Source organism: Canis aureus, chromosome 15 (genome assembly GCF_053574225.1).
Source record: "Canis aureus isolate CA01 chromosome 15, VMU_Caureus_v.1.0, whole genome shotgun sequence".
Taxonomy (NCBI): domain Eukaryota; kingdom Metazoa; phylum Chordata; class Mammalia; order Carnivora; family Canidae; genus Canis; species Canis aureus.
The window spans coordinates 22,639,044-22,783,222 of record NC_135625.1 but is presented as its reverse complement, the minus strand read 5'-3'; the positions used below and the strand labels follow the sequence as shown (position 1 = coordinate 22,783,222).

At 37.8% G+C, this 144,179-nt stretch overlaps 2 long non-coding RNA genes across 4 annotated transcripts; both read right to left on the bottom strand.

The window, feature by feature from the left end:
• Positions 1-39,816: 39,816 nt before the first annotated feature.
• Positions 39,817-79,872, bottom strand: LOC144283969 (uncharacterized). Of its 3 annotated transcripts, XR_013352449.1 has the most exons (4): positions 79,674-79,872; positions 75,751-75,862; positions 50,385-50,518; positions 39,817-40,166 (listed from the first exon to the last, which is right to left on the bottom strand). It is a non-coding gene; the product is annotated as an uncharacterized LOC144283969 (long non-coding RNA). The 3 variants fall into 3 exon arrangements; XR_013352447.1 differs by lacking the exon at positions 39,817-40,166 and having other exon boundaries at positions 46,959-50,518; XR_013352448.1 differs by lacking the exon at positions 39,817-40,166 and having other exon boundaries at positions 46,959-50,518; positions 79,678-79,872.
• A 715-nt stretch (positions 79,873-80,587) lies between these two features.
• Positions 80,588-93,633, bottom strand: LOC144283968 (uncharacterized). The gene is made up of 4 exons (XR_013352446.1): positions 93,498-93,633; positions 90,812-90,925; positions 82,034-82,186; positions 80,588-80,760 (listed from the first exon to the last, which is right to left on the bottom strand). It is a non-coding gene; the product is annotated as an uncharacterized LOC144283968 (long non-coding RNA).
• Between the last annotated feature and the right edge of the window lie 50,546 nt (positions 93,634-144,179).

The following is a 144,179-nucleotide window of genomic DNA, read 5'->3' as shown; positions in this document are numbered from 1 at the left end:
CAGAGTAAAAAGCACTGTTCCTGTGCTCTGACTTCCAGATGGAACTTCTCAGACTGTGTGCTGAAGCATCTCCTGAATTTTTCACTTTTTTGAAATCATCGGTGTTTTCCTAAAATTCAAAAATGCATGTAACTATGTTGGTTTTCTATTGCTGCCATAAACAATTACCACACATTTAGCAGTATAAACAATATGAATTTGATATCTTACACTTCTAGAGATCCAAAGCCTGAACTGGGTCTCTCTGGGCTAAAGTCAGGCTCTCAGAGGATTTCATTCCTTTCTGGAGGCCCCAGGGGAGAACCGTTTCCTTGCCTTATCCAGCTTCTAGAAACTACCCTCATGGCTCCCTGCCATCTTCAAAGCCAATCCTGTCTTTCTCATATCCTATCACTGACACTGACACCAACCAACACTACTGCTGTCCTCCTTTTCTGCATTTAAGGACCTTGGAGATTACTGTGGGCCCACCTGGGTAATCTAGGATATTCTATTTTAAAACCAGCAGATTAACAAATCTAATTTCATCTGCTACCTCAATTCCCATCACCATGTAATTTAACATATTCAAAGCTTGCAAGGATTAGGACAGGCACACAGTCTAGAGGCTATTGTGCCAACCACAAACACACACAGATAAAAACCCAGCTTGGACACATTTAGAAAGGTAAATATTTAGGGATGCCTAGGTGGCACAGTGGTTGAGCGGCAGCCTTTGGCTCAGGTTGTGATCCTGGGATGGAGTTCTGCATTGGGCTCCCCACAAGGAGCCTGCTTCTCCCTCTGCCTGTGTCTCTGCCTCTCTCTCTGTGTCTCTCATGAATAAATACATAAAATCTTTAAAAAAATAAAAAATATCCAATAATCAGACATCTTTACTCATAGATGTAGACATATTGAAAGATCTATAAATGACACATCCTTGAGCATATATGCGTCCTATGGCATACAAAGGAATTTCACTTTTAAAAAAGGATGTTATTTATTTATTCAAGAGACAGTGAGTGAGTGAGAGAGTGCAAGCACGAGCGGGGGAGGAGCAGAGGGAGAGGGAGAAGCAGATTCCCCGCTGAGCAGGAAGCCTGAAGCTGCAGGGTTCGATCCTGGGACCCCAGGATCATGACCTGAGCCAAAGGCAGATGCTTAACTGACTCAGCCACCCAGATGCCCCCTCACTTTTTATTACAGATGAACAGTGATGCTGATACATATCCCTCAATCAAACAAGTCACATGTTACATGCACAAGAGTAAATATAAGCTCTTCTGTCTCACTGCCCAGGTTTTCACCTTATTCCAACCTCCTTTATCTTCTTTTTTTTTTTAAGATTTTATTTATTTATTCATGTGAAAGAGAGAGAGAGAGGCAGAGACATAGGCAGAGGGAGAAGCAGGCTCCATGCAGGGAGCCCGACTGGGACTCGATCCTGGCTCTCCAGGATCAGGGCCTGGGCTGCAGGTGGCACTAAACTGCTGAGCTACCCGGGCTGCCAACCTCCTTTTTCTAAAGAGAGGTTGATCAGCAATCTCTGCTCCAAAAAGCACAGGCATCCTATCACATTTCCACACACGCACACAAACCCACTTACTGACACATTTCCACACGCCTAATCAGGTTTCTGCATCAATCCTGTCTGAGGCAGGGAAAGTTTTTTCAGCCCTATTTCCAGGGGTTTTAGCTTTTTGTTGCTTTGGGTAAATCCACTCCCATGTTGTTTCCTGGGCTGAGGCCATTTTAATCCCAGTGATGCCTACTTCTGATAAGAAGGTCATGGTTATACCTGCATTTCAAAGTCTGAGTACCCTATCTCCTTTCCCTGTGGGCAGACACCATGCAGCCTGGTTCAGATCCAATTGTAGGTTCACGTTCCAAGGCTCTTGTACTTGACAGGGTCCGTGCCATGGGATCTGATGGACTCTGGGATTTGAAGATCTCTTGCCTCTCTAAGAACTTGACTGATGCCTTCTTGCCCCTATCCTCAGAAACTGGGTCTCTGGTCGCCGTGAATACAACTCTCTATTGCTAATGCCTGGTTTGAACTATAAAATATCACCAAGGGGGCACCCAGTCACTTTTCCTGATCTTCCTTCTGAGACCATGTGGTAAGAATTTCGACTTAATAAAGAACTTGGAAATAGACTCGGAAAGAAAATGGGACTTAGGGACCTGCATTAATGCTAAATTTGTCTTAATAAGCATATTTATTTTACTTCTATGATTTGAATTGGCTTAGAAAAAAGGCTGCAGCCAACGAAATCTCCTTCTCTAGCAGAAGCCTGCTCATACCATCATAAATAGCAGGTGCCAGCCATTGGACTAAACTGCTTTTTTGTCTCTTTTGATTCATGGGGAGCACCTTATCTCTTAGACTTCAGGACATTCTAAAAATATCAAAAAGCTATTATTATTATTATTTATTACTATTGAGATCTAATTGACAGATAACATTTGTTTCAAGTATACAGCATAATGACTCAATATTTGTATATATTGTGAAATGATCATCACAAGGCTAGTTAACTCCATATTCTTCATCTTATCCATATTGAGCATCTTGACTATACCAACAATACCAAATAAAACTGGTTCTCTATGTGCTCAGAGCTGTCCTAGCACTCGACCTATGAGGTTTCCTTTACGCCTCACAAAACCCCATGAGATATGAGAAAACTGCGATTTAGAGAGGTTAAGTAATTCTCTTTGAATCGCCCAATTAACTTTGCCTGGTGAATGATAGATTTGGTGTTTGAGATTGGATCATCGGCTTCTGGAACCAAGTTTGAAATTGCTAAGCAATACTGTCCTCTGTGCCATCTAAATGACAGTCCCCTGGGAATTAACCAGCCAGCTCCTCCCAGGAGTCAATATGTGACAGTATCTAAATTATTCAAAGAAATACAATGTACACAAGAAGAAGCTTTAAAAGGATTCATCTAAAATCTGGGCCTGAGACAGGAGCCTGGGTGGCTCAGTCAGTGAAGCATCTGCCGTGATCCCAGGGTCCTGGGGTCGAGCCCTCCTAGGGCTTCCTGCTCAGTAGGGCATCTGCTTCTCCCTCTCCTTCTGCCCCTCCTCCTTGCTCCTGCTCCCTCTTTCTCTCTCTTTCTCTCTCATTCTCTCACTCTCTCTCAAATAATTAAATCTTTAAGATAAAATCTGGGCATGAGTACTAGCTTAGTGACTTCATTTCTCTGGGCTTTTCTTTGGGGATAGAGGATTGAACCTCTTGATATTTGAAGTTTTCTTGAGTATTAATATTTTAAAATGTAATATATATTTTTGATCAACAATTAGTGCTTAATTTTTCCCTTTTATACACGTAATATTTATTTTTTTTGAGAGCATAAGGTTTTAAAAGGACTCTAATGTGCCCCCAGGGTAGCCACAACCTTGAAGCATTAAGTCTATAGTCTCCCCCATATTGTGTTGAAGCTCCCAGAGACCAAGCTCTCCTTGTAGCTCCCAGGGACCCTTGGTAGAGCTAAGCAGACTAAAGAAATCTGTATTCATGTATGTCTGGTGAGGCCAATTCCTTCTTTGGCCCATGGATGTCTGCTTTCGTATCTCATAACCACATCCTATATTTTGATTCCAGGAGGATCCTAGAATCCTCACTGCATGTTTAGGACATTGGTTTTAGAAGGTAAGATCTCACAGACTTAAGATAATGTCAGGCCTGGCTACTGAGAAGAAAATCACACTTATTACACAGTGAGCTTTGTTTTATTCAATAATGGAAAAAGGAGTTACCCTGGCAAAATTCACTCTGTCTTAACATGCTCACGTTAAAATGGCTGAAGAATCTTTAACTGCTCAGGCAGCTGACTTTGCTAAAAATTTTGTTCTTCTGAGAATTTAAGTCACTGCAATAAATATTTACTGAGCACATGGTATATGCCAGGCTACGTGCTAAGCAAATGAGATACATGATGTACAAAAGAGAAAAAGATTTGCACCTACCAGGCTACAGCGTGCTGAAGCTGCCTCACCTGGAGCCTGTGCTCCAGGGATGCACGCACGGGGCAGAGGCAACAGCAGGCTGCCTGTCCCAAGGTCCTGCTCGTCCCTCTACCTGCTTCTCCTTCAGCTTCTCCTGGGTCTCGTAGCTTACCTTTCTGTGTGTTTTTATCATCTGTCACCCATCGCTAGAATGTCAGCTCCAAGTAGGAAGGGAATCTGTATATGTTGGTCGCTGTCATACCTTCATGCCCTAAAACAGTACCTGGCACTTAGTAGATGCTCAAGGACCATCTGTTGAATGAATGAACATGAGCTCTGCTTCTTCAGCCACTCCTGGCTGCTCTCCTCTTTGGTTCCTGCGATCTAAGCCTTCACTGGTAGGTGCTCAATAAAGGGAAGCTTAGTATTTTGTGACTTTAGCTCTCATGGGTTTTCTTTCTTCATCTATAAAACAAGGTTTAATAAAAGCTTATTAGGTGTCTACTGCCGTGTGATACTGACCCTAAAACTTAGTGGCTTAAGTCAATGTACAATAAAACAATTAAAAATTACTGTGTTGCATAAATGCTAGGGGGGGCAGGATCCTGGGAGTGGCTTAGGGAGTTTCTAGAGCCACAGTCTTACAGTCAAGGTCTCTCGTGAGGTTGTGATCAAGAAATGAGTTAGAGCTGTGTTCATCTGGAGGCTTGACTGGGGCTAGAGAATTGCTTTTCTCACAGGCTCGGCAAGCTAGTGCAGGTTGTTGACAGGAAGCCTCGGTTCTTCTATATGTGTTCCTCTTCATAGAACTGCTAAGATGTCCTAATGACATGACGGCCAGCTTCCCTCCAAGAGTGACCCAAGAGTAGGCACAACAGAAGCCATGTAGCATGGGTGATCTAGTCTGGGAAGCCACACACACCATCATTTCTATATCCTACTAGTTATGTAGGTTGCATAGACACAAACACCAGGGGCTGAAGATCCCCGGGGATCATCATCTTCTAGTTTGGCTACCAGAGATACTTAGAGGTTGGTATTTAAATACATCATAAATGTAAAGTACTTGGCATGGTTCCGAGCACACAGTAGGCAATTAGAAGATAGCTCCACTCAGTTGCTTGTGTGTTGTAGACCTGCCTTTCTTAGTGCTGGAAGATTCTCTCTCAGTTCTATATGTAAAAGTCCGCATTCATCTATAGAATTCACATTGCTTTCTTGTCCATTCATTTATTCATTTATTCATTCAACAAGTCTGCTGCTCTCACATCTTGTGGAATTATCCTCATATCCACCTAAAATATAAATGCTTGGCACCAACCATGTGGTGACATAATGGCACCCAGATTGCTGGCCTACACCTGGGATATCCAAATGCACTATTTCTTGGCACTTGTGCAATGATACTGTCTCCAGAGTACCCCCCAGGGTCTGTCAGTGGTAAGTTGGCTGCCTTCTCCAACCCACTCTGACAATTGTGACCCTTTCAACATTGCCTTCTATGCCTCCAGCATACAGAAAGAAAGCTGCCACGCCCTCAGCTCGGATGTAGGAGCAGCAGTGTGTTGTAGACTACACAGGTCTGGGCATGGCTAATGCAGAACTATGCAGAATGAAAGGGTTAAGGAAGCCGACGAGAACAAATCTTTGACAGAGGGCTGAAGACCAAGATGGGGACGCAGGAAAATAAAATCCTCCCCAAACAAACCTCCATCAAACCTGAGATCAATTAGTAAGAAAAGGAGTTTTGTAAACCTCATTCCTCTTGGTTCTTTTCATATTATAAGCTGTGAAGCACTTCCTTATAAGCATTATTTTGCACATTTGAAGAAATAAATCATAAGCTTTCCCTGAAGCCAGCACCTGTTCAATTCTATATTGCCAGCAAGGGTGCCACGGGAGTGAAGACCTCCCTCCAGGGAGTTAGCAGAAGATTAAACTTCAGCCCGAATGTGGGGAGAAGCTGGAATGCTGAGTCAATACCAAGTACCGGGTTTAATTTGATGTTTTCCACGCACGATCAAAATTGTGGTTTTTTTCTAACTGTAGAGCTGTTGCCTCCTCTGCTCTTTTTCATGGGTTCCCTGTGGAGCGTATGTTATGCTCTGATATTTGAAATTGATCGTGCAGGTTCTATTTCAAGGGTGATAATAAACCTGGTGTGAAAGCTGGGGTTAGTGAAGGTGACTATTAACCTTTCTTCTAATATGGTCGATTTATTTTGCCTTGTGGCACAAACTGATTCCCAGTAGGATCTGCTGATAACTTCACTTTAAATATCACCTATAGATGAAGCATGCAGAAGTGAAAGAAAAATCCTTGTCTGAATTTTTGTAGGGAGAACTGAAAGAAGTCATCACTCGTTCTGTCCCAATTATTATTACAAGTTTTGCCATTGAGGAATGTGTAGATAAGTAAATACAGACCTTTTATTATTCTCCATGGAGGGACTAACATGTATAGAATATCGCGTGCCTCTTTACTTATGAAAGTAGAGATCAAGATGCTGAAAAATCTGAAGCAATTTTAATATCTAAATGATTCTGGCCATTTGTGATGAGAAGAACCTAAGTTTTGGAATTAGATGAACTAGATTTACTGTCCTGTTTTGGGCAAGTAATTTAACATCATCCCCAGTTTCTCCCTCTGCAAAGAGAACTAGGAATTCCTGCCTTTTTGTTCTGTGAAGGTTAAATTAACATCTCCAGCACCAAAGAAGAGTACTGGGCAGATGTTGAATAAAAGTGAAGTCTTCTTCTCTCTCTGAATGGGCTTTACCAACATACTTTCAGATTTTAAAAATTCTTTTCACTTTTGGGTCAAAATATACTAAGTTGTATTCACATTTCCTACAGTGGATTTCATTCAAATACTATATTGGCAAGATAAAAGACGAGTTACCCAGGGTCTGGTTGGGAAATAGATCTTTGGGCTTCTTATTGTCATCTAAAACTGTAGATGTTAAATGGCTTATAGCTGGTTTGGCATTAATAAAATTAGGGATGCCGGGGTGGCTCAGTAGATTAAGCATCTGCCTTTATTTAGCTCAGGTCATGATCCCAGGGTCCTGGGATCAAGCCCTGCATCTCTGCTCATTCCCCCTCCCTCCCCATCATATAAAAAAATAAAATCTTTAAAAGATAATAAAAATTTTAAAAATTCAAAAACAAAAATATATACAACAGTTGTTTATCTGGCGGTTTCTACTGGATGCCTTGTGGCAGGTTGACAGTCTCCAGTGGAAGTCTGAGTAAATTTCATTTTGTAGTGAAAAGGTTTTGATTTCCAAAATGATTACTCAACTGGAAAAATTCTAAACCACCACATATAAGACTTGGGTAAGAAAGAGATTGGATGCCTCTTTTATAAATTCCCGATTCCAAACAAAACCAACATTCATGTAATATAAGAATTATGTCTTGATAAGCATTACTCATTATCAGTCATTAGATACATGGTGTTACATCTCCAAAATTAGGATTAAAGATGTACCACCAGATGGGAACATGACACCCGAGGTTAGCTTATCCTTAGAGCTACCTAAAGGAAACTTGGGTTTTCAGTATGCATCTAGATAGCTTAGAGCAACGTTGCAGAAGTGGACATATGTTGTACCAGTATACTTTTTTTGTCCAAGAAGAAAATCAAACCTCTTACATCTTCCTATTATGCTCTTTTGGGATTGGGAGGAGGAGAAGCGATTCATTTAAGAATTTTTAAAATAATGTTGAAAACAACTCAAGGCTCTAGGAAACTCAGGGATGTGGTAATAATGGTCCCTCCAGAATGAAGCAGCAAAAGCTGAATCTTTCACTGAAAAAAAAAAAAAATTGAGGTGAAAGCAGCTGTAAAAAGATTCCAGCTTCTGAACACTTAATTAGCTTAAAAACATGCAAGACAGACCCTCATAGGGTTTTTATTGAAAAATCTCTCTTGTGATAAAGAAAATAATACATATTCAGGGCTATGGCAGATGTATGCTGTGCTTGGAAATGTCCTGATGTGTTTAATACAAATTCTTAACACACCCAAAGCCTTGTATGCATCTTATGCATGGGATGTATTTAGATGGAGCAGTAAAACAGAAGGTCTGCTTTGTTCATTATACAAAACATAATTTTAACAATAAATAAATAAAATTTATTTTCATAAATTTAAATTTATTTTAATAAGTAAAGTAAAATTTATTTATTCCAATAAATAAGTAAAAACTGCTAATGGATGTGACTGCTAATGGATGTAAAATGTCTTTTCATACTGATCTTTGGTCATCAGTCTCCTGAGTTTGGTGTGCTTATGAGTTCTCAGAAGGGATTGGAAAGCCATGGCCTTCCTCATGGATCTGAGGACCCTGCCCTAGACCCGGCACAGGTTTGACTTCCCGCCATACTCACTTGCTCCGCTGAGTCCATAACATTCCTTTCTCCCTAGATTGTCTCTTTCATAATCTGAAGCATATTTTTCTCTCTACGTAAAAAATTTTATGCCTAATAAATAACTTGAAGGTACAAAGATATTGTGTTTGCTAAACATGGGGAAGGGGCCGCAGGCAGATCTAGCAACCTGTTTATATAACTGAAAAAAAAATGCTTTTTTGTTAGAAACTGGTTTGACAAAGTCTGGATGTGTATAAGCAGATTGTATGAACTCATGGTTGAGACTGCTAGAGAGAGGCCGATTTTGTTACCTTGGCCTTCACTCCAGTCAGAATATAGTTAGGATTTTTATTGCTTGAAAATTCCACAGTTCTGTACAAGGTAAGAGCGTAGACTCATCAATTTTATATGAGCCAGACCTGACTCTGACTCTTGGTTCCTCCACTTACTAGATGACCTCTAACCCCTTCCCTCTCTAAGCCCGACAGTGCCTTATTTGGAAAATGAAGTCATAATAGCACCTATTCCTCAAGTTTGGGGGGTTAGGTTAGATTCGCTGCTTGTGCAGTGCAAAGCACAGTGATCGGTGCATGACAACTTTGTAAACCATCTTAGTTTTTCTATTATCTTCAGTAGACATTGGTTTTATTCTTTTCCTTCCTGAAGAACTCTGAGCAGTGTTCTTGGCTTCTCAATACTCTCCTCAGTACCAACTGTCCTTCCAGACATTTGTGGGACCCCAACATGAGGTCTATGGTTCCTGGAGCTTCTTCTCTACTGCGGGTAGATCTGCACAAAATAACTTCAAAATGTGGTATGGATCATACTTGTTGGAGCAGAGACATGAACCTGTTAACTTTAGGAGTGCAGGAGGCAGGCCTAGTCCAAAACAAAAACATTAAGCCCCTTATTCAAATTTCAAGATGACAACAGCAGAACATTAAATAAGCAGGTGCAGGACGTTTCTGAGCATGGAGCCCCATGGCCACAGAGGCCACACACCCATGCAGCTGGCCCTCAGTAGATGGTCATATTCCCTGCATGAAGGAAAATTGGGGAGGTTTACTATTGGAAGATCTAGGAGCTGAACGATACCTTGAAAGAGGGAAAGAACTTTGAAAGAATGGGTAAAACCATCCAGACCAAAGAGAAAACTTGTGTCAAGTACCTGTAGAATTTTTGGTTTTGTTTTTTAGTGAGACTTAATGGGGCAAAGTAATTTGACAACCGGGGGAGAAGGGATGGGGCGACAGTAGGCCCAAGTGTGAATTTTCTACTGAAAAGAAGCAATCCAAAGGCTTTGAGAATAGAAACAAAAATCAGATCAATTCAGAAACATGGCTCCAGTTGGGACACCTGGGTGGCTCAGCGGTTGAGCATCTGCCTTTGGCTCAGGGTGTGATCCTGGGGTCTGGGGATTGAGTTCTGCATCAGGCTCAGGTCGTGGTCCCTGATCCTGGGATCAAGTCTCACACTAGGCTCCCTGCAGGGAGCCTGCTTCTCCCTCTGCCTCTCTCTCTCTCTCTCTCTCTCTCTCTCTGTCTCTCATAAATAAATAAATAAAATCTTAAAAAAAAAAAAAGGAACATGGCTCTGGTTGCAGAAAGACAAAAGGCTATACTTGATGAAGGAAGCACGGGCAGCAGGAACTTTGCTGGTGAAAAGTGATGTATTCCCTACAGAGAGTGGCAATGTTCTTTTTCTATTTCTCTGCAGTCTGATGTATGCTTTCCGCCCCCCTTCACACGAAGCAGTGGTCTGTTTCTGTTTTGAAGACATCTTCAATTATACAATACCGGCCAAAGAAAAACAAAATGGAATTTTAACCAGTTTGCTTTTTTTCTCTGTAGACAGCATTTCAGGAACATCTCCATTCTAGTTATAGAAAGAGAGCTTGAAGACACCCAAATGTGCATTAAAAAGCTATCACCTTTTCTTGGCCTTTCAAACAGAATTGTATTCCAGAAACACCATGTCATTTTGTATTCCAGGCAATGCTTTTAAAGACAACATGGGTGAAACCCTTGCCCTATTCATCGCCGAATAGAAGTGCAAGTCTGTGCACGTTCTGTGTGTCTGTCTCTCGTCCTGACAAACTGTCTTCAACAGTGGGAGAGTAAAACCTTCTTCCTTCCTTTTCTGTTTTTCTTATAATAACTCAGCCTTGAATCAGGGGTGCATGTTCAGCCTCCCAAAAGTGCTTCTGTTGTGAAACGGAGTTCCTTTTGTTCCCCAATTTATCATGTCTTGAAGAGAGCTAAAACGTTCAGGATTCAGGATGACAAGGACAGCCTCAGCCGTCATCTGGAGTGAAGAATGCACCCGGGAACTGTATTTCAAGTATCTATAAGACACAGGGAATAGAATTTGATCCGTCTTGCACATTCCCACAAAATGGGAGAAAAGGATGAATATATCTTAATATCAATAGACAGCATTAAAACTAATTACGAATTTTAAGGAACTCCCCTGAAGGTAAAAATTCAGACTTTCTTTTTGCAATTTGTTCCTCCACTAAACTTTTGCTATCTCTGTTAAAGGAGGCAAATGACATCAGCCTCTCCAAGCCCCCGGTTGCTTACCTGGGAGAAGAGGAACTTGCTAAGATCCCTTCAAGATTAAGGGGTCAGTGTTCACTTTCCCTGGCTGGGTGACTCCTAGCTCAGGTGCTTGCCTGGGTTGGTAAGATGGGAATGTCTGCCCTCCTGCCCAGATAGGAGCCCATGAAATTCCTATACCTTTGAGTGTGGCACTTACATGTCCACCTATCTTTCTCAATCGAGGCTAGTTACCCTTGCTGTTTAGTACAGGACCCTGTGCAGATGACAGGTGGCAATTAACATTCCTCGAACCCTGTGTAATCAGCGTAGGCCTGAGTCAGAAGCTGCTGGTCGAGCTCAGTCAGACGGGGAGGGGGGCCCAACGGGAGGCATCATAGAACACCTGCAATTCCAGAGCCCTAAGAATGGGGCTGGGCGGCCTTTTAAATTAGAATTTCCTCTGTAGATCCGTTTTATAATTCTAACCAGATTTTAATATTGTTTTCTCATTTTAGTTGCTTTTAAAAAAATGTAACCACTTCTTGCATTTCTTATGTCTCTCTCTCTCACACACACACATGCACACACAGAACGTCTCCTGTTCGTAGTGAAATGACTTTGCCAGTCGGAATACTCACAGCTATAGTAGCTAAGCAGAGTGGCTGCAGGAAATCTCTACTATCCAGAGTCTGGATTGTGAAAGAAGTTGCATCAAAGCTTCCTATTGTGCCAGATAGTGAAGTCAGTAACATGGAGGGGAATATCAGAGGGTCCCAGAAGCAAAGCCTTCTCTGGTGACATCAGGTGGAGTAGATATGAGCCACGGGAACATGGGTCAGTAAGAAAGAGCTGTAGGCATTTGCTGCTTTTCTGGTGAAGGATCACGGGGTAAGAGAGGACAGACAGTTCCCCCGAGTGCTTTCCACCAAGGGACTTTTAGGAAGTACCTCCAAGAAGGTGCCAAAAGTAACTTCCAACTGCTCTACAGAAAAGGAGCAAGAAGTTGCTTTGTTAAAGGGCAAGAATTCTGTAGTCGTTGTTTAGAAATGCTAATACCCCTAGAAGATGTCAGGGATTCCTTCTCCTTAGATATTCTGGTTACCATCAGATTGGAGTTCAGTACCTACTGATAATAAGAGTAAAGCACATTATCAGTAATGTGCCTCACAATCTGCACTCACGGGGATTATTTCCCCCCTTTTAATGTATGTAAAAAATAAAGTTCAAAGAGGTTTCATGATTTTCTTTAGAGCACTTAAGTGAGAGGCCTGGCTGCTGGATTCTGCAGCTCGGACTGTTGGGGTCTGGCTGCCTGCACGGTGACACTTTACCTCTCAGGTCCATGTGGTTTACCTAGGGGACAGGTCTTTCCACTTTTTTTTAAACCCTTGCTTCATTGTTTCTGTATTCTTCCTAAAAATAGCACGTGTCTGTTTTAAGTTTTAATTAAAAATTAGGCACACATCTGAATATAGTGAAATTTCTCTCTTTGGAATTTCCCTTAAACAAACATTTGTTTGTTGTTGTTGTTGTTGTTTAAAATTTTATTTATTTATTCATGAGAGACACAGAGAGAGAGAGAGAGAGAGAGGCAGAGACACAGGCAGAGGGAGAAGCAGACTCGATCCCGGGACTCCAGGATCATGCGCTGAGCCGAAGGCAGGCACTTAACTGCTGAGCCACCCAGGTGTCCCCTAATAGCACAGTTGGATCTGCAATTATTTTTATTTTCTTTCATTTTGTCTCTTACTATTTCTGCTATTGGCTATGTAATACCCCCCCCCACACACACACACCCATGAGAAAAGGAAAGAAAGAATAAGAAATGCAAGAATCTGTAATTCAAGAATTTGCTGCAGAAGGGAAAAAACAGTTCAATCCAAAGAGTCACTGATGTTTAACGAACTAAGCAAAATGCACAAAACATCAGCCATGAGTTTTAACTCCAACTCCATTAACCCATTCAATGTGACAATCATCTTTTTACTAGAGCCACCGGATCAATTTGAAATAAAGAAGCACCAACGTGTTTAAAGTTTTGTATTGTGTTGTTTCTTCATATTGTATGCCTGGCACTCTTCTTTTTCTTTTCCTTTTTTTTTTTTTCTTTTTTTTTTTTGAGTGTGGTCAATACACAATGTTATATAAGTTTCAAATGCACAACTTAGTGATTTGACACGTTTGTGCTATTTTTTAAGAAGCTAACATAAATAGGCATCTTCCCTCTCATTTGAAGTTTGCATTCATTTGAAAAGCATGACCTGTCTAGATGACTTCACTCCTTTTACCTTCTTGCTGTAGAGGGTTACACTTCTCACAGTTCGTTATCTCTCTCTAACGTTTTGTTTCCAACTAAGCAGTAGGACTGAAGGTGTGTCTAACAAAGCTCCATGGGTATACGAGGCTGCAGGTGCTGGCAGAGTCAGAAGAGCCCTGGCTCCCTCTTTATTGGCATGTTGCAGCTAATAGATGCTCCTTGGATTTCTAGCTCCTTCCCCAATAGAGCACTTTATAACCCTTTCAATTTCATGAGCGGCTGGGGCTCTTTCAGTCTTGGAGTGGAGAGAGCTCGCAGACATGCACACATTATGTCAGTGGTCAAGCCCAGGGAGAAAGTCTTGGAAGAACCCGTTTTGAGTCAATCTGTTTCATTTGTGGTCACCGTGGCAATATTAACACCGAAGAGAGAAAGAGAACAATTTAATCTATCAAAAAATTTCAAATATACCAAAGAGCTTCAGTGATACAAAAAGAACTCAGTCTGGGTCTACTACTTACTAACCGTGACCAGGACCAGATGCTAAGGCCTCTCTGAGCCACAGCTTTCTTTCGTATGAAATGGACATGACAAGAATGGTCCAGAAAGATTACATAATAATTACATAAAATAACACATCTAAAATCTGGGGGAACCTATTAAAATACTGGGATTTTATTGAAGTACTAAATTTTAGATTTTTTTTAAAGTGGCCATTAAGAAATTTAATGTTTTATTATTTTATTATTATTTAGTTTTATTTTATTTTTAAATGTGGCAGTTTTGACATCATCAGAACAGTTTTGAAACAATGCTATAAAAAGACACATGTTCTATAAAAATAGAGTTAATGGCAGGTTGTTTTTATAAACAGCATTTCTTTCTGTCTTAGCTCATTTCTTTTTTCTGTTGCTTAAATGATTGTTTTACTCTTTTAATGACATGCATAGGGCCAAGGTTAAATTTTTTTTTTTTTTTTTTTTTTGGTCAATTAAGTACGTTTAACAGTCTTAGTTTTTTTTGATCCCTGTTCTTACGAGAACCTAAATCTAGCCCCAGGAGTAGATATTCAAATTGATATGTCTGCATAGCTCCCATTAGCAATCCGAAGCATATAGAATACGTGTATTACAGGTTTGCCTATGATCCTCTCACCCCTTCCTGACCTTTGCTCAACAGTGTGCAAGAGCTGACTGCCCTGAGGGCCAAGCAGTTAAGCCACATAAAGCCTTTTTTTTTTTTTTTTTTTTTTAAGAAGGGTAAAAGCAAGGTGTAAAATTGAGACTCTTGGTAATCTATGACCCTATTCCAAGACCATCGTTCTCAGCAGGCAGGCAAAACACCATTCGCTTGCTCTTCTCTTAGCTCTGCGGGTGCCAGGGTAAGAAACTAGTAAGAACTGCCTTTCTAGCATGAGAAGATGCTAGAGTGGATCTAGAGAAGTCAGAGGTCAAAGGGATCAGTCAGGGCACTGGAATGCTTCTCTCTGTTACAGGAACTGTTCTGTGGGTTTTGATCTAGTGTTGGCTGTGTTCTGCTCTTCATGTTGACAGGATCCGAGAAGGGCAAATGGGCCAGAGTCAGACAAAGGGTTCATTTCACTGTTGTGGCCTGTTACTGATTGGTGCAAAAGAGCTATTGAAACCATCACCGTGATGTGCAAGGAAAAAACAAACAAAAGCCCTGCAAATAGGCTTGTGTTGGTTACTAACGTGATGTTTTCCACACATGGACATCTGAATAGAATTAATTAATACTCTTCATTTTCACACACTTTAAATGCTCAAGTTGAACTTTGTTTAACCCTTGGAAGTTCAGCTTATTTTCCCAAGCACAACCTTTGATAATTTGAATTCTATATACAGATGAGAACATTTGTTTCCCACTGCTGTGAATATTAAACAAACAGGAGCGAGGGAGTCAGAGAGAGAGAGAGAGAGAGGGAAAAGAAAGAAAAGAGAAGGAGGAGGAGGAAGGGAAAGGCATTTTTAGAACAAAATAAAATCCTTAATGTCAGTCCATTTACTCCAAGGAGGTCCCAGGTTGGGGGACAGGAGAACAGAGAGGAGACCAGATGAAAAGCAGAGGTCATAGGGAAGTCGGATTGTGATTTTTCAATCCATGTAAAACACAATATTTGAAAGCTAAAATATGGTATCATGTGATACCACAGTCAAAATCTTTGTGGAGCTCTCCTGATATCCATGACAGTTTGATGTTTAGAGAAGTAATGGGGGAAAAGGAAGGTGCTGCCTAAAACCTATCTTCCTTATAAAAACTTCACTTTTAGGGAAGTTGACATGACAACAAATATATAAACATCTGGAAGCCAGGGGTTAAATATTTCTTATTCTAGTCCAACTACATGGCATCATGCAGCCATCTAAAAGTGTGCATTGATGATAATTCTGCAGCACAGAATTTTTTTTTTTTTTTTTGGTCTGTTTGTGGATTTTTTTTTTTAATTTTTATTTTTTTATTTATGATAGTCACAGAGAGAGAAAGAGAGAGAGGCAGAGACATAGGCAGAGAGAGAAGCAGGCTCCATGCACCGGGAGCCTGATGTGGGATTCGATCCCGGGTCTCCAGGATCGCGCCCTGGGCCAAAGGCAGGCGCCAACCGCTGCGCCACCCAGGGATCCCTGTTTGTGGATTTAATGGCAGGGGGCTGAGATGGGGTATGCCACCAGCTGTTTCTGCATTTCCGGTGGCAAGGGGTCCCCTGTAGGTGTGCTGAGGTGGGCAGGCCATGGAGTGCAGAGCTGGGGTGGTGGGGGAGCTGGTGGGGCAGAGGGACATTCAGGGGCTCAAGACACAGGGGACTGACTGCTGGGCAGCATGGAGGTCCCTTCCAGCAGGTGACCTTCCTCTTTAGAAGGAAATGTGTCCTTTCTATGAAGATACCCCGGCTGCAGAACTGGTTTATGATCACATGATTTGGAAAATCATCAGGAGATGGTCTCATTACTATGTCTAGGTCTGGCACAGAGCACAGTGTCAAGACTATATCCTAAGAATAATAAGGTTCTCCCAGCTTTGCAGGGCTAAAAACTGGAGAGACCACATTATTGGCTATATCCTATCCGCGAGGCATGGCATTTTGACAGCTCTTCCAGTTTGGTCAATACATCCAGGATGTGTGGGGAAGGTCTGAAGCACAAGCTGAGCAGAGCAGAGAGGGACTTTTTAAGGGTTCAGGTTGAATATTTGCCATGTAAAGCACAGCCCCACACAAGCCATGGGATTTTAAAGAATGTGTGTATCTTCCTAAATACCTAATTTACTACTGAAGAATGATTTGGCTTCTGGAAGTAATTTGGTTGGCAAATAGGGGATGATGATCGGGATAAACATAGTCTAGGGGCACTTGTGTGGCTTATTCGATTAAGGGTCTGCCTTTGGCTCAGGTCATGATCCCAGAGTCCTGGGGTTGAGCCCTGAATCAGGCTCCTTGCTGAAGGAGGAGCCTGCTTCTCCCTTTCCCTGTTGCTTGTGCTTTTGAGCTCTCTCTCTCTCTCTCAAATAAAATCTTAAAAAAAAAAAAACTAGTCTATAATTTGAGGTTACATTCCGTGACCCAACATAGCAATTCCTCAGTAGTTTATAATTTTTGCTTCCAATCTTGAACTGGATAGAGAACAAGTGTAAAAAAACAAATGACCACTTTTTTCTTTCCAACATTATAAATACTTTATCTGGATTTGGGTGAAGTTTTGAATTTTCATTGTGTTAGGAAAGATAATTTTATTTTAAATCATTTTTCCTTCTCTATGCCTACTCATCAGATTGGCACAAAGAATTTCCATATTTTTCACGTCATTTTATAAATTTGTCATATGTAAACATGTATATGCATGCACATGATTTATTTATATTTATTTATCAGTCATTGTTGTAATATCATATCTGAAGTTTAAAAACTTTATATCTAAGCAATATCACATTACGTATGTAAAGGTTGTATACCCTCAATGAACAGTGTTTCAATTTTTGCTAAGGAGAACATGGAAAAAATCAAGTGAAACTTTGATAAGTACAATAGTATTTTATTTATGAATACAAAAGGACTTCATAAACTCAACACAGGTTCAGAGGGCAAAAGGTTGTGGTAATGCTATTCAAATTCTTCTGTAACTTACTGAAAACTTTTTATCGTGATATTAAGTACCTATACAACTGTAGAGCAGCAAATCTTTATAAAATGCTAAGTTGCAGGATAATAATAACCCAAGAAATCATGTAATATTTGAGATTTGGAACTGAAATGAAATGTAAAATTTTTAACAACCACCTGCAAATTTTCAAAGCTGCCAACACAATCATAAGTGAGATTAACTACATGAAAAGAAGTACTTCAAAGATTAAAGGCAAAACTAAGGCAGGTATGTTCTTTTCCAAGAAAACAATTAAAGGTAAAACTGGTATGTTTTATATAGAAACTGACCTTTTATTTTCAATACAGTGTAAATGTTTTGTGGGAAGTAGTAACCTTCATCCTCCTGTACCCCAAACACACACACACACACATACACACACACACTCAGGAAATGCATGAGGCTGTGAAAATCTTTCTTTTTTCTTTTTTGTTTTGTTTTTGTTTTTTTTGAGAGAGAAAGACAGCACAAATGGGGGGAGGAGCAGCAGGAAAGGGAGAGAAAGAATCATAAGCAGACTCCTCCCTTAGCCTCCCGACTTGGGGCTCAATCTCATGACCCTGAGATCATGACCTAAACTGAAATCAAGAGTCAGACACTTAACCCACTGAGCCACCCAGGCACCCCGTGGATTTTTCTTAATTGATATGAAGAGGCTAAAACATCTAGAATCTGCAGCCTCTCTCCATTTATGTATAAACCTTTACATTTTGTGAAGTTGGCAGTTTTGTTGATTGAGTCATCAGCATAATGAAACAGTTGGTTTATTGAGCACTTCGTGTAATGGAGCCATCATTAAGTGTACCAGGGAGGGAATATATAGATTACAGATTCCCATTACTGTGTATCTTTGAGAAAAAACAAGTGTTTGTAAGTTAAAGGTTTCATGGTAAATGTAATACCAAATGTAGTCAGAAAAGTATTATTAATATGGCACAGTAATACGGTATTGGAAGGAAACAGAATTTCATCAAAGTAATACTGTTTATTTCAAGAACTCTGTCTAACCAAGATAACTTCTACAAGTCTTAAAGAAGGAAGCTTAGCATTTCCCCTTGATAATTATCCCTAAAATCTAACAATAGCTCTATTCAGGAGTTTTTGTTACATGTAATAAAAGAGCTACTCCAGTTTTTACCAATTTCTCCCAGAAGACAAATCATTGATTTTCATTCTTCAAATGCCTTAAAAGGCTTTCAGGTAAATGTTTCTCTTATGACAAGTGTGAGGATAGTCTGTGAACATGATCTGGTCTTCACACAGGGACTCCATTCAAATGGGTTATGTTTGTCAGGCTATCGCAGTGGGGAAAGAAGAATCCCATATAAATTGCTAACCATGATCAAATTAGTCACAGGTAACATAAAAACAACTTGACAGATGAAAAATGGACTGTGAATCCCTCTAGTTTCTTTGATTACATAATTGTATCAATGTATATAAAACTATAGCCAAATATCTTTTTACTACTTCCCACTGGTAGGGGAGCATTTAAAGTTATCCAGGGTGGTTTCAAGGGCAGTGAGACGTGATTCTGTCCAGAGATCCCATGTCAGAGCCTTACCATGTCTTCTCTGATGAGACATCTAAGTGATACAAATGAAAGCAAAGTTAAAGTGCCATTCAATTATTAACTAGGCCAAACCACAAAATCCAGACGTTTAGTAAACTGAACTGAGCAGGTGGTTTAAACTAGACCCAAGTGAAATCTGTTCTTCCCCCAAGAATGATTCTTACCACCAGATGGCCACAAGAAAATAAAACAAACACTGTTCATATGTAAAGAAAAGAAGAGAACAAAGGCATATATATCTACTGGCTTTCTTGTCTAGCCAGCTTTTCGGAGTAGGATGCCATTGAGACACACTTATTTAATAAGTAAATGTGGCCAGTCAAGTGTTTCCTAACTCTGAACTCTGATCAGCTTAGTATTCCATCCACCTGTTGAAGAACAAAGAAAGTAGTGGATAAAGGGGCAGGAACCCTACCTCATCCCTTGAAGAATTTATAGAGTGTTGGAGAATTCAGGTCTATTCTCTGACCCTCGCTGTAGGATACCCTGTAAAGACAGATAGAAGGGCCTGCTCCCCTCCAAGATACCCTCCCACAGCCCAGGTGTCATATGTCTTCTCTACAACAACCAAAGGGGGTTACTAAGAAAATCTAGACAAGAGCTCCCAACCATCTGAGGAAGTTTCCAAACAAAGAAAAGCCAGGGCAATGATCTAGAGTTGGAATTACTTGCTCTGTATGTAGAAGTTCTCTAGATAGAACAAATTCGACATCATTTCCTAATGCTATCTGCTAGATTGCATTCTTTGAAAGGAAGATTTCTTCTCTTTTTTTCATATTTTTTCCAGCTTTTCTAAGGTATAATAGACACAATTACAGAATATTTAAAGTGTACACTTGGATGGTTTGATGTCCATTTATGTTTTGAAAGGAGTCCCTCCGTCTAAGTAATAATTATCCATCACTTCACATATTTATCCCTCTTTATAATTTTTTTAGAAGGGAGAACATTTAAGTTCTAGTCTCAGCAAATTTCAACTATATAATACAGTGCTATCAACTCTAACTGCTTCTTCAGTTTTAATCTGTATCCTCCGCACAATGCCTGGCACACAGTAAATAATCAGTAGTTGTTGAATGATGGTGTCATGTACATGATCTTCATGATGCCTCATTTCTACTTCCTTTTCCATCCTTCTGAACCTCTACTTCCTACCTCATATCTTGTTTTCAAGATAGTGAATTGCTTGCAGTTATTGAGAAATCTATGATACATCCTTTGATACCTACATTCTTCTGATCCTATATCTACCTGGATAATCTTTTATGCTTCCCTTCCTTCTGAGCTTGGATGACTTATTATACATTAACTCAGGCATCCTTCCACCAGGAAACCCTCCTGAAAATCCAGGCTATACTAAGACAGCCTGCATTGAGCTTCATGACACTCTGGGTTCCCTCTGAAGTAACATCTTCCATATTATATTGAAATTATCTGTTTTTGGCTGACTCCACAGCTTCCCAGTTAAACACCTATACTCACATTCCTTTAGGGGAAGACCCATGTCTTATTCCACATTGTTTCCTACCTCCATGTAAAATGATAACAAATAAGTACTTTTTGGATGACAGTATTTATAAACTTTATGCTTCAAGTAACAGGGATTTCAAGGGTATTAAACATAAAGGTGGCATGGTCAATTCTGTGCTTTTAAACAATCACTAAGCAGCATTATGGAGGCTGGATTATAACAGGGAGAGCCTAGTAAGAAGACAAGATACTACCACCAAGCAAGAAAGAGATGCTGAACTAAGCAGTGGCCAGTCTTTAGGAATCAGTAGGGGCTGGGGGATGAAGGGGAGAGGCTGGTGAAATGGTACAAACTTTCAGTTATAAGATGAATAAGGTCTGAGGGTCTAGTATATAACATGATGACTACCATTGATACCACTGCATTGTATAATTGAAATTTGCTAAGACAGTTGAGCTCAAATGTTCTCACCAAAAACAAAAAGGAAGAGAATAAATGTGTGACATGATGGATGTGTTAAGTAACTCACGGGGGGCGGGGGGGGACCTTCCACAGTAGGTATCAGATCATCACACTGTCACTTTAAATATCTCACAATTTTATTTGTCAATTATACCTCAATAAAGCTGAAAAAAAAATCAATGAGACAGGAAGGCCGAGTTGAAAGGATAATAACAGGGAAGTTGAACGGAAAAGAGAGAGGAATCTAAGACAGCAGGATTTTCTGATGTGATAAACTGAGTGGACAGTAGAACCATCTATAAAAAGCAAAATGATACATGATGAGGCTGTTAATGTGGTGCGATTCAGTATGCATAACCTTTGAGTTCTATCAACCTCCTCTATAAGTCAAAGAATGTTCTACTTTGTTCACTTCTATTCCTGCATTAGCTACTGATTTTACTTACTTGTGCATTCTGGAACACTTACCAATTGTATGAAATGAGAATTTAAGAACCTTTTCTTTTTTCTACTGTGGGTCCATTAGTCTTTCATGTTCATTCTATATAATTTGGAAAGCAACCGATATAGGGGAGCATAATTTTTTTTTCTATTTTACTTTCCTAAAAGATAGTATGCTCTCGCAGTAATTGATTTTGCACATTTACTTCAATCCTGAGTATTGATTTATAAATTTTATGAACCCTTCTCTTGACATCTGTATAATTCCACATAACTTTCAATTGCTTATGATTCTGACATTTAGTTGAGCTTCATTCCAATGACTAGATAATGGATATTGAGAAAATCATAATAAAAAAACAAATATAAAATTCAAAATATTATGCTAATGCAATGTTTTTTTTTTCCTGTGCAGAAACTTGGATATACACCAAAGGAAAAAAATTAAATAAAACGTTTAAAGTGGGAAAAAAATTTCAAATATCAAAGCAATTGAAATTCTGGACCATATTAGACCTATTCTATTTACCATTAAAATCAAATTTTGAAAGGAGTATTTTATGAAGATGAAATTTCCGTGTGTAATCTATGAAGATTTCCTGAGTGTGCTGATATATTAAAATATAGTATAATGAATAAGAGCACAGGACCTGAAGTCAAAGATGCTTGCTCAAATACTTTCTTTCTGGCATTTCTTAACTTCTCTGAGCTTCATTTTCTCCAACTGTAAAATAAAAAGTTGAATCAGTTAAGACTTTATAGGATGTAAGTTTTAGAAATGCAATTCAAATTAGTTTAAGTGCTAAAAAGGAACCTATTATCATGGGCTATTGAAAAGTGCTAAAGATGGTAAATGCTAACTTACTCAAGTGGTGTCCATGTGCTCAAACAATAGCTCTTCCTCTCTCTCTTTCTATCCTCAAGACTGTTTTCCACAGGTTGGCTTCATTCCCAGCCTTTAGCCAGGGCCTATAAACATGGTTAGAAAGTGGCTAGCTCTTTTTTCTTCCTTTTCTTTTCTTTTCTTTCCTTTTCTTTTTTTTTTTTTTTTTTTTTTTGTACTATGAGCTCTAATGTCCCATATAATTCCAGAACTATCAGAGAAAAATTTACCAACTTTCTTACTCTTTAATTGCTAGAGAGGAACACATAGTTATGCTTTCATCATGTGACCAGCCTGAGCCAATTGTAGTTTCCAGGGGGAAGGAGAACTCTGATTCTTCAGGTCATGGGTTCAGCCTTTGGTCTAGGGAAGCAAGATCAATTCTACCTGACGACAGGGTTCCAGTAGAATTATCGCAGAATTAGGAAGGGATGCTCTCTTAAGAAGGGGATAACAGTAAAAAAAAAAAAAAAACACAATATTTTCTCCAAGATGGTTAGAAGAGTAAATTAGATGATATAAAAAGAAATAAAAGATACAAGAGAACTCAATAAATGTAGGTTTTTATTATTATTGGAATAAAATATTAACATAGTCATAAACTATCCTTCCTTTCTATCTACAGACAAAAAGTCCATTTCTTCCTGACCAATTAATTCTTGGGCTTTTATTGTGCAGATTAAAGATAAAGATAAAAGATGTAGTGCTGGAGAATTAATGAGAGTAAGTAGAGCTCACATATTAAAGAGACATTTATTGAGTCCCTATGTTGCCCTAGACAGTACTAGGTCCTGGGTACTTGTGTAAATAAAATCATTTCAAACATGATCAAAGGTTCCTAGAAAAGTAATATAGAGTAATAATGTTAAAAATTACCTGGTAATGAATTATTTTAGATTGGATGATCTGAAGGGGCCATGGCCAAAAGGAGATAAGACAGTGATGTGAGACAGTCAGCACCTGTCAGCTCGAATGCAGTGGGTGAGAGGGAAAACAGCAGAGATGAAGATGGGTAGAGAATCGAACCCTTGTAGGTTATGATGAAGGATTTCAATTTGATTCATTTGAATCTAAAGGCAGTAGAAACCATTGAAAGATTTTGAACAGGAATAAAATGTAATCTGCTTCAGATTACTAAAAAATCATGCTACCTTTTTTTTTTTTTTTTTTTAATGACTACTTGAGGCAAAATGGAATCAGGAACATCAGTTAGGAAGATTTTGCATCCCGTGCTGTGATGAGAGTGATGTGGAACATAAAGACCACAGTGCAGGTTAAAAGAAAAGTGAGTCAGCACCAGATATACTTTGGAAACAAAGTTGACAAAATTCAGTGTTGGGTTAGATATGGAGCTGAAGATAATTGAAGTACCAAGGATAGTTTCTAGGTCTTAGTCTTGAGCATCTGAGTGGATGGAAAGGTAGGAGGAGAAATAAATTAGGTGATAAAATCAACAAGAGTTTTCTTTTGGCTATGTTAAATTTGAGCTGTCTGTTAGACATCTAACTGGCAATATCAAATAGGCAGGTGATCACATGGTTCTGGAGAGTTTGGGCTGAAGAGGTAGATATCAGAGTCATGAACATGTAGACAGTATCAGAACCTTAATATTAGTTGAGATACCCTAGTGGAGAGGTTTTGGATCCTGATAGGTAAAGGGCCTAGCACCAAAATCTGAGACCCAAATATTAAGTTGCCAAGCACAGAAAGAAAAGACACTGTGGACATTGAAAGACAGGTACCAGTGAAGTCAGAAAAAGAAAGCCACGAAATTGAGATGTCATGGAAAGCCATTTCAAGAAGGGAGTGACAAATGATGTCACATGCTTCTGAGAGAGATAGTTTAACAGTGTTAGAGAACTGACCATTGGCTTGCATAACATAAAGGTAACCACTGACTTGGACAAAAATAGTTTCAGCAGGGCACCCCGGGTGGCTCAGCGGTTTAGCGCCGCCTTCAGCCCAAGGGTACGATCCTGGAGACCTGGGATCGAGTCCCATGTCAGGCTCCCTGTAGGGAGCCTGCTTCTCCCTCTGCCTGTGTCTCTGCCTCTCTCTCTCTCTCTCTCTCTCTCTCTGTCTCTCATGAATAAATAAATTGAAAAAAATCTTAAAAAAAAAAAAGAATAGTTTCAGCAGATTGGTAGTAATGGAAGCCCAAATGGAGTGGGTTATAAAGACATTGTGGAATGAAGACAAGGAGAACTAAAGACAGTTGCTATAGGGAGATGTGAGTTAGTATGCCCAAAGGAGGGTTTTCTTAAGCCAGGAAATATTACAGCAAGTGGACAATAATAATCCAGAAGAAAATATAACACTGAAATGCAAAACACAAAACCAAACCGAACCAAGGAGCATTAGTTGCTGGGTAAAATCCTAAGAAGTGGAAAAGGATGGGATCCAGAACACCAGAGAAGGAATTGCTTTTGATGGGAGTTGGAGCCCTTTATTCACTATCATAGGAGGGAAGGGAAGGCAGGACATGTGGCTAAAGATAGAAGTGTCTAGATGGATTTGATGGTGGAAAAAGAAAGTCTTCTGAGAACTTCTGTTTTCCCAGTTAAATATGTGACAATGTCATTTGCTAAAATCTTAAACTACAAGGGGTTGTTGGAGGTAGCAGAGAGGGAGAAAGGCATAAAAACTGTTGTTTGAAAGGGTGAACAAGCAAACTGTATGGGGAAAGGTATTGGGATTAGGGGTGGGTAGGCTTTCAGGTGGCATCATGGACATGGAACCAGATAGAGCTCAGGAAGCCTGTGTACACAGAAGGAAGGGTTGTCTGCAAAGGATTAATTAGATTTACAGTCAATTTAAATTGAAATATGGAAGGAGTAGAAGTAGACAGGTTGAGGATTATCAATAATTTAAAAAGTGGTAGAGTCAATGAACACTGAAAACTGATGGCCTAAAAGGAAATAGTTGACTGAAGAATTAAGGGGAGAAAAGATTAGAGTTGATGTGGGCTGGATTTGGTGAGTTTGGAGAAAGGGAGTAAAACCTAGGTGCCAGCTCTGTGCATAAGATTGGGGAAAACAGTGTTAAATAAGGATTTTAGGAGGGCTTGTCTATTAGGAAAGGAAATCTTCCTTGGCATGTTTCTTTGAGACACCTCTGTGAAGATTTACAATTGCTTCACAGGTGTGTTTTGGAGGGGATTGGCATTTCTTTGAATATGGCCCCACCCTGAGAGAATACCTGTCTGAACTACACAGGGGATTCTGATTCTTTATAATTGTCAGATCTTCATCATAGTTCCATGGAAGCCAAGATGATCTTTTAGAAGACAGGTCAGCAAACTATTCTGTACATCAGGTTTTACAGGAACGTGGCCATATTCGTGCATTAGGTATCGCCTATGGTGGCTTCCACACCAAAGCTGCAGAACGGAGCCATCAAGGTAGCGTCCACAGGAGAGAGTCCACAAAGCCTGAAATATCTACTGGCTGGTCCTTATAGAAAATATCTGCCTGTCTCTGTTTTAGAACATAAAGACATACAGCAAATCACGTTGCTCCCTACTTCAAGCCCTCCAGTGCTTTCCAATAAAACCCAAATGTGTTGGCCCAGCCTACTTCGCCATACTGACCCCCTACCCCTGCAGACTTATTTACCCACGGTCATGTAGGCCTGCTCTCTATTCCTCAACTGCTACAAGTGCATTTCTGCCACTGTGCCTTTGCCATAACTCTTTCTTGGGCTAAGAACTCGCCTGCCCTAAATCTTCATGTGGCTTCATCATCTCACCTTCCAAACTCCAGCCTCCATATCTCCACCAAAAGGAGACAGATCTCTGGCACTGCGTACCATACTTTCCTTCAGAGCACTTACAACTATCACATATGTACTTCCTGATTTGTTTCTTTGTTTTCTGCTTCTCTTTAAACTTCTTTGAGAACATAAGTTCTGTTGGGATGGGGCCCATGGTTATTTGTTGTTCACTGCTTCTCAGCCCACAGCACCTAGACCCTGACACAGGAGGTAGTCGTGAATACCGGTTAAATGACAGAAAGCAAGAGTAAAAATAATAAAGTGCTGTGCACTTCAGAATACAATTTTACGTATCTTTCTTTTTAATACTGCTCAACTTCTAAGGAGTTCACACTGGGAATGCCTTAACTTAGTGCCCTCATCTGTAGTATACAGACCCTGGAGCCACACTGAGTTATAGCTCTGACCTTTCACAGGTGTATGATTTTTGGTAAAGTACTTACCTTCTCTATTTCCATCTCTCCATTTGGAAAATGGAAACAATATGGTAGCTATCCCAAAGTGTTGTGAGGATTAAACCAATTTATGCATCATAAGGGCTTATGGTAACCCCTGAATAAGTGACAGGTGTTTTTGTCACCATCTTCATCATCATCATCATCTTCTTCTTCTTCTTCATCATCATCATCAATACCCCCAGACCAAACAACTACTGCCAGGAAGTCATTGTCACATAAGAACATGGAAGCTTCTGCCCTGCCAGACTTCAAATCATAAGATTGAAGTGGGGTTTGCAGAGAAGGTGTAGCGTGATTATGATTTTCAATCTTACCTGAATGCTAAGAAGGATAACTTCAGCAGGAAGCTAACAATCTTATTTAGAGTACATTTCAACTGTGTGTATGGGTTTCGGTATGCCATTTCACTTTTTTTGATCTTCAGCTGTAAAATAGATTATTTCTAAGGTTTTTCCAGTTCTAGAAGTTTATGATTCTTTCGTTACCACAAATCCCCATGTAATACAAGCAAAGGGGGAAAAAACTAAAGAACTAGTTTCTTATGTAATTTTTAACAACTTCTAACTTTTTAAAAGGTATAGGACATGAGGCAATTTTTATTTTTGTCCTGATTATCAACATTTTCGTTGTAAATATTATCAACATTTTGGAGTCTCCCAAAATTCTTGTGCTGTAAATTAAGTATAATCCTGCTCTGTTTCATGAATTGGGAAAAGGATATTAAATTCTTTTTCTAAGGTTGTCATAAAAATTATTTAAGGGGGCACCTGGGTGGCTCAGTTGGTTAAGCATCTGACTCTTGGTTTCGGCTCAGGTTATGATCTCTGGGTCACGAGGTTGAGCCCTGTGTCAGGCTCCATGCTCAGCAGGGAGTCTACTGGAGATTATCTTCCTCTCCCTCTTCCCCTACTCATTCTCTCTCTCTCACTCTCTCTCTCTCTCCCTTTCTCTCTAAAATTAAATTAAATTAAATTAAATTAAATTAAATTAAATTAAATTAAAATATAAAATAAAATAAAATAAATAAAATAAAATAAAATAAAATAAAATAAAATAAAATAAAATAAAATCTTTAAAAAATCATTTAAGAAGACCTGGCATTGGGGCACCTGGGTGACTCAGTCAGTTAAGCATCTGCCTTTTGCTCAGGTCATGATCTCGGGGTCCTGGGATTGAGCCCCATATTGGACTCCCTGCTCAGCAGGGAGTCTGCTTCTCCCTCTGCCCTTGTCTCTCCCCCCACTTGTTTTCTCTCTCTCTCAAATAAATAAAATCTTAAAAAAAAAAAAGATGACCTAGGATTAAAACACAACTACTCATTACAAGTTTCTTGTCACTTCACTGAGTTAGCTCACAGAACAGTTAACTTGGTAACATTCTCCTTTTACAAAGGTAATCCTGGATGCAATAACCCTACATGACTCCAAAGAGGTTTCAAAATACTAAGAATACTTTCTCGATTATAAACTCCTGGAAGAATTTACTTCATATAGACCACAGAACATATTCAAGTTAGCTAATCAAGAGCCAACAGTTTTTTTTCACACTAGGAATTAAGTGTTAATAGGGAATTATAAAATGTGACTATTGCAGAAATCTCTTACTTTGAATTCAATTGCTGTGACTCCTTCCTGTGCAATTCATCATGCAGATAATGATTTAAAAGGCTGCAAATCCTTGTCCTAAGATAACTATTCTAGAGCTTTTGGTTTTATTTTCTCATTTAGATTTCAATTAGCATCAAGGGAGCAGACCTTTGAAAACAGCAAGCAAGCGATGGTTTTCATCTGCCATAAATCACATATATAAAAGTGGTATTTGTCAAATATATTTATACTATATTAAAATACATTTAAAAAATAACTTTTGTTAATTTCTTTTCAACCATGAAAGAAAGGACTAAGAAAAACAGATTTGATACAAATACAGTTATAAATATAGATAGATTTATTTTGTCTCACAAAATACGTGATGATGATGATGATTAAGGTGTGAACAGCATCAACATGTAGACTATTTTTGTGAGTTTTACTCTCTCTTAATGAATATGAGAATATGAAACTTAAAAATATAGTGAAGTTTATAATTTCTTAGCTCTTGATAATTTTTGTCCCTCTGAAATTTGGGGGAGGAGTGGAGAACATAGTAAATCCTCCTTGGTATGTATATATCACTCATGTGCCAGAGATGCCAATAGTCTTAAAGCCCAGATAACTTATAGGAATGTCACACTTGGTGTGATAACTATCCACCTCGATGGAATCTATAGATCATTTCTTCTTTCAGAAAATCAAATCAAATCAATTTAAAACAAAAGCTGTGCTTTCCAATTTTGCAGCCATAATGTATCAAAGGGACATTTTCTTTGAAGAAAAGAAAAATCAATACGCATATATTCTACAGTACGTGAATCACAAAGCCCTGTATTTCCACAGTTTAGCACCATCTCTCAATGTCCTGCAATGGATATTTGTCATTGTCACAGTCACGAGGCTCTTCAAATAGAGACATATTCCAGAATCCTCCAGGAGATAGATTTCAATAGCCCTCTGGGCAATTTATGCAAGTGTTTTCCCCACTCAGCTGGGACAGAAGGTTGCTAAAGTGAAGGGGCCTTCTGGGTCTTTGGTGGCCTAATTGGCTTCCACTTTCCTCTACCCAAGAGTAAATAATGTTCTCGAGTATCCTCACAAATGTCCTGATCTGTTTTCATTCCTGTCTCCTCTCTTCTTTCTGTGTTCTTTCCATCTCTGTTTTCAGAGTCTCCTTGCTGCTTACATTTCCCCACCCCCACCACCACCCTGCCTCACCTTTCATGCTCACAGCAGAAGGTAAAGGGATATGGTTTGGAAATGATGAATACGAACAGGCAGGCATGACACTCTGATACTTTCCTTTTATCCAACTTCTGACTGGATCATCTCTTTGAGCACCTAACACATTCAACAGAGGTTAGATGGGTGATACATAGTATTAATAGGAACAATTTTACTCCAATCAAGTTTATATCACAGTTTGGGGAATTTGTAAAACAAGAGGCTTCTCTCCTGTTTGTTACTTCCCTAGGGGAAACTCACAGTTTACCTAACATAGTAAGATCAGAACTAAAAACAACAAATTATATCTTTTATATTTAAGCTTTATATATAAGCTGTATGAGCTCATTTGTGAAAGCAAAAATTTGAATTAGGCTCATATTGGAATGTAAAAATACAGAGGAAGAGAGGTCATAAGACAATACACTAAGAGCACAGAAAGAATATTTTACTTCAAAATTTTTATTTTCTGTTTTTGCATGGATGAATAAAATTTATAAATGTATGTATAAATTGGCACTGTGCAATTGAAGTTTTGGAAGAGCACTAGATAAGAGTGGTCTTCTATACCTAAACATTATTTTTAACCATATTAAATAAATCTTTTAATAATTTTCTCTTTTCAAGATTTTTGAATAGTAAATGGCAGGTTATAAGCTTTGGCTATTTACAGACTTGTTATTGTTCATACTTGTTCATAATCAGTCTCCCTTCTAAAGTTACAGCTAGATCCCCATGCGTGACCATTGATCATAGGGAGGTCAATAATCAAACCACAAAGAAGATGGCATTTTCATTTGTTATAATGTAAGTGCATATCACTCTCCTCAGAGCCAGTTATTCATGTGTATGGTCACAACCTACTAGTCTGAACTACCCAAATTTTTGAATAATACTCATCCGAGAATCTGGAGATTACCCTCTCAAGGCATGCAGCAAGAACCATATGGGGAAAATAGATTATAAAGCATAAGGGTCTGTTTTCCCTTTGTATAAATAGCAAGACTGATACATTTTTTATCTTAATTTCTTTGTAAGATGAAGGATTGTGGATTTTCAAAATTATCTTTGTATAAAGAATTACTACTGATTTCAAAATCATTTCAGCCCTCACCATTATAATTCTTGGTAAAATAGACCAAAAATATCTTAACACAATAAATGCAATACCAAAGGGCAATATTAGGAGAGAATAGCATATATAACTAATATCAGGACAATAGAAAATGTTAATTGATGATGGGCAAGTTGAAAATATTATTTTAACACTGACACTTAGTAGCTAGGAGACACGGGGTGAATTTCTTAACCATGCTGTACCACATTTTTCTCATTTGAAAACCTCAGACAATTATAACCTACTAGCAATGTTTTTGTGTGGATAAAAGCCTAGAATATACGTCACAATCAATAAAGCATAGCTACCATTATTACTGTCAGTGTTATTATTATGTTGACAATGCAGGATTTAACCAAATGACAACCCTTTACCTAGCTTGTTAGAATCATTGGGATTGTAGATAACACTGTAGGGACAGTTTTAACTCAAATTTTACATATTCTACTTGGGCTGAAATGCCCATTGATGTTAATATCAGAAGAATTTTGGTTACCGCAGAACTAGTTTCCATGGAATCTACAACATCTAGAGGAGAGAAAAGTATATGAACTTGAATATTTCGTATTCCATGACCAGCTAAAGGTACAAAAACTATGAAGCATCACATGACAGGGGTAACTGAGAATAGATGCTGATGAGGTGACCAAATTTAAGCCAATTCAGGATGAGTAAAAGAATGTGCTGCTTTATCACAATGATTGTGGCTTCAGAATTAGACCTAAGTGTGAATCTCAGTTTCCCTATCTGGGGTGCTGGGGAAGTAACAACATTAACAAGCCTTGCAAGACCCCAGGAGATGATGTCATTGAAGAAGGCTTAACACCCTCAGTTGCTACATTCTTTTAAAGATTTTATTTATTTATTTGAGAGAGAGAGAAAGTAGGAGTGGGAGGAACATAGCGAGAAGAAGAGAGAATCTTCAGGCAGACTCCCCACTGAATATGGACCCTGATGTGGGGCTCTGAGATCATGACCTGAGCTGAAATCAAGAGTTGGATGCTCAACAGACTGAACCACTCAGGTGATCCCTCAGTTGCTATTTAACATTGGTTAGTTTTTCCTTCTTTCCTCTAGAAGTGTTTGTGCAAGTTCATAAATAACACATTTCAAAAGAGTGAAGTGAAAATACAGATTGTGAAAATAAGCAAGTGTGCCTGGGGGATATGCCCATTTAGCAAGACTCCTCGATAATTAGGAAGGAAATTAAAATTCCATATTTAGCTCACGGACATTAAAGAAGATAAAGGTAGTATTGAGCAACCTTCAAAATGTGTTGTCTTTTCCTCATTTCCTACTCAAACTAATTACCAAGGACAACAGAACCATTTTGTTAATTCACACTAATGACAAGGAGACTCACTGTAAATTACTAAGTATCCCAGGTTAGTCACTAAATAAATAAGTCCGAAAGAAAATAAAACATAACAGTGCTGAGATACAGGAGGCAATCTGTTCATTCTATAATTGCAGCTGAATGTTAATTATTTTGAGTAATCCTTTATTCCACATATGTGAATGTTCTTCAGTACATTTGAGGTGATATCAGTTGATTTCACCATTTCCATATCTGAGTGGGGTCATTATCTAAATACTGAACAAGTCAACTAAGAAATTTGGATAATGAGTGACTCATATTCACCTATGTCACATTCATATTTCAAAATGGTTTACATTATCTTTTTATTCTTCTCGTAAGTTTTGATTATTCCTTGAACGCCAGAGTACCACAATTACCAGGGAGTAAGTCACGTGACTTCAGCAAGCTACAAAGCAGCCATAACATTATTAATTGGTTCTCATAGACTGTATTTTCAATCAATAATGTTTACAATGGTTGAGGCAGTCATGCACTAATCTGCTGTGTCTATTAAAATGCCTGCAGTAAGTAGTTCAGCTGTCCTCAGACTGTTCAGGTTTATGTGAAAAGACATTTGCTATCCAGCAGTCCAAGGATGTTCAAATGAGGTAGTGAGAAATGGAAGTCAAGTTTGCTCAAGATAGCAAACCATTATTCTAGAACTCAGAGCACTCTAATACACCTAACAAGGTTATAATAGAAACACCTTATCCACATCTGATCCACTAACATGAACTTATCTGATAACAAATAACTTGTTCTTGAAGAGAGGGCCCCAAATTCAATTTATATCACACAGTTGGAGTAAATCAGAAAAGACTGACAAATCTCCCTCCAGAAATCCCCATGATTTCATGTTCCCTTTGGTCATATTGAGGAAAAGGCAGAGCAGAAAATGAGATTTGCTCTTCTAATAGGCTACATAAGCAGAAAGTCTGTTTTTGAAGTACTCCAGGAAATCAAATATATCAAGGAGATAAGTATGACAGAAAAAATAATATCTACAGAAAATTATAGGGACAGGAGGAAAAGAGAGCAGATTTAATAAAAATCTTTTAATTGAAAAATCACTCTCTCGTCATTAATAGCACATAGAATAATGGTTTCTGGGCAGCCCAGGTGGCTCAGCGGTTTAGTGCTGCCTTTGGCTCTGGGCGTGATCCTGGAGTCCCGGGATTGAGTCCCGCGTTGGGCTCCCTGCATGGAGCCTGCTTCTCCTTCTGCCTGTGTCTCTGCCTCTCTCTCTCTCTGTGTCTCTAATGAGTAAATAAAAATAGAATCTTTAATTAAAAAATAATAATAATGGTTTCTGTTTTAAAGTTATCTGGTTTTGAAGAAAGTAAAAATTGTCCTTCCAAGGACTAGTAGCATATGTGCTACTGGTGAGTGAAGGCAAACAGATACTACCCATTTCTGAACAGTTATTTCCCACTTCAGGATAAAGTGAGCAGTTGCAAGGAGAGAAACTCATGACAACTAAAACTCTTGGGCCTGGAAAGCTTTGGTAGCCATCCACGGGCCTATTATATTTCACAGATAAGATTACATGCCATAACTAGTTGTTGACATTGACTACAAGAGCTAGGAGGATGGACTGCTTTTTCTTTTCCCTATTTTCAAGAATTACTTCCTAACATGGTACCTTGTCTATGTTGTATACAACAAAAGCATCAAATATTATACTTACTTTTTGAAGAGGAACCTTGATCCTACCCTCTGCCCTATTGATTTACTTTTATTATGTGGACCTTTTAAAAAATTGCAACACAAATTATCTTTACTTTTGGTTCTTGCCTTTGATTACAACCTTAAAGTTTATTCTCTCCAATTCTTTTTAAGAATAGAGCTAGGGGACACCTGGGTGGCTCAGTGGTTGAGGGTCTGCCTTTGTCTCAGGGCATGATCCCGGGGTCCTAGGATCGAGTCCCACATCAAGCTTCCTGCAGGGAGCCTGCTTTTCCCTATGCCTATGTCTCTGCCTCTCTCTGTGTGTCTCTCTCGAGTAAATAGATAAAATCTTTAAAAAAAAAAAAAAAGAATAGAGCTAGAATTTATCCATTTATCTATTCATCCATAGGTCTGGAATTTCCAATTCTATTCTAAGGTCAAACCTAACCATCAAAATAATGTGTGTCTGCACTCTTTTTGTAGCCTCCTCTAAAAGGACTCATAAATAAAGCTTCAGTACTCTGCCATTGACATATATTGAGAGATATTAGACACTGAGAGTGAGCCTGTGGATCATCATTTATTCATTGTAGTGATGATGGTGAAGACATCAGCTAGTCCATTACCAGGGATCACCTTAAGAGAACTAATGGGAAATAGTTCTTCTAGCTCCAAAATGAAGAAAAACCAATGATTCTCCCAAACAATTACATTGTATTTATCATCTGAACACTACGTTTCATGTAAACTACTTCTCTCCTTGCTTTAGCTCTCCATTAACTTAGAGAAAAGATTTTGGCTAGCTTCTAGCAATTGTATATCAACCAACTAATACAAATATATACTTTTTGATGTGTTAATTTAATTCTTGGCTGTATTCGTTAGCTAATGCTACATAACAAGTTACCCAAAACATTAGCGCTTAAAACTAACACTTATTATCTCACAGGCACCTCCACATCAGGGTCTCATTAATTTGTGATCAAATTTTGGCTCAGACTATATTCTCATCCTGAAGGCTTGTCAAAAGGAAGATCTTCCAAGCTCACTCACATGATTGATGTCAGGATTTAATAATACTTCACAGTCGCCTGAGCTGAGTTCCTCAGTTTCTTTTTTTTTTTTAAATAATAAATTTATTTTTTATTGGTGTTCAATTTGCCAACATACAGAATAACACCCAGTGCTCATCCCGTCAAGTGCTCCCCTAAGTGCCCGCCACCCAGTCACCCCCATCCCCCGCCCTCCTCCCCTTCCACAACCCCTAGTTCGTTTCCCAGAGTTAGGAGTCTCTCATGTTCTGTCTCCCTTTCTGATATTTCCTACCCATTTCTTCTCCCTTCCCCTCTATTCCCTTTCACTATTATTTATATTCCCCAAATGAATGAGACCATATAATGTTTGTCCTCCGATCTACTTATTTCACTCAGCATAATATCCTCCAGTTCCAACCACGTTGAAGCAAATGGCACTCTGGAAAACTGTGTGGAGGTTCCTCAAAGGGTTAAAAATAGATCTGCCCTACAGACCAGCAATTGCACTGCTGGGGATTTACCCCAAAGATTCAGATGCAATGAAACACCGGGACACCTGCACCCTGATGTTTCTAGCAGCAATGTCCACGATAGCCAAACTGTGGAAGGAGCCTTGGTGTCCATCGAAAGATGAATGGATAAAGAAGATGTGGTTTACGTATACAATGGAATATTACTCAGCCATTAGTTCCTCAGTTTCTGACTGGACTGTTAGAGGCCTTGCTTAGTTCCTTGCCAAAGGGGCCTTTCCATAGGGCAGCTCACAGCATGGCAGTTTGGGCAAGCAAGTGAGAAAGCAGGAGAGAGGAAATAGGATATACATCAAGGTCTTTTTGTAACCCGATCTTGAAAGTGATGTTCCATCACTGTTGGTGTATTCTATTCATTTCATGGAAATCACTAGCTCTAGCTTATACTCCAGGGTAGGGAATTGTACAAAGAATGAATACCAAAAGGTAAGGTCTTTGGGAACCACTTTAAAACCTATCTTTTTGTTTTCTTATATGTAGCTCCCCTTTGCCTAAGTTCTTAATTATTTTTATTCTTTTTATTATACATACATCGATAACTTTACTTAAAACGCATACATGTATCATATGGTAATATATAGTGTAGGTTTAATCAATATCTATCGCATGAGATTGACCAGCCTTTGTCATTCACTTTAACAACTTTATTAATTACTTTATTAATCCATCTGCTATGGGCATAGATCTATTTAAGGACTAGGAACACCAAAATTAAAAAGAAGAAGAAGAAAAAAGTCTTCAGGAGCAGGTATGAGGAGTCAGTATAGAATATAATATTGTAATCATCACTAATTTCAGTCTTTAAAATCATTTATTCAGTATCTACTATTGGTCAGGAACTCTTCTAGCTGAAAGACATTTTGATTCTGTGGAATAGAGTGTCATTCAGGGAGAGATTGGAGCGCACAATTCAGATGAGAGTCAGAGATCAGAGGGGGCTATATATTGTACACAGAAGTCTGTGATATTTTTAAATGAAAAAGTTTAATGGTGTGTTATTTTTTATCATGAAATCACCATGAATATCAAATTATGTATCCATCAAAAAAGCAGTATCCAAATGAACCTAAAGTGAGTACGCTTATTTCAAGGTAGGCATAAGAGAATAAAGATGCCAAAGTGCCATGTACTTCGAATGGTGCACCCTACAGTTGCTCTTGGGCTCTAGATCATGGTTGTTAGAGCCTTACATTGTTGGAACGATTATTTTGTTAGATAACTGATTCCACACAATTTATCAAAATGGCAGAAAACCTTTTATTTAGCAAGTTTCATGAAAGTACACAAAAGGATACACAAATTGTAAGTGTACAAATTTACATATTTCTCGTTTAGGAAATGAAAAAGTGAAAAAATTCTAAAGATTATATAATCCAGGGATGCCTGGGTGGCTCAGCGGTTGAGCACCTGCCTTTGGCACCAGGCGTGATCCTGGAGTCCCAGGATCAAGTCCCACATCGGGCTCCCTGCATGGAGCCTGCTTCTCCCTCTGCCTGTGTCTCTGCCTCTCTCTCTCTCTCTCTCTCTCTCTCTCTGTGTGTGTGTCTCATGAATGAATGAATAAATAAATAAAATATTTTAAAAAAAGATTATATAATCCAGCCTCTTTGATTTTTATTTTAGAAAACTCTGATGCAAATAAGTTTAAAGGTCACTTATCTCGTTAGCAGCAAACACAAGGATGACAGTTCCCATCTCATGCCTCCTGTCCCAGGGCCACTTTCAATAGATTACGACACATTTTTCTAAAAGATAAATTATATATGTACAATCTATTTTAAGAGACTCAAGCATTCTGTTTATTGGGTTTGTTTCTTTAAATGTTTGATAGCATGTATTTATTTAAGTAATTCTTCATAATAAGTTTAATAATAATTCAATGTTAAAGTAAATTTTGGAAAAATCTGAGTTGCACAAGTTTAAATAGGCTTTTCCATAGCAAGATTTCTCTGAGCCTCTATTAATGTTCAATGTTAATTATACTCACCATCTAAATGTTTATTAATGTGAATGACATTTTTTAAAGATAATTCCTTTTTATATATTTAGGGTAACTGTGATATTCTCTGTTTAAAAAGGTATTGGATTTGATTTTCAAGGCTTTTTTAGTATATAGGATTTTTAGGATTTTTACATCTATTTTAATGAGTAAAATTGACCTGTAGTACCCTTTTCTACACCTTAGTTGGCTTTTGATATAAAGGTTATGCTTCTCTTGTGGAATGAGTTAGATATTCCCTCTTTTCTAACCACTAGAAAGAGTTTGTTAAATTTAAAAAAAAAAAAGGATAATCTGCATTTTGAACATTCAGTAAAATTTACCTGTGAAACCCCATTTCTGCTGTTTTACATAAACAATTATTTTTATGTAACTCCTTTATTTGAAGATTTGAAGACTAATTTCTCTAATACAGGATTATTTGAGCTTTTAACTCTCTTAAATTATGTCTTGAATTGTATACACCTTACATTTTCCCTTATATTTTTCCTGTTTGTTTCATTGTAGATTTCAAAATTGGAGGAAAGTAATTATTGGTAGTGTTCTTATTATCTTTTTAATTTGTTTGTAGTGTGGGCCACTTTTCATTCATAACATTATGCATTTATGTCTTCTTTTGATGAAAATTTTCAGAGTTTCATCCATTTTGTGGGATTTTTATTTTCATGTATTCCAATTCTGGATTCTTGGATCGTTCAACTGACTTTTGTGTCTCCATACCATATTCCACAATTCTAGTCTCTCTTCTGGATTGTGAACTCCAGGGCCCTGCAAGACCCTCACTCATACTTTCTCCCTAGGTTTTGATTTCTCATTAGTTTTGAAAGAGATGCTCCCCACTATTATAGTATAGTTCCCTACACATAATACTAACCTCTGTTTACACCGAGGAGAGGATTTGGGCATCATGTGATTAAGAGTAGCTGAATCTTGGGACACCTGGGTGGCTTGGAGGTCAAGCAGCTCTGGCTCAGGACATGATCTTGGAGTCCAGGGATCGAGTCCCACGTCGGGCTCCCTGTATGGAGCCTGCTTCTCCCTCCGCTAAGTCTCTACCTCTCTCTTTCTGTGTCTCTCATGAATAAATAAATAAAATCTTTTTTAAAAAAGAGTAGCTGAATCTGTATCCTAAATCTTGTTCCTGAAGCTAATCCTGTCTCAATCAGAAAACATACTCTCAGAATGAAACAAAGCAAATCTCTGAGTCCCAGAAGCTAGTTCCCATCTCTTCCTGATCCATCTGTACCTTGGGCCCTCACTGTGCCTCTGGAGCTTTGGCTTCTTGTACCTGGCATGTTCAGACTGTTCCGTGCTTCTGCCTGGCCTTGATGCACTCAGCCAGTATGCAGGCCTCATCATCCTTGACAGTATCCACCTTAAAAATAACCCACTTTATTTGTTTCTTTATTTGCCCTTAACTATTTGTGTCTTCAAAAGGATATGAGCCACTGAGGCAGAAAGAGGACAGGTCCAGAGAGAAAGGGAAAATGTCTAGCTATGGGAAAAGGAGGCCCAGAAAGAGTTCTCCTGACCAAAAATAAAAGTCTGAAGCTGAAGCTTGGAGATTGATTATACTTTATCTTTTGCATCAGTTCCCTTTGGAAGATTTAGCAGCTATAACATCTCCACTTAAAACCAGGTTGAGCAAATTCTATACAAAAAATAGACCTCATATTAAACAATCTTTTAGATTTTTGTTAAATATGTTTAAGCTGATTTTTCTTTCTGCATTATCCCCTTTCTGCTGAATCTATGACATGTCACTCACTTACATCTAAGACATATGTGGCTCTGTATATAGCCTGGTGACTAGAGAAGCTGCTCTGGGTCTCTGTTTACCCAATATTCACTTACAATTTTCTAATGCCTGCGCTTCATCTTGATACGGCTTTGTACCCATGTGACAACAAAAGTCAGGCTGTTTATATCCTTGCCCTTGATGTTAGTTTGTCCCATGCTGAAACGGATCTAAATATAAACATTCACCAGCAAAAGTGACTATGATAGTTTATTCTATAATTTTTTCCATTTTTCTTCTCTTACAAACTGGCAAAGAATCTCATCAGTCAAAGCCTAGCAACAAAAATTCTCCAATTCTTTTCAACGGTTTAACCAGGGCCACGTAATTTTTAATCTTATATCTGGGGATCAAATGCTAAAAGGAATAAACAAGATACTCTCCCTGAAGGAAATTGATATCAAATGAACCTAAAAAGTCATCCTTGGTTTGGTATTAATCATTTGCTTAATTATCCCCATCTTTGGAGCTCTTGGAATGTTTCGGAGACAGGACCACAATGCCAGAGAATATAGAAGGCGTCCTTTGTTCCTTGAATTAAGGGCTCTTCTGCTGTCTGTCTCTCCCCCTCATTTGTTACATCTAACAATCTGGAAGTGAATGTGCTTAATAGGCTTTGTCTGAGAAGAGCTTCATTTCTTTTTTGCGAAGGAAGCTATAGCCTTGGAATTGTCTCCCCATGCACTGCACCTTTTGACAGCACTGAGCCTTTATTTATGAAAGAAGTTTAATTAATGCCCTTGGATAAACTGTTAACCTTTGAAATGGTTTCCTGATGCATGGAGGCCCTTTCTCTTCTGCCAGGAATTGATTTTGGAAATGGCCCTGCCTCCTCGTGACTTATGATTCAGAGAGGAAGAGCCCATGCAAAGTGCAGCAAGGCGGGGATGAGAGCCCCGCAAAGTGTAGTGATGAAGGCTTTGCATCAGTATCTGGAAAATATAGATCATTGAGGATGTGTGGAATCAACTTCAAAGAGAGATGATGGTTTTGCAAAGAAACGGTAATATGCCATTGGGACAAAACCGTAACACTGAAAATATAAGGCGGTGTTGTCTTATAAAGCAAGGTTCTCAAATTTCTAGTAAAATCATAAGAATTTGTTTTAAAAGAATGGCACAGACGAAGGATACACAGAAAGGGAAAGGACAGACACAACTTTCAGGCTAGTAAATTTTATTGTATTTTCCTGGCATGGCTCCCAGAGACCTTTGCAAAGAATTGATGCCAGAGAGTTATTCTTTAGGGGATTTACTCTTATTAACGTCGTTATTGTTCAATGTTCATACAGTTGTTTAATAGGACAGATGTTTTTTAATTAAGTGCTATTTTAGGAAAGTAATTTTTCCAAAGCAGAAGCAATATTTTGGGGCAAAGCGTGTTGAGTAGTATTCTGGAAGTGCCTTCATGTTTGTGCTTGCGTATTCCAATAGCAACTCTTCATAAGGTCAAATTACTGTGGTCCCCAATCTGTTTCCGTGGTCAATGGAGACTTCACTTTTGTCGTTCCAATTATGCCCTTCAGAAGAAGACCATATTGGTTTGTTTGCACAGAAATTACAGAAAATACGATCTGCCACTGAGTAAAATAAATAAAACTATGTTCTCAGTTATGTTATTGCCACTTCAGATTTTAGACCTTCTCTTATAAAACTTATTTGTTTTCTGTACCAGGGATACAGATTGCTTATTAAATTAACAAGGGCCATGCAATAAAGATTTGAGTAGAATAACAATTCGGAACCCACTGAACTATAAAATAATTCCATCTTTCTCAATCAGATTCTGAGTGCCAAGCTGCCTGTAGCCTGATGAGCAGCACCACCACCACACGTTTCCCCCTACAACCCTGGAATTTCCCGATTACAAGACGGGAGTGTGCTTGAGGCTGTGTTATCTATCCTCATAGTCCTAGCCAGTGTGGCCCATCCTGTGGAGAATGCTGAGAACTGGCTAGAAGTGAAAGAACATTCTTCTGGCCAGGCCAGTGTGTCCCTGCTGCTTCACTGCTCACTAATTAGGAGCCACAGCAGAGCCTCTGGTAATCCAGCCTCTCCTCCATGGCCAGGACCACTCTGCCACTGTTGCTGTGGCACGCATTCTCTGAGAGGCTCTGTGCAGATGAATGCCACCCAAGAGATGTGGCCTGGCCTTCTACAGGCTGTAGAAGAAGGAAGAAAGATAGGATAAGTCATGAGTCATGAGGTTGTCCTAAGTGAGATGGAACAACGAATGTTCAGGCTGGGTTTTTCTGACGGGGAGGGGGGTGGTGCTAGGGTGGCGGGGGGAGAGGAACCAATTTCCTGAAAGCACCTTATTTTAAAATTCCTTCTGCATTTTATCATCGATGTTCAGGATCTTAGGATGACAGAGTGTCATACGGTCCAATTTCTATTTTGCTCATGGGAAAAATTAAGGACTAGAGAGCAAAAAAAATTTTCCCAGCGGTGCATGCCTTCTTAAGAAACAGCACAGTCTCTACAAGCATCTGATTCTCCAAATTCTGAGCCTGAAGTTTTTACCAGTATGTAAGTGGAAGACCATTCTGATGTATAATTAAAACCAAAATATCCAGAAATGCAATCTTATCCTCCACATGGTAAGAGATGGTGATAGAAAGTGTTTGCATCTGTCCGGTACGTACTGAGCATTGCAAAAGGGTGCCAGCATGATTGATGCCATCTCTACACATCCTGCTGCTTCCCTAGAGTTTTTAAGAGGGGGGAAGAGCTGGGGGAGTTTAAGTATTTCCTCTTCCCTAAATCTGGCAGTTAAGACCAGGATTAAGTTTTTTAAAATCTGAATTCCACATTTGTCATTATTCATTGATCTATAATGAAAGTATTCAAAAAAAGTATTCCAAGAGACAGCAAACATCATGTTGCCATCATCTCTGAACTGTCTAACACTGGGCCTCTGGCCCCTTTTTCATAATCTTTCTTCACGATCTTCACCATGAATTCTCAAGGTCAGTGGTTCTTGAATTTCAGAGTACTTCATATTGCTGATCCCCATTGCCAGAGCTTCTGATTCAGTGGTCAATCTGGAGTAGAGGCCAGAATGTGCATTTTTAACAAGAGTACATATAATGCTGATACTTTTGATCAGGGCACTACACTTGGAGAAGCACCATAGTAAAGAAACATGAACATAAGTTACGTCAAAAATATTAAGAATCACAGTTTTTTACATAGGTTCTATAAATCACTGAAGCATACATATTAAATTAATAATATTTTATGAAAAAAATAATATTTTATGAAAAAGAGAGGAAGAGGTTGAATTTGATTCTAGTGGGAAAAGATTTTATTTGTATTGCTTGAACTTGGTCAAAAGAAAATAGATTTACATAATATTTGTATAATTAAATGTAAATTGTTTTTAAAATATAAACATTTAGCTCGTGGTTAATGGATTATTCAATTTTTCTAATTTTATGGGATCGATATCCTAATTTATGCTTCTCTAGAAAATCATCCACCCTCACCCCTCAGGAGGCTAGATACTTTTTTGTGGATAATTTAAATAGAATCTCTGGACTTGGGGAACACAAAACACAATAGAGAACTGAGGTGAACAAAATAAAATAGGGAATAAGTGAAACACAAATGGAGAACTATAGGATTCTCAACTCTTTTCTCTTGACCTACTTCAGAATGCTTGCAGCCAAGTTTATCCTTTCTACCTGCCCTGCTCAGCCTGCCTCACCTGCAGCAGGAGATAAAGACTTCTCAGAAGATTCCTCCCTGAAAAGTCTCTAGATAGACATTTGGACATACCTAGGGAAAAGCTAAATTGAACCCAACCATGGAATAGTGATGCCAACAACTGACAAGTCCTCTCCTCATAAACAGAGCTTCTCAACAATTTTATAAAGCCTTGCTCTTAAAAAATAGATTTATGGCCCAAACCCAAGACAATGAAAGAAAATACGGAATTCAAAATATACAAAAGCAGAAGAAATAAGTATACATACATATAGCTGCAAATACACACACAAAGGGGAAATAAATCCCACAATCAGTATCCTCACAGAGATTAGAGAAGACAGTTCTTCCACTAAATTACAGAATCTGATGCTCCCAAATAGTTATAGAGATCAAGAAGTAGTATTTGAAAATTGATATACAAATTAATAAGTAGAAAAGCTCAGACAATAAAGAAAAGGATAGTTCTAAGAAGTTATAATAAAAAGAAATTGAGAAATAATTCAAGATATTAGAAATTTAATCTGAAAAAAAGACCAGACATTTTGGAGACAGAAAACAGAGAAAATGGAGAAGAAACTGCATATTAGAAAAAAATTACAGAAGTATGTGTTAATTTCCTAGGACACTAACTAGTTCATCAGTGACCGATATTCTGTTGACTTAGCCAAAATTATGAAATAATTCATATCATGCTTCTTATAGGGATGAAAATTATATCAGTGGTTAAAAAGTCAAGTATCTTATTTTTAGAGATATGGAGGTTTACCACCAGTGGGATAAGCTAAGGGAATTGAATGTCATTCTGGAACAAGGAAACTAGGAAGTGAGGAGAAATGGGGAGGAGAGAAGACAGACATGTCCTGTTGTTCGCCAGTTTTTACTAAGTTTTCATTGTATGCATGTACTACTTAAATGAAAATAAAAATTCATTTTAAAGAAAATTAGTAAAAACTCACACTTTTGAGAAACACACAAAAGAACATCTAATATTTGGGTATTCATACTTGATAAGAAACATGTTGGGGAGGTTGTGTCCCTCATTTCAATCCCTTTTTTCACATAATGGATGACTGCCTCTGTCCTCGCCCTTCTTCACGCCCCAGCAGAAGACTAGGGAATCTTGTGCAGATTTGAAACACAGGCCCCAGTTTTGTGGGATCGGGCACAAGAGGAGAACTACTCAAAGCAAGCAGCTCTCATGCCCACATAGAAGAGGAGTGGTTTCTTTTATTCTTTAGGGCAATAAAATTTACAGACTATATTGCCTGTTGTTATTACACTGAAAATCCGCTTTACGAAATGATTGTAATCCTCCCAGTCATGTGTGCACGTGCACACCCTCTCTCTCTCTCTCTCTCTCTGAAATGAATAAATCATTTTTAAAAAATCCTAAATCGGCAAACATTCCCATGAAAAATATTTAACAAATACTGCATCATGCTATCGAGCAGAGTATTGCATGCTCATCAAGAGAGGGCACAGATAGTTTTGAAGGTAGACAAACCTGAGCTTTAGTGCTCTTTCTACCTTTTACCAGTGATGGGACCTTGGAATTTTTTTTTTAAGAGATGGTAGGGGCAGGGGTGAGTGGTGTAGGAACAGAGGGAGAGGGAGAGAATTGTAAGCAAGCTCCATGTCTAGTGAAGAGCCCAGCATGGGACTGGTTCTCACAACCCTGAGATCCTGACCTAAGCCAAAATTTAGAGTCGGACACTCAACTGACTGGGCCACCCAGGGGTCCCAAGGACATTGTAAATGCTTTTTAACCTCTCTACAACTCATCTGTAAAATGAGGGCAATAACAGTGTCTACCTGCTATGGTTGGCGAGTGAAATTCTTAGCACAGCAGGTGCAATTCTTAGTTTAGTGCTTAAAGCTACATGGGAAGTAGTACACAAACTTTAATCATAAAATTAAACAGCAATGGCAGCAGTGATACTCACAATTACTAAAAGAAGTATGCTAGCAATAATGGCAGAGAATTTACAATTTTAAGGGAAATAAATGGTCCCCAAATCTAATTTTAGTCTTTGTGATAGTTTTGCCTTCCCCCCAAAAATGTTTCCTCTAAAATGATAATTAGAAAGGACTACTGCAGGTTTAAGAGCTTCAGTTTTAGTATTGGAGTGACAGCACCAGAGGAGAGATTAGAGAAAGAACAAAATGGGAAGATAGTTTCAAAATTCAGACTTCATAAGTCTAATTACTCAGGAGTTTATGAGTATTGCTTCATTCTAAATGAATAAACTACTACAGGGAAAGATCGTCTCCTTGAGTCACACGCAGTGGGGAAGACCATGGTTCTAAGAACATTCAACAGCCGGTGAGTTTACATCTGGACTCTTATTTCTCTGGTGTAGCTACTGGATGATACAGTCCTAGAAGACTGACATTAGGGGTAAAACTTTTGGGTCTAAGTAAAAATAAGATTCTGTTCTGTCCTAAGCATTTTCAGGTCTTATTCCTACTAAGAAGAGATGAGGTGTTTTAGATAGGTAGATTGAAACTCCAGGGCTTGATCCTTCCTGCTGAATCAGCAAATCCTTTGCATTCTGACCTTTAGGCGGTGGTACAGGCTCATCCATTTGCAAAGGTGTGCGGCTGAGTAATAGGAACCCCAGCTGTCCCTTGGGCTTTCTGCATGGGAAAGGAGTTTTTCATTGTGACTGTATCATTTGTTAATAACACGGGCTTGCTTCAATATGAACAAAGAGTTCATTATAAAAATCAAAAAAGTGAATGACTTGCAAGGCACAGTGGACATAAATATTATGCCCTTTTTAACTGACAGGTGAAATGAAGCAAAGAAAGATGAAGTGAAGTCCCATAGGCCACAAGTCGGGGGCAGAAACATACTTCAAAAGTTGTGCTCTTGAACTCCCTGTCCGCATTCACCTTCCATACCCAGAACCCGGCTTCCTTGCCTTGATGCTACAATGTGCTAATTTGCCTCTCCTAAGAACTTCTCCAAAGATGGAAGAGGTGGAGTCCTCAGAGGATGCTCTCTTCCAAAAATCATGCAAAGTAGAGTAAGAGAAACTTGTATGAAAGCCGGAAAGGAAATGAAACGCGATTAATTAAGCATGTAACCTAACCAAGGGAGTGGGTAGTGACTGCTCATGTATTAACCATCATAGCCAATTTGGGAAACTTCAAAATTTACTCCCAGAACTACAAGTGAGGCAATAAGAATTACCTTGTGTGAGGTGATTGTGGTGTATTAAAGGCAGGCATATTCCCATCACACTAGAATATAATTTAGATTTCTGTCCAATATCCTGCACTTGCAGAAAGCCTATAAAGTACTTTTCAAAAGAATAACAAATAACATGGAAGATGAACACTTTCTCTAAAAAGCTTCATGTTTATAGGCTCCAAAGATGTGTCTACACTCTTACTATTAGAACACTGTTCAGATGACGTTTCTCTCTCTCTCTCTCTCTTGCTCTCTCTCTCTCTCTCTATATATATATATATATATATATGATCATATATATATATATATATATATATATATGATTCTCTGTCTAAATGCACTGAAATTAAGGACAGGACTGCTATCTTCACAAAAAATTAGCCACTTTTTCCACATAAAGCTGGCATATTTCTAGAGATAGTTTCTTATCTGTGAGATATTTGATCCCATCTGTCAGAATTCTTCCTATAGAATTTGCCCAGAACACTCACTTCCCAACACATTAAGATCTTCAGTAATAGCCTTTATCTCTACAACTAATTCTACATTTCCTTCTTATGGCCCTTCACCTAAATATTGTTAGAATAAAGAATTATTGACAACGGCAGGCTAAGAGAAGGCATTTTAAGGTCAATTCAGAAGAGTATTATTGAACTATTATGATACACTTTGCCTAAAAACTATTTAGGAACTTCTCAATAGTGTTTGTTCAGCTTTAGATTTAATAAACTAAATTAGGAAATATCTCAGAGAAAGAAGATGCAAGAAGGTACAAATGACAGGGCATCAGGTGGCTTCATCTTTCCCTCCATCCTTGGGGAAGTGACAATAATGACTGAACGATCCACAGATGGTCAACCAGCTAGTGATTTTAGAAATCTCCGGATAAGAAAAAAAAAATTTCCCTTCAAAAAATCTGTACCTAGAATCTCTTTCAAAGCATTTGCACTTTTGCCTCAGAAGACCAAATTATGGTCAGATCCAACAAATACCACAAAAGTTCCTAAAAATTAAAACTCAAGAACCACCTTGAAAAATAACATCTAAAAAACTCCACCTTGCTGGAGTTTATCCTGGCTCTTATTCTTTACTGTACCCACTCCCACATTTCACTTCCTTCTCTGTTCATGCACCCCCCAGCCCCTGAGCACATCACACTTCTCTTCCAGATTTCCAGATTCTATCTCATTTCCCTAGGGGAGGGAGAGTGTTTGGTAGAAGGAAGTGGAAAATGGAATGTGAACAGGACAAAGATATGACAATAGGTAGAAGAGTAGCCACATCTAATTTATTATCATTTATATTGAAATGTGCATAGCCATACACACAACTACAAATTTCAATTTTGAGAATCATCTTGACCTTCAGAAGTATGTAGGTGGTATCAATCTCAATAGCTGTGCGCTTATCCCATCCAAAGACCTCTTAATTTTACTTGTGAAACTGATAACGTCTATTATTATATTTTTTAAAATGTTACTGTTTGGTTAAAGCTGTACTCTGCAGATGTTTTATGTTCCTAAATCTTCTGGTCCCATGACAAATAGGTTTCTATTTCCCTGAATGCTTCAGCTTTGAGTGCGTGGACTCCCTTCCCTATGTATCTCCTATCATGGCACACTGGCATACTCTCTTCCTGAAATACGTACTCAAAGTGTATGATTCTCAGAATTCTAGTTCCAAATGGTAAGCAAAGGGAATTTTATATGAATACACACTTTGAAACTAGGCACGGTACTATTACAATGTCTCCAGAGATTTACTTGTGCATAACCATTAACTATGGAGTAAGTTAGAAAGGTAAGATGGATGGTTGGAAGGAGATTCATTATTTTACTATTTTATCTCTAGTTATGTATTTTTAAAGTGTCCAAATTACATTACTCTCGTGACTTCAAAAACTAGTGAGTGGTAAATAATATATTAGGAGCATTTGATGAATTAAAAAGACTCAAGTAGATAATAATTCTCTAAAAGCTCAATTTAATGCCTCTAGAGCATTTACTGTTGGATTAATCAGACAGTTTTAATCAGTATACTCAATATATGTTGTTTATTAACACATACTTCTTCAGGATTAACATCCCCACTTCACAGTTCACACATACAACCTCAGCATTTGCAATCTTTTTGATCAATTTTATGTGTAACCTTTCCTTATAGCCTATTGTCTCATGTCAAAGTGCTCGCTCTGTCATTAAGAGGAGTCAGGCAGAGATTAGAAATGAGAAAGAAATAGGGAGCAGCCTGTACATCCTTTTCCCTCAGCTTTTAACACATTTTATTACAATTATAAATTTACATCCTGTGTATTATAAAAGCATAAATTGCATATTTACGTATCTCTTTCCTCACAGCCCATTGCATGATAAGCTTCTCCAAGGTGGGTCCTGTTGTTTAGCTGACACAGAAACTAGTACTGTGTCCACATAGCAAGAAAGCAATAATGTTTTTGTTGAATGAACTCACACCGATGGTAAAAGGCTACTTATCAATATTCACAAGTAGAAGTGGTCCAGTATATAGCAGGTACTATTCAGCCAAATTGCTTGTTCGTGATGGCTAAATTACACTAACAAAAACCTCGAAGTGCTCTTTACACAGGAGAACTAAAACTTAAAAAAAAATTTTAAATGACAGATTAAGGAACATCCATATGGCATTTAAAGAAGCTTATGGACCTGAAACTAGGCAACAGCTACAGTGTCATAAGAAGTAAATTGACATGATATTTTCAGAAAGTTTTATTTATCTTTTATTTTATTATTTTTTTTTTAAGTAGGCTCCATGCCCAGCATGGGGCTCAAACTCACAATCTGGAGATCAAGAGTTCATGCTCTACCAACTGAGCCAGCTGGGCACCCCCCAAAAGTTTTTAAGTAAGTAAATACCTATCAGGAGACGTTATGTTTTATAAATTCCTTCTTCTAAATACCAATTAATAATTATTTTAATAAAAGATGCCATCATTTCCCTTCTGCTAAATGATCAAAATGTTTCAACTTTAAAATTTGGACTTCATTAGTTTTACATTTGCTCCACTGCACAGAAGTGAAGATAAAAGAATTATGGAGCAAATTTTTCAAAAAGACAGCCACACACTACATTTAAGAGATTTTACACCATAGTAGAGCATTCAGCATGAACATTTTTCTCTTCCCATCATAAGTCAAAGCAATCCTTTTTTCCTAGTCCTGCTTTAGTAGGACCTGTGAGGCAGGCTGTGTCTCCGGTGCATTCAGGAGCCAGGGGGAGAGAGAGGAGTGGTTGGAGCCAACTGCCAGCCACATCCTGACTAAAGTGCATTTAATACAAATCCTACTAATTCATCCCTGCCTGGAAACTCATGCAAAAATTGTCACCAGAGTCAAAATTTCTTCCCAATGGTCTTATGTACCGAAGAGCAGGAAGATGGGCCATTTTTATGTCACAGAAACAATTTTAAGCAGGAACTTGTAGTGTTGCAACAAAATATCCAAAAATGAAATTAATTTATACACATGGTTGACAAAAAGCAGTACTTCAAGGTTAAACCTAGGAGGCCAAGGAGAGGTGATTAATTTAGCAGCCACGATACAGGAACAGAGCAATATGAATGAAGAGTAGCACGGAACATTCAAGAACAATCTTGCATATAAGCAAGTCAACAGAGAGGACCAAAATCACAAGACTTGGCTTTAGCTGTATGAGCTTTGGGTTTCACCAGTGCTTTAAAGAGATGGTGGAAAATAAGTAGAACATCCGGGCAGCTCATTCGTAGACCTGTCCATCTATGTGTACTTGTGTACTTGTATGTCTCCACGACATTAAACATAAACTCCCTATCAAACTCCATGAAGCAGAAGTTTTTTTTCAAATATTGTTTTCACTTGCTTCTATATTCAGGATTGAATATAGCACCTGGCACATAGAAGGTGTTTAATAAATACACAGTGGATGAATGGATAAATAGATGAATGAACTATATACACAATTTTATTTCTGTTTCCCTCCACCCCATTATACCCGTTCAGTACTTGCCACCCATCCATCTCCTTGCCCTTGAGTGACAGTGAAGACATTTCTAGAACGCTTTGGGTCACTCCTAGATCATAGAAAGGCCTATGGTAACTTTACCAAACATGATTGCAGGCAATGTAAAACTTCCTTGCCCAGATCATATTAGCAAGCTCTAACTTGATTTCAAGTTAAATCTCAGTTCTGCCTTTAGCTGAAGCCTGTAGCTGGCAGTGGGGAAGAAGTTCCCTTCCTGCTTCCACCACCTAAGGCTGGAGGAGGTTGGATATAAAAGCACCAGAAATATCTGTGCTTCTTACATGGCCATCACAGTCACAGATGGGTGTCATGCTTTCTAGGCCTTACAGGTGTGTTTTTTTTTTAAGATTTATTTTTATTTATTTATGATAGACATAGAGAGAGAGAGAGAGGCAGAGACACAGGCAGAGGGAGAAGCAGGCTCCATGCCAGGAGCCCGACGCGGGACTCGATCCCAGGACTCCAGGATCGCGCCCTGGGCCAAAGGCAGGCGTGAAACCGCTGAGCCACCCAGGGATCCCCCTTACAGGTGTTTAAAGCAGACTATCTTGTGTAGGTGCTTATATCAGTCCTTTGAAGTTTCCTTAGCAGGCCCCATCAATTGCCACTTCTGTGACATGGCAGTTCTCTCCTTGAGCCTGTGGCTTTTGGCCCCACTTCATTTCTGTCTCAGGTGGGGATACCTTTCAGCTGGTTACCACCTGGGTCCTCTCACCCTGGAAGGAAAACCCCTTGGGCAAGATTCATTTTAAAATGTCATCAGGATTGGGGTGGCTCAGTCAGTTAAGCATCTCACCCTTGGACTCTTGATTTCGGCTCAGGTCATGATCTCAGGGTCACAGGATTGAGCCCCACCTTGGGCTCTGCACTGGGCATGAAGCCTGATTGGGATTCTCTCCCTCTGTGCCTCTCCCAGCACTCATGCATGATCTAAAAAAAAGAAAAGAAAATATTGTCAGTATGATGCCCACTGACTCAGCAGTCACACCCTATTGATGTGTGTTCCTGAGGAATGCATTTTCTTCTCAACCACAGCATTCTTCCTTCCACATGAGCCACTTCAGCTTTCTCAAGCAGGACCATGGTACCTGTGCCCTGTCGTCCTGGAAACTTGCCAGGTCATCCATGACTACAGCCCTTAATAGCCTTAGGCGAAGGGGCTATGAGCCCCTTCAGGGCAACTGTGGCCCTTAATACCATTTCTTTCTTTTTTTTTTTTTTAAGATTTTATTTATATATTTTTTTAATTTTAGAAATGGAGCATGTGCATGCACAGTGAGGAGGGGCAGAGAGTAGGGAAGAGAGAAAGTCAGATTCCCCTCTGAGTGCCCCATGGGGGCTTGATCTCACAACCATGAGACGCCAGCCAAAACCAAGAGTCAGATGCTCAAAACACTGTATCACCCATGCCTTTTCTACATAGAAATTGTCCCCACAAGATCCTTTCCCAATCTTACTTAACCCCTATTTTTTATTTTGGTGAAGGGCCCCTGGAAAGAGACCTGAAATCGTGTAACCAGTTCCCAAATAAAAAGTTCAAATTTGAATTAGTAATTTTCATCTTGGTAGTCTATGGCAAATTTTATTTTGGTTCTTGGTATTTATTGTACCTGGGTCTCTAGGTGGAAGCATCCAATTTCACAGCCTGCTACACGTATTTGTAAATACATGATCCGGAATGACAAATAGGTTTTAATTCCCAGGCCAGTCTTGATCCAGTCATAGTATCTGCCAAAGAGCACTGACCTGAGGAGATCCAGGCTCAGGGGCACAAATGTCTTTGTAGATTGGTGATGCGGGCCAAGAGAGAAGGAGAAGTCAGAGACATTCCTTAGGCTGGACCAGATCTATGAAAACAGATGTCATGTTTGTCTTATACAGGAAGGCCTGGTCGCAGTCTCAGTTTGGCTTAAAGACCTTCTGCCTTCCTGAGAGAACCTACTATTTCCTTCACTGGGCATAGATTTCTGCTCTGAAATTTAACCCTTTTGGCTAAGCTTCAAATGCATTAAGACTTTATCAACAACCCTCCAGCCTCAGTGGCTCGATATACTCCCTCCACCCTTAAATTGCTGGCTAGGACCTTCCTTAAAGCTAGAACTCCCTGAAATTAAGCTGATAGCATCCCCCTAACTGCATCCTTACACCCTCCCCTCCTCCAATCTAGTGACTTCCTGCTTCCATGTCCTCTTCAATTGATTAGACCCCTGTGATGGCAACCCTACCCAGATGGTCACTAGGGTTCACCACTGTTCCCCAGGCACTGTTATATAAAGCACCAGCCTCCCTAGGCAGAGACCAGCTCTCCACAAGAATTCCATTAGCCTGATCCTATCTACATCCTTTATTCCCTTCCACTGTGTTGAGGCCCCAGCAGCATGTCTCACAACAGAGGAGAAATAAGTATTTGTACACATGAAGCAATTAGAAAGTAAAGCAAGCCTTATATAATAAATGATTAATTAATTGATCAATTAAATATCACCAAGGGTTAGTTCACATTATGGCCTATATTTGTCACAGGAGAATATCAAAAGGAAAATATTTCATTGTATCATTATTAGCAATAGTCAAGACATGGAAACAGAGTTGTGTGTGTGTGTGTGTGTGTGTGTGTGTGTACGTGTACATATTATATATTCAACCATAAAAAAGAAGGAAATCTTTGCCATTGTAACAACGTAGATGGAGCTTGAGGGCATTATGCTAAACGAAATAAGACAGAGAAAGAGAAATACTTCATCATCTCCCTTATATGGGAAATCTGGAAAAAAAAGAAAAAGAGAAAAAAAAAACACTTAGAAGATCAGATTTATGGTTACCAGAGGCAGGGAATGGGGGAAATGGAGGAGGGTGGTCAAGGAATACAAACTCCAAGTTATAGATAAATCCTGGAAATGTAATATACAACAAGGTGACTCTAGTTAACACAGCTATATGGCATATTTGACAGTCTCTAAGGGAATAAATCCTAAAAGTCTTCATTGTACGGAAAAAAACCTTTTTAAAAAAATTCATATGAGATGATGGATGTTAACTTATTGTGGTAATCATTTCATGACCTATGTAAGTCAAGTCATAATGCTGCATACCTTAACCTTTTACAGTGCTGTATATTAATTATATCTCAATGAGACTGAAAAAAATTAAAAACTAAAACAAAGAAGAGGTATCAAACATAGACAAAAAAATCGAAATGTCTCTAATGTACACAAATTGTTATCTCAAATGAATTGACAGAAATACTCTTAGAAATCATATCAGATACAAAAAAACAAGCATATTACACATCAAGAATTTATTGCATAACTCTTCATGGTATTCACTAGTCACTTTTCCAGATTTCTGGCTGGGATGATGAGCAATGGTTCCTCTTGTCTAGCATGTGTAAAATAATATTGCTTCTGACAAGGAATGTCTTTGGATTACCACTGAAATAATTTAGATTCTGAGAAATTTGCACATGATAATTCCTCCTCTCAAGACGCAGAAGACCTTCCATTAGGCTTCACGATAAACATAATAAAACTTTTTTCAAAACCTAAAAGTAACATTATTCAAAACTCCCAGTTGAAGTTATTTGCCAGTTGCACTCCTGTATGGCTCATTTAAGGCCTCCGCTGCCACTTGGTTGAGATGAATGAGCATCCAGAACAGGAGTGAACTCACAGATTTGCTGCTATTATTCAACTGAAGACAGTTTCCCAGAAGGCTAGATTAACAGAGCACAACCTGTCAGGTTCTGCTTTGAAGGTTGAAGCTTCAGAGTGAAAAACAAACAAACACCAGAGGAATAAAATGCAAGACTACTTTGCTCCAAATTGCAGACTCCAAAGATTATCATTCCTTTAAATTTACAGTCTAACCTCTCTCCTTCTGTACTGCCTCCTCTCCTAATAGCAAAACACTCTTGCCGAGAATTTTTCTAAAGGTCCCTTAGCATTCACAGTGTTCTCCCCCAAAATCTCTTTGTCCTAACTAACTGACTGTGCCTTCTCTTTTTATGAACCTGAAAAGAAAATTTTCAGGACTTTATTCCTGAACATCTTCCAAAATACTTACAGTTCCCTAAACTCAAGATAAAGTCATGTCCTACTTCAAGCTGACCTACTATCTTTCTTGAGACACTGGTCCCATAAGAGCAGCTTGGATAAAGGCTCAGAGAAGGTCTACTCAATCTCACTCTTCATATATTTTAATCTTCACTCTACTAATGGGGAATTGGATGGTTGTCAGTTTCTTTAAGACAGACGTATTTTATATGCCTTAAAAAATATATTTAGAGATCCAGCTTGCTGCACATACTAGATCCAATTGCTCTGAAAGTCTTCAAAATCAATGACCAGATAAATCACTTATAACCTTCTATAATCCTTATGAAAGGCCAAGTCACAATCATCAGGACTCTGAAGTAATCAGACCAGCAAAGTTTCGATTTGACCAAGTCACTGATGATCATGCAATTTGGGCTTCTTTGAACACTTTTGTTCCAAACTAAAGTTGAGAAAGTAGACAGAGAAAATAAAACTAAAAACAGTCTAACATGGAACATCCGAGGCATCATATGGTGGTAAAGCAAGGAGACTGCTTGGCAAAAGCCAGTTTGTGGCTCCTTGGCTCCGTTACCTACTGGATGACCTTGGGCAAGTTACTTAACCATTCTTGTGCCTCAGAATAATCTTCCGTCTTCTCTCCTATGAGCTAGAAGAAGCCAATGTACTGGACCTGCCCCGGGCCACATCGTACCTGGTTCTGTGGAGCTGTTGACCAGCGCTTCAGAATCATTGGCACCTGGTCACCAACATGTTTCATCCTAGGGGCCTCAGACTTACAAAAATGAGATGATTTAATATCCTGCTACATTGGACCAGCTATTAGAATTTCCCTGCATGTAATTATCCTGCATTCCTGTTACACCGTAGCACACATTACTTTTTCTAGCTATTACCTTCTGAAGAGATTCAAGAATCATAAGAGAATATCCATTTACCAGTTTCACCAATTGGAAATATTTTGCTGTGTTTGCTTTCAGCCTCTCTCATACTTATGTATGTGTGTGTGTGAGTGTAAGTGTGTATAAATATATTTCTATTAAATCGTTTGAGACTAAGTCACAGATATCATGACCCCAAATATTTAAGCATGTCTCTTAAATAACCAAAATACAATTATCACACTCAGGAAATTTAACATTAATTCAGTACAATTTTTCCAACAATGTTCATAATAGCAATATTTTTTTTTCTGTTTCCGCGTCATATCTAGGCTCTCGCATTACATTTAGTTATATTGTGGTACTTACTGTAACGTCACTGCACTAAATTTATTATCAGTCTGCCAGTATTAGGCTAAATTATAAACTCCCGATGACACACGCTATGTTTTATTAATCTTTATACTTTTGGAATAAACAGAGTTCTTAGCACATAAAAGGGACTTGGTGTCTATTTGATGAAAGACTGGTTGGAAGTTATTTGTCAGTTTTTCCCATATTAACTTAAGTACCATAACAAGCAAGAAATTTGACATAGTGATATTTCATATTAAAAGCACTGGAAGGGACTGAGAGATTATTTTGTCCAAATCCTTACTTCTTAGAGGAGATCCCAGAGTACCTTGCCAACATCACAGAGTCGGAGAGAGCCAGAGCAGGACCAGAACCGTGGCCCCATGCCCTGCCATTCCATGCTGGCTTTCTCAGCCACCCTCAGAATCCATTACAAATATGTCAAATGCAGCTTCCTAGCTCAGCATCTATTAATCTGAGCAACTCCACTAATGAAAGGAACAAACGTAATTTAATATCTTGCATGACCCTTCTCTGGTCTAAGCCATTCGCATTTAGAAAAACAATCAAGGCACTGAAATAACCCTTCACAATTGAGATAGATGTGGATGGGCTATCACTGTGCATCAAACAACAAGCTCTTTTCCATCATCACATGGGGCATTGTGCACTGTTCAACTGGAGTGCCGGAACATGAATATCACAATCAATTTATCAATTAGCATTTTCCAAAACAATAGACACATTATGGGTTGGAATAGTAGTGTACACTTCAAACAGAGAGCCATTCAACCACCACTTAATGGCAGCTTTAGTCCCTTTTATGTAGGCTTAATGAACAAGGATGAACATTAGGGGAAATTTTATTTGGAAATTCATTTTAAAAACATATTTCGTTCAAGCAATATGATTTTCCATGCTTTTTCCAAAATCACCGATAAAGAAAATAATATGGATTTTGCAGATTAACTCCCTTGCTGATTTGATTCAGTGGCATATATAAAAATATATATAAATTCCCTGACATTATAATATAATGTCATAATACTGTGTTAATAACAATACTATATGCATTAGTACATGTTATGCTTTTACCAGCTTAAAAAGATGGCTTATATTAAGAGGGACCCAATTCACATTGTATTTCACAATTTTGCCCTAATGAAATTAACCATTTCATACATAAATTGTTAAATCACAGCTTTCCCTGTGGTAGGAAAGGGAAAGCAGAGTTTCTCTGTGTTTAAAAATCAGAGATAAATTCCATTTTATTCCTAGAGGCATGAGGCAGATAAAGTCTCTAGAGTACTGCTCACTTGACTAAGGCTTATTTTTTTTCCCCCTGATAAAGTGTACAGCTATCAATGCCACATGTCACCCAGTCTATAAAAGAATCAAATAAGGGGAAGGAATGTGAGGGAGACAGATTGTTGATCAAGAGGCTGATTCATTTCTGAACATCACAGTGGCAGAACTAGTGCAGTTGAAGCAGAGTTTGGGGGGTTTTGTTGTTGTTCATTGTTGCTTTTTTTATCTATGTCTCTCCTCTTCTACTAGACTGTAAGCAATTTGAGGGCAGAAACTATCTTTTTTTTTTTTTTTTTTTTTGCCTCTACCCCCCACAGCGTTTCACCCAGCGCCTTGACTGTGGGAAATGCTTAATAAATAGTTGCTAGATGCAGGAAGAAAGGAGAGAGGAAGGGAGAGAGTGAAGGGAAGAGGGGAAGGGAATCAAGAAAGCTCTCAACAAAAAATAGGATCTTGTCTCTTCCTGATGTGTAACTTCGCTCAGATTGTGTGCTCACAGCACTTCTCTTCCTTGCACTCCCTCATCTTCTGCCTAGCACCAGGAATCTGAGTTCCCACAAAATGCAACCAGTGATTCTTCCTCCACAGCTATTTATACCACTTATTCCATTCTTGCCTAATCCCTAAGTACAATGTTCTTGATTGACACCTGAGAAGTGATGATATTAGATCTATAAAGAGATTAAAGATAATTTAGTCCAACCCCCTTATTTAAGAGATGAAGATAAAGAGCTGAAGTGATTTGTCCTCCTCCAAGCAGCCAGATCATAACACAAGCAGCTCTTAGATTCCTGATATTTTTTTTCTTGAAATGGTTTCAAACTTTCAAAATAGTTTTGTGGCCCTGGTGCCCTGTTACCTTCAATTATTTTAGAATGTATTTCCTACAAGTAATATATTTTTCTGCAAAGCCCCAATATAATTATCAAAATAAAGAACTTAGTGTTAATATATTACTACCATCTAATCTACATACAAGTTTCCCCAGTTGGGTAAGAGTATGTGTTTTAGTAAAGGGTTCCAGTCAAGGATCCTATCTGGTGAACATGCTTTGTTCATCTCTTTCAATCTCAAACAGCTCCTCAAGGCTTCCTTGGCTTTCATGACATTGATACTTTGACAATTATAGGCCAGTTGTTTAGATGGATGTCCTTCACTCTGGCTGTCTGATGTTTCCTCGTGATTATGTTCAGGTTATCTATTTTTGGCAGAAATATCACAAATGTGATGCTGTGGTCTTCTTTCATCCTGTCAGGTGCTATGTGATTTTGCTTTTGTCCCTTTTGGTAATGTTCACCCTAATTACTTGGTCAAGTTGCCTGTAGATTTCTTTACCATAAAGTCACTCTTTGTCCCTTTGTGAAGATACTTTAAGAGCCTATTCTACTCTTCATCAAATTTTCTACCACTTAATTGCATCCACTGATGTTTCTTGCCTGAATTATTATTACGATGGGAGCCAAATGATTTTCCTCCTCCTTATACATTAAGCATTTGGTAGTCTATTGTAAAGAAAAGGTTTACTATTATTATTTGTTTTGATACTAAAATTGTCTCTTGTTTGGCCATCTGACTGTCTATATCTTTTTGAAATGTCCTCCTCATTCTTTGAGTACTTCCTTACCTTCTACCATAATGAAATACCTCACATTTATTTTGTAAATAACCTGATCTGTCCCTAGAATCAGCCGTTTCTCCAAGAAATCCTGGTTCTTTTCCTAGAGCATAGATTTTAGGTACCAGCATCTGGATGACACTAGAGTGTCATTGCTCTCAGGATCTCTCTCTGGACATAGCTAGTAAATATGTGCGTGTATATGCATGCACATACTATACATATACATGTATACACGCATACATCCTTATCAATATTTATTTACATTTATATATATCAATCTACACCTAAATATTGAAAACCATGAGTTCAAACCAATACTGTAATTCCAAGCTAACTCCATGGGTTTATTCCAGTTTCTTTTTATCTTCATTATACTTTGCTATTCACTCAGTCCCCCAGAGAGTGACCAGTTCCCTGCAAAACCACCTCTATGACCAATTCCATGCTCTCTTACCACCCATAGCCACCACACCCCTGCATAGGTGCCCTCTGCAGAGCTCCAGTCTGTACCACAGATGCTGCTGCCATCACCTTTGTCTCCCACCAGGATGCTCTCCTCACCTTATTCTCAGCTTTCGTGACCTATGTGGGTCACACCCCCAGTGCCTGCACATAGGCTGCCTCCTCCTCCCTCTTGGGTTCTATACGCCTTACTAGTCTATAAACGTGCCCTTTGCACCCACTAAAGCTCCAATTCCCCATCCTCCAACATGGGGACTTTCTCCCTCTCCTCCAATCAGTCTAATACACCCATGCATGGGCCACCTAAGCTTCTGCCTCCTTGGAAGGAGGCCTTTTCACCCACCTGGACTCCAGTACCCATGGGGGAGCACCCATTGGGGTGCTCATTCCACGTGAGGGCTTCCATAAGCATCCCACCTGCTCATCCCAACACCTCTCAATGGAGCTTCAACATGCTCCAGTCAGTGCAAACACCATCTGCAACCTGGTCAAGCAACAAATCCTATCCTGTGTCACTGCCTGTAGGTACCTGTTTTGCTCAGCGCTACCTCAGGGCTTTCAGACTGAGAAGAAAGAAAGGGAGAACAGACTGAACTTCTTTATAGGCTTCCTTCCAGAAAGAAGGTCATTATTCATATCTCCAAATGTCTGTATTGAACACCCATTATTAGTATGCCTCTTTTAAAAATCTAAGAAAGACAAGTATCCTATTTACCACATCATATATATTCTTCAAAAAAGATTCCAACATACAGGACAGAATAATGCATCTTCTGGGGTTCTCAACAAATATTCATTGGCTGAGAAAAAAAATATTTCTGTTACCACATAGATAGCAGTGCAACTGAAATTGAACTTCACATCATCTTTCATGATAGCCATGAACTATATATTATGAATTATAATTTAATGAATGAGATACACATAAGGAATTAATAAATTTAATCTAAGAATATTTCAGCAGTAGTTCATTCTATCCTTTTTGTATTGTAGCCACAAGCACAAAAGAAAAATTCTTTTCTTTTAGCAGATATTTTTAATGAAAAATCTATAGTGAAAAATGCTGGTTTATTTTGAACTAAATCATTTCAATAGGCAGGGTGACACAATTGTGGCTGAAATCTATGCCATCAAATTGACAATAAAAATGTCTATTTAAAAAAAATGACTTGATTTGAAATGTCCATAACCTTTTGTCACAATACTAGCCACTTAATATGAATTTTTTTATGTCTAGCATTTGCAACACCAAAAAACCTTTTCTTATAATAAGCTCATACTGAAGGAATAAAAACTTAAAATAGTTGATACCAAGTATTAAAAGCCTAAGCCAGTATAAACTATGCCATTTTATTTAATTTATAATTGAATATTTTCTAAAAACTTTGGTTACATTTTGTTTGAAAAGTGAAGTCTTGTTATGGTTTCTGTCAGTTTATGACTACCTAAATATTATGAAAACCTCATAAACAATGCTCTGCATACGCACATAGGAAATAATGGAGACTCATGACCTGTTTTAGAGTCCAAACTTTGAGATAATTGGAAGCTTTACAAACCAGAAAATGGGGCAGAGAGAACTGGGAATTGCTGGAAGGGAAATGGACAGTTTTCATCTATCTACACTCATAAACTAAAATTAGTTTGATATGAAGTTAGACCAAGGAATTGAACATTGGAGAGGATTTAAGTGATCATTTGATGATGTGATTTGTACAGCACTGAGTATAACATTTCTCTCAATACACAGCATACTTGGATAGTCTTTGTCTAAATATCTCAAGTGGACACTGCTTTCATTGTGTGGATCTGAATAAAGAAAGTATGGACAATTCACAATCTTTTGACTCTACAGACTTTTCATAAGTTTGAAGCTTTGAGAGGCTGGGTTAAAATCTTGCTCAGCTTGTGAGAGCTCTGAAGTTAGATTTAGCTCCCTTCACTGCAGGTGGTCATGGATTTTATAGGCTTCCTACCAGAAAGAAGGCTTTTATCAATTCAACAAAGCCCGAGCTTTTCCCAGTGTTTTTCAGGCATAATCCACCCACTCCCCCAAGTGATTTAGCAATCCAACAGCAGCTCCAGGTTTGGGTGGCATGTGCAAGTACTTTCATCTTCCAAAGAGTTTTCTGCAACTCCCCAGCCTCTGCTGGCCAGGCAAGTCATATCATGAAGTAGCCTGGAACCACACATATTGTGATTCTAATCAGATTAGCATGCTTTAATCACTATCTTTACTTCTGTAGCTTATTTTATACTAATTAAAGCTCGTAAATTTTCCACTGCTAATTGAATTAACGAAGCCACTCATCTTTGTCAGGCAGCATCTTTTTTCTTACATCCACATATTTAAACAGGGTATGAAGCCTACAGGTAATCAATGAAACTAAGGTCCTACAAGGCAGCAACTATACCTATCTTGGATTGAGGACAAGCCTTCATTTCCTCAGAAGCTTCTTTATATGACAGGCAGGACAATCAACATTAAGAAACTAGTTTCTTCCTAGGCACTTGAAGTGATCTGGACTGGCACTGATTTAAATTTATTAGGTCAAATTCCATAGCCACCATATATACCACCATAATATACTAAAATACTCATTTGAACCAAAACACTTGTCAGAGGAGGAAAAATAAATCAAAGAGCCTTGTTACATTGCCTAGATGGAATTGATTTAACTGGTTAGTTTACCCCCAAAAAAGTCTATCTAAATTATAAATCCAGCTTTTATCCATATATTCTGAAATAAAGACACCTCAGATTAATCCCAATTTTCAAAGAGGTCATATTTGTAAAACTATTTGCTAAATTGTTGTTTTCAATATTATGTCATCGATGGTTGAGTTTTTCTGGTTGGCCCAAGTAATATATTTAATCCAGAGCTACCATTCTAACACATTGAAACTATTCACCAAAGGCTTCCAGCAGGTCATCTTAATTCACGGGGCTAAGTATAGACCATGCAGCTTCCTTCCTCTCATCTACTACCCAAGTCCACCTATTTGCTAAAATATTCTGAGTGTTTTCATAACAGCAGTGGCAGCAGGGACTCTAATGCAGGTGGTGACCCATATCACATGGAGAAAGAGACAATAATGAATTAATTTTGACTACTATGAATTTGGAATTAAAGCTTCATCTCCTACCAAAAATCTAGTAGCTCCTTGTAATTTTTTTTCCAGAAAGAATACAGGGAAACACTTGTGTGATTTGGTAATTTATATAGAAGTGGTAAATCCTGATGTCAGGATGCCCTGTTGCTTAGATTTAGTCATGTAAAGAACACTACCTCTTCAGTGGAACTCTAAAGTACGACCTTTATATTTGGTCTATATGACCACTAAGGTCTCTAGGATTATTCTGTTCTGAAAGTAAATCATGTTAAGGCAGAGAAGGGGTTGGAATTGAAGGTCCCTAAATGTTCTTATGGAGGAAATATTTTGGGTTATTTTAGTTTCCCCAAACTAAAAGTTTTGTTATCCTAGGGAAAATTATAAGGAGCCATTTTATTTCTCTATGTCCTTAGTCTCTAGTGTTAGCTACTGGATGAGATGGGTTCTATGGATTGGAAATTTCTGGAAGAGTATGTCCCAATGACCAAAAACGGTTGCTTTGGAATAACTGGCTTGTTAAACTTTGGTTTGGCTTATCCCCAGAAACTTGGTTCTCTTTATATTCAAAGCATCTAATTCCATGAGGTTGCCAAAAACTGTGGTAGATTGACCCCAGCAATGCCTTCAATTAGGTCATACATGCCTGTATTCACTTTTGGTAGAACTCTACCGAATTACCATTGGTCTTGGCTTTGTTGCTTGTTTTGACCAATGGGACATTAGCAAAGGAGACACTAGCAGAGATTTGAAAAGTTTTCTCTCTTGAGTTTTTGGTGCTCCACTGCCCAGGAAACAAGGTCAGGATGATGGATGAGAAACATGTGACCTAGTTACCCACCATTGCCCTAGCTGACATCCAGTCAACCCCAGAAGTAGAACAACCAAAAAAACTGGAAGCTGACCACACACACATGAAGAAGAGCAGGAGAAAAAAAATTGCTCAGCTGAGCACATCACAAATTGCTGACTCCTGGAATTGTTAGCTAAATAAATGTGTATTCTATTAAGCCACTATTTTTGAGATGGTAGGTTTTTTTGAAAAAATAAAACATGTATATAATGTATACATGTTTACGTTATACTTGTAAACATGTATATAATTGCTAATAAGAAGAACCTAGCAAGTTACAGATATGTAAAGGAAAAGACAATCTCTTTTTCAATAACTGTTTTTGAGATTGGAAATTAAAACCATTGCCTACAGTGAAAGAAGTAGTACGAGGACAATGACTTACAAATGAACAAAGGAGACTGTCACTATCCAACTTCAAAACTTATTATAATGCTATAATAAAGGCAGTGTGATCTGCATAAAGATTGACATATAGATCAATGGAACAGAATAGAAAGTTCAGAAATAAATCTTTATATTTGTGGTCAGTTGACTTTTGACAAAGAGCCAAAGAAATTCAGTGGTGAAAGGATAATTTTTTCAACAAATGGTGATGGAATTATTGGATATCCATATGCAAAGAAAGCAATAATAATAATCTTAAATCTTTGTAGTATGCCATACATAAAAAATAACTAAGAATGGGTCACAGAGCTAAATGTAAGAGACAAAACTATAAAAATTCTAGGGGAGATGTGAGATAAAATACTTTTGTAATTGTGTTAAATGTCTTAGATGTCACATTAAAATCATGACCTATAAAAGAAAATTTGATTAACTGGACATCAAAATTTTAAAACTTTTGTTTTTTGATAGATTAAAGTTAAAAGGTAATCCACAGTCTGATAGAAAATATTTTCAAATCTTAAAAAAGACTTGTATCCAGAATCTATAAAGAGCACTGTGCACTACAACTGCAGTAGGTGGCTGATGTCAGCCTTCTATTATGCCTTCATGTGACCTCAAGAAGATATCAAAAACAAGAAGAACTGGATTATAGGAGAGGGAGGACAGCAGTGGAATAGGACCCTAGGCTTGTCTTATCCCATGAGCACAACTAGATAACCATTAAATCATCCTAAACAACCCAGCAAAAGACCTGAAGACTAACAGCACAAGCTCCACAACTGGAGGAAGAGAAGAGGCCATATAGAAAAAAGTAGGGAATGTAAAGGTGTGATTTAGAGGAGAAATGGATGGATCACAGGTGCTGTGGATGAAAGGGAGCTGTGGTCATGGAGAAGGGTGAGAGAAAAAGAGAGAGAGAGAGAGAGAGAAGCACACAGTTAAATACACAAGGAGAACATTTCCCCAAAGCCATTGGCTTGGAAAACAAGAAGGGCTGAATTTTTTTTTAAAGATTTTATTTATTTATTCTTGAGACACATCGAGAGAGGGGCACAGACACAGACAGGGAGAAACAAGCTCCATGCAGGGAGCCTGATGTGGGACTCAATCCTGGGTCTCCAGGATCATACCCTGGACTATAGGCGGCACCAAACCGCTGAGCCACCTGGGCTGCCCAGAATTTCATGAGTTCTTACAACCAGTAGGGCTTAAAGCCTAGAGTTTTAAATGTCAGTGAAATTGACTAGCCTAGAACCTGGAGGGCACTGTGCTGTTCCTGCAGAAATGTCAGGCAAAACCCCAAAAGCAGACAGCATGGAAATAGTGATCTGAACAACACCTAGGGTACACAGCAGGGAGATTATTCAATTTCTTGGAACACGTCTCAGAAAAGCAGTGTTCGTGGAAATTCTTCTCTTGGAACAAAGGAGCTGGCTGGAGCCATTTTCCTCCTCCAGCCCTCAGCATAAACATAGAGCCCCCTGCAGGAAGCAGCCCAGCACCTACAGTGGCTACCTAACTTGCTTACACAAAGCCTCTCCCCTCCATGCTCTGTTGGGACTACCCCTCTCTGTCAAGTTTCCCTCAGTACCAATGCAGAATACCCCTTGTCCAGAAGATCAGCCCAAACCCCTGCCCCCACACATCTCCCAACCAGCAAGTTCTGCAGGGCCTCAGTTCTCATGGAAGTGTTATCAGGTCTCATTTCACAGGCAGACCAGAGTACACCTAGTTAAACTTGCCACACTCAGGCCAAGGACCAAACACTGCCCACAACAGACAAGGAGAGCCTCTACAGATAACTGGCCTGATGAGTACAGCAGCCACAACACAACAGCAGAGTGCACACAGCACACCCCAGAGACACTTCCTGAAGTGCCAGACCCTGGACACTACATGATGTCCTATTCATAAAGACATTACATTCAGCAGCAAGAAACATAACTAGCTTTTCTGATACACAGAAGAAGGCAGAGACTTAGACAAAATAAGGAGGAATTTATCCCAAATGAAAGAACAAGGTAAGGCCATGGCCACAGATCTAAGCAATAATGGATATAAGTAACATGCCTGATGGTGAATTTATAGCAACAATCATAAAGATATTCACTAGGTTTAAGAAGAGAATAGAAGACATCAGGGGCACCTTTGCCACAGAGAAAAAAAGGAGTTAAAAATAATTAATCACCAATAAGTGATATTGAAAATGAGCTTGATGCAATGAACAGCAGGCTAGAAAAAGCAGAGGAACAAATTAGTGATCTAGAAGACAAAATAATGGAAAATAATGAAGCTGAACAAAAAGAGAAAAAATTATGGAACATGAAAATAAACTTAGGGAACTCAGTGACTCCATCAAACATAATAATATTTGTATTATAGGGTCCCAAAAGAAAAAGAAAAGAGAAAATGAGGCAGAGTATTTTTTAAGAAAATAATAGCTGAATATATCCCTAATGTGGGGAAGGAAACAGAAATCCAGATCCATCAGGCACAGAGAACTACCATCAAAATCAACAAAAGCAGACCAACACCAAGAAATATTGTAAGTAAATTTGAAAAATATAATAATAAAGAAAAAATAAAAGCAGCAAGCCAAAAGAAGTCCTTAACTCACAAAGAAGACCCATAAGATTTGCTGGAGATTTCTCAACAGACACTTGGGAATCAAGAAGGGAGTGGCATGATATATTCAAAGTGCTGAATGGGAAAAATCTGCAGCCAAGCATACTCTGTCCAGCAAGGCTATCATTGAGAATAGAAGGAGAGATAAAGAGTTTCCTAGACAAACAAAAACTGAAAAAGTTCATGACCTCTAAACCAGCTCTGCAAGAAATATTAAAGGGAACTAATTGAGTGCAAGGGGGAGACCAAAGGTGAAAAAGACAAGAAAGGATCAGAGAAAATCTTCAGAAACAACAATGTTATAAAATGGCAATAAATACATATCAATAATTACTTTGACTGTAAGTGGACTAAATGCTCCAATCAAAAAATATAGGGTGTCAGAATGGATAAAATAAAAAACAAGACCCATGTATATGCTGCCTACAAGAGACTCATTTTGGATCAAAAGTCACCTGCAGATGGAAACTGAGGGAATGGAGAAACATCTGTCATGCAAGTAGATGTCAAAAGAAGATGGTGTAGCAATACTTATATCAGATAAACTAGACTTTAAAGTGAAGACTGTAACAAGTGATAAAGAAGGGCACTACATCAAAATAAAGGGGACAATCCAACAAGAAGATCTAATAATTATAAATATTTATGCACCCAATAGGGGCACACCCAAATATATAAAACAATTAATGACAAACATGAAGGAACTAATTGATATTAATACAATAGTAATGGAGGGCTTTAACACCCCACTTACATCAATGGACAGACATCTAATGGAAAACTAAGGAAACAATGGCTCTGCATGACACACTGAACCATATGGGCTTAACATATATATTCAAAACATTCTACCTTAAAACAGAAGAATACACATTCTTTTCAAGTGCACATGGGACATTCTCCATAATAGATCACATATTAAGTCATAAAATAAATGTCAGCAAATATAAAAAGATTGAAATCATAACATACATCTTTTCTGACCACAAGGCTATGAAATGAGAAGTCTACCACAAGAAAAAGTTTGGAAAGACCACAAATACGTGGAGGTTAAACAACATACTACTAAACAATGAATGGATCAACCAGGAAATCAAAGAAGAAATAAAAAATGCATGAAAATGAAAATGAAAACGTGATCTTAGGACCTCTTAGGACCAATTTTGTTCCTAAGACGTAAGTATGTAGCAATACAGGCCTACCTTAAGAAGCAAGACGAATCTGAAATAAATAACCTACCTGTACCCCTAGAGAAGCTAGAAAAAGAACAGCAAATGAAGCCTAAAACCAGCAGAAGGAAGGAAATAATAAAGATTAAAGCAGAAGTCAATGATATTGAAACTAAAAGAAAAAAAAGGAACAGATCAATGAAACCGGGAGCTGGTTCTTTGAAAAAATTAATAAAATTGATAAACCTCTAGCCAGACTTATCAAAAAGAAAAAAAGAAAGAACTCAAATAAATAAAATCACAAACAAGAGAGAAGAAATAACAACCAGCAACACATAGATATAATTATAAATATAATTGTATAATATAATTTATATAATTATAAATATAAAAATAATATGCCAACAAATTGAACAACTTGGAAGAAATGGATAAATTTCTAGAAATATATAAACCACCAACTTAAACAGGAAGAAATAGAAGTCTTGAACAGACCAATAACAGCAAAGAAATTGAATAAGTAATCAAAAAACTCCCAACAAACAAAAATCCAGGGCCAGATGGTTTCACAGGGGAAATCTACCAAACACTTAAGGAAAAATTAATGCCTATTCTTCTCAAACTATTACAAAAAATAGAAAAACGAAATAAAATTTCCAAATTCATTATGAGGCCAGAATTACCCTGATACTGAAACCAGATAAAGACTCCACTAAAAAAGAGAACTATAGGCCAATATCCCTGATGAACTTGGATGCAAAAATTCTCAATAAAATATTAGCAAACCAAATCCAAGAATACGTTAAAAAAAATCATTCACCATAATCAAGTGGGATTTCTTTCTGAGTTGCAAAGGTAGTTCAATATTTGCAAACCAATCAATGTGATATATCACATTGGAAAGGATAAGAACCATATGATCATTTCAATAGATGCAGAAAAAGCATTTGACAAAGCACATCCATTCGTGATTTTAAAAAAACCCTCATAAAAATAGGTTTAAAGGGAATATACCTCAACATAATAAAGGCCATATATTAGCCAAAGCTAATATCAACCTAATGGGAGAAAACTGAGAACTTTTCCTCTATGGTCATGAACAAAACAAGATGTTGATTCTCACCAGTGTTATTCAACCTAGTACTAGAAGTCCTAGCCACAGCAATCAGACAACATAAATAAATAAGAGGCATCCAAATTGTCAAAAAAAAAAAAAAAGTAAAATTTTCACTATTTGTAGATGATGTGATACTCTGTAGAGAAAATCTCAAAGACCACGAAAAACTGATAGAACTGATAAAAGAATTTGGTACGGTCACAGGATACAAAACCCGCTTACAAAAATCTGTTGCATTTCTATACACCAATAATGAAGCAGCAAAAAGAGAAACTAAAGAATCAATCCCATTTACCGTAACACCAAAAATAGTAAGATACCTAGAAGTAAACCTAACCAAAGAGGTGAAAGATCTGTACTCTGAAAACTATAAAACACTGATGAAAGAAACTGAAGATGACACAAAGAAATAGAAAGACATTCCATGCTCATGGATTGGAAGAAAAGAAATTGTTAAAATATCTATATTTCCCAAAGCAGTCTACACATTTAATGCAATCCCTATCAAAATATCAACAGTATTTTTCATAGAGCTAAAACAAATAATCCTAAAATTTGTATGGAACCAGAAAAAAAAAAAAAACAAATAGCCAAAAATAATCTTGAAGAAGAAAAGCAAAGCTGGAGACATCACAATTCCAGACTTCAAGTTATATTACAAAGCTGTAGTGATCAAAACAGAATGATCTTGGCACAGAAACAGACACCTAGATTAATAGAACAGAATAGAAAACCCAGAAATGAACCCACAACAATAAATCTTTACAAAGCAAAAAAGAATATTCTATGAGAAAAAGACCATTTCTTCAAAAAATGACATTGGGAAAATTGAACAGCTACATGCAAAAGAATGAAACTGGACCACTTTCTTACACTATACATAAAAATAAATTAAAATGGACTAAAGACCTAAATATGAGACATGAAAACATAAAAATCCTAGAGGAGAACACAGGCAATGACCTCTTTGACAACAGCCTTACCATATCTTTCTAAATATGCCTCTAGAGGCAAGGGAAACAAGAGCAAAAATAAATTATTGGGACATTGACAAAACAAAAAGCTTCTGCACAGCAAAGGAAACAATCAACAAAACTAAAAGGCAAGCTGTGAAATGGGAGAGGATATTTGCAAATGACATATCTGAGAAAGGGTCATTATTCAAAATTTACAAAGAACTTACAAACTCAACACCCAAAAACCAAATATTCCAATTTTTTAAATGGGCAGAAAACATGAATAGACATTTTTTCCAAAGACATCAGATGACCAACAAATACATGAAAAGATGCTCAACATCACTGCTCAACATCACAAATCAAAACTAAAATGAGCTGTCACCTCACACCTGTCAGAATGGCTACAATCAACAAAACAAGGAGCAAGTGTTGGCAAGGATATGGAGCAAGGGGAGCCCTTGTGCATTCTTGATGGGGATGCAAATTGGTGCAGCCACTCTGGAAAACAGTATGGAGGTTCCTCAAAAAGTTAAAAATAGATCTACCCATGACCCAGCAATTACACTACTAGGTATTTACCCGAAGGATACAAAAATACTAATTCAAAGGGGTACCTGTACCCTGATGTTTATGGCAGCTATCATCTACCATAGCCAAGTGTCCATCAACTGATGAATGGATAAAGAAGAAATGGTATATTACTCACCCATAAAAAATAATGAAACTTTGCCATTTGCAAGGACATGGATGGAGCAAGAGAGTATTATGCTAAGCAAAATAAGTCAGAGAAAGACAGATACCTTATAATTTCACTCATGTGGAATTTAAGAAACAAAACAAGGGGCACCCGGGTGTCTCAGTCAGTGAAACATCTGCCTTTGGCTCAGGTCATGCTCCTGGGGTCCTGGGATAGGGCTCTGCATGGCACTCCTTGCTCAGCAGGGAGCCTGGTTCTCCCTCTCCTTCTGCTGCTCCCCTTGCTTGCACATGCTCTCTCTCTATCAAATAAATAAAATCTTTAAAAAAAAAAAAAGTAACAAAACAAATAAACAAAGGGCAAAAAAAGAGAGAGAGACCAAGAAACAGACTCTTAACTACAGAAGACAAACCAACCAATGGTTACCAGAAGGGAAGAGAGTCGGGGGATGAGAGAAATAAGTGATGGGTATTAAGGAGTGCACTTGCCATGATGGGCACAGGCAATGCATGGAGTTGTTAAATTGCTATATATACACCCAAAACTAATATAACACTTTATGTTAACTGACTGGAATTAAAATTAAACTTAAAAAAAAAGCAAGAAGAACTGGAAAATCAGTTAAGTGGAAGCATGCAAATAATATTTTTGAACAACCAGCTATGATAGAAACATAATTTGTTAAGATGATGTAAGGGTCTTTCAGATGTCTATGTGGAAATCAGGAAACCAAAAAAAAAAAAAAATTACACCTTGTGACACTCAAATATTTGGAGAACTCCTTGAAAGCATTTAACCCCTTCCTCTATTTGCGTATATAATCTCCTATAGCTAACAAGCTTCGGAGCAGTTCTCCAGAGCAACGTGAAAGACTCTCTCCCGGGCTAGCATCCTCTGGAGGACAATGAGTAAAGCATTTACCAACCTACCTTGAGGTTGGCCTTCTTTCAGTTGACAGCATCTACAAATCCATAATAATAATTTAAAAAAATACAACCTAATTTAAAAATGGGTAAAGGATATTGAATAGGCATTTGTCCAAAGAAGACTTACAAATGTCCAATAAGCACATGGAAAGATGCTCAACGTCATAAATCATTAGGTAAACTCAAATCAAAATCATGAGATACAACTTCACGCCCTGTAGGATGGCTATCATCAAAACGCAGACAGCAGCAAGTGTTGACAAGGAAGAATCGGAATCCTTGTAAAATGGCTGAAGGGGATGTAAAATGATGCAATCACTCTGGAAAACTATGTTTCTTTAAAACAATTAAATATAAACTTAGCATGTGAAATAAAAATTCTACCCCTGGCTATCTACCCAAAAACAATGAAAACTTGTATTTGCGCAAAGACTCGTTTACCTGAATGTTCCCAGCACTGTATTCGTGATAGCCAAAAATTGGGAACCAAATGTCTTTCAATTAGTGAACTGATAACAAAAACAATGTTGTCTACCTACTACACTGAAAGACCGTTCAGCGATAAAGATATTATTGATTTATTCATGAGAGAGAGAGAGAGAGAGAGGCAGAGACACAGGCAGAGGGAGAAGCAGGCTCCATGCAGGGAGCCCGATGCGGGACTCGATCCTGGGACTCCAGGATCACGACCTGAGCTGAAGGCGATGCTAAACTGCTGGGCCACCTGGGCTGCCCCATTCAGCAATAAAAAGGTACAAACCACTGACATACTACAACACAGGCGACTGTCAAAAACATGCTAAGCAAAAGAAGCATTCAGAAAAGATCCCCTATTGTATTCTTTGATCCGTGTAAACTTTTTAGAACAAGCAAGTCTCTAGAACAGAAAGCAGTCAGTGCTTGCCTAGGGCTGGGGACAGGAGGGGAGGTTGTCTGCAAATGGACCTGCGGAACTTATTGAGGTGATGGAAACACCTTTAAAACTGGGCTATAGTGATGATTACACAGTTTTATGAATTCATTAAAAAACATTGGTTTGCATGCATACGGTAGATGCATTTTCCGATCAATAAGTAATACCTCACTAAAGACTGTTAAAAACAAAATCAACCTTTGGATTCTGTCATGGAAGAGAAAGTAACCTGGTGAACCCCTGAATAAATATGATTTAAAATTTGACTATAAATAAAATATAGTTTTAAACAACTGCCCCTGGACACCTAGGTGGCTCAGCGGTTGAGCGGCTGCCTTTGGCCCAGGGCGTGATTCCAGGGTCCTGGGATCGAGTCCCACATTGGGCTCCCTACAGGGAGCCTGCTTCTCCCTCTGCTCATGCCTCTCTCTCTCTCTCTCTGTGTCTTTCATGAATAAATAAATAAAATCATTTTTAAAAAAGTTTCCCCATGTGTGTATGACTCTTGCATGTGTATATGTATTAATGATGAATGAACTGACATGGTAACACTATTTTTTTTTTTTTTGGCCTTTCTGAGAAAAGTGGAAACTTTCATTATATAATCACCCCAGGTGGGGGGGGGGGGCAATTGGACGGCAGGGGAATTTGTGGCTGCCCACAGTGTTTCTGGGAGGTCAACAGGAGGACAGAGGATGCATGCATTACAAGGGCCTGGGCTGACACAGGTGGGAACCATATCTGTGAAACCACTTTCCCCAGCCCTCTCCCAACCCCAGTCCGTCAATGCCCAGCAGCACACCTTGGCATGGTCAGTGCCCCCCACCTCTGTCCAGATGCCCAGCGTCAGATTCATGCAAGGAACATGAAGGTGGTCTTCATGGAGCATATGGTTCCATTTTGCTGATTTGGCCCAGTTGTTTGAAAACATCTTGTCTTAAATAGCGCGCTATTTATCAAATTTCACTATCTTTCAGGAGAAGCTGGAAGAGGGGTAGAAAACCAGACATTTTCTTGACTTAATCTTACTTTCTCAAATTTGAGAAACTGTTTTATTACTTTACAATGGAAAAGAAGATTGCACCTCCTTTTTTGTTTCATGACATCCATAGGCACATGCATTGTTGTGATAAATTAAATCTGGCAAGGATTAAAGGAAAATTCTCCCTCTAAGTGATCATGCAGCTTAAAGCAACATCAGTAGGTCAACTAAACCATCCCTCTGCCAAAGACAGACTGTGCTCAAACCACACCCAGACAAATGAAAGTTTATTCTATTTTTAAAGATTTCCAAGGGAGAGGATCTCTGGAATTTTCGCCCCTAAAGGCATTTAGTCTGTCTGAGAAATTCATTTTACATAGGAACATGATAGAAACAAAAAGAACACAATTGTCTGGCTGCCAAATCCAAGGATTTTTATTGTTATTATTATCATCATCATTCTGAAATACAAAGGACAAAGTGGAAGATAAAATTCATGCACTGTGTCTGGTGTGTTTCCGATTAATGAAACAGACCCTTATATTTTATTAAGGTTAAGTAAGCGAGCCCAGCCAAGAAGCTGAGTTTTGCATTTTAATTTGGGGAATTTTGACAATAATAAGGCTGCTGAGCATAAAGAAGTTAAAACCAAGAACTATTTTCTCGAGAATTCTACAATGCTTTTCTTTAGCTGTTACACTAAAGGAATTGTAGTGTAGCTAGTAAGAAAGAGAGCCTCATAAATTTAAAATATTTATGGGGGCATTCTCAATTATTATTCTGAGATACAGAACATCCTCTAGCTTAAATGGGAAAGTCAGCTCACAAATGGTTTAAAATGAGAGGGACCAAGTAACAAAAAAAAGTCATTTGACCATATATAAAATATAGATAAGCTTCCGGGCATATTTTAATTTAGAAGAAATCAATGCTTTTCTAAAATAATTTTAATTCCTCAAATTGCCGATTGTCATTATGAGCTTAGCCTTGTTCTTTCCTTTTCTAATCAAATGTGATCATTTGCTCACATTGTTCTCTTCTCAGTGGGTAATAGGCACAAACCGACCTTGTGAAGAGGACTAGCTTCCTAAAAATCACTGTTCCCCCTCACTCCAATTTGTGACTTAAAAGAAAAAAATTAAAAATGAAGCAGGGGAGGGGAGGGTAGTGTATGAAGAATGAGCCAGCTTACTAAATGCCCACTGGCAGGGAGAGAAAAAGCTTACTCCACATATGTGAGATGTTAAGGCCAGAGCAGAGAGACAAGGGGGCAGGGGAGGGCTGTCTGGCTGAGGGAGGAGCTAGCCTGCCCCCCAGTTCCCCCCAGATCCGGGGCCTCTGAGCTGCAGAAAGCTGCTCTCCGCAGAAATAGCTTTTTGCCACCATCCCCTCCCTTCCTCTCCCTTGCCTTCGCCCGCCTGCACAGGAGCTAACGTATAAAGATAAATGTATGAAAATTCCAAAGTTGAGTTATGTCTAAGGTAAATATTTAACCCTATCTCTCCTATATTTGCCATCTCACTCAAAAGATACTAGCATATGTCTTAGCCATTTTACTTCCTTGGGTGTCATCAACATTGGTATCTTTAAAGAAGAAAAGGAGGATGCTGGGAATGGGAGATGTTAGCCAGTCTACAGTACTCAGGTGGATGGGAAAGAAGGGGCCAGGAAATGGGGAAACCCCTGGGATGTGGTCCTAAGGGGGGCTCAGGGGAGTCATCCCCCAATGAGGACCCCAACCGACTCATACCCACATGCGATTTGCTTAACTAGAATCCTGGGGGCTGTGTCATCTGTCCAGGGTGCTGGACAGGCATCTGGGTATTGGTCTCCGTGCTTGGCACTCATGCCTTTTGCATGGGCATAGAAACCATGTGCCCAGATCAGTCTTAAGACACCACAGAGGAAACTATACAGTTCTAAGAAAAGTCAAGGTATAAACTGACTTAGAAATATTTGAATGCTTTAAATGTAATACAACATTTAGAGCAGATAGGAAAGCCAGGGATAAATATTGGTTTTCACGAGTTCCATCATAAACCGTATTTTTTCTAGATCAGAGAAAACCCATTGAACAGAAGTGAAGACTCTTTTCTCAGTTTGGTTAATTCACTGATGATTTTTTTTTTTTTTTTTGAAAAAAGCATCATCACTGCAAGGTAAAGAAAATGTGCAATGAGCTCGCACTAAGCAAACACCATGATGCCTGGCAGGGCCAGAAGGGTAATTCTAGGGTATTGTGAACAGAAAAGCAAAGGGGAATAAATACTCAAGGAAGGTAAGTCTTTGGAAGTTAGTTTCAACAAAAACCTAAACAGGGTTTGACATTTCCCTTCAAAGAACACAGTTATAAAAAGCAATGGAGGCTGGAGCACTTGGGTGGGCAGTGGTTGAGCATCTGCCTTCTGCTTAGGTCATGATCCTGGGATGCTGGGATTGAGTCCCACATCATGCTCCTACGGGAACCTGCTTCTCCCTCTGCCTATGTCTCTCCCTCTCTCTGTGTGTCTCTCATGAATAAATTAATAAAATCTTTTTTTTTAAATGAAAGCATAATTAAGCCTCCAAATGCTCTACACTTTTTTTCTGTTGTAGTAATATCAGCCTTTCTGATTTACACGTCTTGTTATCAGAGAAAATTGATACTGACTTCAAACCACAATTTAAGGATGCAACCACACAGAGCCCACACCCGCCTCCAAAAAACTGCTGTCTTTTTGAAAGGAGTTATTCCTTGCTTTGGCTTTGATACATGCATCAACAGCTTAATTTTTTGTTTGGAGTTTTTAAATGGCAGTTAGGAAACAAGAAAGGACTCACCTCTTTGAAAAGCAGTGCAATGCCTGGCTAGATGCTTATTCTGCTACCTGGGAAAATTATTTCAGATGGTCTGTTGTGGATTGCTCAGACTTTGCACCTCCCACCAACACAAGCAAAGCATGCCTTTCCTGGGGCAGTAGGTTGTAGGAGGAGAGCTGTGACATTGAGACAATGAGCAAGCATCTATCCCCCAGGGTTCCAGTGCCTTCCTTCATCCCTTGCAGCCTAGAAGCAGGAGTTGAGAGTCACCCATTTTCCATCAAGGATGAGGCAAATTTGGGAGACTTAAAACAGAAAAAATGGATATTTTAACCTCAAATAAAACCTGACACGGAGGGGAAGGGAGTAAGGGGAGATGGGAAAACATTTTTTACAGTTTAGAATTTGCACGAGGCTTTGAAGGCTGTGCAATCTTAGTCAGCAAGGTCCACTTTCTAATAGAGTTCTAAATAAATTATTAGTGTCAGAATGAATTAAATACGTGATATTTATGTAAGAAAACCCTTGTTTTCAATCTGTCCTGTTTTATTATTTGATTTCTATGAAATTAGCTTCTCAAGACAGTGAAAATTTGCCAAGAGAATGAGTAACAGAAATAGATGACAATGTTCTCAGATGAAAATGTTCTCACGTGGAGTACCCAGTGTTCGCAGCCGCCGCCAGCCTGCTACACAGCTCCCTAGGCAGTTAGGCTCTCTGTGTCCCATGAGCATTGCAAAGTCCTCCTCTTGCCCCACTGAGGTTGGACCGGCCATGGCTAAAGTATAAAGGCAGAAGGAGACCAAGGCACATAGAAATAGGAGGAGACAAACTTGAATTCCAGAACAATCTGGCAGGCCCAGAAGAACAGCCCAGTGTTATGCCTGCCACAGTACGTACTACAGCTGTCTGCCTCTGCGGAGACCACCCCACAGAGGCCCCTTACCTACAGGCGCATGTTGCTATAGTTCAGCCGCACCCGCGGCAGACACTCTCTTCCTCCGGAGTTCATAGACCAACGAGAAAAATCACTGTTGGCAAATAAGTGTATTTGAATCCTGTGAGAACAATAGTAATATTAATACTTCCATTTGCTGGGATTCTAAACCGTGTTAGGAAGGGCATTTGAAAGACATGGTCTCCAATTACAATTCTATAAGATAGGTAATCCATTCCTTAGAAAATTAAATGCTAAAAAAATCAAATGACTGAATTGCATTCACATAGTTACCCAGTTGCAGATGTTGTCTTTGAACCTATTATTTCTGACTCCCCCAAATTTTCACAACATCACTATGGGTTTCTTACCTAATAATGCTGTCAGGTACCATTTATTGAGCACGCATTGTGAAGCTGGTCTTCTAATGTCTGAGAAATTCACTTTACATATATTGTCATATTTAATAGCCAACGCAATCTTTAGTATTAGGTAATGTTATTTCTATTTTTAAAATTTCTTATAAAATGTTTGATGACCTAGGTAGTTAAGGTTGTCCATGTTACGGTGGTTATGAGGGATTTTTGTCTCCTCATTTTGCTCAAAGAATAGACTACAGTTAATGTTGTCTACATCTTGACAATTTTTAAAAATTATTTATTTATTTCAAGTAATCTCTGCACCTGACATGGGGCTCGAGCTCATAACCTTGAGATCAAGAGTTGCACACTCCTCTGGCTGAGCCAGCTGGGCACTCCAATTCTTGACAATTCTGTAAGGCTTTCTAGAAATACCAGCTAACATTGTGTTCTTTGTGCATCTTTTACCCACAGGGAATAATGAATGCACTAAACTGATGATACCGATTGAGAGAATAAGTTTTGGAGTCATCCCAACCTGGTGTAGAATCTAGCTCTGTCACATAACCTACATGACCCTGAAGATACCATTTAATCTTTCTAAGCTTTCCATTTCCCCATTTGTAAATTATAGGTAATATTACCTAACTCATAAGTATTCTTATTGTGCAAATCAAATCAGACAATGTCCATAAAACACTTAGGACTGTACCTGGCATTGTACTAAGTGCAAAATAATTGGTAGTTGTAGTTATTTTACAACAGCGAGTAATCACATTTTATTGACTGCATCAGTTAGAATTCAATATAGCTACTTTTCACAGAAAAAAAAATTCTCGCCTAAAGAAGAGAGACGTAAACTTCTCTCTCATGTAAAAACAGCACAGAACAGCTCCAAGACATATATGGTGACTCTGTGGTATTGTTAGGGAGACCGAGGATTTTATCTTTATTCTATCATCAAGGCAGTGACTTCCATTCTCAAGGTCAGCTCGTGGTCCAAGGTGACTTTTATGGCTTAAGCCACCACATCTGAGTCTTGGACCTAATGGAGAGAAAGCTTGAGATGGTTTCATTTGGGCTCCCTTCCCAAAGTCCCATACAACTCATTTGCTTCTACTTTTTGCTTCTACTTCTACTTTTTTTAGGTCTATGACCTTAGTTCTATTTAGGTCTATGACATGATCTTAGTTACATGACCACACTCTGCTACAAGAAAACTGAGAAATGTTCTTTTTTATTCCAGGAAAAATTATGCCCTGCTAAAGGCATCAAGATTTGTTTCTAAGGAGAAAGAGAAAGATGGATGTTGGTGGAAGCAGCTGACAGTCTCTGCGATGCTGGTAAGAATGATAGTTCCCTGATCAGAGTGTGTCAGGGCTGATGGAATATTAGCGATCCGTTAGTTCCATCATTTCATTTTAGAGATAAGTAAACTCTCATGCAGGGAGATAATAGGCCATATGAGGGATTGTATGGTGAACCAGTGGCAGAGCCCAAATAGCACTCAGATCTCTGATTTCCAGGTGGTCCAATGTACTTTCTGTCAAATCTGCTTTTAGAGAGATATAATCTAAGTCTTTATATTAAGGCTTCTGGTTCTCGTTTTGTCCTTCACATTGGTTAATAGCCAGTCACAAGTCAACGTAGAACATATTTGCCATTAAAAATAATAATTTGTAATCACTAACAGCCATTTTACCAAAGGAAATAAATACAATCTTGTCAGTTGCTCCATAGATAGTATTTTCACACTCTTAATTATTTAATTGTTTTTAAATTTTTCTTCTGAGTCCATTTCATTATCATTTCAGTCTAAAAGTTATCCTATGAAAGGGCACTTGGGTGGCTCAGTTGGTTAAGTGTCTGCCTTTGGCTCAGGTCATAATCTCAGAGTCCTGGGTTCGAGCCCTACATCAGGCTCTCTGCTCAGCAGGCAGTCTGCTTCTCCCTCTCCCTCCATGTGCTCTCTCTCTCTCTCACTGTCTCTCTCAAATAAATAAATTAAGAAAATAAGAATAACATAAAATTTATCCTATGAAGATTTTCCCTTCCTGAGGTTATGACTCATGGAAATATTATAGGTCTGTCATTTGCAAGCTTGTATTTTTATTAAAGGAAACATGGCTCTATCTCATTTAAACTCAGTGTAATACTAGAGTGCCATTTGATATCTCTGCACTCCTGAGGACCCTTTTAATAGGCTTTTAAAGGACCTTTTATTTCTATAAATATGAAGCTATGTGTATTGCTAAAAGCACCCTAGAACAGGGACACAAGCAGTGAAAGATTAGAATTGTTTAGTCCAGGCCAGTGATTTTTATATGAATCCTAAATTAGAGTGAATTCTCTAGCTCCTAATTAAAGAGGTTTTAATCTCAGGTGAAGAATAAAAAGCACAAAAGAACATGTGGCATAAAGAAAGAAATGATAATTATTTAGTTGGGAGGAAGCTGTGTTGGAAAAAAAATCTGTGTAGTCGCATTAACTTGCTATACCTTCCAGGCATGATTTCAAAGGGAGACATAAGAATTCCCTTCTGCTCTCTAGAACCTGAATTTACCTCAATCATAGATTTCTTTGAAAATTATTTAGTAGGGAATTCCAAATTTTAGTAATATGTCTTCTCATGGAAGATGTTGATTGATCCTAAGTTGGTAAATGAAAGAAAAAAGACAAAAAGACAACAGGCTATAAATACAACGTAGAAAAAGATTATTTTGTTTAAATCAGATACATAAGAATGTATATTTTAAAAATTCTAGAAGGATATATATAGAGAAAGATATTAATAGTAGTTATCTTGGGCAGTGAAATTATGAGAATTTTTCCTTTTCTATTTTCATTGTCTATTTATTTTATATTTAATATCTACTGTTTTCTAAGAGGAAAAAATGTTTATATTTTAATTTTAAGAGACATACCCAATGATGAACAACTGATTTTGAAAGAAAGAGTTTAATTCCCAAATGCACAGTTTCATGAATGAACTAAATTCATCCAAGGACAGATTTAGGTTGTATAGAAAGAATATCTATATGCACTCAAAAAAAGTATGGCTTCATTTATCCAACGAAACATTTACCCCTTCTAAAGTGTCAGAATTTGCCTACTCCTATTTTTCCAGAATTCAAAGGAAAAAAACAAAAGGCTCTTTATTTTTCAGATGTCCACATGATGGTACTCTTACTTTTACTGTGGTATGTTGAGGAACAAATAAAAATTAGAAAAGTACTAAATTCATATGAATTTATTAGTGTTTAAAACTGAATTTACATTCTGTTATATTTGAAAAATGGTGGCACAAGTAATTGACATAATTGACACATATTACTTATTCTATCTATAAACAATGACAGTGTTCTTGGCACATAATTATTGATACTAATTCCAAACACCCAGAGACCTGAAATCATAGTTTTGGAACGTCTGGTATATCCACTTGGATCCTTGCCGTCCCCAGCATGTGTTCATCCTGAATTATCTGCATCTTAATTAAGAAAAAGCCATTTTTCCCAGAAATAAGTCTCCTCCTTATACCAACATTCCCCATCGGCCCGTGCTTTCTCTTACCTACCTGCCTCCCCTCTCGGCCGGGAAGCAGGAGATGGTGATCAGAGGTGGAGATCCAGAAAGAGCCAAAAATCAGGGCATTGAATGAAAGAACAGAGAGTATTGGGTGATGTCCCAAGCAGTACGGATCAAATGGAAGTGCTGACCTTGTACTTCAAAGCCCTTCTCCTGGGTGTTTCGCAGTGTGCTGTGCCCTTGAGCTGCCTCAATCATTGACTGCATACAGTCTTCATTGCAGGCACTGTGCTTCAAATCCTTTTGTGTTTTTGTCCTTTCTACATGTGTAACAGAAATATAGCTTGAGTACAGACTGTGTTCCCTCTGTGTCCATTTCTGGTCAAATGTGATAAACTGAGAGCAGAGCCTTATAGAAGTCTATACCCATTGAGCTGAGAACCTTCTTAGAAAATAACTCAGCTCTTTAGGACTCAAGCACTTTGTCAGGTGTGGAAGATGCACAGAACTACCTCTGTGAAGTTTGTTTGAATACATGGTCAAGGATCCTTCTAAGACAGAACTTATCCTACAGCTTTGTGAGCTGACTGGCCACAATTCTTGGGAGATTCAAAAATGAGTAATGATTGAGTATTATCTCAGTTCAATTTATTCCCAGCCCACGTTCAAAGGCAAAAGAGAACTGTGAGTCAAAGGTGAAAACCCTGAATCCTGAAATCGCTATAAATCATTGGGGCACAGTAGAGGTACTTCAAAAGCCTCTCAAGGAGATGATGACTCAAAGAGAAGCAAAGCAAAGCAGCAGATGAATCAAGCAAAGATCAGAGTGCCCGGGGGCAAACAGATGATGATACAGAAATGTAGACTCTGTGCTTGCAATTTAGATTTATTGGTTTCTGAAACAACTTACTAAGTCTTAAGGCACCAAAAGGAAAGTGAGAGTTGATATACCCACCCGAGTATGACTGAGCCGCTCTGTGGCCAGCCTGCTTGCCAAGAGTGTAGCTGGCTGATGGTAACCATTCTCTTGTCATTTTTCACTTGTGAAAAGCTAAGGATGCTGCACAGGGCAAATAAAGCATAGGTTCCCAAACCCCTCAGATGTTGTACCTTTTCTTTTTATACTTCTTATCTGTTAAAATAGTACCAAAAAAAATTACTCTTAAATTATGCTAATTTCCTTCCCTGGGCAATTCCTGGGCTTCATCATTCTGAATGTCTGTCTCCTTTGATTAAATGATTCCATATTTATTGTACTTTATAGGGATATTTTATCAGAGAATCTGGCTTCTCCTCTTGGTTTATTCATCATCTTATCCATGATCTGCATAAGTGGGCAGGATACCAGGTGCCAGGACCCAGGCTGGATCATTTCCTCCTAAGGACTGGCTGCCGAACATTGTACTGAGAGAAACACCTTGTCTAGTTCCCACAGACAGGCTTATGGAGAGCCCAGCCAGACCCACAGATCCCTAGTTGGTTTCCCCTGGAAACTTTCCAGAAGTTTTGAGTGAGACTTTCATCAACCCCAGGCCTATCCCTTCCAAATACCTTCCTTGGAATTATGGGAGTAAAATATCCAGAGGCAAATGTGCTATGTGAGACATCCAAATCCTTGATAGGGATTTTATCAGGAAAGAACAAAATCCAGAATAGGCTCCAACACCAGGTTAGTTTTCTACTGCTGCTATAAGAAATCGCCACACACTTAATGGCTTAAAACAGGGTAAATACATTATCTTACAGTTTTGAAAGTCAAGTCCAAAATCAGTCTCACCCGACTAAAGACAATGGGTCAGCAGAGGCTCTAGGGGTATTTCCTTGCCTTTTCCCACTTCTAAAAGCCATCTACATTCCCTGGCAGGTAGCCCCTCCTCCATCTTCAAAGGCAGTAGCATAGCATCTTGCTTTTGGCATCAGGGTACCTTCCTTTTCTGTAATCAAATCTCCCTCTCCCTCTTTCTTGTAAAGACCCTGTGATGACATTTAGGTCCTACCAGGATCATCTCTCTATATGGAGATCCTTAACTTTTATCATATTGGCAAAGTCCCTTTTGCCATAGGAGGTCATTCACAAGTCTCTGGGATTAAAATGTGGCCATTTCTGGAAGGATTATATTCAGTCCAGCACACCCAGCAAATAAGGATATTTATGGTTTTACTAGGCAAGGTTCTTCAAGAAACATAACCAATAGGATATATATAAAATACGTATTAATTAATACTATATTAAATACCTGAAAATCTTATATTAAATCCTTTTAGACATATAATATATAAATATTATAATTATATATAATTACATCTCTTATGTTAATTCTTTCTAGATACATAATTTATAAGTATAGTCATATATTATTAAAATATATTTGTAGAAAGAGATTTAATGTAGGGTATTGGCTCACCCGTTATGGAGGCTGAGAAATTTCACAATCTACCATCTGTGAACTGAAGACCCAGGAGAGCCAGCAGTGTAGTTTGGGAGCCTGAAAGCTGGAGAGCTGATTGTGGATCATGTAGACTCTAGTTAGAGTGTGAAAGCCTGAGAACCAGGAGTGCTGTAGGCAAATATAGGCTCAGTTCAGTCATTCAGGCAGAGAACAAATCCAACTTTCCGCTACCTTATTGTTCTATTCAGCCTTCAATGAATTGAATGACACCTACTCACACTGGAGGGCTAGAAGTTGGGGGAGCCGGGGGAGGGCCGGGAATCTGTTCTGTTCAGCCCATGTATTCAAATGCTAATCTCTTCTGGAAAATCCTAACAGACCCCAAAAAATGTTTGAGCAGCTATTTGGGCTTCCCTCTTCCCAGTCAAGTTGATACATTAAATTAACCATCGTAATAGTACAAGATATTTTATATTCTAATAGATATTTTATATTCCATAGATATACAGCATATGATTCTTGGGCTGCAAAAGAGCCTATATTTTACTGTTAATGGGAAGAAAATAGACAAATTTTTGTCACCTGCACATGATTTTTCCTTTGGATTTACAGTGCTTACACTGATTAATGGAACTGGTAGACTAATTTCAATCTTTACTTAAAATATTCCTGAGTTAACCAAATTAATTGTTTGTCTACCTTTTTCTTATTTTGTCATGTAACAAGGATCTGTCCTACTCTAATTGTATTAAATTAGTTCTGAATTATTAAAATCCAAATGGACTTGTGGCCATTGACTTCTGTTATGCAAAAATCTATAATTCATAAAGCATCTGCTTCTGTAGGTTGGTGGTGGCAGTTGTTGGCTATATAACACAAACCCCAAAGGATTATCAAATACATAGAGGAATTTGTGGCACATCACACATTTCAGGTTTGTTAATGAAAATGGGATGTAAAGGAAGGGAATTAATACATTTTTCTCAATGGAGACTATTATTCAATATTATAAAACCAACTAATCAACATTTATGTAATTGAGAATTTTTATTACATCCTGAAAGGCAAAAGCTTTTAGTCTATGAAAAATTTATAAAGGCCTTTAAAGCATCTTCCTTTAAAGCCAAACTAACCATAACTGTTATTTGTAGTCAATACTAAAAACCTTTAAAAAAAAAAAAAGCCGCCAAAAAAAAAAAAAAAAAAAGGCAGCCAACTCATCAGATAGTGGAATGTGGTACAAAGAATTTTAGATGTATAGGAAAAACATCCTAGTATTTTAGCTCTAATTATGTGACTTCTAAGTTGTGTCCATTGAAGTAAATAGTTTGATTTCTCTGAGCCTCAGTTTCCATATTTATAAAATATGAATTATATTGTCTCTCTCAAAAGATTATTGCAATCAGTAAATGAAACCGCATATGCTGTCTTGTGAAATGCTATAGAAAAACTAAAACGTTATTGTGAAGGGCCTACCATGAACTATGGTTCAAAAATAAATATGTTGTTAATAATATGTATATATATATATATTTGGTAGTTTAAAGCATTGGTATCCTGAGGACATCTCTAAACTCACTATGTTTGTAGGGTTATTATTAGTACTTTATCATCTAAAAAAATACCAACTTCTAGAAAATGTGCCAAAGTAGCTAAGGTGAATGACATTTAACTTGGCCATTTTATTTGGGGTAAAAGTGGTCTGAAGAGTAGTTACAAAGATATTTATGTGACTAAAAGTTAGAATAGTGGAAAAACTTAAGGAAAAAAACCACAGTTTAAGCCATTGAAATCTACATTTTTATTTATTACAAATGTAATGTCTTCATTTAACATGTATTTCATGAGCAGACTATCCAATGCCAATTTCTAAAATATGAAAAAATAATAACAGTAAGCATTATAAACCCTGAAAAATTGGATTGTTACTTGGATTTAGCCCCATGGCTCCCTGAGACCTGTGACCTGTGCTGCCTTAGCTTACCTTTATCCAGGAGCCAAAAGGTTATTGCTGCTACAGATGGGCTTCCAGGCCTCTACCCCAGTGCCAGAGCCTGTGTACCTTCTGATTGGCCCGTGCCTGTGCTGCCCCAGGTGTTCCATGTTCAAAATATCTGCTCACATGTAGACCAACTACTGTCCCTGGGCTGTGTCCAGAGGTCTGCCTTCCAGACCATGGACAGATCCAGATACCTAACTGCATACACCTTTTCCAATTTTCCATGAATCTGTGATTTCTGTTCATTACCATCCCATTAGGGGCATTATGCATAGCAGCCAGTCACTAAATATTTATTGTGAAATCATTTCCATATGTCCTACTTTTAAATAAATAGTCTTAGCTCCTTTGCTTTTACACTCAGATACTATGTTTTACACATTGGTAATAACTTATCTGTAGTGTTTCCTACCCCTAGAATCTTTATATTTATTTACATTCTTTTCAGATGAGCAAATTAAATTCATAAATAATTTTTCCTAGTCACAAACCCCAATCTGAATATACTGTAGATTGCTGTGTTCTAACAAAGAAAGTATAACCTAGAATCGCTTACTTATTCATAACAAAGCTAATATTAGTTATAAAAAAATGCACATGCTCCATTTATTAATCTCCTCAGAGGTAAACACTATTAATACTTTTATCATATGCTTTCTAACAATTTTCAACATAAAAATCAAAACTTATTATATATGTTGTTCTACATCTTGCATTTTTCCCTGACAACTTTTTGTGAACCTCTTTTCACATCAGTACAACTAAAGTCCTACTGACAGTCATTTAGATAATCCGATTACAAAAACGTTTTTTAAATATCCTTCAATAGTCATCTTTAGAGTGATTGAAAGGGGTGCCTGGGTGGCTGGATCTGTTAAGTGTCTGCCTTCAGCTCAGGCCATGATCTTGGAGTCCCGGGATCCAGCCCACCATCAGGCTTCCCGATCAATGGGAAATCTGCTTCTCCTCTCCTTCTCTTCCTACTCCTGCTGATGCTCATCTCTCACTCTCTCTTTAAAAACTCAAAAAAATTAAGTGATTGACAAGAATGGTAAAATATTAATACACAAATATTTAAATTGTTCTCTAACCATGCTTTATTAGTTAGCCTAGATAATGTTTATTTTGCCCCACTAAAGGCTCTTGCTCTAAAGCAACACAATACGGAAAACATGCTAAATTTATTTAAGCTTGTTGAAAATCTAGTGATAGGGTACACGAATTTCAAGAACCATTCTGGAAATAAATCACAGATATTCCTGAATGCCAGATTAAAAACCCCAATCTACATGGTGACTTTAAAACAATTACATAATGCACAAGGAACTCAGCAAATATTCATAGAGAGCCTAGCTTGTGCTGAGTACTTTTCTCTGGTGTTTAGATAAGATTCTCTGTCCTTGCATATTTCACCATCTAACAGAGACCATAATCCATTGGATGGATATTTAATTTCTGATAGATGGGGAGGATACTATATTAGAGGTGTCACCTAGTGTTTAAGAACCCAGAAAAGAGGTGTCTAGCCCACCCAGAGAGCACAGAGAAGATGCCTCAGACAATGAGGATGAAATGAGGCCAAGGAGGGAAGGATGGGAAAATGGGCTAGAAGAATGGGGAAATACTCAAAGGCCCAGAGAAAACAAAAATCATGGTATATTCAGGACCCTGAAAGCAGTTAGCATGGGGATTTGAAAATATTAAGAGAAAAATCAAAGGATGAGACTAGAAAGGGAAGAAGGAACTACCACTATTCCCTGTAAGTTATGAATACAAATACTTCTTTGGGAAAGTAAAAACTTATTAAAATAAGATTTATGCATTATAATATTATTAGCAATATCTTTCTCTCATGCAAATAAATGGGATTTAAATGATGCATTACTAAAACCCATAGACTTGATTAAGGAAGAGGAAATGAACTCTCTTAAACTGATAATGTGATCTAAAAAATATTTTGGAGAACAATCTAAACCTATATGGCAAGAGTACTGTGATCTAAAAAATATTTTGGAGAACAATCTAACCCTATATGGCAAGAGTACTTGACAGCTCTCCCACCCTTTTATCCAAATGAATATTTCTAGGAACTTGACATGGGGTATAATCATGTTCTGATATGCTTAAATTTTACATAATTAAAAAGAAACTAATAAGATTTAAATACACAAATGTTCATCAAAGAATTAATTACTCATAATAACCACCCCAAAAAAGGAAACTATGTAAATAACCAAATAGAGAGTTTAAAAAATAATTATGTTATTTAATATATTTAATACCTCCATTAAATGTATTATATTTAAAAGTATCAAATTTTACAATAATATGTACTATTTAATTTTAATTTGATGGTAATAAATACAAAAATTTTGATAAGATTAAATATAAAAAACAATATAAAATATAAAACATAAATATATATTTGTATATCTTAAAGGATTTATACAAAAATAAGGAGTAGTTATTTTTCAGGGATAATTTTTTTATTCTTTCTCTTTTCTCTGTATTTTCCTAATTTTCTACAATGAATATGTATTAATTTCTTAATTAGAAAAAAATCTTCTAAAATTGAAATAAAGAACACACAGATAGATAGATATCCAATGTACCAAAAATGAATTCCACCTTACTACAATAAATTCTCTGTTAGTCAATGCCTTTATTGTGTATCAGCTCTGTGGACCGAACAAGGTCATTACCTACGTGCCATTCATCAAAATGAATGTTTAAAACACCTTTCTATTTAATACTATCTCAAAGGGATTTGGCAAAATGCCTGCTCGAATGCATTATTAAATACGTCCATGAGGATGCTGGTTTGATTTTATAAGTCGACTTCAGAAGACAATGGAGGCAGGCACCACAACATTCTCAGGTGAATTATAACCAATTTGCTTCCAGTCAATGGTACTTTGATGGCCCTTCTATAAACTATGTCAATACAATCACTCTAGTGGATCTCCATCATCAGATTTGACTCATGGGGAAAATATTGTTTAAATATTTTCAATTCCTGTGGCCATTTTGTTTGTTTAAATAGAGATTTTTCAACCCCTGAGAAAAGAGCTCTTATCATCTAGGGCTCTCAATGACCACCAATGCTTTAATCACCACTTTAAATGTTTTTCAATTAATTAGATAAAATTAGTGTGCCAGCTTCAGCTAAACTGGCCCTGTAATATAACCTTTGTCAGAGAAGATGCCTTGAGAAAAATAAGCATAATAACCACATGTTGGGTGGCACCAGGTTCCAAGGACTTAGTAGACACTATCCCTCCTCAGGATGAACTCACACGTCAGTGTTTATGTCAGATCCAGTGGGAACTCATACAGCAGATGGCTCTTCTAAAGGGCGAGGAACTGGAAATTCACTGGGGAGCCATGAAGATCCAAGGCTGATATAATGTGATACAAGGGGAACTAGGCAATCAGTTGAGTTGGAAATGAATTTGAACATCCTGAGAGAATTTTCAGAAACTTAAATGTTATTGCATTTATCCATGAAAACATAAAGTACATTTTCTTATCTTTGGTCTCCTCCTCCTTATCCATTCATGATATTCATTTAGCTTTCTACTAATTTTATCAGTGCTCTAAGAATTCCACTATTCTAGAAGCTGCTTTATCTTCCTAATCTTATTTGACTGTGAAATACTCCCCTACTGTGAAAGAATTTTGTGGAATTCTTTACTAGAATGTGAATTATTTTTGAGGTGTTTCAGTAATTTCATGGATGGAGTCTAAAATGCACCTGGGGTTGTTATAAATCAAGGATGGGAATTACCACAGTATATAGCAGTGCAGTGGTTACATGGAATAGAAATGTGATGCCCAAATCAAGTGTCTCTGCAAGGAATAACACCTTATTTGATTGTATGTTTTCATTTTATAGAAGAATATTGCAAGATTCCAAATTGGGTATAAAATGACAAATTGTTACATGACTACTTTTATCTGTAAGACAAGGGAGTTGAACAAAATTATTTCCAAGTCCCCTTCCATTTTTAAAATACCATGATTTTACCTTTTTTTACCCACAACATGACAGTAATGGCTGCCCAATGCCATGACAGCACTCCCAAGAATGCTTTTTAATGGCCACAGACTGTCAACTATCATTTTCCATGTCAATGGCCCAGAAAAAGTCTTGAGGTCCATTTGGAACTTATAAAAGTGGGGCACTAGAAGCAGAGACAAAACACAGTTTTCCTTTTGGAAGTTACTTTAGAGATGGTTTTTATCTGAATGACTAGAGGAGCCATATCTTAATGGAGTCTCAATATTTTGGCCAAACCACAAAGACTTCCATCATCCTTACAAACAGAAGTGAATGATTAGAGTAACGATGACCCATCTTCAGAAAGTAAAATGTATCTCAAGATATTCCTGAAAAGTTGTCTCCACAGAGTGAAGCTGCAACATGAATGTTTTTTTCAGTGATGGCAGAGGAACAACATTCTTCTCCTCTGCAAGTATTCATTTGTCTTGTAATATTTTCTGGAAAATGGAGAAGCTTTTTTGAAGCTAGAAGGGAGTGAAAGGACAGAGGAGAAACTGGGAAGTATTAGATGAGTCCTGCATCTGAAGGATGCTGTAAGAGTGTCCTGAAGATGTCATGAGGCTCTGAGCACAAGTATTGCACTGGGGACAAAAATAAAAGTACTGTTTTGATGCCCAAGTGACTTCACAGGGACCAGCCACACAGAAACAGGACAGAAGCATCATAAAGTAGAGGCTTAGGATTTGGGGACAGCAAACTTCCAAGAAGCATCTGGAAGAAAAGAACACTAAGAGCTATGTTCCTGAGTAAATTGCTCCTCACTGGGGATTCTTGATATCATTTGGGAAGGGATTGGCCCCAAAGCTCTGCCTGGGCAGGTGGGCATTTGCAACTAAGTAGTATTAACATGATCACATTCTACTTGCAAAATAATGGTCAGAACATTGGTACTAAGTAGTAACTGAATTTCAGAAGCAATTTAAAGTAATTTTTACTCTGCATGAGGCTACAAATACCCTTTATATTGGTGAGTAAAGAGATGAAATTTGAAGTCAAATTAAAATTCTTTTTGCAGAGTGAGCTAAACTGAAGTTTTAAAGTAGGAACATAGATTATTATTTATGTGCAAATAGTATTGTTAAATGTTAAGGAAGTGCTTGCTGTCCCTCATCATTAACTATGAAATTGGACAAGCCAATTGAGCTCTCTGTCCTCAGCTTTTTATTACAAAAATAGAGAAATAAATATTGTGATAATGTGATCCTCGAAACTTCCTTTGGTTCTATGTTTCAAATATTCCATGATTCCATCAACTGTTTCTAAGAACACACACACACACACACACACACACACACAGATACACACACACAAAGATATATATATATACTCAAATACATATGATAACTTATACATGTATAATCAAAAAGGGGTTGGTAGGGGAACCTGGGTGGCTCAATCTATTAAGCACCGAACTCCTGATTTTGGCTCAGGTCATGAATTCAGGTTCATGAGAGCGAGCTTCACGACAGGTTCCATGCTGAGCATGGAGCCTGCTTAAGATCCTCTCTCTCCCTCTCCCCCTACCTGCCTCTGTCTACATGCTCGTTCTTTCCCTCTCTCTCTCTCTCTCAAAAAAAAAAAAGGGAAGGGCGGTAATTTGAAAGTTTAGTCCCTTGATTCTTGGTTACTTTTACTTTTGATGTCTTGCATCAACAGTTATATTTATCAATCTCCCTGGAGAACTAGTAAATTCCTATTACAGTTTGTCTGACCCTTGACTTCTCAAAAAGGATATCAATCAACATGCCCCATTGCAGACATTTAAAAAAAAATCAATGCCTTAATGTTCTGAGTTTAGTCTTCATTTTTAAATATGACCTCCATATAGACTCCATAGAAGTATAAGAACTTTCTTATTTCAAGCCTATTTGAATTTTGCAGTCTCATCCTCTATACCATAGTCACAAATTAAGACTGAAGACTTTGCCTTCTCTATATAGTCTTCCAGGTAAAAGAGAAAAGGAACCCAAACACTGCGCTCCTTCAGGGGGACACTGGCCCCTGAATGGACTCAGAAAATCTTTTTTGTTTATTCACACATTCAGCACAAATCACTTTGATAAAATTATTGTTTCTGGTCTATGCTAGCTTATTCATGCAGCATTGAAGCATACTGAGTCTCACTGAAAATGAAATCTTAATTTGCTTCACTAATGGAACTCATTTTATTTCTTTTAAGCTCTGCCTTTGATTATTACCTTGTGACACAGGAAAAGCAGTGATAAAACACTTTAATTGATGACACCTCCATGATATTTGTTATACCTGCTACAAAGTAATTAGTTATTCGACTATAATAACTGCTTATTAAAATGAAATGCAATAAATACTAGAAAATCTGTAAGACAATTTAGCTACTTAGGAAAGCTATGGTCCGTTAAGCTACCAAGAGCAAAGATCTATCTGTCTCTGTATGTGATCTGCAATGTAGTCCCATGTTATTTTTTAATTCTGTGTTGTGCTACTCTCAGTTCAGTTATTAGCAAACAGGTGTCCTCATTATACAAAAAGTATAAATGGCCATAAACAACTCCCCTGATGGCAGAGAAGCCAAAGACTCCGTTCTCATGGACAATCACTCTGTCATGGAGATGATCATTCAACCTCAGCCTGAGTGGGAAAGGTCTGCTTTCCTGTACTTAATGCCTGCCTGGGGAATAGATTTGACTTTGGAGACTTCCAGGAGTATTAAAGATAAATTCTGTCTACAATGAATAATTCCAAGGCTCACACAAGCCACATCCTCTGGCTGCCTCTGCTCGTGTTCCTTGGTGGGCTGCAGACGAGAAGTACATGCTGGTTGCAGGGGAGAAGATGGTGCTCGCCTTAGCCACAGGTAGCTGAACTACAAGTGGAGGGAAAACAATACATTTTAATAAGCAAAGAAGGCAGCAGGCAAACTGTTTGTCTCTGTGTTTCAAAGAAAATTGACTTCTAAAAGGGGGAAAGGAAAATCTACTTTTGAACTGTTTTTGGACCGTCTAGAAATTACCTGATCAAAATGAGAGAAAGCACAAAAGGGGTTCAAGGAAACAGGTTTGTTTTCCCTCTGTCCCCGTTTTCTGAAGTCATGTCACCTGCCCAGCTCACTTACTGTCTGGATCCCATACTTTCTAGTTTCTTTGTGTTTACAATTTTAATGATAATAATTACCTCACAAGGGCTGCTATAAGTCCTGCTAGGAGAGCTTGATGACTTTGGAGAAAAGTTCTCTCTCTCTCTCACACACACACACACACACACACACACACACACATTGCTTATTCATCTTCTTAGCCCAAATGTCAATAATTTATATTTTAACAAAATCTATGCAATGTTTGTGCATAGCTGGTGTTTCAGATATGTAACAGGCTGGTTATACGTTAACTAGATATTCAACAGCAGCCCATCTGTACTCTGTAAACATGCTCAGATTGATTTGCATAACTTGTCTTTGTAGAATATATTCTACAGGTAGACTAACTTACATGTTAATACTTCTGAAATTCTTTATGAAAAGACTCGTGTGGGGGAAGTGTAGGGTCAGGTCTGTGTGAGCCCGCTGAAAACCCATATGTAAGTGCTTGTGTCTTATTTTTTTCCCTAGTAAAACCTCTTTGGTACATACTACAGAAGAAGAATTTATGAAGGACCTTTCTTGATTAACCTTGCTCAGTGAACAGAGATTGGTCCTGTTCCTCAGCTCAAAAATAACAAGAACTAGATTTAAAGTACATAATTGGGATTAAAAGTGTACACTTCCTAAATAAATTTGGCTTTCTAGGAGTAATGCTCATAAGCTCAAGCTTATATTAATGTGCTGAGAAAATTGAAACTTTCAGACCCCTTATATTTTTAGCAATTAACTGGATTAGAGCAAGCATCCTTATCCCACCCTCCCCTATCCCCACAGTCCCCCCAAATCACCAATATCACAAGATTGAGAGGGAGCCAGAATTCATGGATAGGTTTAAGGGACTCAATAAAATTCTGAAATTATAGGCTGATTTTTTTTCTCACCTTTATGTATATTAGGACTCTTGTCTGCAAACAACAGAAACCAGTTCTGGTGAACTTATGTAGGAAAGGAATTTACTGGGCGGATATTGTATAGTTCACTGAATTTACTAGAACAATGTAGAATCTAGAAATCACTTATAAAAACAAGGGACACTAAGCATCCAAAACGATAGTGAAAATCACACCACAGGAAGGGACTGATTAGGACCCCACTGCTACAATACACAACACTTCCCCCACTGATCTGGAACATTGAATGTTGCCCCCACTGTGCCTCCAGAATAAATGCAAAGTTATCCCGGTCTAGCTCCAGATTCAAAGTCCCAGGTCTAGGTACATGATTCAATGCAGGGCTTAGGGTAAAAGCCAGCATTCTATCTATGTAGTCTCTCAGAGAGTGCAGTGGGACTATGCGGACTCTCAGTTCCATGTTGCTGATGGGGCTTGATTGCTACAAAAACTGGCATAATGGGTAATTACCTGCAGGAGACACTGAACATGGAAGAGAAGAAAAGAGGAGAGGAGAAGAGAAAGGAGAGGAGAGGAGAGGAGAGGAGAGAAGAGGAGAGGAGAGGAGAGGAGGGGAGGGGAGGGGAGGGGAGGGGAAGGGAGGGGAGGGGAGGAGAGGGGAGGGGAGGGGGAAGAAATAAAGAAAAAAAGAGAGAAGGAGGGAGGGAGAGAGAGAGAGGGAAGGAGGGAGAGAGAGAGGGAGGGAGAGAGGGAAGGAGGAAGGAAGGAGGAAGGAGGGAAGGAAGGAAGGAAGGAAGGAAGGAAGGAAGGAAGGAAGGAAGGAAGGAAGGAAGGAAGGAAGGAAGGAAGGAAGACTACTGGGAAAATTGGGAAGACTGGTCATAGCTATTATCAGATTCTTGTAAGAACCAATTATCCAACCAGGCTAAGAATCACTACATTGTATAGAGTTGTGGAAGGAATGATTCACCTCCAGAAGGGACTAGAGACCCAAAGAGATTAAAAGATGACACATTGCCACACATTAGCAAGATCAGCACAAGGGTGAGAGTGCAGGGACTCCAAAAAGTGAAGCTGGTTTTGCTCAAACAAATTGAATCGTATTTATAGATTTTCAATTTGAAATTTATATCTCTCAATTACTTTTCGGTTTATGAAAACTGTCAAGTTCCTTCACTGGTCACCAGATAAAGAAAACTTGTTGGCAGACACAGAAAAGGTCTTCATCTTGAAGGAGAAAAAGTAAGGTTTTTAAAAACTGGATATTGTTACTTGCCTGCAAGTTACTCTTTCTTTCAAGACCATGTTAAAGCAGACAGAGCCACAGCACAGCAGGCCTCGCTTACCATGGGGGATACATTCCAAGATGCCCAGTGGATGCCTGAAACTGCCCCTACTTGCAAACCATATATATGTACACTGTGTTTTTTCCTCTACATACCTACCTATGATAAAGTTCAACTTACAAATCAGGCACAGAAAGTAATGAAGAAAAACAACTAATAATAAAATAAAACTATTATAAAAATATACTATAACACAAGTGATGTGAATGTCCAGTCTCTCCTTTATCTTATTGTACTGTACTCAGCCTTCTTCTTGTCCTGACCTGAGGTGGGAAAATGGCTACATGATAAGGTGAGGTGAGGTGAACAGCAGAGGCGTTGTGACGTAGTGTTAGGCAACTGTTGACCTTCTGTTGATTCATCAGGAGGGTCATCTGCCTCTAGGTTGTGACCGACCTCTGGTAACAGAAACTGCTGAAAGCAAGATCATGGATAAAGGGGGATTTCTGTATCCACTTGCTTCCAGGAGTGAAGATGCAATTTGTTTTCTGGGTCATAGGTGGTTCTTTTGTAAAATATTCTATCTTTAAATCAAAGTTTAAGTAAATGAGCTCAATGAAAGCTTGGCAGCAAATTCTTAGTCATTTACTTACAGAATTTCTCCTTTTTTCCCCTTCCGTTTCATGTTTTATTTTTTCCCTTCTTCCTTTCCTTCTTCCCTCCTTCTTTCCTTCCTTTCTTCTTTAGTATATTTAAGAAGTGCACAGAAACATGTATGTGTGTGTTTCTTCTACTCTCTCTACATCCACAGTGGCAACTGGTCACAGTTTGACCTTTCATTTATGAACTGATGTTTAGAACCTGAGAAAAAAATAAGTTTCTGAAAAATACCTTGATGTAAATAATAGTAGTAAACAGAGGAATAAAACTGACAGGCAAGTATAAAATTATATATCTTTATTAATCTTTATTCAAGTTTTTCAGAATGCTTTAACTGACCTATAAAATCCCATAAAGATCTGTAAAGTAGGGTCACCTTGATGGTTCAGTGGTTGAGCATCTGCCTTTGGCTCAAGTTGTAATCCTGGGGTCCTGGGATCGAGTCCTGCATCAGGCTCTCCACAGGGAGCCTGCTTCTCCTTCTGCCTTTGTCTCTGACTCTCTCTCTCTGTGTCTCTCATGAATAAATAAATAAGATCTTTTAAAAAAAGATCCGTGAAGTCAAAAATACAACGGTCCTCATTTTATGTATCAGAAAACCAAGGCAAAGGAAATAGTCTTCTTTGGCAAAAATTGTTAAGCAGGGGGCTACAAAATAATAAGCATAATAATAATGCAATTCAGGCCTCTAGACAAAGAACAAGCCAAAATCCTAGTGTAATTGTTTCAAATAGGTATTAAAGGAAATTAACAGGTTAGTATGAGAGTAGTGTGTATTTGGGAAGTTATCGTAGTCCCTTATTAGGTTCAGGAGGTAGCAGATCTGCTGCAAGCAGAAAATTTAAAGGAAAAGTCAAGATCTGAAAACATATCTTTGAGTAAGTATAAGGTAGTTCTTACGCATCACACCAAGGAGTTTGGCTCCGGGGAAGTAGTTTATCAAAGCAGTGTTTCGCAAAGCCGTGTCTGGGATTTCCATGAATAGATGACCTAGACACCAACAGGGAGAATAAAAAGGAAGCAGAAAAACTTATAGAGATAATACATGTAATACTAGTAATGCTAGTCATACTTCAAATTTATCACCTAAATTTACAAGTTAAACCAGTTCCCAAACTCAGATGTTCCAGTTGCAAATTATTGGCTCCTCTACCTATATATTATGTTATATACATTGTGTTAAAATAGGAGATAAATTTGAATTTGCACATGAGTCTGAGTTTAAAGTGACAACAGAGCATCATTTATTCAATAGTTGGGATAAAACTCAGAATAAAGGTAAGACTTAGAGATATACATTTCAGGGGAAATTAGGCAAGTAGAGTTTCTAGAGATAACATTCATCTACGCAGTGAAATAGGATTATAAATTACTTATTGAGGGAGGGAGATAGAGTTATTGGGTCCAATCATCCACATAAGTCTGGAACTTTCTCAAGCTTTTAAGCTTGGTGTAAGAATAAGGAGGATTGGGAGTGTGGGGAGGGTGAAGTGGATATTCCAGAATTGGCTCAATGGTCACAATTAAAGGTTAAGAGAAAAAGAAGTCTGTGGTGTTGATGTGAGGCCTTCCATGAATTGCTTAGCCAAGTGCTGAAGAATTTGAAATGGACCATATGCTGCTAGAGATGTGTCCATGCTATAATGTGACCAGGGACGAGGAACTCTTAGCACCATCACTGATCTACAGGTAATGCTGTTTAACTCTTAGCCACCTAGTGCACCCCATGGGGTCAGCACCTGGTTAATGACATCAACTCTGGAAGCTCACTTCTAGCTCTGAGTCACCCAAAACCTTAGATAGGTCTGTATGCACTGGAGCATCCAGAGTTCAAAGCATCAGATAATTTTCAATCAAAAGTTTAGCCTCACGGAGCATAAGGTTAACTGGAAGTCAGCTTTGCAAAATCCATAAAATAGAGTGAATAAAATAAAATGAGAATCATGAACATAGTAAGTAGTCACTGGAAAGGGAACTTATGTCCTCTATTATACATGATCCAGACTCTTACAAAGGAAAGAAAATGTAAGACTTGACCAAAAAAAATATATTTTGAAGAGAGAGTTTCAAGAGATTATTTTAAGTGCATATTACACTTTATCTATAAAGGACATTATCAGATATGCCATGAAAAATAGCTACTAATTTGGTCAGAATTATCCTCTTTAATTTTTTTGGTGACTGAAACACTAATAAAAGATACTAGAAAAATATAAGCCTGCTCTGAAGCAAACACATTAAGAGAAGACTTGGAATTTACTGGCCATCATCCTTAGTCCTGGTTCCAAGCATTGCAACTTTGCAGAAAAGCAAACATTTTTTCAGTGAGGCCGCAGGAAAAAATGGTGGGGAGACTCAAAATAGCATTTTTAATGTAATTGTTGAGGCACAGTAGAGTGATAAATTAAAAAAAGAAGAAGAAGAAATGAAAGAAACAAACCATATTTGCCAAGAATATATTCAGCAATAGTCACTTGAAATACAACCTGAGAGTCTGAATGCAATGCACTTAGCCACAGTCAGTTACTGCTAAGATCTTAGCTCGGTGTCTGTCCAATTAACTTAATATTTCCTTTAATTATGCCCACACCATTAAAAGGCATTCATTTTATGGACTGTGGGATGATAAAAAGGATGATTATTTTGCCCATATCTATGACGGCAGCTGAAGAAGTGCAGCCCTTCAGTTTTCTCACACACACAGTTCATAAATTCAAGAACAAAAAAGTCTGTGGCCCCGGCCCAGCCTTCCAAGCCGTGAGGCATGCAGTGAGGAAGTATTTTGACCACAAGACGGAAGCAGCACGGATGCTAGGAGACTGCAGACCTGCAGAAGGTGCATGGCCAACCCTACCTGCACCTCCATTTCCAGGAAACACAGGTCATTGGAGCTGCTGTGGGCGACAGGACATGAACTCAGTGTGATCATGGAAGGAGTATTTCTCCTTCTTGGTAAACTGTACACACAACACACACACACACACACACACACACACACACACACATACATACACTTTTCCTTTTTATTCAGTATGAAATAAGAAATATATTGAAAGGAAAGTGAACCTGTCCCTGGGGAAAGGCTCACAAGCTTGAATGAAATAACCAGTCAGCAAATGGCTAAACACTGGGTTTTTTTTAGTGGAAAATTTAATGGATTTCATATCGTGAAGCAAGATACATGGTAGAGGTTTGTGGGTTTTTGTTTCTTCTGAATGTAGTTGACAAAAATTCACTGATCCTTAATGGACATTCATTTGTCCAGGGACACAATCACAAACAAGACATAGTTTCTCTCCCTTAGCTTCCACTATAGAAAAGAACTATATTCAAGTTAAATTGCTGGTTCTCACAGACCCAGTAAAAGTTATTTTATTCTATTTTCTCTGCGAATAAATGAGAAGCAGAATAGTGTTGAATAACTTAGCATTCATGCCTACTACTGACTTTCTATGGCGTTTGCTGTTCATCAAAGATAAGGGTCAGTCCCACAAATAACACAGTATGGTCCAAAAACAGACATTAAAAAAAAAATGCAGTATGCTGCATGCCATGGTAGGAATACGCAGCACACACAGAGGCAAAGCAGCAAATGGAAAATTCTGTGTGCAGGGACATTAGGCTGGGTTTGCCAGATTGAGACACCAGAGCTGGTTGTGCAGGGGTAGAAGGGGATGGGGAATTCCAGGCAAGGGAAGAGTAGTGTCGTAGGACAGCAAGGTGGCGGGTCTGGGTATAGTACTTCCCGAAGATAGGCATTGACAAGATACACTTGTTTGCTGTTTCTATGCCACAGGAGAAAGAAAACTTAAGAATGTGTAGAGTTCCGGACACCAGAGAGAAATCATTACCACTTACTCTGGCTCTAGCTTTAGCTCCAGACAACATCAGCCCTCATTTTGATATATGGTAGAAGAAAAATATTTTGTTTCCATGACAGTCCCATTTTCAATAGGAGAGCGCAGCTGAAGTCCCTTTAGAAAGGAGGCCATAAGAAGGTAGATTTGCATTTGCTGAGAAGCAATAGTTCTACGAACAGAGAGCTTTGTGAATTTTTTTTCTTCAATGAAAATAGTGTGAAACCTAAGCAAAAAAGTATGTTCCCCTTCAAAATAAGACATAAACGTTATATATGTGATACTCATGTAAATCTATATTTCAGTGTTACAGAATTAAATGGGCATCCGGTGAAAAGTCAAGATTTTTGGTTGAGTAGTGTCAGAAAAACCTTCCTTGTATCAAACATAACAAACCTAATTGCCTCGTATGTAATATCACATCAGACCAGCAGAGTGTCTATTTTCTAGGTTTTTAGCAAACTCCAGAATTCTCTAAGTGTGTCTGGAATGCTCAAGGGCGTCCTACTTTCCCAAGTCTTTACCAGACTAATGGATAAATGAAGAATATCCCCATAATCATTTTGTGTAGAATTGCTTTGACCACGTATTCAGATCAAAACTGTATAGTGCAGATGGATTGCAGATGTTTATATTTGAGAGAGAGAGAGGCTAATTTCCCTTTCTTCACAACTACCCATGGCTTCTTTGATTTGAGTCGTTTTCTCATACAAGTATTTGCTTTTCCTGAATTCACCTGAATTATGAAATATGAGTGTATTCAAAGTGCTTTTAAAATTGGAAATAAGGGGCGCCTGGGTGGCTTAGTGGTTGAGCATCTGCCTTTGGCTCAGGTAGTGATCCTGGGGTCCTGCGATAGAGTCCTGCATCGTGCTCCCCGCAGGGAGCCTGCTTCTCCCTCTGCCTATGTCTCTGCCTCTCTTTCTGTGTCTCTCATGAATAAAGAAATAAAATCTTTTTAAAAATAAAATAAAATTGGAAATACTGCCTGAGGCCATACAACTATGGTTTTTATCAAAAATCTTAATTTCACTTTAAAAACCATGCCTGAATTACACTCTCAAACAATAAATGTTTGTTTTTATTCCCTAACCCCACCATGGGGACACATTTTCTGATTGTCTTGCAAATAAGTAGTTCATGAATACCTGAAGGTCAATGGATTCATAACAAATATCATTAACTGACTGGCCAAGTTGGATGAGTTTTGTGGTTGAAGATTGTATCAGTCAGTGGTGAAGCAAGAAATTTTCCAAAAGAATGATAAAGGACTATTTATAAGGTTAGGGCAGGTTTATAGGAAACTGTAAAAAAGCAGTATTCTGGAGACAGGAATGGTGGAGTACAGTTTCCATCTAGGCCTTTAGGAGGGACAAGAAGAAGCAGAACCCTGAGAGAAAGGGGGGCAAAAGAGAGACAGCACGAGCGAGCACTCTCTTATGAAGAGAGAGAGATTTCTAGAAGAAATGCAGTCAGCTTGCTGTGTTCCTTCCAGTGTCCCTACAGGTTGCACCCAACACATAGCCTGAAAACGAGAAAGACCCACTGATGTGAAGCCTAGAGGTTAATCCCAAGAGCCCAGAGCAGGGTGGAGAACAGTGATGAGTGAAGGGACAAAAAGAAGGTACACTACACAGCAACAGACTTACTATTTAGGACTTAAGTTTCAATGCCTAACCCGAAATATGCCAAAAATAGGTGTTAAACCAAACTTTCCAAACTTTCATCTGGTCATGTACTAATTCTTTTCTGGAATTCATTCATTCTTTTTTTTTTTTTCCTTACCGTTGGAAAGCGTTGCTTTAGTAAAGTAGAAAATGAACTAGATACAAGTATTCTAGCAGCTAAATCACATCTGGAGAGTGATTTAGGCAGGAAGAAGAAAATACGTCCAATCAATGTGTTTGAATATGTACCACAAAGAGAAAGAAAATTTACTGATTTGTATATTGCGTAGCTGAACCTTTACAGAGAAAGTACCAGGCTCAATGTCATATTACCTTAGACTGATGAAATGCAAGAAGCATTACCACAAGCAAAATTCTTTCTTTGAGTAATACTATGTGTTTGATTCCATATTTAATTATCATATTTCTTCTAAAACTTTTACCTACCTGCAAAAAAGTGAGATCCAATATGCAACAGAGTTTCTTATGCCTATTCTCTCTATAGTAAAAATATCTTAATAATAAGAAAGTTCAGTGAATCATTAAGTTGTAGATGTGTCCCATGTGTGAGAAATGCTGAGATGTCCCTCATCTGCTCCTCAATAAATTAAAATCTTTCAAAAATTAGTTGAACCATGAACTTTTTAAAATCTGATTTTCAATTTTTTTTTCTGTTCGATTTGGTTCTATTTTTGAGATCACTTCATTTATTTCTTTTTTTAAGATGTTATTTATTTATTTGAGAGAGAGAGAGCAGAGTGGGGGGAGAGAAGCAGAGAGAGTGGGAGAAGCAGACTCCTAGCTGAGCAGGGAGTTGGATGCGGGGCTGGATCCCAGGACCCCCACATCATGACCTGAGCTGAAGGCAGATGCTTAACCAATTGAGCCACTCAGGCACCCCAAGATCACTTTGTTTATTACTTTAGGTCGATCATGTATCTATTTCCCACCTGAACAGTGGATTGCAGCTGGTTCTTTGTCTAATTGTCTGCCTGGCAGGGACCTCTCAAAGTCAGGGCTCTGAGGGAGTGCAAACCGGGAGCAACGGGATTGGATGCTGTGTGATATTTTTCAAAACACAGTGTTGCCCACAAACCACCAAATTGCCAGACAGATCACTTGTCTTTGGAATAAACTCCACTAGTCAACATCTGTCTAGCTTTAGTCATTGGTGAGGCTCAGTGCCTATCACAGCAAACAGGTGGCTTTTACAGGATTGGCTATTTAAAAGGTAGCTGAATCCAGTTGGAATCAACTACTCTTATCTAAAAACAAACAAATGTGTTTTTTGTCTTTGTCCTCATCTGAGGGAGGACGTAAGTCCATTAACAATTCTATGGTTTTGTGAGAATAAAGCACATTATCCTAAGGTCTTAAATACTTCCAGTCATTACCAGGAATTTCTTAACATTCTTAGTTTTGGGGTTTTTTTTAAAGATTTTATTTATTTATTCATGAGAAACACAGGGAGAGAAAGAGAGAGAGAGAAAGAGAGAGAGAGAGAGAGAGAGAGGCAGAGGCACAGGCAGAGGGAGAAGCAGGCTCCATGCAGGGAGCCCGACGTGGGACTCGATCCCAGGTCTCCAGGATCATGCCCTGGGCTGAAGGTGGCGCTGAACCACTGAGCCACCCGGGCTGCCCAACATTCTTAGTTTTTATTCCCAGGTCCACTAATGCATTTATAAACATAGCTTTTAAATTTCGTGGAAATAGTTAAGGTGGTAGCTTTTCAGAATAAATCAAGTTCTTAAGTACTGCAGCTCTCAGAACCTTTGTTGAATCTTGACTGATATCTCCATTGGAATTTCTATCATGTCTTTTATGATTCAATGGCCTCTCATTTGCATGTATCATAAGTTAATTTGTAACATCATTAGCTACCTTTATTCGTCTCTAGATTATCTGCTTTTACCAGCAAGTGCATTTTTATATATTCCAAAGATCTAGCTCTGGCCTGTACCTAACAGGAGCTCATTAAACTTTTGTCAACTGAATCAGCATATTTAGTGTGAATTATTTGGCCATAATCTCTCATTTTGTGAAATATCTATAACCTTCAAAAACTATTTCTATAAAAAAGTATTTTTCTCCATTGAAAAAGTCAGGTCTTTCTTCTGAGATAAAAACTAAAAGTGATATTGTTGAAATTTTTCCTTTTTCTAAGATTTTGTTTATTTATTCCTAAGAGACACAGAGAGAGAGGCAGAGACATTAGACCGAGGGAGAAGCAGGCTCCTCAAGGAAAGCCTGATGTGGGACTCGATCCCAGGACGCCAGGATCACACCCTGAGCCAAAGGCAGATGCTCAACCACTGAGCCACCCAGTGCCCCTGTTGAAAATTTTCAGACACATCAGTTCATGGCATCCTGGATGCTCTATTCCTAGTGCTTCTGCATCACTTTTGAAACTTGGGTCTTGAACACTATTATCATCCCCAAGAAGCCTTTCTTTCAATATACCTTTCTCTGATATCTTATCCCATTTAGAGTAAAAAGGTTGGAATAATAGAAAGATTGTTGATTCTAAATTATATGGTGTTTTAATATTTAATAATTGTTAAAAAAATATTTAATAATTGTTTTATTATGTAACTATTTTCTTAGCTGTGAAATCATAAACCCCTACAGGGTCAGCAGTATGCCAGATTCTCTAAAGAAGCATATCCATATCAAGGCAAATCCCCAGCAAAAAGACGTGACATTTTTTCCAAAAAAAACTATCTTATATCTTGGGCTGGGCCACAGAATAATGTCAACAGAAACAATTTTGGTCCATTGTTCAAAAAAAAAAAAAAGCCCATACGGTCCATTGTTTCAAAAAAAAAAGCATTTATTATTTTATGCGTTTTTAAAATTTATTTATTCATGAGAGACAGAAGCAGAGACACAGGCAGAGGGAAAAGCAGTCTTATGCAGAGAGCTCAATGTGGGACTCGATCCTGGGACTCTCGGATCACGCCCTGAGCCGAAGGCAAGACGCTCAACTGCTGAGCCACCCAGGCGTCCCTTATTTTAGACTTTGAAGTCTGCTGTATCTCTTACGTGAAGGATGTGTTGCTTTCATGCCTTTTTTTTTTTATTGCTCCACTTTAAGTTTTTTCATTGAAATATATTTGAGACATAACATCGTACAAATTTAAGATGTACAACATGTGAATGTGATGTATTATATATATTTAATATGATTGTCATTGTAGTAATAATTAGTACCTCTGTCTATCACATTACATAATGATCCTTTCTTTTTAGTGGTTAGAAACATTAAGTTCTAGTCTCTTAGCAAGTGTGATGATTATAATATAATATTGATTTCTATATTCATTAAAATGTGCATTAGATCTCTAGTGATTATTGACCACTCATTGCAAGTTTGTACTCTTAAACTTCTATCCTATCCCCCCGTCCCTCAGCCTTTGGTAACCACCATTTTGCTTTCTGTTTTAAGAGTTTGACTTTTTTAGATTCCAGATATAATATCATACAGACCTTGTCTTTCTTTGATTTATCTCACTTAGCATAATATGCTCAAGGTCTGTTGAATGAGTCAGGTGACTATTTAACATATCTTTAAAAAACAAGAAGAGGCGAGTTTTCTCAACTCCAACAGTTAAAGGCTTTAAAAGATGAAATGTACATAATTTTCTAAAGCTACCTTTTGGTTTTCTGAGTGTTGGGTGTTTTTTTTTATTCCATCTTATCATGAGCTAGATACATCAAGAAAACTTGGAACATTGGAGGTATAATAGAATGGAACAATCTCACACTTTTTGGGATTCTCATTTCAGAATTATAATAAGTTCGATGTTACGGAACATCTCATCTTAGATTCAGTTAGGGCAATGGCCAAAAAGATGCTCTGTTAAATCATAGAATATTTACTTTACTTCTCCTTCCAAAGTATGAAATACATTCAAAATGTAACTAGGCATTATATATGCATGTATAATTAATATTTAAAATCATATATATTTCACAATATTCTCACACCCCCACACCTGAGAAGAACATGTGTCATTTTAACCACAACTGCTCTATAAGAGGCAAGAAGGATTGAAACTTGAAAATATCTAAGCAGTTTGTTTGCTATGATTCCACCATAATAGTAAAAATAACCCTTTGTACTTTCATCTGAGAATGCCGAAGAATTTGAAAACATCAATTCAGTAATCTTCACAAAAGCCCTTCAATTTAAGTTAAGATAAAGTGAATGCCAAAGTCAACCTCCTTTCCACGTTGCACATTTTTTCTTGTAAGAGAAAAGAGGCTGACATTTGCCTCCAAATTGAAAATAATGACAGCCCAGACCTTTCAGTTCTTATTGGGGGTAACAAGCCAAAAGTCTTAAGAAAAGGTGTTTGTGATTTTTTAAATGCAGGAGATGCACTAGAGAATGAGGGGGGGGGGGGGCGGGAGATGACAGTAAATAGTTTTTTTTTTTTTTTTTTTAATGCCATCATTTGTTTTATTCTTTAAGAAAGCACTGCTTTGGGACACCTGGGTGGCTCAGTAGTTGAGCATCTGCCTTAGGTTCAGGTCATGATCCTGGGGTCCTGGGATCCAGTCCTGCATCAGGGTCCCTGCAGGAGCCTGCTTCTCCCCCTGCCTGTGTCTCTGCCTCTCTCATGAATAAATAAATAAAATCTTTAATAAAAAAAAAAGAAAGAAAGAAAGAAAGAAAGAAAGAAAGAAAGAAAGAAAGAAAGAAAAAGAAAGAAAGAAAGAAAGAAAGAAAGAAAGAAAGAAAGAAAGAAAGAAAGAAGAAAGAGAAAGAAAGAAAGAAAGAAAGAAAGAAAGAAAGAAAGAAAGAAAGAAAGAAAGCACTGCCTCTGATGTTCTGATAAGAGACTTTAACAATATACAAATACACAAACACTCACACAGTGGCCATATCTTAGTCCCAACAGGTTTTCCTTCTGGACTAACAATAGTATCCCTGAGAAATGGGAGCTTTGCTTTGGTAGGCAAGCATGTACTTTCAGGGGATCAGCTGCTACTGACATTGCTGTGCCTATGTTCTCACTTGTTTGTACATAGCCAATTTCCCAGTGAAACCTACAGTTGATCCAACATCAGAGGATTAAACCCAGAAGCTGTCGAATCAGATGTGCCCATTAACTTAAGGATACTCTGATGTCAGTGCCATGGAAACAAGTTCAGGAGAATATTTCAGCTCAGCAGGGTGTACTCTGTGGGGCCAGGATTCACAGAGGCCAACACCAAAGTGATCATTCTACTCTCAGCCATGTGCTCTTCACTTGATCTGCCCAACATGACAGCCTGGTTCAGATGAACCATTTCCCAATGGAACAGAATCAAGAACCCAGAAATAAATCCATGCATATATGGTCAACTAATGTATGACAAGGGAGCCAAGAACATACAATGGGCAAAGGAAGGTCTTTTGGGAAAATTGGATATCTACATGCAATTTATGAAATTGGACCCCACCCCTATCTTATATCATTCACAAAAATCAACTCCAAATGGATTAAAGACTTAAACAGAAGATCTTCTGAAACCATAGAACTTCTAGAAGAAAATGTAGGAAACAATCCCCTTGACGCCAATCTTGGCAATGATTTTGTGGATATACCAAAAGCACAAATAACAAAAGCAAAAATCAACAAGTGACTCTGAGGATCATGGAACAGTAGCATCTTAGCATTGCTGCAGCCTTAGACCACGGCAGATACTGGATTGGGCCCTGTGATACTGCACCAGAAATGTGAAAGCTTTGCTAGCAGGTCCTGGCTCCTGGAAGGCTATGGACTTGTCCCTCCTCATGAGTATTTTCCTCCTTGTTCTGGACTCTAGCAGTCCCTCCCCTATGTAACCTTTTGTCCAGAGCTCATTTTTTCACACCCAGCCTGGCCTCTGGGGCAAAATGACCAAGGCAGGGAAGAGGTAAGGCATCTATGAGCTTTGGTGTTTGCATGATAAGTGGTAGGAGTCACATTTCCATGGATGACTCTGGGATAAGGGCCCTCTAGCTCCCAGGGCATCCGGGCATTTTTAATCCCAAGATTCCCCTGCCACCAGTAGAATTCCCAAGAGATCAGGCTTCCTCTAGAAAAAGTGATCACAGCTATAGCCACTCAAGAACCTGATTCAGCAATTCTCTGAGTCTGTCCCTAATACCAAGGGACATCCCAGCCCATCCTCTCCTTGCCCTTCCATGAGGACTGGCTCCTGTAAAAGGCACTACCTCCCAAAGGTCTCATCTCCTAGGACCATCACATTGGGAGTTAGAATTTCAGCATATGATTTTTGGAGAACACAAACATTCAGCCCATATCATGTACCCACCCTACTTCCATGGGGAGGATAGCTTTCACATAGACTCTTCCCACTCTAGTGTGGCCCTTCCATCTTAATCTTCCAGAGTGCAACAGACAAGGGGCTGTTGTGTGTAAGGATCTGCTGAAATTTCCACAATAACAGTGGAAAGTAACCCAAAGGATGACTTATGAAGACTGCACAGGCCCATCCCACCCTTCGCTCTCTGCACAGTTCCTAGCCTATCAACAAGTACCTTACCTAGACGGATAACCCACACATAGACCTTCCAAGAACAAGCAATAATGAAAATACATATGACTGCCTAAATCTAGATTTTGAAAACAATTCTCAGAAGGAAGCAAAAGCTGTAGAGATGACCTTTAACAAAAGAATTCAGAGCAGTTTAGTTTTCCGAAGCCATAACTTCGGACTTCTCCATTCCAGACCAGAATTTTCTCGTTATAACTATAAAAGGTTTTCTAGGGTAAGAGGAAAATATCCTTCAAAGATAGATTCCTCCTTGTGATGGTAAATTTTAGGTGTCAATTTGGCTGGGCCACATTGGTATTCAGTCAAATATTATTCTGAATGTTTCTGTGAGGGGGGGTTTTGAAGGAGATTTACATTTAAATCAGCAGACTTTGGGGACACCTGGGTGGCTTACTGGTTGCACTGGTTGCATCTGCCTTTGGCTCAGATCATGATCCTGGGGTCCTGGGATGGAGTCCCACATGGGGCTCCCCGGAGGGAGCCTGCTTCTCCCTCTGCCTATGTCTCTGCCTCTCTCTCTCTTTCTGTCTCATGAATAAATAAATAAAATCTTTAAATCCGTGGACTTTGAGTAAAATAGATGGCCAACCATAAAATGGGTGGATGTCATCAAATCAGCTCAAAGGCCTGAATAAAACAAAAGTTTGACCTCCTCTGAGCAAGAGAGAATTTCCAGCAGACTGCCTTTGGAAACAAACAGAAACTCCTTTCGGGGTCTCCATCCTACCAGTCACCCCCATCAGATATTGGACTTGCCAAACTTTCACAGTCACAGGAGCCAATTCCTTAAAATAAATTATATATGTACACACACACACAGCCTATTGGTTCTGTTTCTCTGGAGAACCCTGGATGAAATACTCCTCTTAGAAAGCAAAACCATTTCTTCTCATTTTTAATAAGTAGGTTTTCAGGTCTCTCCTCAACTCAGGTTCAAAACCATTTCCAGGTCCAGACCAAACCAAGGTCACCTTGTTCATTAATATAAACAGCTACTAAGTAAATCTGATGGTCCCATAAGCATTCATGTTCTGAGGCCACAGACAGGAAGAAACAAGTTTATTTATAAAAGGGTCTGAGGATAAGGAAGGACGATGGGGAAAGATAAGTAACCAGAGGGATTTTTGTAAATGGCTTTAAGTCACCCACTTCAAACTAAGCAAAGGATTTAGCTGCCTTCTCTAGAGAGAAGACACTTACATTGATCGCATAACAAAAATACGATGCACTGAGGGAAGTAATGCCAAGCAAGTAATATTATGGAACATATTTGATAAATGTGTGTCTCTTAGCAATTTTGCATTGTGAAATGAGATTGAAATACCCAAGAAATGGGATTATTAATAGCTCTACTTGAAATGTGGCATTTTGAAAAATGGCTGATGACCATATCAAGTGTGACTGCAATTCTTAATAAGCTGCTTTCTTTGGAAAACTCTTGTAATTTGTTATTAACAATAGTTATTAAGTGGCCCTGGGCCCTATTATTGTCGTTGCTACTGTTGTCATTTACATTTATTACGGAACAATATAGATTGGAAGAAGCGCTTAGGGATCTCATATGGGAGATGTTCTCTGATTGAACATGTAACTACGTAACATTTATGAGCCCACTCTTTTCCTTCTCGAAGATACCTGGGTAATAAGCTAAAGTAAGTGTCTTACTAGACTATATAAATTGTTTCTTCTTAATTTCAAGCCTTTTTTAAAAAAAGATTTTATTTATTTATTTATTCATGAGAGACACAGAGAGAGGCAGAGACACAGGCAGAGGGAGAAGCAGGTTCCCTGCAGGAGCCTGGTGGGGCACTTGATCCCAGGACCCTGGGATCACACTCTGAGTCAAAGGCAGATGCTCAACCACTGCACCACCCAGGCACCCCTATTTTTATTTTATTTTATTTATTTATTTATTATTTATTTATTTATTTATTTATTTTTAAGATTTTACTTATTTATTTATTTGACAGAGAGAAAGAACATAGCAGGTGGAGTAGCGAGCAGAGGTAGAGGGAGAAGTAGGCTCCCAGCTGAGCAGGGAGCCTGACGTGGACTCAATCCCAAGTACCCCAGAATCATGACCTGAAGCTGAAGGCAGATATTTAACCACCTGAGTCACCCAGGCACCCCAACTTCAAGTCTTTTAAGAGGCTCTATTTTCTTGACCGTAAAAAGAAAGATAGTATCTATGTCACAGATTTATAGTAAAAATGAAACCTTATAATGTATGTGAGACATCTAGTATCATGCCTAGCACTGGATGTACGTTCAACAAATAGTAAACATTATTACAACTGCTACCTATGAGCTCTTCCATTGGGGATGAAAAGATCATGCATGTGCCTTGTCTAATGCTGGAGTCATCACTTGGGTCTGCCCTTGACATTAGAGCCACACTGAATTCTGTGAATGACTGTGTTCTCTGTTAGTCATGTGTTTGCTTACTTCACTGTATCCCAGCTTATTTTTCTCATTTTCACTCTCCCTATCCCGCTCTATCCCAGTAAACCTGGACTTGTCACTAACCACCAAACACCCCTCAAGCTTTCCACTGCTGTTAGCATTTGCGTCTCTGTCACAGATATGTACTAAATAAATGCCCTACACTCTCCTTCATTCTCTGTCAAAAGCCCTTTCTTCCTTCACAGCCCACATCAGACGTGACCTTCTCCATGAAGCCACTGATTTATCAATGTGCTCCTTTCTTATTTTATGTCCCCATACCATGACTTTGCCCTCATTGTGTTGTCCTTCTCTGCTACAGCTCACTACCTTTGTAGATCATAAGTTCCCAGAAGACCAGAATTATGTCCCACGCATCTTTAATCCACATTGTCATTTGGCATATTTTGTTTGCACACAATACTCAAATATTGGCTAAATTGAAAGGCAAACTCCAGAAATCAGATGATACTTTAATATATTCTATAACAATGTTGATATTGATTATCCCATTGAACTTGGACTTGAATTCAAGTGCACAGTTGGTGATTCTCAGTGTTAAACAAAAATAACCATTTCCCCTGAGCAGAGTCCCACTCCTTAGGGGCTAGTATGTGTATTTGAGATCTTTAACTTATGACCTACCAGTGTGTATAATCTCTTCCCTTGAAAAATTAATTTTTTTTTAAATTATATTTTTTAAAATCTCAAATTTCTATCACTGCTATGAACTCTGAGTATTATGAATCACATTCAATTCCTGGTTTTCCTGTATTTATTGCCTGACCTCTCTGTCATAAAAGAAAGTTAATTGATTTTTATCATTGGAAACATTTACCACAGGTGACAAGAGAAAAAGAAAAAGAATTTAAACAATACATTTTCCTATTTTACTCAGCTTCAGGTAGAGAATCCACTCTAATTATACTCAACAACTTGGAAAATCTGACTACTAGTTGTCTTAGTGCCTATTTTCAGCCTGTGAGTTCTTGGGCCCACAGAATCTATCTTCAACTTTAACATCCAACAGAAGTTATAGAAACATTAACAATGCTTCCTCCAGCTTCCCAGCAGATAAGCACAGTGTCTTCCTTTCAGAAGGAATATGCATAAACAAAGCCACCTGACCCTAAGGCTGTGGCCATAGACTTACTCTTTTCATTTTTTCAACCCTTCTCACTACTTTTAAATTCTTCAAGGAGGAAGTCTCCATTTGGGCTTTGGGGACAATAACTTTTTACCAAACTCTTTAAACTTTGTGCTACTTTTCCATTTCAAAAAGATAAGAGCAGGAGTGCCTGGGTGGCTCAGTCAGTTAAGTGTCTGCCATCCGCTCAGGTCATGATCCAGGGTCCTGGGATGGCTCCCTGCTCAGTGAGGAGTCTGCTTCTCCCTCTCACTCTGCCCCTCCCTATCCTCTCTCATGCACTCTTTCTCTCTTCCTCTCTCTCAAATAAATAAGTAAAGTTTTTGAAAAAAATGAAAAGAGAAGAGTAAGACTCAGGTGCAGAAGCTTTAAGAAGGTAACAGTACACAGAAAGAACTTAATCTTTTTTATTTTCATTGGAACTATTTTGATAATGCCCTCTATATGTAATGATTTGAGTTTCTGTACAAACTACCAGGGGTCATTTGCTTAAGTAAAACAGTAAGCCAATTGAAAGAAAAACCTTCACTACATAGAAAAGTACATAAGAAAGCATTATATACGTGAGGGAAGAAAAGATAAAAGACAAAAATCATCAATGTGCTTCAATATGACCAAATAAGACCAAAATCTGAGAATGACAGCCCTAGAGGTTTTCACACATTTTATCTGCAGAAAGCTTCAAAAAGAAACACAAAAGTTTAGAATGGATTCAGAGAATAGTGGTATGCTCTTATATACAGGGTTTGGGGACACCTGAGTGGCTCAGTCGGTTGAGTGACCAACTCTTTGTTTCGCATCAGGTCATAATCTCGGGGTCGTGAGATCAAGTCTTGTGTCACCCCCCCCCCTTGCCCTGTGTCAGCCCCACATCAGCTCCCTGCTCAGCTCAGAGTCTGCTTGAAATTCTCTCTGCCTCTCCTCCCACTCTCCCTCTCTAAAATAAATAAATAAATCTTTTTTAAAATAATAAAATAAAATAGAATATAGGGTTTTCTTATTCCTTTTCACATGGGTTTCCTTTTCCCTAGCTTCTTATATTCCCTTCTTCATCACTACATATACTGATTTCAAGTTTCAACTAAATCTAGATTGCCAGCAAAGTCATTATAAAGCACTGACCATCTCACCTGAAGTTTCCTTGTGTCTGTTACATCATTTTGTACATATTTCTGTTATCTGCCCTCAATTGTAAGCTCCTTCAGAGTGGAGGCCGTGTATTATATGTGGAAAAATCTCTGAGTACAGTGCCTGCAGTTGTAGGTGCTAATTCCAAGTACATTTATAGCAATTCAGGTAAAGAAAACAAGGCACTTAAATACGCTAGCCTATATTCAGGAAAACTGAAATCTAAGCGCATTAAGATTGCAGATCTAAATAGTCACACTTTGTAGTATGTTCTTAAACTTTAAGAACTAGAAGACAATGTGCTTCCCAAGTTCATGCTGGTTCTTCACAGTAAGATTATTCATTCAATAAGTATTTGTTGAACCCTTACTGTATATGTGGCAGCCATTCAAAATAATATGTGAACTCAGCCTATAAGCAGCTCCAAGTCCAGGGCCTGACATATGTTACTGCTAAGTAACACCCTGAAAAGAATGTGCAAAAGACCTTTAGATTTTTTTTAATAATAGAAAACCACATAAAATGTCACAGTGAGTCAAGACTTCTAGTACCAATCCTCTATCTTGAGAAGAGCTGGTATGATTCATTCAGAAGTTATCTATTAACTTTCTTCTGAAAGGTTTGCTAATAACCCAAGCATTATGCCAATACAAAGTGTTTACATTTCTGAAATTTCAAGCAGGCAAATAGTGGTTTTTGAATGGTATACTTACTTCAAGAGGTAATAAAATTACCAACTTCCTGCCTCTGAAGTTTGGTCTGTGCTTATCTATCTCTTTAATGCTGACAGGAACCAGCTAAACATTAATATCATTTCCACTCACTCAAAAACAAATTGCTATTCAATTTTGTTATTCTCATGGCTGTTCATCATCATCACTCAAAAATTTGAAAGACATTACTTCCCATATGTCTTTCCAAGTACATTCTCTGACCTACACTTTCTGGAACTAATATTTATTATGATGATGATGTCAATTCAGATATCTAAGACATTTATATATGATGTATAAACTATGCCTTAATATCTTCAAATCCAGTTAGTTGTATATCTGAATAAATACTATAATATATATGCATACTATATATATATGTGTGTATATATATACATTGCTAATATCTATATATATGTAAGTTTTTTAAAGATTTTTTTGAAGATTAGCTTGACATCTGAGAAGAATAATGAACCTAGGAAAGAAAATAAAATATTAATATTATTTGTAAATATTCTTCTCTTTCTAATTTAAACAAATTCCCAACTAAGAGAAATTCTGACTATTTGTATATGGATCAATGAAACGAAGAGTCAAAGTGAGAGTTTGAACATACCATAACACTCATTTTTCAGTTATATTCCTGTTTATTTGAATAATTGCCTTTCAAAATATTTTATACATGTAGGGTTTACCTAATTGAAGTTAAGTTTTATCCATATTTTGGATATGGTACAAAAAATCATTTTATCACCCTTTTTAATTTTTCTAAATATATAATTTTGAAAGTGGTATCTCGGTCTTTATTCTGGCAGATGTGTTTTGTGTTTATAAATTTTTATTGCCAAATCTAAAACATTTCCATCTAAATTTTGATACCTTACATTTAATTGTCAACATCTACCCACTTTTAAAAGTAAAATTCTAAAGATGACTTCACTGGTGAATGCTAACAAACATTTAAAGAAGAACTAACACCAATTTTTTTCAAATTATTCCAAAAAATTATATGAGGAAGGAACACATCATAAATCAGTCTATATAGTCAACATTACCTGATACCAAAGCCAGACAAAGGCATCCCAAAGAAAGAAAACAACAGATCAATATGCCTCATGAACACAGATGTAAAATCCACAACAGATTACTATCAGACTGAATCCAGCAGCATACTTAAAAGGATTATATATTGGGGCACCTGGGTGGCTCAGTGGTTGAGCATCTGCCTTAGGTTCCATGTTATGATCCCAGGGTCCTGGGATCCAGTCCCACATAGGACTCCCCACAGGGAGCCTGCTTCTCCCTTTGCCTATGTCTCTGCTTCTTTCCATGTCTCTCATGAATAAATAAATAAAATCTTAGAAAGAAAGAAAGAAAGAAAGAAAGAAAGAGAGAGAGAGAGAGAGAGAGAGAGAGAGAGAGAAAGAAAGAAAGAAAGAAAGAAAGAAAGAAAGAAAGAAAGAAAGAAAAGGATTATATATCATGACCAAGTGGATTTTATCCCATCCCATAAATATGAGGGTGGTTCAATATACAAAGAGCAATCAAAGTAATACACCACATTAGTTGAATAAAAGGAATCACATGATCATTTCAATTGACACAGAAAGAGCATTTAAAAAAATCCAATCTTTTATGATAAAACATATTCAACAAAGAATAGAAAGAAACTTCCTTGACCCGGTAAAGGGCATTTATGAAGAACGCACAGCCAACTTGTAAAAGACTGAAAATTTGCCCCTAAGTTCAGTAATAAGATGCCCCATTTACCAATTCTAGTTAGCTTTGTACTAGAGGTTCTAGCCAGGGCAATTAGACAAGAAAAAGAAATAAAAGGGATCTAAATGAGAAAAGAAGAAGTAAAACTATTTCTACTTGCAAATAACATAATCTCAAGTGTAGGATATCCTAAAGAATTCTCAAAAAAATCTATTAGGACTAGTAAATTTGGCAGAGTTACAGAATACAAGATCAACTCACACAAAAAAACCAGTGTTTCTATAAACTAACAATAAACAAATCAAAAATGAAGTTAAAAAAAACAGTTCAATTTATAATGGCATAACAATAATAAATTTATTAGGAATAAATTGAACTAAGAAGGTACAAGAATCATACACAGAAAACTACAAAACAATGTTGGAAAAAAAATAGAAGACTTAAATCAATGGGAAGACATCCTGTACTCATGTACTGGAGGATTTAATATTAAGATGGCAACACTCCCCAAATGATCTATAGATTCAATGCAATTCCTGTCAAAAATTAATGATATTTTTTTGCAGAAATAGAAAAATGGATCCTAAAATTCACACGGTATTGCAAAGGACCCCAAATGACCAAAATAATCCTGCTGAAGCAGAGCAAACTAGTAAAACTCACATATTCTGTCTTCAAAACTTACTACAAAGTTATAGTAACCCAAACAGTACAGTACTGACAAAAAAAATAGGCCTATAAACCAATGGAATAAAATAAAGAACCCAGAAATAAACCCTTGCATATACAGTCAAATTATTTTTGACAAAGGTATGAAGACCACTCAATGGGGAAAGAATTATCTTTTCATCAAAGAGTACAAAGACAACTGGATATCTATATGCAAAAGCATGAGCCTGGGTGCTTACATTATACTATATGCATAAGTTGACTCAAATGGATCAAAGACCTAAACATAAGACCTCCTACTCTAAGACTCTTAGAAGAAAAAATAAGGATATTGATTACCTTAAACGTAGTAATGGATTCTTATTTGGGATACCAAAAGCAAAAGTAACTACAGAAAAAATAAATAAATTGGACCCCATCAAAATTAAAACTTTTATACATTAAAGAACACTATCAAGAGACGTCTGGATGGCTTAGTGGTTGAGTATCTGCCTTCGACTCAGGTCGTGATCCCAGGGTCCTGGGATGGAGTCCCACATCAGGCTCCCAGCATGGAGCCTGCTTCTCCCTCTGCCTGTCTCTGCCTGTCTCTCTGTGTTTTTCATAAATAAATAAATAAATAAATAAATAAATAAATAAACAAACAAATAAACACACACTATCAAGAAAGTAAAAAGGCAATATATAGAAGAAAATATCTGCAAGTCATCTGACAAGGATCTAGTATTCAGAATATATATATTAAAAAAAAAAAAGAAACTCTTACAACTCAACAATTTAAAAAAAGACAATCCCACTTAAAATGGAAAAGGGGCCTGAATAGGCATGTCTCCAAAAAAAGATAACACAAATGGCAAAATGAGAAAATGGTTAAAATCACTAGTTATCAGGGGAATACAAGTCAAACCATGATAAGGTATTACTTCATATCCATACCCAATAATTTTGAAAAATGAAATTATAAGTATTAGAGAGAATGTTGAAAAATTAGAGCTTCACACAGTATTGGTATGTAAGATGGTGCAGCCACAGTAAAAAAAAAAAAAAAAAGCTTGACTTTTCCCTCAAAAGTTAAATATAGAATTACCAGATTACCTGGAAATTCCACTCCCAGGTATGTATCCGAAAGACTTGAAAACAGACATCCAAACAAGTATTTGTATGTGAATCTTCATAGCATCACTATTCATAATAACTAAAAGGTAGGAAAAACCCAAACATCATCAATGACAAATGGATAAACAAAATATTGTTTATCCATACAATGGAACATTATTCAGCCATAAAAAGGAAAGAAATACTGAAACATGCTATAATCTCAATAAATCTTTGAAGGAAAGCATAATGCTAAGTGAATCTACAGATACAAAAGGTCACACAATGTATGATTCTAATTATATGAAATGTCTGGACGGGGTAAATGCATAGAGACAGACTACAGACCAGTGTTTGTCAGGCTGTGAGAAGGGTAGTGTTCAGAGGGACAGCTTAAGAGTATGGGCCCTCCCTTGAGGCTGATATGTTTTAGAACTATACAGAAGGGGTGGTGGCACAACATCATGAGTGAACTAAATGCCACTGAATTGTATACATTAAAATGGTTAATTTTATGTGATGTGGACATCACTTCAATATAAAAAGAATCTGCCCATTGAGATTACTTTTTAAGTATATTTTTAAAATTAAGCTAAATTTAATTACATATCCAGAAACTCTCAATTGCAAAAAATGTTCCATGATTATTTGACTACTTTGCTTTTTATTATCATTGTTGTAGATTTTTTGGTTTTTAACAGTGGGTGGCAGGAGACTCATCCTTTTTGGGCCTTAAAATTTTTTTTATTAATTTTTGCTTAATTTTTAAGTCAAGCCAAAGATTCAACAGGGTAATGAATTGGTAAATACAAAGTCTGAGCTTCCTGAAGGACATAAAACAAAATAGAATGTCTGACATTTATTCTTCAAAGATTTAACCACCACTTGACTAGTTAATGCATTTGTTTTCTAGTGGTTTTGTGTACTTATCTAATTTTACCTATTAAATTGCAAGTTATTGAAGTGAAATCATACAGTGACTAAACAGTTCACTGTTCACTGTTCAGTTGGAAACAGAGTTGGCATTTTATTTTATTTTATTTACTCATTTATTTATCTATCTATCTATTTGAGGGTGGGGAGGGGGGACCATGCATATGAGCAGGAGGAGGGACAGAGAAAGAGAGAGAAAATCTCAAGCAGACTACCTGCTGAGTGCAGACTGGATCTCACGATCCTGAAATCATGACCTGAGTCAAAATCAAGAATCAGACGCTCACCCAAGTGAGCCACCCAGGCACCCCTGGTGTTTGTTTTATTTTTTAAGATTTTATTTTTAGGTAATCTCTACACCCAGCATGGGACTCGAACTCACAACCCCAAGATCAAAAGTCACAGGCTCCACAGACTGAGCCAACCAGGTGTCCCCAGCATTGGTGTTCCCTTGGTTGATAGCCTAATTTTCTTCTGTTTTGAACATGACTAACCTTAAATTGGAACCACTTATATCAATGGAAAAAATTTTCTGGAATGTTTTTAGACTTCTGTTCAGAGGATTAAAGAATAGAGATTGACCTACAGGACCAGGTCTTGAGCTGAGCAGAATTCTTACTTAGGCAAAGGAACATTTTTAAGGTCACTTTGTATATACATTATAACTAAAGGAAAATTATTGACTTAGAGATTTACTTTAAAACCATACCCTTTCAGAAGCTCTAAAATCACTTGAGCAAAACTAGAAGTAGTTTTTTCACAATCAGCACATTTATTTACACACCCACTGTCTTAATTCTTCAACATGTCTTTGAAACACTGAACTTGATGGTTTTGAAAAGGTGCCTTGTTTCAACATAAAACTATGAGAACACCCATAATGCGGCTGTTTCTTTTCAAAAAGAAGGAATGCAGGGGATTTTTTTTTCTGTTTAAACAAATGCTATTGTTTTATTGCCAATTTTTCTTTAAAAGAACCCATTAATGATTCCAGCAAACTTATTAGGTATTTTTAATCAGTTAACAATGCTGTTAGAACTTGTTGTGAATTCTCATAGGCTATATGCAAGTTTCTCAGTCTTTAGTCATCCTTTGAACTTGTAACTTACATACCTGACAATTTATTTCCCAAATGCTCCTTTAATGTATCATCATGCTATGGTAGGATTTCCTTAAAACAGAACAAAAGCTAGTATCTTCAGTTTCATTTCATGAAATTGCTGACAACTTCATATTACATTGTATAAGTGTTTTTTCTACCTTCTTCATCAGTATGTGTTAAATGGCACCTTAAATATTAATCCCACTTAGTTGGAAGCTTTTAGAAGTGACAGCAATGCCCCTTCCAACAAGATCTTCCCCCACCCCAAATGCCCCTTCCAACAAGATCTTCCCCCCCCCAAAGATCAATCTGAAGTTTGCTGAAAAGTCAACAAATAATATTTCATTCATTTATGTCAGGTTTATGCAAATTCTGGTTTATTTGGGCTGTTTTGCTTTTAAAAATCTAAGCTGGGTTACTTAAAGTGCTGTATTATCCAAAAATGTTTGACGTTTTTTAATGCTCAATTAATTTGTTTCTTGTAAGAAACATAAAACTAACAAATGACCTGAAAATGAATTATAAAGAAATTCAAAGTGCTTAGGTTAGCAAACCAGAGCCCAGTGGAGCTGTTATTCACAACATTTATCCCATCAAAAGATGCGTATTACTTCAACCTACATACATATATTTTCTACTTTTCCCTACTTTGCTTCACAGTCATCTCTCTGACATCTATCTATCGTATAGCCATGGTATTACCAAAATGAAACAATTTATAAAGCTCAATCCAGAGTCCAAAAATCATATTTTAGCAAGATGTTTGATGCTTTTTTTTTTTTTTTTTCTCAGAAAGATAAAGTGAGACTGACAGATTAGAATTTAGGTCATTCATTGTCAGTCATTCACTAAGCCACAAACATTGAGGTATTGCACCCTCTACCACCTAACCCAGATTCTATTAAACAGTCTGGAATGTAAGCGAAACAGAAGGTGTGTCCTCTGTCTCTGCAGTACAAGCAATAAAATGTATCTCCTAAACAAACAGGCAGTAAAGTTGGTGTTATGTGCAACAATATTGCCAAACTAGGGAGAGCAAGGTAATGGGATTCCTAAACACAAGTTTTGTATAGGTATTTTCAGCAAGTAGACCATTAACGGCCAATCATCCCAAATTTCCCTTCTAAAGAAATTGAAGGCAATTAAAAGATGAAAATCCACCAACTCAATCATCAAAAGGATATCCCACAAGTAGATCTTGGCTTCAGAAGACATGAACCACTCCCAGCACATACAGAACTTTCCCCTTTTGATAGGCCATTAACCTGCCCTGGTGGAAGAAAATCTCTGTGTTGCATACTGCTTTGAACATTTTACCTTGAATGTTAGAAACTAGTAGCCCTTCAATGTCTAGTAAATAACATATCATCAATCAACACTAGCGATGAAAGTCAAGTATGAAAAGGCACTAAAACATTCTGCATTTATAAGAAGTGAGCAACCATCCATCATTTGTCTCTGACGCTCAAGTAGCAACTACACCAACCTGAGGTTGGGGGACAGGTGGGGGGAAGATGAAGCTTCAAAATAAGCACTATCCAAACCAATAAATTGCTTGGTGGGGGCGGTGGGGGGGAGATTTTCTTTTTAAAAAAGGTAGCAAACATCAACCAATCTTTACATAGTAAATTTTATTTTTCACTAGGGATTATGAATGTACAATATGCAGAAGACAGAGTCCTTGCCTCAAATGTCATTAGCTAATCATCACTGTGAAACATCCTTCGTTTCTAATACAACTTATTAATGAGCCCATAATGATATACTGTTTGAGCTACAAAAGATTTTCTAATCTCAGAAATCTCATTCTAACTCCAGCAAACACCTGTAATTGATAAATTACTACACAAGCCATAGTTAGAAGTGTGGCCATTACAGGTAAAATTTGTATCACCAATGCACATCTAAAACAATACAGGAAATTTAATGGTCTGTAATCCAGTTTTAAACCATTTCTGAGTTGTGAACTAGAAGAGTGCTACAAAAACCCATTATATCTATAGATTAAGGGAGGAAATATTAGATTGTCAACATTTCAAGCTGCAAATCTGTGTTTAAAAAAAAAGACATTTCAAAGCAATGAAATAGACCATGACTCCATTTGTATTTATTGTGTTCACTTTTCAAACTCACTGAAAGGACATGACTGAGAAATTTCCTGTGATTTCTGCAGGAGAAAAAAAAAATGTACCTGCCATTCAACTCTCAGAGTATATTTCCTTTCAAAATGCCTGGAACATATTCATGCTTCATCCATTACCTAAATCCTTGCAATATGTAATCCACAGTAAGCCAGAGAAGCTGAAGATGAGCTTCTTTAAGGACAGAATCAAAGGAATTTACGGGGCTGGTTCTACTTATGGTGAGAATAGTTGGCTTAAGACCAGACACCTAGAGTTCTTACCTGCAAAGACAGGACACATCACGGAAGTAGATGCTAAAGGAGATGCTTGACCTTGGGCCAGGAGAGATAATAGATCCAGAGAACAAAAGACAAGCTATTGAGCCAAAAGGCCTATGGGCCGATCAATCTTTTATTATAAAAGTGAGACATTTCATATATAAGCACATTTGTGAACAGGAAGACAAAAAGGAATTTCCACTCCCAGATTTGGGGATAGACTGGAGTGAAGGCAAATAATTAGAAATAGAAGAACTTTTTTAGAGAAAGAGAAAAAAAAAAAGAAACTTCTTCAGAAAAGAATTTGAAAATGCTTTGAGTCAAAAGGGGATAACACATAGTGGAATTTCACTACAACAAGGACAATTTAGTGAAGAAAAAAAACATCTAGAGTCAACCAGTAGCCTTCCTAACACTTAGAAGAAGTGAAGAGATCCTGATTTCCATGATGAATACGTGGCACTCAGGATGAGCCATTCAAGGTGAAAGGCAAAAACTAATTAATTAACTGATTTATATTAATGTTTTATTCTTTGAAAAGTAAGTGTATCATAACACTTCAAAGTATAAGTTTTCATTCGAACCAGAACAGAAAGGACTCTAGTGCAATTATCTTATGAACTACTCGAAAACACTGTGGCTTTGTGTTAAAAGGTGCAAATGCACTCAGTGCGGAGGGTGGCTCCATAAAATTAGAGGAGTAAAAACTGTTGCCTGTTCGACATTTTCTCCAGGCCTCTGTTGTAAATAAAAACATGGGGAGGAGAACCTGTTTAAAGTTTTTGGTCTAGTCATTTCAGTCAAATTAATTTGACATAAACCAGAACTCTGAAGCTAATAAATAGAATTTCTCCCTTCATTACTTTTGTTAATTTCTGGAGGAAAATCAATGAAATGGATTATTTTCTCCCATGACTTCCTATAAGCTGTGCCAAGAAAAAATAAACAGACATAATCATATCTTCTCCTAAGGAGGATAAATATAAAGTAGATCTCGACTTCTGCAATTTGAGTCACACAAATGGCTCTTAGGAAAGGCCATAGTCTATTAACGAACATTGGATTAGAAATTTTTTTACTTTTATTTTTTTTTTTTTTTTTTTTTTTTTAATTTTTATTTATTTATGATAGTCACAGAGAGAGAAAGAGAGGGGCACAGACATAGGCAGAGGGAGAATCAGGCTCCATGCACCGGGAGCCTGATGTGGGATTCGATCCCGGGTCTCCAGGATCACGCCCTGGGCCAAAGGCAGGCGCCAAACCGCTGCGCCACCCAGGGATCCCTTTTTTTACTTTTAATAAGGTTCCTGGGCTTCAGCACTGTTGACATTGCGGGCCATGTGATTCTTTTCACTCCTGGATTTGGGGATAGACTGTTCTATGCATTGTAGGATAGTTACCAGGATCCCTGCTCCTACCCCGTATGGGCACTCGTACTCTCCCCCATTTGTGACAACTAAAACTTGCCAAATGTCTCCTATAGGACAAAATCACCCCAGCTGAAAACCATTATTTTTCACCAAGATTTATACTAATGATGCAAAAGCAATGATGGGTAAAACTGTTGGGGGACCTTAACACAGATCAAACAGTGGCACTTTACTTTTATTACAAATCCCTTATGCTTTCATCTGAATGACAAAGAAAATTTGGGTTATAAAATTACAATTGTAATTAAGGAGATAAAATGCAGAACAGTGATGTGCCAGGGAGGTCCTCCCCCCACTGATCCCAACTCAGGTCCCAAAATGCCTCACCTGCTCCCCCCTACTCCCTCACCCTCAAGAACGAAAGGAATTCTGTCAAAGTGGGACATGGATTCTTACTCAGACCCTGATGGATTATTGTTTGAGGAATTGCTTCCAAGAGTAATCTGAAGGAAAGCGAGCAAACAGAATAGGGAAGGAGAAAGAGCCACGTAGGAAGTGGTGGTTGGTTGGTTGGTTGGTTGGTTGGGAGAAGGAGCGAGTGAGCAGGGAGGGGCAGAGGGAGAAGGAGAGAGAATCTTAAGCAGGCTCAACACACAGCATGGAGCCCGATGTGGGGCTTGATCTCACCACCCTGAGATCATGACCTGAGTCAAAATCAAGAGTCTGATGCTTAACCAACTGAGCCACCCAGGTGCCCCAGGTTTAGTTGTGATCTAGTTTCAGCCTGATCCTAGGAAAGCTCTGTAAAGTCAACCTTGCACCTCAGAGAAGGTTCTGCCTAGAGAACCTCCTGCTTGGGGGCAAGAGGCTGGCCCCTTATGCCATATCACTCAGCCAATGGCTGCAGGTCACTGAGCATGCACAGAACCTTCTGGGGAAATCAGATCCTTCATAAAGGCTGAAGCTGTCAATGGCCATGGCAGTAGAAGATGGCAGCTCCAGTACAGCAAAGGGACCTGAGGCACCAGTAATGTCCAGTACAGATGACTTGTTCCAACAGGAAACAAACAAATGCAAAACTACCTCCTGATACCCAAGGGGAGTTCTCAGTAGGTCTTCTCACTGGCCGAGGCTTGGAGGGATATCCTTTCTGTGCTATTTACTGCTGAGCACCTCATTGGAAATTGAGAGCCCCAGCCTGCCATGCAAGAAGCTGTGTGATAATCTGGCATGCATTTATAAAAGAGAAATGACAGGCACTACACATTCAGTGAGAAATTTTAAGAGAAGACAATTTGATTAGTCTTCTGATTATGGTAATATTTTTCTCATTACAATTTACATAATTACATATTATCCTTCACAATGATAATTATAGAATCTTTTGGAACTAAATAGGCAAGTGTATATCTTCATTTTGGTGGCGAATAACTTCTAAAATTTTGTTTGTGGAAAAAAAAACAGTGAAAATGCCACAAAGTTATTTTTTACTATTTCATTAGATTTGATAGCCCTGTTGAATACCAAAATGAGACATTTTCCCCTTTAATTTGCTTTAGAATGTTTTCCGTAAGTATTTGAATAATGCAATAATTCTTAAATTTTGAAACCTCAGGAGATCCCCCTTTACATTTTTAAAAAGTATTGAGAACCACAAAAGCTTTTGTTTATGTGGATTATCATATCACAATATTTACTGTGTTAGAAATTAATACCGGGAACATTTTATTTTATTTTTTTTTATTATTTTTTTTAAAGATTTTATTTATTTATTCATGATAGACACAGAGAGAGAGAGGCAGAGACACAGGCAGAGAGAGAAGCAGGCTCCATGCACCGGGAGCCCGACGTGGGACTCGATCCCGGGTCTCCAGGATCGCGCCCTGGGTCAAAGGCAGGCGCCAAACCGCTGCGCCACCCAGGGATCCCAATACCGGGAACATTTTAAATACTGTTTTTATTTAGAGACAGCAGTAACAACCTATCACATGTTAACATATATAATATATTCTCTTACAAAATACCCCAATTTTCCCAAAAAGATAAGTGAGAAGAATGGCCTTGGTTTACATTTTGCAAGTCTCTTTAAGTGTCTGACCTAATAGAAGAACTGAAAAGCTGGTTTGGTTAAAGCGTATCAACAAAGCCATCCTCACACATATATATGTCTGAAGAAATGAGAAGAGTATTTTAATTGCCTTTCCAGATAATAGTGAATAGTCTTATTTACAAATGCACCAAACATTGACAACTAATATAGTTTTTTTTTTTTTTTTAAGATTTTATTTATTTATTCATGAGAGATACAGAGAGAGGCAGAGACACAGGCAAAGGGAGAAGCAGGCGCCATGCAGGGAGCCCGATGTGGGACTCGATCCTGGGACTCCAGGAACAGGCCCTGGGCTGAAGGCGGCGCTAAACCACTAAGCCAACCGGGCTGCCCTAATACAGTTTTTTTTGTTTGTTTGTTTAATTTTTATTTATTTATGATAGTCACAGAGAGAGAGAGAGGCAGAGACATAGGCAGAGGGAGAAGCAGGCTCCATGCACCGGGAGCCCGACGTGGGATTCGATCCCGGGTCTCCAGGATCGCGCCCTGGGCCAAAGGCAGGCGCTAAACCGCTGCGCCACCCAGGGATCCCCCTAATGCAGTTTTTAAAGAACAGTTACAGTGTGGAATCTGGAACCATTCTCAATGAACTTTGCATACTTCATTAAAATCCTTTGCTCTATTTTACAACTTGAATGGATCATTTTTTACCTTAGGCCAGATTTTGTAATGTTATGCATTGCTGTGTGGAAAAGACTGGTTTCTGAAGATATGTAGATCAGCCAAGTATTGACACATTCCATTAGTCCAGGAAAAAAAAAATCACTTGCTTAATATTATAACTGATCTTTTAAAAAAGGCTTGCGTTTTATTCATTTCTTTTAATTCCAGTACAATTAATGTACAGTGTTGTATTAGCTTCAGGTGTAAAATAGAGTGACTCACCAATTCTAGGTATTACTCAGTACTCATCACATGAAGTGTGCTCTTAACCCCCCTCACTTATTTTACCCATCCCCGACCCACCTCCCCTCTGATAACCATCAGTTTGTTCTCTGTACTTAGGAGTCTTTGTCTCTTTTTTCTTTGCTCATTTGTTTTGTTTCTTAATTCTGCATATGAGTGAAATCATATGGTATTAGTCTTTCTCTGACTAATTTATATCACTTAGCATTATACCTTCCAGATTTATTCATGTTATTGCAAATGCAAGATTTCATTTTTTAACACTAAGTAATATTCCAGCGTGCATATATATATATATATATACACACTATATATATATATACACACACACACCAATGTGTATATATACCATTTATTTACCATTTCATCTATCAGTGGATACTTGTGCTGCTTCCATAATGTGGCTATCGTAAATAAAGCTGCAATAAATAGAGGGGTGTATATGTCTTTTCAGATTAGTGTTTTTGTATTCTTTAGGTAAATACCCAGTAGCAGTCTTACTAAATCATATGGTAATTTTATGTTAATTTTTATAGGAAATTCTATACTATTTTCCACAGAGCCTACACTAGTTTGCATTCCTACCAACAGTACAAGAGGGGTCCTTTTACTTCACATTCTCACCAATACTTGATGTTTCTTGTATTTTTTTGTTTTAATAATTCTGAGAGATATGAGGTGATATGCATTGTGGTTTTATTTGCATTTCCCTCAGCATTAGTGATGTTGAACATCTTTTTATATGACTGTTGGCCCTCTGTATGTCTTCTTTAGAGAAATGTCTTTTCATGTCCTCTGCTCATTTTTAATTATACTACTGATTTTTTGATGTTGAGTTTTATAAGTTCTTTATATATTTTGGATACTAAGCCCCTATCAGATATATCACTGCAAATATCTTTTTCCATTCAGTACATTGTTTTTTGTTTTGCTAATTCTTTTGCTGTGCAGAAGCTTTTTATTTTAATAGAATCCCCCCCCAGAAAAAAACATTAATGGAATCCCAATAGTTTTTGTTTGTTTATTTCCTTTGCCTCAGGATACATCTAGAAAGAAGTTGCTACAGTCAATGTCAAAAAAGTTACTGCTTGTATCCTTCTCTTGGAGTTTTATGGTTTCATGTTTCATATTTAGGAATTTCATCCACTTTGAGTTTATCTTTGTGTACGGTATAAGAAAGTGGTCTAGTTTTATTCTTTTACATGAAGCTATCAAGTTTTCACACACTATTGGTCAGAGAGACTGTTTTTTCCTGCATTGTATAATCTTGCCTCCTTTGTCAAAGATGAATTGACCGTATAATCATAGATTTATTTCTGGGCTCTGTATTGTATTCCATTGTCGTTTGTGTCTATTTTTGTGCCAGTACCATACTGTTTTGATTACTACAGCTTTGTAATATATCTTGAAATCTGGGGTTGAGATACCTCTTGTATTTTTCTTTTTTAGATATGCTTAATTTTACTGTTTTTGTGCTTCCTACTTTTCTTACTTCTGCTTATGGTCTTTCCTTTCCACTCAAAAAATCCCCTTTAACAGATGTTGTAAGGCTGGTTTCATGTGATGAGTTTCTTTAACTTTTGTTTGTCTAGGAGACCGTTTATCTCTCTTTCAATTTTGAATAATAGCTTTGCTGGATAGAGGATTCTTGGTTGCAGTGTTTTCCTTTCAGCATTTTGAATAGCTTTATGCCACTCTCTTCTGGCCTGCAGTCTTTCTGCTGAAAAAATCCACTGATAGCCTTACGGGGTTTTTCATGTATGTAGCTGTTTTCTTTCCTCTGGTGCTTTTAAAATTCTCTTTTTATTACTACTTTTTGCGATTTTCAGTACTATGTGTCTTGCTATGGACTTCCTTGGGTTGATTTTGTTTGGGGCTCTCTGTGCCCCCTGGATCTAGATTTCTGTCCCTTCCCCAGATTTGACAAGTTTTCAGCTATTATCTCTTTAAATTAATTTCCCCCCTTTTCTCTCTCTTCTCCTTCTGGAATCCCCATAATGCAAATGTTTTTATACCTGAAGGTATCACTGAGTTCCCTTAATCTAATCTTATTTTCATTATATTTTTTCCTCCTGTTCAGCTTTATTGCTTTCCATTACTGTGTCTTGAGGTCACACTATTCCATTCTCCTGCTTACTCTAGTCTATTATTAATTCCCTCTAGTGCACTTTTAATTTCAGTTAGAGTTCTTCATTTTTTGTTATTTCTTTTTCATGTTTTCTATCTCATTGTTGAGGGTCTCACTAAGATTCTCCATCCTCTTTCTCAAGTCCAGTGAGTAACATTATGATCACTACTTTAAATTCTCTATCAGGCATATTACTTATCTGCATTTCGTTTAGCTCTCTTGCCATGATTTTGTTTTATTCTTTTATTTGGGACCTAGTCCTCTGTCTCCTTATTTTGTCTAACTCTCTGTGTCTGTTTCTATGGTTTAGGAAAGTCAACTATGTCTCCTTCATAAGTGCTGGCCTTATGAAGAAGAGGTCCTGTAGTGCCCTGCAGTGCAGTGTTCCCTGTTCTCCAGAAAGTGGAACTTCAGGGGTATCCCCTCTGTATGTTGCATATGCCCTACTGTTGTGGCTGAGTCATGTTTGTCTTCAGCCTAGTTGTCTGCAATTGCCCTCTTTGCCTTGTGGGCAAGGTTTGGTACCTATGCTGTTAATGAGGCAGGCTGAGGCTGTCTTGAGCTTGTTTGGGTAAGACAAGGCACTTTCCAGAGCTGCAACTTAAGTGAACTACAAGGTGCTCTCTCTGTGTCATCCCTGGAGAAGTTTTTGTTGGTGGATGGGTCCTGCATTCAGACCAGATGTCATCTCCTAGCCCAGTGCTGGGGACCCAGTGGGACTACTGTGTGTGGTTATCTTCTCCTCTTCCCAGTGCAAGAGTTCCTTTGGAGCCTTTATCAAGGCTGTTTGCATGTTGTCATGCTTGTTATGCTATGGTGGATGTCCTCCTGCAAAGGTTGTGTTGGATGGGGCATGTCCATAGGAGAATATGGGAACGGGGCACAGTGTTGGCAAGGTTTGAAAGGTCTGCTGTAGGAGGTGACCTGTAACTGCTTTGGAAAACTGAGGAGAGTGAGTTAGAGAGGCAGGTCCTAGGACTATGCAGGGGCAAGGTGTGCTGTTAGCAAGCCAGATGGAGAGTAAACACTCTCTACATGCTTAGCTTGTTTCCCACAAATGTTAGCATATCTAGGCTGGGGGACAGGGAAGGGAAATGACACTTGCCAGCTCTTTTGTTCTTGGAGAAGTCTCCTAAAGATTCCTGCCCCTCCATCACATGCTCTGAGATTAGTAAATAAATCTTCCCATATACCCCGGGCACTTCTCAAACTACTGCTTTTATGCTGTATTTTAGTGGAGGTTATTTGTTATGCTGTCTCTTTAAGGGCAGGGACTCAGTTTCCTCTTGCCCTCCACCTGAGAGCCCAGCCACTGATTTTTAAAGTTCTAGGTTTAAGCCCCACTGATTGTAAAAACTGGCAAAGATAAACCCCTCTGGTTTTCAAAGCCTAATATTATGGAAATTTGTCTCTCCAGTGTGGGTCTTTATGCCTGGGGTGCCTGGCATGGGATATACTCCTCTTACTTCCCCACTTGCAGTGTCCCTCCTTCTGTGGGCCATCTCATGGGTCAGTTTGATTCCTGGCTACGTCTCCTCCACCCTTCTTACTCTTTTCAATGTGGCCTCTTCTCTACATTTAGCTGTGGAGAGTCTGCCCTGCCAGAATTTGGGACATTTTCTGCATTATTTACATTAATGTGGGTGTTATCCGGGTGTATCCATGGGATGAGCTGAGCTTGGGATCTTCTACTCCACCATCTTCTCCACAAGTCCCTTAATGAGCAACATCTTATCAGAAAATCTGCAAATACAGGAAGCAGTCAAGAAGTTTTCCAAACTTCTAATTTTCACTGGTAACAAACATTATTATTTGTCTTCCTTGAGATGACACACTTAGTCCATTCATTTTAAAGAACCATCTACTAAATACACAAGGCTGATTAGCTGTAGTTCATTAGTCATTCTTCCAAGTAAAAATTGTGTTCCATGAAAAAAGAAGTTGGTTTAGACTGCACCTCAAATACTTGCTTGAGGACTTCTACTCAGGACAGCCAGCATGATTCAGTAAGCAGTTAGAAGTCCAAGCTCATGGGTACTTCCCATTTCTTCCCACAAAAGAATTTAGAAAGACATGTATGCAGGGATTGAAATTAATAAAATTAATAATTTTTACTCTGCATCAAAAATATTCCTAAACCAGCTAGTGTGTGTGTGTGTGTGTGTGTGTGTGTGTGTGTATACGCATGCGCGCACATGCATTTAATGCAAGTGTATTAATCACAACAATCTGGTGCCACTACCTTCATCTGTGCTAAGGTGACAGCAGTTTCACCCACCTCTGTTTTTGTATCACTAGTATAAATATTCATGAAAGAGCCACATCATATCTTAGTATTACCATGAAAATAGTTTTGACTCACAGATCCCCTGAAAGCTACTCACAGAAACCTTCAGAGGGATCATAGGTCACACTTTCAGAACCACTGTAAGAGAGAAACAAATCAGGGCTCCTGGGTGGCTCAGTTGGTTAAGTGTTTGCTTTCCGCTCAAGTCATGATCCCAGGGTCCTGGGATCCATCCTGAGATAGAGCCCCGCATCAGGCTCCCTGCTCAACGGGGAGCCTGCTTCTCCTTTCCCCTCTTCTCCTAGTCCCCCTGCTTGTGTTCTCTCTCTCTCAAATAAATCTTAAAAAAAAAAAAAGATATAAACCTTCAGTGATATTTTTCTATGATTCCCTTGCATTTTTATGTATTGGCTTTCTGCCTAAGGGCGACTCCAACAGGAGTTGGACATTAGAGTTGAGGAAAACTCACATGGTAGAGGTTTATCTCAAACCATCAGGACCACAATCGCAGGAACCCTTTCTTTCTTATCTTTTCCTCTTAATCTCAGATGTGTTTATGGAGAACTGATTCCAAATGGTGCAAATCTGGGCCCTGGATGGGAAAAGAGAAGATGAGAAACAAAATATCTAGAAGGGATTTATCAGGGGGTTGCAGATAGTGAAGTTTGGAGTAACTGTGCAGAGCTTTTTATTAAATATCTCAAATAAATTGATTAAGTAAAAAATTAATTATTCAACGAAATTATTTCTGTGGTCCCTTCCCCTTCTTCAACTCCTTGATTGTAAGGAATGGAAACATACACTGCAGTCCAGTTTGTAGATAATCACCTTTCTCATCACTGAAGTTCGTTACTGATTAAAATCTCAGTAGGGCCGACGAAACACTTGGGTATGGAAAAGTCATTTTACATCCTTTTAATCAAGCATTGCATATATTACAGCTATCTATAGAAAGCAGAAGGAGCCTTAAGGAAATTTCTTCATATCACATGTAGGGACAATTAATCCCCAAAAGACCATTTGAATACTCCATGTACTGCCAACACAACCATTCCAGAGATTTTCATTAAACTTTCACTATATATGGAGTGGGGGGGAGCTGTCTGTGTGGAATTTATCTTTTTGAAATATTGTGAATTCCTATTTGACCTAGTCTGATGCCTTGCTATGCCCTAGTAGGTCTTTCAGTTGATCTCCATGCCAAATCCATCCACTGTGTAGTGTTTTAGTTATCTCTGCTTCATTGCACACTGGAAAAAAACGTATGCAGAATCTTGGGCAAACTACTATACCAAGATTTGTGACATTTGTGCTGTGGATTACATTTTAAAGTGGTTTTGCAGACAAAGCATCATATTGGGGAATTATGTGAAGCCAAATAATGAGAAAGACTCATGAATCTACAATTAATAAATTCCATGTAAAATCAAATGAAGAATGCTAAATTATAATGAAAATGTGTGAAATTGTTTACTACTTATATATAGATAATACTACAATATTGGTAAAGAGGAATATTTTGTATAGCCAAGTCTAAGGAGTAGTCTTGAGATTTAAGGGTTATGCTTTCTGATATTAAACAACCCCTTGTGATCTATAGAGCCACTTATTAAAGAATTTAAGAGAAAAAGTTTCTTAATAAATAATGTTAAATAGTCTTTAACTTTTAATCCCCAGAATTCTTCATGTTTATCTAACTGATAGAAGCAGGGAAAGCTCACTTTAGTTTAAGGGGTTTTTTGGCTTTTGGTTTTTGATTTTTTTTTTTTTATGCTTTGACCTTTTTACATATATTAAGAAAAGTGGAAGGGCAGCCTGGGTGCTCAGCAGTTTAGCGCCGCTTTCAGTCCAGGGCGTGATCCTGGAAACCCAGGATTGAGTCCCACGTCAGGCTCCCTGCATGGAGCCTGCTTCTCTCTCTGCCTATGTCTCTACCTCTCTCTCTCTCTGTGTCTCTCATGAATAAATAAATAAATAAAATCTTTTAAAAAAAAAGAAAAGAAAAAGTGGGAGAACAGTGTCATTTTTCATTTGATTTAGATAAAGATTAGTGTTTCTTAAAGTAGTTATCTATTTCAGAAACAAAGTGTTGATACTAGAATTATTCATAAATATCTCTTTTCTACCTTACAATATAATTTGAGAATGAAAACGAACTTATAGAACTTCATATATGGCTAACATTAAACATATATATTTAACATATTAAGTAGAACCATAATACATATATATTAAATATATATAATATATATGTAAAGCATATTAAGCTCTGTTGCATTTTTTTCTTTATACTTGATACTATTATTCTAATTCTGTTAGATACAAACTGTCTTACTTGAATCTTCCAATATTGTGGATCTTTATGATCTCTCTGTGGAATTAAATCTCTATCCTAACTAAACAATCCTAGCTATTCTCTAAAGGTCTCACTGAAATTGATTCAACAAGGAGGACTATCACAAATTTGTAGATGGATGATCACAATAGCCTCTAGAGTATTCTTCTAAAGGAACCTACAGATAGTTCCTAAAACCCTCTCATTATCCTAAGAGGGTGAAATCTATCTTATTGGTTCCTTATGAATATAATTTAAAGGAAAGAAACTCTACTGAGTTAACCACTATGTTACTAAAATAACTGAGCAGTTCAAGAAATACAAATCCCTTTAATCAGGGATATTAATAATTTATATCATATTACTTGACTCTGCATAGCTTTGTAAAGTTGATAAAATAGTATTTCCCCTAGTAGATCAATATTTCTGCAGTTATATCTTGTCACAAGCAGAAAACACAGAAAAGAATGATTACTCCTCTCTGTTCCTCTATGCTATCAAAATCCAATTAGTGAAATCATGTCAAAAATATAAACCATGATATTTCAACATTCAACTGGTTTTGACTTACCAAATCATCAATTTCAATTTAATAATTTCTAAATGAAATGTGACCTAATCCAGGAAGCCTGGGTGGCTCAGCAGTTAAGCCCCTGCCTTCAGCTCAGGGCATGATTCTGGGACTCCAGTCCCACATGGGCTCCCTGCATGGAGCCTGCTTATCCCTCTGCCTATGTCTCTGCCTTTCTCTCTCTCTGCATCTCTCATGAATAAATAAATAAAATCTTGAAAGAAAAAGAAAGGAAGAAAGAAAGAAAGAAAGAGAAAGAAAGAAAGAAAGAAAGAAAGAAAGAAAGAAAGAAAGAGAGAGAAAGAAAGAAAAAAGAAAGAAAGAAAGAAAGAAAGAAAGAAGAAAGAAAAAGAAAGAAGAAGAAAGAAAGAAAGAAAGAAAGAAAGAAAGAAAGAAAGAAAGAAAGAAAGAAAAAAAGAAAGAAAGAAAGGAAGGAAGGAAAGAAAGGTGACCTAATCCCAATAACTTTTTGCTTTATTAAGAGCATTTCATGCTATCATCAAAAGGAACTTGCCTTAAAACAGTGGATTAAGGATGCATGTCCCTGGCCCAAGGCTCCCTAAAGTAAGATCCCAAACATAACTGAATAATCTATGGTTCTAGTACAAAACTGTTCACTTGCTGCTCCAAAGCTGAGAGGACTGATTCTATCAGAGACATTAAGTGGAGTGATATAAATATCATATGACAATATTCTGGAGGACATTAACAGAATAACTTGACCCTTATTATACAATATAATTAAATTAAAATACCATTTAATAAAGTAAAATTAAGATATCGTCCCAAGAAAATTACAAAGGAAGGAAAGAAGATCATAAAAACTGATCATTGAACAATGAATAGTTTACACAGGACAAAATTTCATATTAAAAGTGAAAAGAGGGGATCCCTGGGTGGCTTAGCAGTTTAGCGCCTGCCTTCGGCCCAGGGCATAATCCTGGGGACCCAGGATCGAGTCCCGCATCGGGATCCCTGCATGGAGCCTGCTTCTCCCTCTGCCTGTGTCTCTGCCTCTCTCTCTCTCTCTCTCTCTCTCTCTCTCCTTGTGTCTCTCATGAATAAATAAATAAAATCTTAAAAAAAACGAGTCAAAATAATGAGACTTTCACCTTAGTGCTGCTCTCAAAAGCAACATGAAAATAACATCATTTCATTTTTATCTACCAAAAACATCCAACCAAGCAGAAATTGGTGTCCTTGGTTAAGTTCATATCTATCCTTTTTGGATTTTTAAAATGTATTACTTAATTTAACATGGTTGGTCCTGTCTCTCTTGACTCATGCTCTCATTACATATTTGTCTATTCATTGTCTTTTTCTAGGCTAGGCCATTCATGCCCAATGACTAATACATTTCATTGCTACATATTTTTGAAGGAAGAGTCTATGCTCAAAATTCCTTTAGCAATATTGTCAGCATAATGAATAATTAGAGAAATTATCAAACAGTGTCTCTTAGCATGTACTATTATTTTTTTTATTATTTGTGGCTATTTTTAGATATGTGTAAAGCACATTATGTTCTTATATTCAAAATTTGACAAACAGCCATATGTTTGCTTTCAATTTTGCTTTATAGGCACCAAAAAGCGCCCTACCTTTTCACTCTTCTTGTATTTTTGTTCCTTTTTAATTTTTTTTTGTTTTTTTGTTTTGTTTTTTTGTTTTGTTCCTTTTTTAATGTAAGTCTAATTTGTTCTCAGATTGCCAAGTCCATTTTTGTATAAAAGACCATGCAACACATATACACACCCCACACACACAAACACATCATCATCATCATCATCAATGTGTTCTGTAGGAACAGAATAAGGAGTAGGGTGTGAATATTATAAAAGAGATACTTTCATTATTTATAGATATTATTTCACTATTTGTATTATTTCATTATTTGCCTAGCTGCTCAATCCAAGAAAGTAAATTTATATATATAAAAAGTTACAAGAATTCTTTAAAGTAGCCAGATTCAGTGTCATCATATAAAAATCAGTATTTTTCCAACAATCTACTAATTACCAACTAGAAAATATAAGAGGAAAATAATTATATTCACGATACCAATAAAAAAACAGAAAATGAGAAATAATCCCAATGAGAAAAGAAGTCTAATAAACAAGGTTATAAAATTTTGTTGTACATGTCTAAAAAAGATAGGAGAAATGGAAATGGGTACAAATATTATGGTTGAGAAAACTCAATATTATATCAAATCAGTCCTCTGGATTTAAATCATAAAGTTCATGCAATTTTAAATCCCAAATGGAATTTTTCTAAGCTGCTTTACAAATTATTCTCAGATTTATCTATAATAGATAACTATAGTTTAAAAAAAAGTTGAAAAAAATTGTTAAAAACAAGTACAGTGAGTGACATGACCCACCACATATCTAAATAAAGCTCCAAGAATTAAATAATAAATGAATTGATAGATGGATGAACAATAAACCCACGTGAATATATGGATTTAGATGATGATAAAGGTAGCAAGTGAGTAGAAATAGTCTGGACTAACTTCACAAATCATAATGAGATAATTAACATTTCATTTGGGAAACAAGAATACCTCTAATTCATACCATACTCAAATAAAAGTCTTATTGTTTTAAAAGTTAAAAATCATAGCAAAACTATAATAGTATAAGAAAAGGACACAGAAAAATATATTTATAATCTTGAGATAAAGGGGCACCTGAGTGGCTCAGTCGGGTAAGCATCTGCCTTCAGCTCAAGTCATGATCCCAGGGTTTTGGGATCAACCCCAACTCTGGCTCTCTGCTCAGTGGAGGAGCATGCTTCTCCCTTTCCCTCACTCCCAGCTTGTGGCTCTCTCACTATCTCTGTCTCTCTCAAATAAATAAAATCTTTTTAAAAAATCTTGAGATAAGGAAGTCTTTAAAGTTACAACCAAAACTTAGAAATCATGACAAAAGACAAAAATCACTGATAAATTGTACGGTCAAAAAATTAAGTTATAGAAAAAAATAACACCATTCAAAAATGTTAAATCATAAGTGAGAAATCAGCAAAAACTCTTTGGAATGTGCATAACAGACAAATAATAAATGTCAAAAATTAAAAGCTTCTGCAAATCACTAAGCAAAAAAATAACCCAATAGAAGAAGGTAATATACACTCAACAATTAGGTTTTGCTCCAGCTTCAGACAGATATCTCAAGTCTATGGATTTCAATTATGTATATAACAAATATATATACATATGCTAGAATCAATTACATGCCATTATACACTATATACATTACAACCAATTCTAGATTTAGCAGCTGCTCAAGATAACTCCAGATTCCATAATCAGTTAAATCCATGCCCAATTCTACTTAAGATGTTGCAGCCAACGGATACCTGCGTGGCTCAGTCAGTTAGGTGCCCAACTCTTGATTTCAGCCCAGGTCATGGTCTCAGGAGCTCACGGTCTCAGGAGTCCATGCTCAGCGCAGAGTCCACTTGTCCTTCTCCCTCTGCTTCTCTCTCAGCCCACTCAATCTCTCTCTCTCATACACGCACACACAAATAAATAAATAAAATCTTTTTTAAAAAAAGACTGTGGCCAAGACTGTCAGATCAGTCAACAATAAACAATATCTGAAAATAAATATTTATGGAAAGTCGGTTGAACACAAGCATTAATCCTTTCCAAACTAGCAGTGGACAATCACAAGCCAGACATAGAAAGTTGGAACTGAGTCAAGGCTAGCAGGAGCATTAAGGAGTCAAGAAATGAGACAGAGTTAACTACAATATGTACCCTTCTCTCTGCCTTGTATTCTCTGGGGATATCTTCAGGATGTAATTTCTGAATATAATTCATTTGCCTCCATGGTCCTATTTGCCTATTTATCAATCAATAAATAATGAAGGACATACTACGTGTCAAGAACACATTTAGTACATGACAGGAACACAAAAACAACAGAGTTGACCCAATTCCTGTCCTCTGAAACAAATATTAGTGCAGAGGACAAACAATAAAAAATTATATATGTTATAAGCACAGTGAAGGAGCACCGCGGGAACATATGTCAACAGTTCCTGATCTAGTCATTGAGAAAAGAAAGAATCCTGATTGTAATCAAACAAAATTCCCCAAAACATTTAGTAGTATTAACACAAATAATGATCATGCCACAGTTAGATCATTGTGTATAATTCTCAGAATCTGGCTGTTTCTAATTTTCCTCTAAAGTTCATCATTTTGCATAAAAATGCTCGAGGGTGAGCATTTCTTTGAACTGAGTTTTAGGCTCTCCTATTGAAGAGTAAAGTGTGAAAATTCTTGGGATGCCATTTTGACCACCCAGTTCTGCAAATATCTCTCTTTGACTGATTAGAGTTCAGATCTGACACCAAAAATCTTCCAGGCCATCTGTCTTTAGATCAAATTCTTGGTTTTCTTTCTTTCCAACTCTTAACATTTGTGTATTTGCTTTACACATGAATAATGCAAACTTGGTAAAGAATCTCCTCTGGTAGGAACTTTTGTAACTCTCCAGTACAAACAGGATTAATCCTGGATGACAATTACAACAGTGAATTATTACTCAGAATATCATGAGAACAGAGTTAAATGAGGTGATGGAAACTGAAATAAATAAATCAAAATTAATGAAAAAGGAAGTAAATCTAAAAGTATAAGTAATTTGCCAAAGACACTGAACTGTATAAAAGACCAATGCAAAGGTATTGGGTAATCTAAATTGTATTTTTAAAAAAATAAGGCCTGGATGCCCAATCACCACGGGATTTTTTAAGACTCCTCTGACAGAGTTGCCTGAAACAGGATAGAGGAAAAAGCTATTGATTTACTTTTCCTGTGTCAGCCCTATACCCAAAGCCAAATGACTCCAATATACACACCAGAGTCTCATTTTAGATTCTTGCTGTATGTGTGTCATACACCAAGATGTCCAGCAATTGTTATCTCATTTAATAACTCAACAACCACTCATTTGTCACAATTTTTAAAAATTACTTAGTTGGCTGCATTGTAGCACCATCCGTTATTTAATAAAATAATCTGATGGTAAGAGAGTAAGTTAGAAATCAATCCTTCGGAACCTAGTAAGTACTACATTTTGCCCAACTATCATTTCTTTAAATTTTAATTTAATCTCCTTGCTAACTTCCCACAGACACTGAGATCCACAAGCTTGGAACAAGTGGGCAAAGAAGCTAGGTCAAAGGAAAATTCTGATCTGGAGGCCCTAGTAAGCCCTTTTCTCTTCCCAAGACAAGGGAGGCAGGATAGTGACTGGAGCTTGTGTTTGCGACACTCTCTATCCAGGACCAGCACTGACCTCCTTTGTCCCTTCACAACAAGGGAAAAACATTCCTGCCAGACTGTCCCAGATGGAAGTTTGGCTGTGGCCATCATCTGCCTGCCCTTGGTGCCTGCCCATATTCCTCATGTCTCATTCTCCAGCTATTCTGATGATTTTATGAATTACCCAACATCCTTAATAAAATACTTTCTTGTTTAAACCAGCCAAAGTTGGTTTCTATTTCTAGCCACAAAGTACCCAGAGTAAAACGGGGAGATTTATTGGGCTTTTAGACCATTAGTGTACTATTTCCTAGATGGTACGCTACACTTATAACTTACATATATTTCTTAGGAACCAAAAGAAACTGGTAAAATAGGGCTAGATTCATTATATTGAATAGATTGGTCTCATGCTAACACCAGATTTCAGGCTGTCATAGGAATTCCATTTAATAACCCTGGAATAATCCCTGAAGTTAAATACGGTAATAAAAGAGGACCCCTTTTGGGCTATTAGATACCAGAGTTGAGCTTGAAACTTCCTGGAATTGGGTACAGTTTAGTCCAGATTCACTGGATCTTCCCCCAGCAAACCAATGCCAAAGGAAGATTTAGGTCTTTGGTACTCTGATTGGTTTTTTCATAACCTTGTTTTTCTTCAATTTCTACTAAAATAAAAACGGTACCTGGAATGAACATTCATGACGTTCTCATTTTAACCAGTACTGACATAAACTGAGGGAATTTATGACTTTCTCAAAGTATCTGATTTAAATTAAGGAAATTTTGGTGGGCCGCTGGGGTTGGTGAAAGATCTCAAGATGGTTGAGCGAAAATTTGCTCTAAAAACCATTGACTGGGTAGCTTTTGGGGAGGTCATACCCCGAAACCAGAAGGCCATTGTCAACTCCCTGAAATCCTGGAATGAGATGCTTACCTCCAGGTTGGCTACTCTTCCTGAAAAATCACCTGCTATCAACTAGGCTTCCTACAAGGCCAATGTGACAAAGGCTGGCTTGGTAGATGACTTTGAGAAGAAGTTTAATGCCCTGAAGCTTCCTGTGCCAGAGTATAAATACACTGTCCAGGTAGATGCTGAGGAAAAAGAAGATGTGAAAAGCTGTGCTGAGTTTTTTTTGTTTTTTTTTCTCTCTCTCTCAAAGGCCAGGATGGAAGAATATGAAAAAGAGCTGGAGAAGATGAAGAACATAATTCCATTTGATCAGATTGAGGACCTGAATGAAGTCTTCCCAGAAACCTAATTAGACAAGAAGTATCCCTATTGGCCTCACAAGCCAATCGAAAATTTATAAACTTGAGTTGGGGTGAAAGCCCTGGCCCTCATATTATAAATGCTGGACATTAAAAATAATGATGTGAAAAAAAATAATAATAATTTTAAAAATAATAAATTAAGGGAATTTTGATATGAGAATCTAAAATTATTCTATTTTAGTGAAAGAATACACTCAGCTATGAATAGCAGCAAACCGGACCCCAGTGGCTTAAATGACAAGTCAAATATTCGATACACCAACAAAGAGTTTAACCTAGTCCTTCACTTCAACAATGCCATTAGGAACCAAGAACCTTCCAGATTCCTGCTTCGCATTTTTAGCTTGTGGGTTTTTCTCCCTATGACCATGGTTGCAAGACGCCCTACACTTCTAAATATCACTTTAATATTCAAAGCGAGGAGTAAGGTGAAAGCCACTTCCTGGAAGCATTTGCTTTTTAATCTGAAAAATGAAACTCTCCTGGGAAGCTTCTGTCTCTGTGCTATTCTCTAGAACTATGTTCGTGATTGCTTTAAGCTGGAAGGAAAGCTGGACCTTCACTATTTGCCTTCAGCGCCCTGGTGCAAGAGACAAGATATGATGGCCTTCAAATGAGTGTTAAATGAGTCAATCTGCTGCATCTGCCATGTCTCGTGACACAGTTTTGTACCATGTAGGCCCAATGATTCCAAGGCCTTAATGGAAATGTGACTACAGTTTTGGTTTGTTCTTGTTGTTATTTATCCAGCCCATAAGACACCAAGTAAGTAAATCATAGTTCTCCTTTTGAATCACATTCTTTAGCTAATTATTTATTATAGATAATTGTCTGCGTTCCCTATCTATTGCTACATAGCAAACTACACCAAAGTTAGCAGCTCAAAACAGCAAACCTATATTAGCTCATAGTTTCTGTGAATCAGGAATCCAGGTGTGGCTCAGCTGACTCTCTTCCCCAAGATCTCCCTCACAAGGCAACGGCCACCGTCTGCCAGCAATGCCCGCAGTCCTGCCGAAAGGCTCAACTCAACTTGGGGGAGGACTGGCTTTCAGGCTCACTCACATGACTGCTGGCAGGATTCTGCTTCTCTCTGGTTGTTGCCAAAGGCCTCCTTTGGTTCCTTGCCACTTGGGCCTTTCCTTAGTGCTGCTCAAAGCATAACACCTGGTTCCCCTCACAGGAAGACAGCAAGAGCAAGAGAGAGAAGGGAAGCAAGATGAAAACCAGAGTTTCTTTGTAAACTCCTCTTGGGGTGATATCCCATAACCTTTGTCATATTCTGTGTGTTAGAAGACAGGCACTAGGTCCAGTCCACACCCAACATGAGAGAATTACGTGAAGCCCTGATTATTACTAGGAGGCAGGGTTCCTTGGAGAGCCATTTTAGAGGCTGCCTACCCTATTACCTATAGAACTTGGCAATCAATTGGGTGTTTTATGACACTTCTCCTTGGGCACTACTCTAACTCATATATTACCTGATTATGACTTGGATGAACTGAGAAGAATCTGGTATTCTCGCTGGAAATGGATTTAAGAAAATATTTTCTTGAATTCTAAGCTCAGTTAAACTTTGCTTAAATAATTCTTTGAAAAGCTACTAACTAGAATCACTCTGTTCCTTGCTCCAATTCCGAAACTATAGAAAAGATTGAGTTCTTTATTTCTGCTAACTCCTGAATACTTTTAGAAATGTTACTGTGAATAATTTTATTTTTATTATATTTTCATATTTTGATATTTAAAAATGCTGCCAATTCGAGATGTCTATCCTGTGTTTTTTTTTTTTAAATAATAAATTTATTGGGATCCCTGGGTGGCGCAGTGGTTTAGCACCTGCCTTTGGCCCAGGACGTGATCCTGCAGACCCGGGATCGAATCCCACGTCGGGCTCCTGGTGCATGGAGCCTGCTTCTCCCTCTGCCTATGTCTCTGCCTCTGTGTGTGTGTGTGTGTGACTATCATAAATAAATAAAAATTAAAAATAATAATAAATGTATTTTTTATCGGTGTTCAATTTCTATCCTGTGTTGTAACAGTTTTGCTATATTATCACTTCTAAACTTCTCTATTGCTTTTGCTTGGTTTTCTAGTTAGAGACTCCTATCATCTGCAAATAAATGAGATTGTCGTTGCATTCCTTCTGTCTCTTATACATGTTATTTGTTTTTCTTATTTCCTTGCATTACCTAACACCTCCAATATGTTAAAAATCCACAATAATAGGAGAAATATTTTTTTTCCTTTTTCCATTTTTAAAGGCTATACAACTAAAGCTTTTCTGGTAGGTATGATCATTGCTGAAGGTTATTTACTTTAATAGAATCACTTATAATTGAAATATTATATTCTTTGGGAAAAAATATATTCATTTATTGTGAATTTTTAATATGTTTTTAGTTTAATTGAGCTTAGAAGCTTTTTGTTGTATAAGATAGAGATCTGTTCCTTGAGAGTTACTTAACTTTTACTTAGAATGCAAACTATTTAGAATTTCAAACTACTTGGTCTTGGAACTCTTTTGGTGGAGAGAGTTATTTGATTACATTTTAATTTCTTCCCTGATAATTGTCTTATGCAAGTTTTTATTTATTTTTTTAAGTCTTGATTTTATATAAAACTTGAGAATTCATCTATTTCATCATAGTTTTCAAATTTTTAGCCATTCTGTTGTTCATGATCTATTTTTGTCATACTTTGATATCTATATTACATAAGGTTGTCTGAATGCATTTTAAAGTTATCTTTTGGTTATTGATCCCTAAGTTTATGGTTTTGATTGTACAGAGTTTGAGACTTCATTTATAAATATTTATGTGCATGCAGCAAGAATGTACATTCTATGGTTTTGAAGTACAAAATTCTATGTACATCTGTTGGTGTAGGTTTATCAATCACAGAGTTTTTCCAGTTCTTCTAAATCTTTTCTCTTTTAATTTTTTGTCTTCTTGATCAGCTTGTCTTCTCAAAAGTGTGTTACCAACTCCAATTGTTTATTTAGCTATTTTTCCCTCATAATGTATCTTTCTTCATAATATGCGTACATGTGTATATTTTTCTGTCACTTTATTTTTGATCTACTATTTCTTTTTCTGATACTTTATTTTTGACCTACTATTTCTTTTTCTGATATTAATAATATTCATCTTTTACTTATAGAGTTTAAATGCTTAAATTGTATTTTGTCCGTTACTAAAGTTGACCTTTTTATTTCTATCCTCTCTATATATTTTACATTTTCTTAGATATTTTCCATCTCTCTGTCCTCTTATTGAATGTTCCAGGAAAAATTCTGTTACCAGATCTTTGATCTCACTGATTTATTCTTTAGCTATATCCATTCTGCTATTATACGTTTTTTTTTTCTTATCTCCATTTGATCCTTCTTCTTCACAGATTGTTCTTCATGTTTGTAGTATCTCCTCCTCTCTGAAGATATTTATATTACTGACTTTACATTCTTGTTTTATCTGGGCCATTAATTCAACTCCCTCTGATAAGGTCCTTCAGTACCTATGTTTCTCTTAAAGAGCTAGTACTCCTCCTCAGATATCTTTTTGCCCTTGTTCTGTGGGCACTCTTCCTGTGTTCTCAAATTCTTTTAGACTACTGGTTACCTTAGCTGGTACTGGTGGGAGTCTGGATGAAACTTTAAACCTGGCATATGCTCTCCTCCAAGTATATTCAGGAGGTACAGAAATGACTTAGAAGAGCCACTACTATTGCAAAAACTGGAAGCATTTATTTCCACAAAGGACCCAATCCTGCCCATCACTGAACTCCTCATTCTGTCCTCATATACATTGGGTTTTTTCTGGATACTGCTTCCATCTGTTGTAATTATCTTGCCTATTAAGCAATCAGAAGAAGCCAGACTCTTCTCTTTCAGTGGAAGCTAACAGTGCTCTTTCCTCCATTCTCATGTCACCTGCCTCATCCATTGGTGCCGACAAGGGCTGCTATGTCCCCTCCCTGCAAAGCATTATTAGGGGAAACAGTGATTTATCTGGGCCAATGTAGAATAAAGAGATAAGGGCAATTAGAAAGCTCCTTCTCAGCAGCCCCTAGGTAGTGACAGCTCTTCAGGTGTGGACTGTGATTCACTTCTCTGAAAAAGGCCCTCATATCCTTTGTTACCACCAGTTGTACTGATTCTGTTTTCAATCATTCTTCTGGTTGCTTGCATAGTGTTTCCTGATTGAGCTAGGGACGAGCCAACTTCCATAATAGTTTGCTGTCTTATCCAGAAGTCTCAGTGTGTTGGTCAAAGTTTATACTCTGACCAGATTCAGACATGGCCATACTTCCAAGTGAACACAGATCAAATGATGACTTAATATGAAAATTTTCCAGGAAGTAAAACATCCCACAACTTGGGAGTAAATTGATAAATCCCCACCTTCAATGAAAATTGGACCAGGGAAAAGCTCCACTTGGAAAAAGCCTGACATGGCCTAACACTTCTTAGTTTCCATGATTCCACATTTTGAAAGCAAAACTATTTATAATTTTTCCCAAATCATCAATATGGAATACTGATACAGCCCCTCAAAAAAGAAATCCCATACTCTTACAGTCAAACTGGCTGAAATAAATTATTGGCAATCAAAGATAGAACTAATAATCACTAAATTATTGACAAAGTTTTATGCTTTTATTAGTAAGTTTTAACAGATATTTATGTGTCAGGTATTTCCAAGTATATTGTCTTATATGTTTTTGGCCACCACCTCAAGAAAGAAGCATCCTTAGAGGTAAAGAAAGTTGAACAGATGTTATGACTTGTCCAAAGTCACCAGGTAGTAAATGTTGGAGTTGAGGCTAAAATCCAGGTGGAATTCTCTTTTTTTACTGCCTTACTTACTGGCATTTGTGTTGCACAAATGACCTTAAGATACATATCATAACAAGGGAAATTTCTCAGGAAATATTTACATCTGTCAAAAGCCATCTTGGATGTACACCTGGAACCCATGCACTTTGGCTTGATATTTTATTCATTTCTTTCCCTGAAAGCTTTCTTTTAATCTGCATAGTATTTTAGAAACATATTGTTACCTCTCCGGGGGTGAACATGTGGTAATTTTAGGATGAAGTCATACAAATGAGGCATCTGGGCTCTGTAGTTTCCCCCATGTGGGTACTATTCAGGGGGAATAAGTAAGTCTTTCCTCAGTCTAGGGATGGGAATAGGGCCTAGGATGAATCGAAGTAATAGCTTTTCAAAAAATTATTTAGGTAAAATTGGACTGAGTTTATCTTTTTTTACATTTTTTTAATTTAAATTCAATTTGCCAACATATAGTATAACACCCATTGCTCATCCCATCAAGTACCAAGTTGATTGAGTTTAGAACTTAAATTATATATATATATATACATGTATTTTAAAATTTTATTTATTTATTTATTTATTTGAGAGAGTGAGAGAGGATGGGGGTGAGGGGCAGAGACAGAGAGAGAATCCTCAAGCTGACTCCCCGCTGAACATGGAGCCCAACACAGGGCTAGATCCCAGGACCTTGAGATCACAACCTGAGAAGAAATCAAGAGTTGGATGCATAACTGACTGAACCATCCCAGTGTCCCTAAAAATAAATATTTAAAAACATGTAAAATATGTAAAAATATATATATTTAAAATTATATATGTATATTCTTAAGCCAGTTTCCAACTATAATACTAGATTCTTCTCAGGGTATCCAAGTTATAGCCAGGTATAAGCCAAGTATAAGCTTTAAAATAACACCTAATGAGCCAAATTAGATAATTATACAGTTACATACTTTGTGCACCCAAACATTAAAGTCATAGATTTTTCTCTAAAAAAATTGTACCCAGAAAAGAGAAAATCACTTAACTTAGAGGATGCTATCTCAATTACTTTATTATGAACAACAAAATAGGTTTATGGCAGACAAATTCTATTGAAATGACCTCTACTCCTGCTAGCTTTTGAGTTTATGGAAGTCAATTTGCAGAATTTATTAAAGAGATCTTTTTGAATAGTTATAATCCTTATTCCTGGAGATAAATGACTAATTACAAGTGAACATTGTAAAATCCATTTAAAAGATGAATGAAAATAATAATTCTTTTTTTTTTAATTCCAGTACCATTAACACACAATGTTATATTAGTTTCAGGTGTGCAATACAGCAATTCAACACTTTTCACACATCACCTGGTGCTCATCCAGTAAATGTACTCTTTATTCCCTTCGCCTAGTGCACCCATCCCTCCACCCACCTCCAGTCTGGTAACCACCAGTTTGTTCTCTATAGTTAAAAGTCTGGTTTTTTTTTTTGTTTCCCCTTTTTTCTTTGTTCATTTGTTTTGTTTCTTAAATTCCACATATGAGTGAAATCATATGGTATTTGTCTTTCTCTGACTTATTTCACTTAGCATTATACCTTCTAGATCTATCCATGTTGTTGCAAATGGCATGAGAAAACAAAACCACTAATTCAAAATATATATGCACCCCTATGT